This window comes from Cyclopterus lumpus, chromosome 20 (genome assembly GCF_009769545.1).
Source record: "Cyclopterus lumpus isolate fCycLum1 chromosome 20, fCycLum1.pri, whole genome shotgun sequence".
NCBI classification, from domain to species: Eukaryota; Metazoa; Chordata; class Actinopteri; order Perciformes; family Cyclopteridae; genus Cyclopterus; species Cyclopterus lumpus.
Genome location: NC_046985.1, coordinates 5,126,541 through 5,270,719, shown reverse-complemented (window position 1 = coordinate 5,270,719; position 144,179 = coordinate 5,126,541). Strand labels below are relative to the sequence as shown.

General features: G+C 42.5%; 2 protein-coding genes across 3 annotated transcripts; one reads left to right on the top strand and one right to left on the bottom strand.

Moving 5' to 3' along the window:
* The first annotated feature begins 28,212 nt into the window (after positions 1-28,212).
* Positions 28,213-42,346, top strand: LOC117749544 (cadherin-7-like). Its single transcript, XM_034560161.1, has 11 exons — positions 28,213-28,458; positions 28,575-28,869; positions 30,099-30,218; positions 32,153-32,320; positions 33,243-33,433; positions 35,565-35,818; positions 37,269-37,405; positions 38,715-38,836; positions 39,087-39,204; positions 40,069-40,320; positions 41,826-42,346. The coding sequence occupies exons 1-11, from the start codon at positions 28,213-28,215 to the stop codon at positions 42,344-42,346; spliced, it is 2,424 nt and encodes an 807-aa protein (XP_034416052.1).
* A 22,192-nt stretch (positions 42,347-64,538) lies between these two features.
* Positions 64,539-143,225, bottom strand: LOC117749474 (cadherin-7-like). 2 transcript variants are annotated; one of them, XM_034560040.1, is made up of 11 exons: positions 142,989-143,225; positions 113,955-114,249; positions 104,497-104,616; positions 93,032-93,199; positions 90,944-91,131; positions 88,595-88,848; positions 87,653-87,789; positions 85,329-85,450; positions 76,585-76,702; positions 73,493-73,741; positions 64,539-65,053 (listed from the first exon to the last, which is right to left on the bottom strand). In XM_034560040.1, the coding sequence occupies exons 1-11, from the start codon at positions 143,223-143,225 to the stop codon at positions 64,539-64,541; spliced, it is 2,403 nt and encodes an 800-aa protein (XP_034415931.1). The 2 variants fall into 2 exon arrangements, with proteins under 2 accessions (XP_034415931.1, XP_034415932.1); XM_034560041.1 differs by lacking the exons at positions 104,497-104,616; positions 142,989-143,225 and having other exon boundaries at positions 113,955-113,982.
* Positions 143,226-144,179: the final 954 nt, after the last annotated feature.

The window sequence follows — 144,179 nt, the reverse complement described above, 5'->3', positions numbered from 1 at the left end:
ACAACCCGTATTGTCTTTTTGTGTTTTCTGTCTCTTTGTGGTCGTTTTGCATCTCTTTGTGTTGGTTTTCTGTCTCTTTGTGGTCGTTTTGCATCTCTTTGTGTTGGTTTTATGTCTCTTTGTGGTCATTTTGCATCTCTTTGTGTTGGTTTTATGTCTCTTTGTGGTCATTTTGCATCTCTTTGTGTTGGTTCTATGTCTCTTTGTGGTCATTTTGCATCTCTTTGCGTTGGTTTTATGTCTCTTTGTGGTCATTTTGCATCTCTTTGTGTTGGTTCAATGTCTCTTTGTGGTCATTTTGCATCTCTTTGTGTTGGTTTTATGTCTCTTTGTGGTCGTTTTGCATCTCTTTGCGTTGGTTCTATGTCTCTTTGTGGTCGTTTTGCATCTCTTTGTGTTGGTTTTATGTCTCTTTTTGGTCATTTTGTATCTCTTTGTGTTGGTTTTATGTCTCTTTGTGGTCATTTTGCATCTCTTTGTGTTGGTTTTCTGTCTCTTTGTGGTCATTTTGCATCTCTTTGTGTTGGTTCAATGTCTCTTTGTGGTCATTTTGCATCTCTTTGTGTTGGTTCAATGTCTTTTTGTGGTCATTTTGCATCTCTTTGCGTTGGTTCTATGTCTCTTTGTGGTCGTTTTGCATCTCTTTGTGTTGGTTTTATGTCTCTTTTTGGTCATTTTGTATCTCTTTGTGTTGGTTTTATGTCTCTTTGTGGTCATTTTGCATCTCTTTGTGTTGGTTTTCTGTCTCTTTGTGGTCATTTTGCATCTCTTTGTGTTGGTTCAATGTCTTTTTGTGGTCATTTTGCATCTCTTTGCGTTGGTTCTATGTCTCTTTGTGGTCGTTTTGCATCTCTTTGTGTTGGTTTTATGTCTCTTTTTGGTCATTTTGCATCTCTTTGTGTTGGTTCAATGTCTTTTTGTGGTCATTTTGCATCTCTTTGCGTTGGTTCTATGTCTCTTTGTGGTCGTTTTGCATCTCTTTGTGTTGGTTTTATGTCTCTTTTTGGTCATTTTGTATCTCTTTGTGTTGGTTTTATGTCTCTTTGTGGTCATTTTGCATCTCTTTGTGTTGGTTTTCTGTCTCTTTGTGGTCATTTTGCATCTCTTTGTGTTGGTTCAATGTCTTTTTGTGGTCATTTTGCATCTCTTTGCGTTGGTTCTATGTCTCTTTGTGGTCGTTTTGCATCTCTTTGTGTTGGTTTTATGTCTCTTTTTGGTCATTTTGTATCTCTTTGTGTTGGTTTTATGTCTCTTTGTGGTCATTTTGCATCTCTTTGTGTTGGTTTTCTGTCTCTTTGTGGTCATTTTGCATCTCTTTGTGTTGGTTCAATGTCTCTTTGTGGTCATTTTGCATCTCTTTGTGTTGGTTCAATGTCTCTTTGTGGTCATTTTGCATCTCTTTGTGTTGGTTCTATGTCTCTTTGTGGTCGTTTTGCATCTCTTTGTGTTGGTTTTATGTCTCTTTGTGGTCATTTTGCATATCTTTGTGTGCTCCGGGCCTGGAATCGGTAGACTTGTTCAATAATACATCCATGATACTAACAAGCCAACTACCTCTCTCTCACCTTCCAACTCTGCTAGGGGGAGCACCTTGGCTGGCCAATCAGATTCCGGAGGGGAGCACCTGGCCACCCCTCTGGCCCCTGTCATGATGTTAGTATACGCCACGACAGTTCACGGACTATCCACCTCCCACTGAAATACCGCCACGCGGCAAGAGAGGGAGGACTCGAGAGATAAGGTCTTATCTCGTTTCATACAACGAGACAACTCGTAGGAAACCTTATCAGTGCCACAGTGCGTGTATCACAATAGGTTGAGCCACATTTCCAATGGGTGTTAAGTCTAAATGAAATATGGCGATAATTATCTAGTGGCCTGATATTACAATTGGCAACGAGATACTTAATGGGGCCAGTGCGGCAGAAAGATGTTCCAGTTGTAAAGCCTTGGTGTGACATCCAATGACTGTCACTGCCTCTGTTGACCTAATTCAATTTTCTTTTCAATTACCTGTAGTGTATTACCATCACAGCCATTGGTATTGTGGTATAAATCACCCAACCCGGACCCTGTGGCTAGAGCTGACAGGCACCCCACTGGGTGATGTAGAGCTGTGTCCTGTCTGGCCCCTGACTCCCTTAGATATATTTTAGATTAAAGAAAAGAGCACAAAACACTCACGACCCACATTTCAGCAGCCAGACTACGCCGCCGGGGCCCTTCGTAGGAACGTAATGTGTAATTATAGCGACTCAAGGTTAGACACAGACACAACTGATGGCGGAGAACAAAGCTCAATGAGTTCTGGGATCTGAGGATTATTATTTGGGGATGTGTAATTAAAAGGGCCCGGGTGAAATGTAGTCCCAGTCTTGCGTCTTTGTTTCAATCTTCACATCTTGAGAGCTGGTGGCAGGTTCAATGAGGTGGATGGTGGTGAGCGAGTGGTGGTTCCCATTGACTGGGTTGTGTTACCAGTGGCACCTCGGTGTCCTGCTGGGGTGAGAGCATTGATTCATTCCAAGAGGGAAGAACCCGAGAGCAACCGTGTTTGAAAACACCCTTTAATCAGTATGGACGGTTTATCCAATGTGCTTAATGTGCGAGAAGAATTAGCCATGCTGGCATGTGATGCGGGTTGCAGACCAAAACCAATACTGTGTGTGGATGCTAAATGAAATGCCATGCAGAAGTGAGGGCTTCTGAAAGGTCATGTGCATCAGTGCTGAAGGTGTTTGCATGTTTTATTGACAGTTCAAGTCAAGGTTAACAGGCTGTGTCTTTTGAGCAACGGAACCAGTATATCAGCCACGTTCCCAGTTCATTTATACATTAATACACTTTTAGTCACGATAGTGGCGGTCCGTTTGTCTGTTGTTCCAGATTTAAAATGCCTCAGTGAATCCTCGATGGACATTCGTGGTTCCCAGGGGATGAATCCTAATGACTCCGGTGATCCCCTGACGAAACGTGAGGTTGACATTTAGGATTTTGAGTGAAATAGCTCAATTACTATTGTATGGATTAGCATGCAATTTGTTATTAAAGTAATTATCAGGCTGAATATATAACAACTTTATAGAGATCCCTTAATTGTTCCTCTCGCGTCATCATCGGGTCAAAATTGAATGTGTCCATCTGACTTTCCAAACTTCAGCCTCGGATGCCTTTTGTGTTAATTACTAATTGGCAAATATTTGCATGCTAACGCACTAAACGTGAATATTATTAGCGTTGTGGTAATCATCAGCCACGTTAGCATTGCCTACGTTAGCTCTACGTGTCACTGCGCCTAAACGCACGTTCACGTCGTAGCATTCAGATCGTGAGCAACCAAGGGAATTTTCTGACAGCATCAATATCTCTCCGGCTCCCACTAGTGTCAACCAAACTGTGACAAATAAAGCCTGTGTTGCTGGCAGTTGCAGCTAAATAAAATCCAATATTACACTAATACAAATGATTTAGCTTGAAGCAGCTGCACACGGTTTTATTTTTCTATCTGGTTTCACGTATCAACTCCAAAGTAGACAACACAGCAAACGTCGACCAATTCAGTCCATTTAAATTATGGGACCATAAGGCGAACAAATTCAGATTAACGGGAGGTTTCCATTTTTTCTCCCATGCTGCCAACATTATTCAGCCTCGAAGAGTCTTTGAGGGCGACTGAGGACTCTCAGTCTTCCGATTGGATACGTACGAGTTCATCGTAGCTGATTGCATAACGCATAAAGTTAAGATCACCTGAACTTATGACGCTAAGAACCAGAAATAGAGGTGTTATGTGTGTTTTTGTGGCAGGAGATTCACTTTTGGGCAGTGCTGAGTGGCTTTGTAAAGGCTAGTTAATTAAATGAGATGCCGAAGTCGACTTGTCTAAATTTGCGGCCTTAATGAGGTTGATAACTGTGTTATTTTTTTAATTAAGCTCTATTGTCTCTGACAACCTGTAAATAGGAGGTACAGCCGATGGAAAAAAAAAACATCACACGTTGCTTGTGAAGTCCTTCAGCTCTTTGTTGAGAGATGTTTGCACCGAAGGAGAGTCTGTTGCATCTCGATAATGAGCTGCGAGGTGCAGGACGAGCAAATATCGTGCAACACGTGAGAACTTCAGACTTTAGTGATAATTACCTGTGAGTTTGTCACTACACGTGACACCTTTCATGAAGCTGTTTGGTGCTAATAGAAGAATAAATATGATTATAACAGCCTTAAGTTAAACAATCAACATGACCATATAAAGTGCTTTGAGTACCTCGCAATGCGCCATAGAAATAACATGCATTAATATTATTACTGTGGGTGGGATTTAAATATTCTCGATTATCAGTGCAACATTTTCTTAAAAATTAGGGTGTGGCAGCGATACCCTGCAACATATCTGCAGAACTTAGAGGCATACATTCATCTCTTTATGACATCTGAACTATTGATTTGCATGATCAAGGGGCAGAAGAGCAGGGCGATGCATCCAGAGCCCGAAGAGACACTGTGCAGTGCTTTATTTGCATTAAGCAAATTGGAGTTTTAGTAGTTGAAGCATTTCTCAGAGCTGCTCCAGAGGCTCAAGTAATCTTATTAGTTTAGTTAAACCTGGCAGAGCTAAATGACCAAAGTTTGTCTCTGCCCAGTTAGGCCAAGTTTCTTCTTTAGGATTTTCCTTTTAAAGGCCGTGCACTTGAATATGAAATATTTAATACTAAGGACTATTACATTAGAAGATGCAGTTTGTATGTTGTGTATAAACATAAACAGCATCACATATATTGTGTTAAATAAGTTGGTGTGAGATGTTATTGTAATATTACATTTTAAATAAAGAAATATTTCAAATTTTAGAGCAGTTTAATATGATTTATTAAATGTAATAAAGGGACAACAATGATATACTTTCCCACAAATAACTTCCAATGTTAATACCAGCAGGGACTTTTTATTAGACTTAGTTAATTACTACATATTATATTATTAGCAGTATCATTATATTCCTTGATCACCTTGAAATAACAGTTCTATATTCCTAATTTAAGCCACGAGAAGACGTTTGACTTTGTTGGAACTATGGATCTACTCGTGTTTGTTTCAGTGGAATAACAGATATTTATAATTATATAGATTTAAGACACTTTATTATTTACACTTTATTTTGACCTTGCTGGTGGCGCATATTCTAATTCTAAAATTAAGATGCTCCATCGTGACTCATGCGTCACTGTTGATGATAAGAAGCGTCGTATAGCTTAGCGAATCCGTCGGAGTCACTCGACGTGCACCCACATCAATGTTCAGTCAGACAATCACATTTACACGCTCATAAGTAATGAAAAGATGAACTGCAGAGCCCAGCTGTGGGAAGAGTTGGACAAATCACAGTAGAGTTCAATAAAGATAGTAATGTACAGGAACCAGGGTTCCCAGTATACAGAAGCTGCATTATTTCAGGGTGCCTGGTACCATTTCTGGTCACATGACAGACGTGAACCAGTCATGGATAGCTTTCTGTAATGACAGCATCTATTAAAGCAAATTGACATTACTCACAGAATGATAAAAGGAGCAGTAGCTGTTTCCGCCCCGACGCCGGACGCCTATTTTAGGGAGAAAAGAAGCCGGCTATTAAGTCACAATAACATCCTCTTTAATAAGATTGGGCTTAAAGCTCAATTTAGGCTTGATTGTTCATGTTGTACCTTTTATTTGGGGTGTTTTTTCTAAAGAAAACAGAAAAAAACTGTCTGTTGGTCAAATTTTGAAAAAATAAGAAACAGGAAGTATACATATTTAATAGCATTGGCTTGTTCATCTTTTAATTTGTTTACCCTTCCTGTGGTTTTGTTTTTCAACCATGAGTGGGAAGGTGGAGAGTTTTCCATTTGATATTGAACTCCGTCCACCTTGTTATGTTATTAACGGACGATTAACGAGCCCATACTAAAGGGGGTGCTGTCAGACCTGAGTGGTCCTTATTTCATTTTTTAAATAAAATATAAAACCTCAGACACCGCTCACCCACACAAAACCCAAAGAATAAAGACAAAGTAAAGTTTTCGTACCTGTCAATTGAAGACCCGCCCCCATTCCGAATAAGCAATTGCAAGTCAAGTCAATCAAACAGCAATAAGAACCGAACACACACACGACGTGGCTGGCGTGTAACACTGACATAGCTTTGGTTTGTTTACAATAAAAACTCCACAGGGGGCCCCCCCCCCCCCCTTCACGTTTTGCATTATCGTCCCGGTAACCAACTCAGCCTCGTGCTGTAGATACAAAAGGTTTATCCTCAGCGTGTCAATCAAACCCGGGTGGGGAACAAACACGCTTGAAAAGGTTAACTCTCCGCCCACTTCCAAGTGGAGCCCGGTGCAGCCGGTTTAGTGGCGTGAAAAGCACCTAGTTTACCCACAATACAATGCAGCAGCAACACAGCAAAAAAAAAATCACCTTAAAGTTGAACCAACCCCTCTCTTCTCTGAAATCGGAGCATTATAACCTTCACGAAGGCTGGATTTATTGCAGGACTGTTTTATTATATTGCGTTATTGTCCGCTGGGTGTACCTAATAGGATAGGCTACATGCATTCTCCCCAATGTCACAGTGCACCTGTGTGATTTGACTCATGGTGCGGCCAGATTGACACTGACCAGGGAGCAGGAATGTGTTTTTTAATTAGCAATAAAACCTTCTCCGGTTAAACTATCCTAACTATACTAACACCGTGTTCCTCGCAAAGAACTTCTACAACAATTATGTAAATGTGCTTGATTATTTTTGATCTCTTTAATTAGTTTCTCCACCGAGTAATTGTGTCTCCAGGTGATTTTTATGTTTATCTAACCGGCAGTATTAATACTATGTGAGAGGAGTTGATTTTTTTTTTATTATCAGTTGTTTTTTCTTTGTGGGAACCAAAAAAGAACCAAAAACCCACTTGACACGAAGAGGAGTTCAGGCTCCAAGTGGTCTGAGCCCACTTTACGGCGTGTTTACATCTCTGCATCCCACCAGGCCGCCGCGGCGTGTGTGTGTGTGTGTGTGTGTGTGTGTGTAAAAGAAGTGTGTTTGCGACCAAAAAAAAAAAGCGCCGCCGCTGCAGTTCCACTATATTAGTTTTGTCCTCGCCGGTGCCGGGCGACACAGACGCCGTGGCCGCCGTGTATCTGCTGACAGATCAGTCTCTTGGCATGAGGGGGGGGGGGGGGGGGGGGGGGGGGGGGGGGGGGGGGTGGGGGCAGAAAGAAAGCCTTGTGTCAACTCGAGGAGACTGCACGGCTCACCCTCCCAGCAGAACAAATGAGATCCCGGTCAAAATGAAAAGCATTATTACTGCTGACATCTTCATCTGCGGTCTACCTTATTTAATAACCAATTTCTTTCCAGGCTTTCCTGGAGGAGTTTATCCTTTGGGCGAGCGTCTCCCTGCAGCTGTTTAGTTATGTACACTATGTTTCCAGAAGGGGGAGAAGATGTTTCATAGCTGTTAGCCTTACGGGATAGTTGCGCAATGTCTGTCACGCTGTCTAATATTATGGTTATTCCAATAAAGCTCTGGGGGGGGGGTTCTTTGAACGAGGCTGCTAAGAATACAGAACATGTAGCTGAGGGAGAAAGTAAAAAAGAAATCTTGAACGTTTTTTGCATAATGTGGCATTCCATTTGTCTTTGAAAGCAAGAAAATGAGTCGTATGATTAATGGTTTATTTAAACTCTGGGCCATACATAAGATGAATATAATGTCTATTCACTTAATGCAAAACGTTTGTTTTCCAAAATCAAGGGACAGAAAATGTGTGTGCAGAGGATCTTGGGTGTTTATGAGCGCGGAGGAAACACACTTTCATCTTTAAAAGAACAAAGGACTTTCTCAATTGAATGTGAAGCATCCTAAACATTGGAACAGTTGCAGGTGATGGGCAAATATAGAAAATTGGTCAAATATAGAATTTTAACCCGATGATAACGCTAAATAAAAAGTAAAATTCTTGACTTGTGAATGTCTGTACATCATTTCATGGTAATCCAACAAATTTTGGTTATAACTAAAAGGCAAATCAACAGTAGTTGTTCCGTGTTGCCGGTTCGACCAGAAAAGAACAAAAGCATCCATTTTTTTCCTTCACGACATTTGTTTGTTCTTATTATTGTTTTTCGACACTTTGATGAGAGTGAAGCTCAACTCTCTCCCGTCCCTCAGCTCCGGTTCTGCCTCGCACAGCACTCCCGTATTGAAAACCGATGCCCCGGCTGATGAATTACGTTTTTTTTTTTGGGGGGTGGGGGGTTTAGAGCACAACATGTGAAGTAGTGTGAAGTTTGTAATTGAGAGAGGATTTACAATTAATGGTACAGCAAAGGGGATCAATTGCAATTAGGTGTCCCGTATAACACACCGTGGCTGATAAGCATCCCCGCCATCGATCAAAGTGCCAACGCCGCGGTCTCGTGAACCCCGAGGCGTCTCCCGCCGTCTCCTCGCAGCAAACGTAATTGACCCCCGCAGGGTCAATGAACAAAGCTCGGGATTTGTCACGGCGCCGGGATGATCCCTTGTGCGAGCGGGGTGGGGTGTGGAGGTGTGGGGGAATAGCAGGCTTTGCATATGCAATCATGTTTATTTTTTATGCAAATGCTCAATAATCTACGAAAGAAAAAAAAACACACACACACACACTGGCTGGGACAACATGGCATCGCGCTGTAAGCGAATGCTGCTGCGCGCTTCTTCTGCACACTACAACGATCAGCTTGTGGAATAGATTTCAGAAAACAGAGCCCGCATGGTCTTTTTTTTTACGGTTTCTCGAGGTTGCGGCCACAGCTGGATATTTAATAACATAACCGAACTGGTTATTGTCTACGCTTTGGTTTACTTTCTCTGCGGCGCTGTAAACGGTTCAAAGGGTTCCAGCCGTCTCAACCTGCGTACGCACTGAGCCGAATGCCTCTGTGCTTTGATCCGTCTGTTGCTGTGCATTGATGATTTGGAAGTATACGCAGTGAGCGGATTTGCATATATATACGGTAAATGTACACGTTTCTTTCACAAAATACTCCCAACAATTCCATGTCCTTGGGCTCAATGACAATCGAATGTTAAAAGTACAAACTTTTAACACGAATAGATGCGCATTTGGGAAATCGTACCTTTTTTAAACGTGTCCCCGCAGTTGATTTTTATGTTCACAATATACAGAAAACAACATCTCGCTCTCCTCGCTTCATTTTTCATTTTTAAAATTTAAAGAATTCCTCACACGGTATGGAAAATGAAACACAAATGCATGGTGTACGCATGAAAAGGTATTTTCGCCATTCGCAACATCATAATTTCCCATCAATTCTTGTCACCGGTCCTCATCACCGGTTAGCCTTCACAGACACACAATCATAGCTTTTATAATGCGATTAAGAAGATGCTTACAAAAATGTATTTGAGTCGAAAGACCGGCGGTGATTTCAATTCACATATTTTAACAATGGCGGCAATCACAGGAGAGAGAGAGAGGAGGAGGAAGAGGAGGAGAGCGCCGTGCCCGGAGGGACGATGACCCTGTCATGAGCAGGCAGTGGTGAGAGGACAAGAGAGAGAGAGAGAGAGAGAGAGAGAGAGGCAGGATAGATTAAGTGAGGAGAAAAAAAAGAGCGTTCAAGAACTCAGTGAAAGAGAGCAGAGGCTAAAGGGAAGGAGATAAGAGAACGGCTCGGCAGAAGTAGAGGCCGGAGACAAATGTCACCGTGTGTCAAAATGTATACATTTTATATTAGACACAACGTCAGAATGTTAACATGGTAACCACGACAACGGTCTGGCAATGGTATCTGGTGTCTACGCTCAAAGTGGCTTATATGCAGATACAATATATATCTATATACATATAACAAAGTATTACCTAAAACTTCAACTATAATTGTGGAGGATCAGAAAACATTCATCTGAATCATCATCAGTGGTGGACTGTACTCTACATTCACAATACAATGATGTATCTTCACCTCATTGGTAAGAAAGATTTAAGAATAGCAAAGTCGTTTTTTGATAACATTGTTTTAGATTCCCTGGAGTTTATATAAATAATAATTATGTGCACAATTAATGTCCTATTTGGTCTCGACGTTGCAGAGGGTCGAGCTTACTCTGGTCACGGCCTTGTTGGCGTCGCTTCCATGCAATGAGATCTGTTCTCAGGAATTCATGCGAATTCGGAAAAAGTTGGACCAACGCCCGCGTAGAGCTCCGACTCTATAAAGTCTATTCTGTGGACGCCGGACGGGTTTCATACAGATTTATTTGGGCAACTGTTTCCTGGAGCAGTCACAGTGCCCATTTAGGATTTTGAGATGTTTCTCTGCAGATGCGCACGCATAAGAGACTCTTCATAAGAGTATTAATAAATTAATAAAGTGCAGTTTAATTATAAATTTTTGGTATTTAAACAATTATATATCAAAATACCTGAAATTAAGAGAAATAACCACACGGTCAGTGTTGCAAAAGAAAGAAGAATTAAATGAAACAAAAACAAATTAAAACCAAGGCCTTGACATTTTGTGCATTTACCCATTTTATCAACAATAAAATTAAGAGATCAGTGACGTGACCTCTAGGGTGCCCTTCCAGTGGAGAAAGTGGGATTAAGTGACCTCTAGGGTGCCCTTCCAGTGGAGAAAGGGGGATTAATTGATCAATTAATTATGTATGTTAGTGCAACAATCCACAATATGCAACTAATTATCATTCTGTGCATAAATGCAAAACATTTCTTCTTCTCCCTCATTATACTTTTATTATTTAGACAAATATGCTTTAAACTTCTGTACTCCTGCAACAGCTGAGACCACACAAAGCTACCAACATGCACGGGCGTGTCCTACTGGCATTGGACCTGAAGTCAAACCGTAGCATCAAATGCTAGCAGCGACATGTTTGGGTTTACGTATCACCATATATTAACATTCATTAGATCCATTTGATCCGATATTTGATCCTGTGCAAATTGAATATTTGTTCATTTTCAAACAGTAGTCAGAGAACAACTAATCTAAATCCGTGTTTTCTCCTGGTTACAAAGCTCTTAACACCCCTCTAATGCAATATGCATACTGTAGCAATTCACAGCTTAAAACCAGCTTCTCTCGGGCCGAATGTTGAGTTGCATTCACTTTTTTCCCCCGAAGCTAAATACATAAAAGGCAAACAAAAACCTTCCAGCCAGCGATCAATGTGCTTTTAGTTTTTAGAGGGAAATCTCACCCCTATTGGAACCTGTGTGTTTGTCTGAGTGCCAAGAGGATTACGCAGCGAACACAGGCATCATCATTTCCTTTCTCGTGCATTAAAAGCAACGGCATGACTCAGGCGATGAAGGTTAATACCTTGAGTGCAAACAGGAACGCTTCCGTCAATGTAAACGTTCGCTTTCTGGTTCAGATTGCTGCGTGACGCATGTTTCACTTGGATGGTTTTCAATCCGTCAATGTTTCTTTGCTCCAGACGTATATGTGTATTAATTGATATTCTACCGCTGTAAACAATGATGGCCGTTGAAAAAAATGTTGTCAATTGAGTGGTTCGCCAAGCACCGACCCCGAGTTGCTGTTGATATGCCTGTCAGGCTGTTCATTCTAACACTAAGAGTTAAATATAGCTTCTCCTTTGTCGTTCACAACGATGCATTTTAGTCGGCTAATATATATCGACTGCGCGGCTGGCAGTCTTTTGCCAGCTGCAGCTAGCTTAGCATAAGCTAAGGCAAACACAGTTGAGTGGCGTTTGTGAAATTATTTTTAAATAGTAAGGTTTTTGCAAAGAGAAAAAGAGCATACGACTGGATAAATGGAAACTTGGCTCCCATTGACTTCAATTCATACATTTTGTAAACCCTAACTAAAGACTCTAAAGAACACATCCTTTTTTTGGGATTCTTGGTTCACCAAGACAACGTTTTCTTCAAGCAATCAGATAAAAATGGTTATCTCCGGGGTGAAATATTCCCTCGAAGTTGTTTTTGCAAATACTTTGTGGCTTAATTCTTACAGCAGCTCTGTGCACAGGCAGTTAGCGCATCAACATTTCATTTTGCCTCAGATTAGTCCTCCACTTGAAGGATGTTATGGGATGTGCCGGTATTTGTTATCGCTCCTTGTCATCTTCGGGTGGCTGTGAGGAAGTGAGACATGACGTATGCTTCTGTCTCTTGTCCTCGTGAAATTACCAGAGGCAGTGCAACTATTGCAATTATTCAATGTATTCTGATGACACTGATGTTTCCGCACTATTCTTTGTAATCTATGATGCAATGGTTACACAAGGGGCATCAATAAAACATTACGCAAACGTAAAAGCCGACAAGCTGTGTGACATATGAATATGCTGATAGCTTGATTTACATTTTTTAAATGGTTTGAAAAAAAACTTTACTAAAGACGCCCCCCTTTCGCAAATCAGACACATCGTGAGACTGACACAATTGGGTGAACGATATTTGAGGTGGCACTCGGCAACCCCCGAAGAGACCGGCTCAGCTCCGGTCTTAACGTGTCGAAGACGAGTTCAACCCCCGCCGATGACGAGACGCGAAAAACCAAAGACGCCGTCGCTCAGATCAAAAGGAAAGTTAGGAGAGGCGGAGATTTGCAAAGTCAATCCCCACCAAACCCCGTTAGCTTCAGATACGCCGCTTGATGTGGTCTTTGGGTCGATGCGCTGATGGACACGGTGACAGAGGCAGGCTGGTTTTGTACTCCCGACCACCGGCGTCGTGTCACGCGTTGCGTCGTCGAGTGACCTTGAGTGACCCGCGAACGTCTTCCTGGAAGTAGTGTGCGCTTCTTAGAATTTCCCTGTGCTGGACAGTAATGAGGTACATTAAAGTACAATTTGGAGGTATTTTCAAATATACCCCTGTGTGCAAAGCCAGGCCCACAAAGACATTTCCTCAGTTCGGTGAGTAAGATCTCTCTTGGCCTGCACAGAGCCCTTATCTTGACCCCTTCCATCACCTTCAGTATGAACCTGGAATGCCGGCGGCAAGTCGGGCCTTATCGCTAACATCAGTTTTGGACCTCACTAATGCTCTGAATGTGAGTAAATCCGCGTAGCCGTCTACCAAAATCTTGTAGAAAGCTTTCCTCGGGGAGTGGAGGCTGTTATAGGAGCTGATATAATGCCCTTGGCTTTTGAGTGAGATGTTGTAATCGCACTGGGGTGTAACGTTCTGGTGCTCGCATACTTTTCCCCATGTTTGCAGTTTTATGAAAGGGTCCGTTCTGCAAATTGAGTTCTTTAATTTCGATATGTAAATAGGTTTTACTGATAATCAGTAAAACAGTTTGAATGCAGGACTCGTGGCTGTATCAATGTATTTTAACATGGTATTGCTACTTTTCATTAAGGGATGACGCCACAGATTCATACAGGTGGTGGACAAGATATCCCTCCTTCGTATTGGGCGTAGCTCATAAATACAATGGATCCTACACCTCTCACAATGCATCTTATTAGCAGACAAACCCTCAGTTTGTAACACAGCCTTCATGATATAAATGTGTAGTCTCCAAACCCAAGCTACGATAGCCGAGGGATTATACAACTGTTTGCACAGGCTAACTACTGTAATACTCCCTGGGATTTAGGTGGAGTGCCTTTTTAATTTGCATAGTATCCATCTATCCATGTATCCTTATCCTAAGTCATTTGTCAGCACCTTTTCAACTGCGTACATAAGACCAAGCAGTCTTTACAAAAAAACACAACTGTCCACAAAGGTTTCCTCTCTTCAACCTTCCTCTAAAAACCGAAACCATATTACCGTGCAAACGTATTGAGCCGAGCTGCAGGAGACGAGCTCCCCAATGTTGTTTTCCTTCGCCGGTCTAATGGTGATTTTGCTGTTACTGACACCAGGCTGCCAAGAGAAGACAGTCCCCCTCTTCCTTCCCCCTCGCGGACTCCTTCTGTTCTTATCAGGCGGAAGGAGATTGAAAGTTTCAATTGGGTTTATCGTATCAATTGTCCAGAATGACATTCAAGGTTCGGACTGGCAGCTTTGTCATGGTCAGGGGAAAAAAAAATCACTCCAAACAAAGTTGTGCTCTTCACGTGGCCGCAATGTCAAAGTGCTGCAATAACGTGTCAGCGGTGTTGTAATGTTATTTTATATAATCTAGTTACTCTATATTACAACATCTGTTCTTCTAAAGTGCATTCATGACAAATAATTAAGTGAGTGTGGCCCGACAAGTCTTTTTTATTATTATTGCTAATCTTTTTCAGGGTTGCAGGGAGCTGGTGTCCCAGCATGCATTGTGAGAGAGTCGAGGCACACCGTGGACAGGTTGTCTATCAAAGGGCAAACACACTGAGCCACCGTGCTACCCACTCTTATCTTTCGAGGCGTCATATCCCTTTGTGCCTTTTACCTTTTGGTTTTGTTATTCTATCGTGAATAAGCATGTTGGTTTATTTATTTCCATGAAAATATGAAAACATGCTGGTTTTTAAAGTCCGGGGTGAGTAAAATCTGAGATTTGTTTCTAAGCACATTATAAATGCTGGATATTCATTGCTGAAAACTTGTTACAGCACATTCCTCTCATAACACAATATAAAAACCAGAGCACATTGTATCAGTACTTCTGCTGCCGAATTACGTGCAGCATGCATTTTACAATAAGAAATGTGCTTATCTCATAGGCTATACTGTTGCTAATTTTAAACGGTAGATAGATTGTTTTTAGCATCACAACGCACGTGATATTATTCATTTATATTATCGGAATTTGATAAATATGCTCGGATAACATTTGGAAAAGTCATTATTTTATCTTTTATAAGTTAGCAAAGGGCTATACAGGAAGTTAGCCAGCTCAACCAGTGGAAGTCTCTGGTGCTAACATGTCCTATAAACTGGAACTGTACCTGTGTCATCAACCCTCCCCCACCATTGAGCCTTCAGTTGACATTACCCCCGAATTTCAGCCAAATTTCATAAACTTTACTGTTTTTTATATCATTAAAATGTGTTAATTGGTACAAACAGTTAAGTTGAGGCTGATCAGGGAGTTGTAAAGACATCTTTTCAAAATAAATTACAAATGTCAAATTAATGGAGAAAAAAAGACAAGGAATAACCAACATCAGAGGGATTCGTCGCTCTGGGGACCAGCACTCCTGCACCTAAGTGGGGATCGACCAACATTTTCCATCCCCAGAGTCACGCTGATTGCATGGCTTAAAACATAATATTTGTGTACTCATGACAAAATACTCCCAAAGAATATAGATCCGAGAGCAAAGATAAAACCTGGAGCTCCGAGCAATTAAATATAATCCATCGGAGGCTGAGTCTGTGCTGAACATTTGTTTGAGCGATCGCACCCAAATTATCTTTTGCAGTCATAGTGCTGAGAGGTCTGAAGCAGGAGATCAGAGTCCGTCTTATCTCACGAGTCCAGCATGGAATTCAGTTCTGTCATATCGTCTCGTGTTTGTTTGAGGATGTCCTGAAGTTAAGGGAAGTTACCGAGGGGGTTGAAGGTTAGCACGGTCTTACTTTTCGGACAGCGAATAATTAAAAACCTGTGCAAGCGTCTTTATATATTTCTGACTTTTTACCTTTTTCACATGTATCTACAATTCAAATGGTTTTGTGATGTGAAATACATTCACAAGCCTCGATGGACTGGCGGCCTGTCCAGGGTGTCCCCTGCCTTCGCTCTATGTCAGCTGGGATAGGCTCCAGCGCCCCCGCGACCCTAATGAGGATAAGCGGTATTGAAAATGGATGGATGGATGGAATACATTCACAAGACCTGCCCCACGTGAGAAAGTGTGCTTTGTTGTCAGTGTTGATGGCTGCTGGAGCTTCTTGTCCTATTAGTTTTAAAGGTTTCTCATTCTTGTCAACTTGTGGGGTTAAAAAAAAAACATGTACTGTTATTCCATTAGCACGAAGTTGACTTTCCAACATGTGTCAAAGAAGATTATTCAAATTCCATCCACCACCTACTGTCAGAAACTTTGCTGCTTGTATTTTTATTTTTACAATTTAGAGATACTTCTCAATGCAGTAATTAGTTTTAAAAATAGCTCCTTGTGTAATTTCTTTCTGACAGATTTAGGTTTTGTTTATTTCTCTCTTGTTCTAAGTTGACTGACACCTTTCTGGGTGATGTGATATTACCATGATGGGTGATGCATTTATTATATAGCATGAAGTATATTTGTAGCACTTTTTCATCTGGTAGTTGCTTAAAAAAAAAGAAGTAAATGTCCCAGTTCAGCTATCACTCTCACCTGCCCACTCTGCTGCACTCACCTAATCAGCTCACTCAGTGCACCTGGTAATAGAGTAAAGTTTGTCTGGTGTGAGAGGTGTACAGATTTAACAAGAGCATTTTGATTCCATTTCTTGTTCTCTAAGAAGAAAAGCGACAACACAAAGTCTGACATTCCGCCCGTGATTCAATTTTAAATGATTTATAACGATGCTTACAAAGTGTAACGGCTCTATGAATGCAGAAAAGCAACAAACACCTGAAGGCGAGCAGGTTTGCGATGGAATGATTAGTGGGGCTCGAAACAGAGAAACAGATACGGAGTGTTTTGGTGATGATCACATTTTACAGGTGCAAATTAGCAACTGGCACAATGTCAGAACTCCTAAGATTTACAATGATATACAACATAATTACTTTCGAGGATTAAAGGTGTGGATGGATTTAGTTTTCACTTGTGATCTCCTGCTTAAAAAGCAGGTTTTCTAAGTTCGATTTATTAAATGATCCAACTGAAAACCGGGCCTCGGTGTTTCCAAATTGAAGAAGCTAGCAGCGCTAGTTCCAAATGTCGCTAGATATCTAGAAAAAAAGTTGCCAAGTCAGCAACGGTGACAGTCCTTCAAGCCTCTCCAAAACCGCATGCTAATATTATCATAATGAATGTAAATAATGAACGTGGCTACCGTTAGCACTCACAACTGTCAAGCTAGCTGGTAGCCCGACCAAACACATTGGTGTCCTATGAAATGATTGGGTGGGTTCATTACAGTCCGGCTACAGCCACAAATATCAGATTGTGTTGTGTTTTTGGTCCGAGCATTTTAATTATTTGTTTTCTCTCAAGATGTAACAATATGAAAGGCTAGTGTACATTGTGTTTGTTTCACTGACGAGAGGAAACAAAACGAATAAGATAGCATGCTAACTCTGCATAATTACATGTGTTTGTTCTAATGAATTAAGTCTTTAATATGTATATGTTTTGCATTAATACATCTCTTCTAAATTGCTTGTTGGTGATGCAGAAATGGATGGACAAATATAAAATGACCCTTTTTTGTAAATTGGGTCATGCTGGTTTGTCATTTTTAAAGAGTTTGGGAAACACTGTTTTACTGCATAAATCACATACATAATTTTAGCAGCAGTTTTGGGGGGCTCATCATTTTTCTTAAAAAATCCAGGATGAAGTGACAGCGCAGCCTTCCAGCCGGAGAGAGAGACACAAGTGTCCAATAAATCCCCACGAAACTATTATAAAATATTAGCTAATCTTTTTACAATTTAGAATGACATGGATGGGGATTTTTTAACAGGTGCATTACTGCTGAAGTGCCTTTGGGGAAGAGATTAGCTACTGCGCCAATGCATGACTGCAGCACTGAATGAATAATGCCACGAGTGGAGTATTACTGCGTACCGGCTACTGCGAAGACGGATTCTGCTGCAATCTGAATGTCAATATTTAAGCTCATACTGTATACGACTGACTTTTTGTTAACCTCACAGATATGTTTGCAGCTTATAAAAATAATGTCAGAGTCTGTAGCAATTTGTCTACTGCATCTATTATTTATCCAATAAACTTCTCGCCGTACCGACATATCTCCACATTAGCTGCAAAACACATTTTGTGCTCATTTGGTTTCTATACAGTGTCAAATTAAATGCTGTCTTGCCATGACAGGGTGGTTGCAAGATTAGGTGCAAAAATCAGTGTGGCAAAAGTTAACAAGACATGCTGTTCTCACCGCTTGTCAGCTTGTGTCAAGATACCCCTTGGCAAGCACTTTAATATCCAATATCTTCAGATGGGCTGCTTGTGGCTGTAATAAGGGCTTTCTAGTTTGGAGAAAGTACCTGCGTTTAGCTTCGTAGTGTTATTTGCTTTATAAACACAATATATTTAAGTAAAACTAGGTAAGACTTTATGATACAGCTCCTCAGTGTAATTACCCGTCACTTACCGGGAAAGTCCCCTTAATTCACGGTGTACTATCATGTATGTATCATGTACAAATAAATACTTTAATGTAGGTACAGCGGAGGAAGGGAATGACAATTGGGAATTTTAGAGGAAATAACAGATTAGTTGTACTGGAAGTATTTTAGTAAGTACTTGGTACAAACAAGTTATTTGGAGGAAAGAAGAAAAGACTTATACTGGAAGTATTTGGTAGTCATCAGAACGGGTAAAATGTATTGTATCCACATGAGTATTTAGTAGTAAATAGTGTCTCTTACCAACGCTGGTCTCTGATGTCAGTCTGTTACCAGGGAACACTCACACAGAGGGTTGAAGCTTAAAGCTGCTTCCACAAATATGTCCAAAAACAGATTTATCCCGACCTAGAATTTTTTTTTTCGCAAACCACGAGATATGTTTAATATCGACTTATCCGAACCAAAAATACATTTTATAAATATCTTTCTTATCAACCAGAATGTCACATTTATGTTGTGAAAACGATTAGTTAGGTATGGGCAGCAAAAGTTCTCAAAATCATGGTTTGTGTTAATAACGGAACAATGTAAAGCAGCAACGCGACTACTGTAAATACACAACTGCCCATCGCTCACTTCCTTATGTGACGTTGCGTAACAAGCAGAACTTCACGTCACAAGTGTTTAATTTCACACGGGACATACCGGTCCATCCTTATACTACGTTGGCAGTTTATCTTCTAATAAATAATGAAAAAATGTATCGCGCCTGGACACAAAGAAAGGATAATTAGCGTGTGGCTATTGGGTATTTGTGTAGTCACCTCATTCAACGTTAGCTTGAACCGCTAACGCTGTGGTCGATAGTCAAGTGATGCAGAGGAGAGGAGAACGAGTTGACCTCAGTGTGAACTAGTGTGCTGGTTATGGCACAGTACGCTTCACCGGTATCTTAGCAGCCTGCAGTACATGCAGAGTGTATATGTGTGTGTACTATGCAGTACGTTAGTGTGCGAAACTCTCGCACAACACGTTAGCCATTTTCCCAGTAACGGATCTCAGAGGCACCTTGTCTTGGAGAAAGACCTTGACGAACATCGCTGCAATGAGGAACAGCTGTCTACCAGCAATACCAGCACAAATCCCTCATTAATCACCTTGTTTGTCCTAAATACTGCAGCACAGAGGCGGCCAAAAAGGGTGCCAGCAATGTTATGCTTTCATTAGCGGCTAACAGCGATGATTACCCCGGAGGGCACTTGAAGGTGATATTCAAGTTTTGTACAATTCAGAGATTATTCTTATTAATAATAATAACTGGTTAGGAATGGTTTGCAGGGATAGCAGCAGCTTCATGATGAATATATATATATATATATTTTTGGGTGGGATAGAAAGATTACGAGCCTGCATCGGAGACAAGATCACAAAAGAAGCTGAGATGTTAACATCGTTCCTGTTGTCCTTATGTAATGCTTTCCTGTCGCAGGTTTTAGACTTACCACTTTTTGCTCGTGTCCCCAGAGGTGCCTGCTTTCCCACCGACTCAAGGTAGAGGACATTGTCGGGACACGGCAGCTTATACATGTTAATGTCCCCTTTTTCCTATTCCGCTCCCGTTAGATTGATGGCTCGGCAGTGGTTCTCATTGATCAATCAGACACAATCTGCGTCTCAAATGAACCCAGGCCAGGGGGATTGTGCATTCTTCCAGGGGAACCACATCCCAAAGGGTATGACAGCGCGCCGCACTGGATCGATTGTTTTCAACTTATTTGTGTAAATACTTTGTAACCTTGCCGATTCATCATCTTCATTTCTTTCGACACCCGTGTGAGAAAACTACGATAGATATCAAGCCAGCCAGGCTCGTAATTTCCATCTTTGCGGTCAAGACCGGAGAAGGATTACAGGAATGATGAGAATTAATTATGCATTTCATGAGCATGATGGATACCGCACGTTAAACTCAAAACTATATTTCCCCCGAGAACAGAGAGGAGTCGGCTCGCTCCTTTGAGTGTCTCCTTTGAGAAATCCTGTCAGTTCTCACTCTCAGAAGATGAAACTTCACTAACAATATAAAAAATAAAATAAAAACATTGATGACTTTCTTACCACGGTGAAAAATGTAATGAGTTTTTACTTCTTGTCAACTTCACACCGTGTGGACAAGTCTTCAGAATACTGCATTATAGTTGCATCGATGTAAGTAAATGGACTGCAGAGGACACTTAGACACTAAACTTTTATGACACTCGTCTTGAGATGTGCGTTGAAGTTTTCGGCCACATTCGTCATGTTTAAATCTTTAAAGTCCAACTCGGTTCCACCTAACTCCTCAGACCTCTTGTGGCTTTGGTCCATCATCTCTAATCTTGATATTGGCAGTTTAGAATGTTATATTATGAGTAAAAGCTGGGTAGCAAACTTACAAATTATTATTTTTATTGAATGCAAAACAACAAACCGAACCCTTCTGATTTGGTGTGGACGTGGCGTCCTTTTTGTGTGTCTTTAGGGGTTAATAACAATCCAGCGTCGTCGGCCCCCCAGTCTCTTCTTGCTCATACACAATGGCCACTTTCCGAGGGGGAAAACAATGGAATCAAATTTATTCAAAAGCACAGTAGGATTTTCCTTAAAAAAAAACAATGACTCCGACAACAATAACCCCATTCGATCGTCACTTATGACCCACGAGAAGTGTAGAGACTCCGCCCTCTGCCTGCATCGTCTGTTTTCTTTTCATCTTGCTGTGACCGGGTCCTTTCTGAGCTCTCCATCCTCCCCCCCGGGGCTCTGCTCTTCCAGCTCTCCATCCTCCATCCCCCCCTTCCCCCCCCGGGGCTCTGCTTGGCTGAAGATCGCTGGTGTTGTTGAGCCAACTTTGAATGTTGTGTGTTTGCAAACCTCAAAACGGACACGTCCTACTTATCCTGTTAAGTGCTATGGTGTTTTTCAACCAATGATTATGGTTTCAGGTCACCGCATGGCAGCATATGGCATGAGTGTTGTTGCCATGGTTATCTTTTATCTTGATTAAGCTGTGAAATTGAGGTGGCTGACAGGAAGTGCCACTCTAAATGTACCTTTTCATATTCTCATTATTACAGATTCATGATGATAATATCCAATATGTTTACTCTAAATACTAGTAAACCCATAATCACCTCGTCTCCGTTGCTATGGGGAAGACTCACAAATCAGAGCAAATTCAAAATACTTTGCTTGGGTATTCTAAGAAATGCTACTTTATACTTCTACTCGGATTACTTTTGTGTATTCTGTTTGTTAATAGTTGTTGTTTTATCAAACTGAAGACTGTAAATGTTGCAGGACCTTCACTTGTAACAAGCTTTAAAATGCTCAGGAGTACCTCAACACTGTATTTATCAAATCCACCTTGTTACTTCCCACCTTGAGCTACATATTTTATGGACAAACCGCTTTATGTAAACAAAACATTGCGTTCTGGTTCCAGGAGATTTCCCTCGCTGCCCAGGCGTGCAGTTAGTGCTCATTTGTGGCAGATTCCTGGAGGATTTCGGATACCTGAGATGTCTCACAAGTAGTCAGCGAGCAGCTGGTTGAGAGTTGGCCGCCGGCCATTAGTCGGCTGTATACGCCGGTTCAAACATTACTTGAAACCACAACAGTGTTTATAGATAAACAGCGATGTGTGAATTTCAGCTTTAGTTGAGCGGTTGCAGAGAAAGTGACCATGGATTTATATATTATTTATCAGATGAAAAGATTGTGTTTTTTTTTTTTTCCTCTCCGATTTTTGTTTAGAAGTCTTTGCAACTTTTCAATTGCGACCCAATTTCTTTTCCCCTCCATCAGCCCAGGCGGCTGACAAATGCACAGTCTCATGTGGAGGAGGCCGACACCGAGAGGAGATGCCGATGTTTCCTTGTCGAAGAGCGAGAGATCCACCTCGGGCGGCGTCGGCCTCCGTCCTTATTTGTCACAAGTGTCCGCCGTTCCCCCGTGGCTAAAGACAAAAAAAGGCCAGAGAACGTATGAGGAACATGCATTTTTAATGTGACATTCTCATCAAATCCACCACAGTGGACGCAGCAGAATGCCAATGACGCTTTATTCTTCTTCCAATTACAAGCGAAGACGCTGCCGCAATACGAATGTAAATCCGCGAAGGGGCGCGAAACCGCTCGGCTCTTCGTCTCCCGCCGGTCTGAACTCGTGAACTTCGTATTGATGTTTCTGTCGCGTTGGATTAGGCATTAACTTGTTTTTCAAAGAAAATATTCTGAAATCATTAATCAAGAGGGGAGCGCACAACAGTGGAGAATAAAAAACAAGTGGAAAAACAACAACGCGCGGTTTGATGTCGCAGCCTCGATGTCGCAGCCTCGATGTCTTCTCTCCGTGCCTACTGTGAGGAGAACGATGTCTTCGCTGATAGTGAAATATACAGAATATAAACATGCAGTTTGTCACCATTACGGTTTACATTATTTAAATATGGCATTCCCCTGTGATATCCCCCCCCCCCGAAATGTTACCGGAGACTGAGAGATAGTTTGGTTGGTTCGTGGCGTTCGGAGAGAAGAAGAATGTAAATATTCGTCGCTGGCACCAAACCGCAGCTTTCATATCCGATGTTCTTTTTCTTTTTTTTTGTTGCAGTGGTCGGTCCACGCTCCATCATTATAATGAGGGAGGTTCAATTAGACAAGGTCTACAATGGGGGTTTTAAATGTCACAGTGCAGGTCCTGACATTTCTCTGTTTGATATGGAATCAGAATGGGAGGCGGAGGAGTTCACGGGGAGAACTAATCTCAACTACCGGAATAACAAATTCCACCCTGTCACAAAGCTCTGAGGGAAGGACGGCGCGTCCACTTAGGAGACATTTACACCCCGGCGGTGCGAGCGCGCTCCTGTTAGAGCATCCTAATGATTGAATCTATTAGCATTGTTCAGGTTTGTAATTAGCCCTCGGAGGTTAGCATGTGTACGAGAAGCATGTAATGAATGCTCTTTGGCTCTTTCTATTTTAACCAAAAGGTTATTTGGTTGACAAAGAAGAAAAAGGACTTGATTAAATGCCAAACTTTTAACTCGTGGAAATTGGAGTGACCACCGTGAGCGAGGCTGAATTGAAGGGGTCAACGACGTCCAAGCGTCGCTCGCCTGAAATCATTGAACAAAAGATGCTCTATGACCAAGAAGATGCATTACAAGCTCCGGCACTGTTTTGAAACCACTTCAATTCATCCACCTTGTTTGGGAGTGTTGTGACGGTTGTGTGGATGGATGAAAGTAGATTAAGTTGTATTAACATAGTGTTTAAATATTTTCCTTTGCGAATATTTTTACAATATAATATATATATATATATTCTTTTTTTTTATCTATGTCTCATCTTTATCTTTGTCATAATGCTGATTGATTCAACTTAATGACTTTTAAAATTAGCATGAATTTAACTCCCACAACATTACTTTAATCCACTTTTGTAGCAATTAACACTTGTCAAAAGAAGCCGTTTTATATTTAGGGATATTTAGTGAGGAGACCGGATTTTTTTAGTGGAGGCAAAGAAACATGGAGAAAGTAAAGAAAGTGTAACTGAGTCATGATATAAAAACATAGTTCTTAAAGTACAATTTAAATTGAACCCGTCAAAAACACAAGCTACATTTAAATTAGTGTGTTATTGTGCTCTCAAAAGCTTTATTCCAGGTATGATCGGTTGAGAATCACAACATTCAGATTTTCCATCTATAAGTGTCCACAAGACCTCATAAATAGTTTATCAAGATAGTTTTTTGTTGTTGTTGAGATTCCATCCAGTGTAGCTGAGGGGGTTTGACCCCGCCCTTCATTTCACAAACAACGTCTCAAGTGATTGTGCAACGCGTGAAATATTAAAACGCGAACATGCTAAGTGACGGCACGGTTTGAATGTCAGAAAACAGACCGTGGCCTTCCTGTCACGAGCAGAAATGCTTGTCATACAAGTGGAGGCATTGCAGTCCCCAAGCATGCTCCATCTCGACTGCAATAAGCGGGCGGATTGTTCACGGGAAAAAACAGAGGAGAAAAAAAAGAAAGAAGGAAGACAGAAATCCATTTGTAAAGCCTGGCTGTGACTATTTGCATGGCGATGAAGGCCCCGAGTGTTCTGCAGCGTCTCAGACAATAGAGCCAGTGTTTGTTCTTCCCCGGGAAGTTTGAGAAGGGCAGATACGGGGGAGAGGAGGAGGAGAAGAAGAAGAAGAAGAAGAAAAGGGGAGGGGGATTAGGCATTGTGGAAAAACCAGTCGCGTTCGGCTTCTGCTATTGTGGTGACAGAATTGCTTTCCAGTACCAGGGCGTTTAGTTAAGCAGATTGTGTTCCTTCACACCCCATGCGATGATCTCTCTCGGCGGCGGTTGGTGACGAGTGGCTCGTGGGGGGGAGGAGGAGGAATCGGGCAGAAGCAGACAGACAGGTGGGTGTGGGTGGTGGACATCCTGTCAAGAGATTTAGTTTTTCTCAGAAGTAAATTTTTAAAAAAAAAATTTTATGCAATTTCATGAGATTTTTTTCCAGGAAAGGACGTACAGAGAAAACAAAGCGTAAATATACTTTTTGGTTCTCTTTGTGTTTGTCACAGCGAGAAATAAGCATCTTTTGTTGTTGTTGTTGTTGTTGTTGTTGTTGTCATCAGACCTTCAGGAATAGCTTTGTGGAGGAAGTGTTGAGGGAAGAACGTAAAAAAAATAAATGGAATCTTAGTTTCCAAAAGTGATCATTCAGAGTTGATCATTTGAAGCTGCTGCATTGATACGCTAACATTTTAACGTTCCCATATTGACTAACTGACCTCTGTGTAGTAGTCGATATTATGTACTAGTTTTTATTACGTAGCACCAAAATACTATCCTTCAAGTGGTGCGGTTGAATAATAAGTTTACAGTTTCCGTGACCTTTCCGTTCAGGATGTCTAATAGTTTGCTCCACTTACTCAAAAGGCAGCAGGCAGCGTTAATTGCCTGTAGTTTAAAATCACCACTCTCGGGCATCAGTTAATTGTTTGTGAAGGAGGAAAAAAATAATAATAATGTGAGGAAGTCCTGATAATTGTCAGTGAACACTTTGCTTAAAAAAACGTAACGATTTCCACTTGTGCGCGTAATACAAATAACAAACAAACGACTTCCCGGCGAGTACGCGACGGCTCGACGTTCCCCCGTCGCACGGTCTCTGGACTCATTTGAGGTCCTGATTTAGGAAACGTGAACCGTGGTCTCACAGAGCCGAACAGCAAACAGCAGGTCCCACGAGAGGCTCCCGAAGGACCAATTAGGTGCACGTCGTCTTGGAAGGGCGAACTTAAAAGAAGCGAGGCTTAACAGATGGATTTGCCTTTCGAGGCTGCAGCTCGCTATAGAGACTGAATTCAGAGCCGTTGTCAAAATAAAATGTACACTTTTCCTTTTTTTTTTTTTTTTTAAATATTTCGCCGAGATTGCCGGAAAAAAAACGACATCGTTAATGCTCAAATAGTTAGCATTACTTGGCGGCGGCGTATGCATAGTGATGTTGTCGTAAAGCAGAAGTTCATTTTCCTTTTATTGCCACGTGTGAACCGTTTCTACAACAGAGCGACATTTTATTAACTAGAACACGTCGCCGTTATAATAATAATAATAATAATAATGCGACGGTCTGAGCACATCTGGTGCTCGACACTGAGGCCACACGAATGTGAGGAAGGCCTATCGGAGCTAATGAATGGCTGTCAACCACAGGGCGAAGGAAAGGAGAAAATTGATCATGTCGAGCTAAGTGTTTCTTGGGGGTATTATTAGTTTCTCATGACTCTTCTCCGGGCATATACTCCTGTTCGTGGCACCTGATTGATTTGTGTTTTTTGGGGCTTTTCACTATATGGATTTGTCTTGTACTTTATTTATTTTTTGACAGAGCCGCAATTATGATCAAGTTCTATCTAGTTAGCTGTCACACATGGACATGTGTTTCTCCAACTCCATAATACCGTTGCTATTTACAGACCAGGAGCGGGACGTTTTTATTTTTTTGTATTTTATTTTTTTCGGATCTTCTCATTATTTTTCGCCCAGAATGTCATCACTTATTTCTAGAAAGGGCCATCTTGTTAAATTGGCACCCAACCATCTGTTGACCTGCGCACTATTCTACCATCAGTAGAGGCTGACACCTTTTTTTATTTTGTTAAGCAGCCTCCCTGGCAGCCGAAAAAACCCGTTGCTCAGAGTAACATCATCGAGGGCCGTTGTCTAGTTTTTGGGGCTCAATGCGTTCGGTTTGGGCGCGTGCTTGGCAGCCCCATGAAAGACCGTAACGGCTCACGATTCACTGGCTACTAATTGGACTGTCACTCCGCGGTGACGCTCGGGAGATTTGAATCTGGCCCTCCGCGAAGACGTACGTATGAGCACAAACGCGTACTCCCTCACTCACGGTCTGTATCGAAATTGAATTTCAGAAATGGAGAAAAAAAAGAATCCTGCGTCAGTAATTGATTTTTTTTTTTTTTTTTTTTCACCAGCCCCCATTACAAATGGATCTTGGCAGCTAATTTCGGTTTACAAGATTAAACATGAACATTATGAGCTGTTAAGCATTAACGCCGCAACTAACTGCTGACACGACGTCCTGATACACTCCATATTCTAAATTTCCGCCGGGACCAGCCATGCTAAAAATGCAGCACTTTGGATTAAAGCGTCCACAAATGCGACTCGATATGTTACGCGCTGACATAACAGTGTCGAAAAAACTCTATTAGAAGGGTTTAGAATTACGGCCGTTGTGACTCCTCGGCCCTTAATAACGTCTGATCCCCCCCGACGGGTGATGTATGGTTTGCTGCTCCACTGGAGAGCAGTAAAGTCGGGTTCAGGGTTTTTTTTTCCGTGTCTAGACAAATAATGTGAAGCCAACAACCGACAAGATAAAAGTCTGAAACGGTCGGAAAGCAAAAGGAACGTCCGTAGCTTCCAGGCAAAAGAATACTCACTCAAATTAATTGCTAATTTACTGAAGGGGGAAAAAAAAATAATTAAAAGGCGAGGTTGACGCCAGTAATCACATCAGTTGATATTTGGGTCTTGAGGTTCAACTCTGTTAACGTTGACGGGGGGGGTCAAGATATCGTATTTGTGTTGCCGTGACTAATTTGCTGTCCGGGTCTGACTTTCGTTGTCCTTTCACTCTTGACCCCCCCCCCCCCCCCCCCCCCCCCATTGTAATTGCATCGATTCCACTCGTAAGTTTGTAGGTTTTTTTTTTTTTTTTTTCGTGTCCGGGGAGACACTGATCTAATTAGAAATCTTCATTAGTCAGCTGCAGAGTGCAGTGTCATGCTTTAGGAATGATGTTCACCCCCCCCCCCCAGTGAAACACAAGGCCTTGTGTGGATCCAAAACAGAGGGGCTGTTTTCAAACTGGACAGCAGGATGCGAAAGAAAAGGGAGTGTGGACAAAGGGTTTGCCTTTCTCCTGTCAAATGTGTCCTTTTATCAAATACGTATAGCTACTACACTATATATAGTATTTCAAACATTTAGTGAACAACTCTAGAATCTTTGCTCATAACTCCCAAGCAACTGCAGATATACCCTCTGAGGTACAAGTACGCCTTGTTTTCTAATCACTGCTATAGAATACTGTCATTTATTTAAACTGCATTTAAATTCATTCGAGTTAGATTGGACTTCCATACGCACAGCTTTTTTTTTAATACGAAATACACAATACATTACCTGTATGTAAATGTCCTCATTTAGCAAAACTCTTCTCACCGCCGCCGTTAATTAAATTGTTAACTTTTATTTCAGAGACATGAGCGTGCATACAAAGCGCATCTCGACAATGATGGGACGCGGCACCGCCGGGATCGTGAATCACTGCGCCGCCGAATGAGGCGGTGGTTATACTGGAACCAGTGAACAACCACCATCCTCTGTCCCACTCGCCATGGGAGGTGCAGAGGAAAGGCACGGACGGACCGTAAACATGAGGATGCCGAGTGTTCTGGCCGTGGTCACGGTCTTTTCTCTGATTCCTGGCGGGGTGCTCAGCGATACGAGAGGCGCTCAGGGTCTGGAAGCCCAACAATTGGCCCAAGGGTCTACTCATCTGCACCGTCGCCTGAAGAGAGGCTGGATCTGGAAACAGCTGTTTGTCCCCGAGGAAGATCCCACTCCTCGCGTTATTGGCCAGGTACCATTTCGGATTGAACGTCCTCCATGTCCTCGACACGCTACTTCTGGTTTTCTGGGTTACCTCTGAATTTCATTATATATATTTTTGACATCGAGCTCTTTCTTATTCCGCAGCTCAAATCCGACTACGACCGAGGTGAGTTTTCCATCAAGTACATACTATCAGGAGAAGGGGCCGGGGACGCGTTCGAGATCGACGAGTACTCCGGTGAGATCCGGACTCTGAAGAAGCTCGACCGAGAGGAAAAGGCCTTCTACGTCCTTCAGGCCCAGGCTATCAACAGGAGGTCCAATGAACCCGAGGAACCCGAGTCGGAGTTCATCATCAAGGTGCAGGACATCAATGACAATGCCCCGCAGTTCCAGAACGAACCGTATGTGTCCAGCGTCCCTGAGATGTGTCCAACTGGTATGTTTTTTGTCAGATGAAAGGAACGTTTTAACAGTAAAAAAAAAAAAAGAAAGAAAGAAAGTTAAATGATGTTTAAAGAATGGATATGGATTTATTTATTTTTTACAGCAACATCTGTTTCTTAAATTCCCTTCCGAATGTCCCTATTACTTGGGATAATCCACAGAGCCCAGACTGAAATATATTGCTTATTAGAGGAGTGGAACATTTGTACAGATATTACTCGTCTCCAAGTTGACCCCCTTACTTTTCATCTAAATGTGTACGAAATTAGTTTTGTGCTAATTAGCAAATCTAGCTTATTAATTAATACCTGGTTTTGGTAAGACCTGTTTAATAATTACAACGTGGTCGGGGGAATTCTGTATTTTAAAATATCATTCGCACAAACTATCATTTGTCTGTTTACGCGTAAAAAAATATATAATATTAAATATTTGCTATTTAACAGATAGAAACTCGCAATTGGCTTTATTGTTTCGAAGCTTATATACTTTAAAATGAATTTTCTTAACTTAAATCTTGACTGAAGACAATGAACAAAAGGTTATATGAATGTCTGTCATCTGTCCCCCCATTCAGGAAGTTAAAAGTATTAAGATTCTGAATTGTAGCTTGGATGCCTTTATGGATACATTTCTTATATGATGTTATTATAACCACTGCCCTTTCATACCACAAACATTACCATTTCAATTTATATGTAATCTGCTCTTGCAGCATAATATCTCACTCGTAATAAATCATAATGCATTTGACTCGGAGAAAGAAAGCGAGAGGGGAAGGCTGAAATGCCGTGGTACAGCCCTGTGGAGAAAAGAAAAAAACAGAGTGCTTTCTGGGGTCGGGGGGGGGGGGGGCGGGCACAAGATGGACGAGGACTGTGGGAGAGGATATGGTCAGTGGAGAAAAGGGTAGTAAGTGTGAAAGATAGAGAGGAGAAAGTGAACGAGAATGCGATGGAGAGAAAACGAGCAGCAGGTGGACGGCGAGCGAGATGTCGCTACCGGGCACACACACCTGCACAGCCTCCCCCCCCCCACCCTCCCCATTGTCAACATCTCTCCCTGAACCCTACCTCAACCTCCATTTCCTGTGCCCCCCCCCCCCCCCCCCCCCCCCTAGCCAGACCCCGCAGGATTGTGGCATAATCACTTTATTTCCCCATCGACTGGAACTGCTGCCCGAGCTAACCCTGACTGTGTGATCCCCCCCCCCCCCCACAGGGACCACAGTGGCCCAGGTGACGGCCACAGATGCCGATGACCCCATGTTCGGAAACAACGCCAAGCTCATCTACTCCGTCCTGCAGGGGGAGCCCTACTTCTCCGTGGAACCAAAGACGGGTACCACTTTCAGTTTGAGCTTGCGCTGGACTTCCGTCGTTATCAGCGGACGCTGCACCGAGCGGCGGCGCGCGCCAGAGACTCGGCTGTGCAGAAAATAATGTTTGACTTCGTACCGAAGTGGGCTTTAAAAAAAACAGACGGGACAGAAATGTTTTCAATCTCAAGACTCCTGAGACTGAAATCCGTTTTGTCTCTGGCTTTCTCCCTCTGGTCCTCGTCACTCACCACTCAGCACTTTGAAATTGTGTAAATTCCCCATGGCAACGTGCTTTCTTTTTAAACAACTATTCGCAGATTGAGCTACTGTTTTGAAGCCGTTGGGGAATGCGTGAGTGTTTACACCCCGACGAGGAGTCTGGTTCCATTCAAGCCAACGCATGTACATTTACACTCCTTGTGTGTGTGGTACAGAGGTCGGCTGCAGCACTTCCCACACACATTGTTGACCCCAACTGTGAAGGGTTGGGGAAGGGCATTATTGATGTCGCAAAAATGTTAACATGCAAATGTGAAAAAGGGTAAATCTAACTTTTTTTGGGGGGGAACCAACTGTTCATTAAAGAGTGGGCAGCAGTCAATATAAGTTAGTTCTGCTCATGGCTTCAGTTAACCTCTGAGGATGAGCCTGGAGAGATTTCTTATTTTTACTTATTTAGATTCTATGAAAAGACCAAAACCACTAACAAATTGATACTTGGAGCAAATACTGTCTGTGTTTCCAAAGTTCGATGTATATCATTCTTCTGTGTAATAGAGCTCCATTGTTCGGCAACATGTGCTAAACCCTCAATGAGGCGCATTGTTGCTCCAATGGACTTCACACCGAATGCTAAATATGACATTTTTTAAATATGCAAACATTTTAAGGGGGCAAACAAAGGGTTTCAATCAACATCCATGAACTGAAAAACACAGTGAAAGGGTTAAAGTTGTAGGATGAAAGCAAGGACAACTCCCAGACCGGGAGATCTGTCAATCACAAGGTAGCCCCGCCCTAAAGAATACCCTGTCTTATGGTGTATTCTCTAAATGGGACCATAATTTACAAAATGAACATCACGCTGTGCTGAATAAGACTTGGAACTATCGATTCATAAACTCATATTCGTAATGTTTACTGAGTAAACAAATCAAGTGAGAAGTCGAGTCATTTTCTGATTTCTATTACAACCAGACTTCTTTTTTGACTATTTTAAGTTTAAGGCTCCTCCCCTTTGGCATCACTTTTCAGACCAGAAGGTGTTATGCACTCGCACTGCTGTTCTTTCATTGCAAAGAACACTGGCACTTCTCAGCCCTGATAATGTTAAATATTTATCAAATATTTAATAATCCGCTGCTAAAACTAGCCCCCCAAAAAAATACACTATTTAGTCCTTTTTGTGTCACATGTTCTAAAAAAGGTGTCCAGCTGTAAAAAGAAACTTTTAACCCTCTTTAAAAAAATCTTTTATGTCGGAATTAATAGACAAATATATTTGTTTGCTCTTTACGTGAGGAAAAATAAAGATTCATACAAAAAAAGCATTTGTATGCTTAAAAAAAGGAAGCCTGGCGTGTACAACTAATGACCCACTATATTGCAGATATTTAATGGCTGCTGCAAAACGTACGTCTTCTGAACACACAATTAGACCAACCAGTTGTTTAAATGCCGACTTCTCGGTCAAATATAACGTCTAATCCTCTGCATTCAAATAATGTGTTTACTTTCGCCCACAGCCAGACAGAGGAAGCATGAGTCACTTTAAAGCCCTCTTGATAATACCGCGTATCAATCCGGTTTGCAGACTTTAAATGTATTGTGGTGCCGACGCCCTCCAAGACTACTCGAGGCCAAGTTTACTCTACATTTAATTTTTTTTAAACCACCCACAGACGCGCTCTCGACGGCCTCCCGTGAACCTCTCGTCTCCTCCAACCCCCTGCAGGGATCATCGTAACATCGTGGCCGAACATGGACCGCGAGGCCAGAGAGCAGTACCTGGTGGTGGTGCAGGTGAAGGACATGCTGGGCCTCAGCGGCGGTTACTCCGCCTCCACCACCGTCACCGTCACCCTGACGGATGTCAACGACAACGGGCCCACCTTCCAGCACCGTGAGTCGCTCCCACGAGTTCGCGGATGATGCGAACACCAGGGCACCAACAACAAACAAACAAAAAAGCGTCGCAGAATGCCGGGACACGTTTAATATTGCACCTAAGAGGCAATTTATGTGATCACACTGCTCCGGGTACGCGTCTTGTTATTCAGCCGGCAGCTAAAATTAAAAAGGAGACAGTCGAAGAATGAGAGAGAGAGAGAGAGAGGGATGCTCCTCTACGCGTCGCCCACTGGATGAATTTAATCATTCACACATGAAAGGACATTTGTCATGACCTTTAGAAACAAACCTGGGCTTCTCAGTGATAAACCTCACTAAATGAATGCCCCCGGGAAGAAATCAATTCTGTGGAAATGAGACAGCAAGGATGATACCTTTAACTATTAATGTCACATTCACATTCATCGGCCGTGCTATACTGTATCCCTAGGATTCAACGGCAGAGTCAAAAGGCCTTATAAATATTGCATGACCACACTTCACTCCTGAACTGCGCCCTCTGTTTTGCAACATAATTGGTAATTATTATCAGGAGCAGCTGGTTGCTGCTTGGCTCCTCCCACTTTAGGCAGCCATCCAAATAGAGTCCCTCAAAGACACAATCGCATTTCCTCATCTTCTTATTAGAGAGTGGATTATGTGGAGTCGCCACAACTTATCTGTGACTCACACAAATTGACCCTCCACCACAATGTTCTCCCTCCTTATCACGTTACACACTAGCCGACTCTCTTGACTAGCCATTAACAACTTTCAGACAAGCTCTGCAGGCGATGTTTTAGTAAAGAGGGAGCTTGCATTGCATGCTGCAAAAGTATCCATTCGGTATCATCAAGATTTGTAAAAAAAAATCAATTTTCCAACGTTCTCCGGGCTAATTTTATTTTATTTTTTAAACGTCCTTGTTTCTTCAGACCTGTACACGTTTTCCGTCCCTGAAAATGCGGCAGTGGGCACCACGGTGGGCAGGATCATGGCGCGGGATGGAGACACTGGTATCAACGCCAGGATGACCTACAGTCTGGAGGATGACCTGGAGGAAAGCTCCACCTTCATCATCGAAACAGACCCGGTGACGCAGGAGGGACTGGTTCTGCTCGCCAAGGTGAGTACACGCACCGCGATATCGCTTCGGTCTAATATATCAATTTGATGTGGTCTTATTTTAATCTGATGTCTCAAGGGCAGCAGTGTAGACGGAGCTCAAAGCGGTGGGCTCGGGGGCCGTTAGGTTCTGAGATATATTATTTCTCACCAAAATCTCCTTTCTAATCTCCGGCGTTAGGGATTTAATTAACATTACAGACACCAACGCAAACTAAATTTAAATCATTAAAGCTGATGGAGGAGAGGGCATGGCGACACATCCTGGCACTTTGCACACACACACACACACACACACACACACAGACAGACGGCGTCAAAGCCGACCAGACGCAACAGTGTAAGAGCCTTGGCACGGGGACCCGGCCGTCACACACAGTCACACACCTGGCAGGTTTGTGACTGTGGACTTCCAGGTCACGAACGTAGAGCAGCATCATCTGAGCCCGCGTGCCCAATAAACCACTGAGAGCCGGGCTTCAACTCTGGGGAACGGCTCGCTTTGATCACTGCATATCGGCACTGAAATTATCAAGTGCGTATCCAATCGACACCTCGGGTGAGTGATCACGGTACATTTGGTAAGGAGCGAAATGTCACTAAACTCTGTGTCGGGCGGATACAAGCAGCCACACTCACTGGGGCACTGGTTGCATAGAGCTGTGGGAGCATGTCTACTCACTGGGACACTGGTTGCATAGAGCTGTGGGAGCATGTCTACTTACTGGGGCACTGGTTGCATAGAGCTGTGGGAGCATGTCTACTTACTGGGGCACTGGTTGCATAGAGCTGTGGGAGCATGTCTACTCACTGGGACACTGGTTGCATAGAGCTGTGGGAGCATGTCTACTCACTGGGGCACTGGTTGCATAGAGCTGTGGGAGCATGTCTACTCACTGGGACACTGGTTGCATAGAGCTGTGGGAGCATGTCTACTCACTGGGACACTGGTTGCATAGAGCTGTGGGAGCATGTCTACTTACTGGGGCACTGGTTGCATAGAGCTGTGGGAGCATGTCTACTCACTGGGACACTGGTTGCATAGAGCTGTGGGAGCATGTCTACTCACTGGGGCACTGGTTGCATAGAGCTGTGGGAGCATGTCTACTCACTGGGGCACTGGTTGCATAGAGCTGTGGGAGCATGTCTACTCACTGGGACACTGGTTGCATAGAGCTGTGGGAGCATGTCTACTCACTGGGGCACTGGTTGCATAGAGCTGTGGGAGCATGTCTACTCACTGGGGCACTGGTTGCATAGAGCTGTGGGAGCATGTCTACTCACTGGGGCACTGGTTGCATAGAGCTGTGGGAGCATGTCTACTCACTGGGGCACTGGTTGCATAGAGCTGTGGGAGCATGTCTACTTACTGGGACACTGGTTGCATAGAGCTGTGGGAGCATGTCTACTTACTGGGACACTGGTTGCATAGAGCTGTGGGAGCATGTCTACTTACTGGGACACTGGTTGCATAGAGCTGTGGGAGTAGCTGTCTGAAGTATAACTTTTAAACACTTAAAGCAAGCTTTGGACATTTTGGGAAAAACATTTCAACATTTGTTGCAACAATGTTGCAGCTGGTAAAGGTGGGGCTAAATGTAATACTTTATATACTGTTGGGTGATTTAATCCCTAATAATGCATTATTTTCTTATTTATATATATATTTATTACTGAAGTACAGGTTAATGTACTTTGTTACGTTCTATCACCTGACGCTCCTAAATATATTACGTGTGCCCACATTATTCTTCATAGCACAGGAGAATTCAATTTAGATGTCGTGATAATGAAATAAAAATAAAGAAACAGACATTATTGACTCCGTCTCTGAATCATTTTTGGAAATGCAATAATGGTTTGCGTGCTGTTTTTCTTATTACTGGGATCGCGACGTAAAATTACAAAACAAAATTATTTAGGCGCAGACTCACAGCTGGGAACTTATTGACATTGACGAAACAATTCTAACATCTCGTTAGGATCGGAGTCGTGTCCAATTCCAGTTGGCAAAGCATATTTAAAAGCCTGCTTAACGATGATGGACCAGGTGTTCCCTGCTTATAAGAGCCACCGTATTAATATGAATCGTTTAAAAAAAAAAAAAAGGTATTTTGTTTTTCGTCACGCAGCCTTTGGACTACGAAACCAAAAGGCGGTTCGTCATGGCCGCCGAGGCGGTCAACGATCACGTGGACACTCGTTTTCTGCCTCTGGACGAGTTCAGGGACCGGACGACGCTCAAGATCGTGGTGGAGGACGTGGACGAGCCGCCCGTCTTCCTGCCGGCGGCCCGCGAGTGGAAAGTCCCCGAAAACGCCGCCGTGGGAACCGTGGTCGGCAGCGTCAGCGCCAGAGACACCGACGCCGTCAACAACCCCGTCAGGTACAGGGATGTGAACCTGTCTTGAAAAGCAGGAAGAATGGCACCTGCCACCCCCCCCACCCACACACACACACACACACACACACAAGCACGATAATGACGAGGCGGATGCCCGGGCTGGCGGGGGCGTGACGTCCCCCAGACAGCTGTGAAAAGAATCTTTCCATTTAAAAAAAGTGCGACTGGCTCGGTGCATCCGTTTTTTTTTTTTTTTTTTATATACCCTTGATCTCTGGATACCCCGTACACGGTCATATTTATTTCACATTACTTTAGTAGGAAAATGAGCCCCCCCTCCTCCCACACCCGCTGAATATATCACGGCGATTTATTTTTATTTATTTTTTTCAAACCTCACAGGCTTTTTTTTCCCCTATCTATCGCCGTGGTATTATCACAAAGCGACGTGGCTGGGACACGGGGGTGGGGGTGGGGTGGGGGTGTGTGTAATAAAGCGCCATACGCTGCAGCATATGGAGCTTGAGATTTGCAGTCATTTGCAACTGGGGCACGTTGCAGAGGAGACATCAGCAGCGCCGGTGCCTGTAGTCCATCTCAGCAGAGCTTAAGAGTGGCAGGTGCTGCACATCATGCTCAGCCTGCCGCGTGTTACCGTCCCTTTGGAAACAGTGTCATCCGTTGATTAATAACATCGGGCGGAACATTTTAGGTTGTTTTTTTTCCACAGCGCTGCTAAATATGATGAAGTTTGCTTTTTTTGGTCAAATTGGCTTATTTTATTTTTTTTTCCCCGTGTTGTTTGTTAGAAAAGTGGCTCACAGAAAATGATTCATTATAGTGTGTTTCTCTCCTTGTTAGCCTAATTCAGCACGGCGCTACAATTACTTATATTAATGAGTCTTAAAGGTATGGCCGTGCAGGATGTCTTGCATGAACAATTCTGTTCGCTTGCTCTGCGGATGATAAATGTATGGTTACGTTTTTTTTTTTTTACATAACATAAAAATAATCGCCGGCCCTAACTAAGTCGTCGCCCACAATCAGAAAACAATACATGATCCGTGTTTTTGCCACCTGTAACATTCTCTTTTATTCATTCCCCACAATTCAGACCCCCCCACCCTCCCCCGTCTCACGGGTTTTTAAATCCCATTTCCCCTCACTGAAGCCAAACATAAACGCGCTCCGTGGTCACGTTTGAAACAATATAAAATTGGAATAACTGAAAGAAATACATCAGATTGTGTCCACGCCATCTGTGTGAGATGCTTTGTTTTCACAGTGTTGTTGTCACACACTCGCTCGTGTTGCACGCTCTCTTTTGTTGGATATCTGTCAACAGATTTTCTTCTTCTTCTTTTTTTTTGTAAATGAGCAGTTTGCCTAATTAATCTCCCTGTGGTCTCACCGTGTTTTGTTGGCCCAGAAAGCAACCTCGGCTGCTAAATGTGCGTCTCTGTGAGTTTTTCTTGTGTTTTTTTTCTTCCAGATATTCGATCGACAAAAGGAGCGATGCCACAAAAGCTTTCAGAATAGACCCAAACAATGGAACTATAACTGTCGCTAAAGCTTTGGATCGGGAGGCTGCCGCCTGGCACAATGTGACGGTTGAAGCCGAGGAGACGAGTAAGGAGAACGTCCGTGTTCTGGCTCAACGGCATCTCGTTGATGTGGCCAACTTAGGGCTTTATTTATCTTCCCTGTTCAGAATATATTAACAGCAATGTGTTGATCTTTGTCTCGAGCCAGAAAGGGGGGGGGGGGGGGTACAGCGGTTGTCTGATGTAATGTGGAAAGATTATGCAGTTAATGAACAGATAAAAAGGTAAAGTCACAAATTAATAAGGCACAAATCGTACACAAGGCAATTCAAAGTGCAGCTACATAAACTTACAAAAAGGCAAATGAAATCATTCCATAAAAACATTAAAAAAATAATCATTCATTAATTCTATTAAAAGCGAAGAGTGCAGATAAAATACTTTCAGTTGTCAAATAGATCTGTTTTCAGCCGGGATTTAAACAAATATAAACGGTCCAAATAGTTTCAACGCCCTTCAAATGCGCCGCAACACACGAGCGACCGGTGAGCCCGCGCAAGCAGCTGGATTCAACCCACCGGGTTAGGTTTAGGAGAGTCTCCTAATCGTAGTTCAAATAACAACGCAATTTACGGAGCGAAAGTTCGTTAAAATAAGATTTGGCTTTTGGTTTCCGAGGGACAGGAGCATCGTTCTCCTGGGTGAAAGTCCTGTGTGTGTTCCACCCGGTGCCCTTGTAGGCGGTCAGTTGTTACGCCACGGCACCTGATTTATATTTATATATACGAATTATGGGGGATTACAGCAACAAAATCGAATGCCTTGTTTGGGGCACTTCAAAAAGGGCAAATAAATTTGACATTAATCATTTTATGCAACATGCGGAGCCATGCTCTAATCATAGAATTAAAGTAACACGTTATTTTAGGTATAAGTACGAACAGTGAATGAGAACAGCCTGAATTATTAGCTAAACAGTAACGAGTAAACAATTGAAATAGTTGTGCATAAGTGTTGGATAAATAATAAGAGTAATAAATAAATAAATGGGTGAAACGTTCAGCTTCGGCCGCTTGAAGTGATGCTACAAACGCATCTAAACATCGAGCGATCCATTGTATGTACGACATTATCGTATGCTAACAAATGTCCAATTTTAGAAAGCAAAAAGTGCGATGATAACATCCGGTTTGAAATAATAAGGAAATATCAAGAAGAGGGATCTCTAGAGTAAATAAATGTAGTTTCCACTTTCTTCGTTCGGTGGAGGCGATAAAACATCTTTAAAAAAAAAAAGGAGAAGCATTCATCAGTGTTAAGTATGATTTTGACAACTTTTAGAAAGCTTTCATGACACATTGGACTCCAGCACATGTCTATCTTCACTCCTGCAGCGGCGAACCATTTATCCTCGTCGGCGGTGGTGTTCGTCAAAGTGCTGGACATAAACGACAATGTGCCGCGGCTGGCGAGAGATTACCGGCCATTTATCTGCGAGGGAACACAGGCGGGAGAAGTACGTATATTACGACGCACCGATGTTCATGATTTACTAAACGGGAGCACGGAGAATTCACACGAAAGCGGACGGTTAACGTTTTCACATTGCCTTAAATGACTCACAAGGAGCCGACTCAGTATTCGACAGCTCAGAACCACAACACGTTGTCGGATGATATGCTGAGTGTCTTTCTGAGAAAAGGAAATACAAATCAAATTTCTTCGCTTATATATTCCCTCAGAAATGTGTCTCTTGTGTCTCTCAGCTCATTCAGCTGCTCAGCGTCGTTGACCCCGACGACCCCGTCGAGGGACACCACTTCTACTTTTCCATGGTCTCCGAGGAGCACATCAATCCAAACTTCACCATCAGAGACAATCAAGGTTGGGTTCAAACGCTCGAGTCCTGAATTTAAATTAAATCACAGTAAGAGTAGAAACGTTTTGGCATCAAAATATACTTTAAGTACCATTTCAGCATATCATTGTGTTACAATTAATGGATGCATTCGCACGCAAGCATCATTAATGTTGCAGCTGATTAATCTGGGGCCTAGTGTTTGTCTTTGTGCTAAGCTAACAGCACTCAGCGTGTACTAAACGTGTCGCACCTTTTCATCCTGCAAATGATTATTTTCTGTGTTGGGAGGCATTAGGCTGTGGGACACACGTGAAACCAGTCCAAGCTACACTTATATATATATATATATATATATATATATATATATATATATATATATAGTCCCATTTGGTGTCTGGAGGACTGAGCTGTGCGTGAGCTGTGTCATCACTGTGTGACAAAGGCAGAATGAAGGCATACTGTTATGATTGCAAGAATTTGAATTTAAATGAACACTATGTACCCGCAAGTGTTTTAGTTTTTTTTGTTCATTTTGGAGGTCGGTTGTTTTTTTCTGTGTGTTTGACAGCCCCTCGAGTATGTAAATTGGAAGAGTGTTTGCCTTGTGGGTGGTCAACCTTTCCTCGGTTTATAATGAAAATGGGCAGCAGATATCAAAACAGAGGAGGATATTTGATTGTATCGAAGACGTTGGGGTGAAATGCGTGCAGCTGAGCCGTGCTGGTGGGTGGCCGTGCAACCAGGAAAACAATAACCAATCGGCCATTAAATAAAGGCTTATTTGACTTCCGAAACACTTATTGTGAGGCGACTTGATATTCTTATTGTCTTACGAGCGAACCAGAAACTGACGAGGTGAAGGAATTGAAAATCGCTTCATTTTTCAGACAACACGGCCGGTATCGTGGCGCGCAGGAGCAGCTTCACGCGCAGGGATCGAACCCGCTACCTCCTGCCCGTCGTGGTGACGGACAGCGGCTCGCCGGCGCTCTCCGGTACCAGCACGTTGACCATCAGCGTGTGCAGCTGCCAGCCCGCTGGACATTGTCCCACGGGGGGGGTGGAGGCCCTCGCCCTGCCTATGGGGGTCAGCATGCAAACCTTGTTGGGGCTCCTGGTCTGCCTCGTCACACTCACAGGTGAGGAAGCACAGATTTATTCTGGATTCGCAAGTCCAGAATATCCATCTATGATATATAATAAGGATGGATATGAAGGAAGACACCGTTTTGTTTTGGGTGAGTGGGCTGCTGGGAAGCACCCGGAGGACCACCTTGGGGGGTTTAGGGCTTCACTCTAGGACACTTTGACAGACAGGAGGAGCTGGATGGGGTTACCCACACATGAGAAACACAAAGAGAAGAACAATGTGTTCACTTTAATGAAAGTCCAAATGTAGAGCCCCAAAACCAATGAAATCGAGCTTCATGGTTTCCCTTCAACTTCCAATCAGTTTCATTTAATATTATATCCGGTACAAGACAATACAACTCCACTAGGGTAAAGAATGAACAAAAGTTTTATTTAGAGAAAATCATCCAGAGGTGCCGTTTTTCTGGAGTTTTTGGCATCTTGGAACAAAAAATTTAAAAAAAGGCCGCTGCAGAATCAGCGAAGATCTCGTTCTGACAAATTGTTTTTGGCCGAGAGTTTCTAAAGACCTCCGAGAGACGCGAGAGGCAATTTTGCAAGTTTGTTTTGTTTACACAAATGAAGAGAAGTGTACGAGCCCATTGTTTGTTTGTTTTTTGCACCGTGGCCTCACAAAGGATTTCACTAACAATGTAGACTGAGAGTTTCAGACGGTAGAAAACAATCTTGAATAATGCCAGACATTTTGTCTTAATTTATAATCCTCAGAGATTAAAGCAACCGGGGTTCAACTTCTTAAAAAGTCTGTATATTTTTGATTTATTAATCGATTGATTGGCGGGTGCATTGATGTCGATGCCACTGATATTTTGTTGTAATTAAAAGTCGTTCTTTTTCAGCGGATCTGTTGAGCTAGAGCAGCTCCACCTCACATAATGTTGGCAAGTACATAAACGTGTGTTAAACAGCAGGAATTTTTTCATTAACAAATTCGCTCTTTCATTTGATTCCCTATTTTTTTATTTTATTTCTTTTACTCACCAGCGTGCCTTTAACACTGACTTTTAAAACGCTGAAAGCTTGCAGAGCAATGATGTCAGGTAATGAGCACACGGGTTGCAATGCATCAGCAGCAATGCCACCCGGGGACATTGATGGGTTTGCATAGTGAAGAGCTTCATTATGACCTCGGCTGCTTTGTGTCCCCTCTGTGCCCATCACATGAAAGATTAATGACGCCTTGCCATGCTAACATTCTGTCGGATGAGCACAATAAAATAAAGAATAAAATAAACACTCTTTTAGCATTCTGTGCCGCGTGGAGCAAATAAAGAAGTCTTCTTTATGTGTGAGCCGGAATAAAAAAAAAATGTTAGCGCCTAATTTTGCGTTTCATTCCCGCACGTTCCAGAAAAACTAAGCCGGCTGCCATTATTTTCGGCGCACACCTATAGATGCTGCGCTCCACCAGGCACCCGAGATGCTTCTTCTTCTTCTTTTTTTGTGTCCTGGTGTTTAACGGTAATGGTCTCCCGCTGCGTCGTGTCTGCAGCGCTGTCGGTTCTCTTGCTGGTGGTGAGGAGGCACCGGCGGAAGCAGCAGGAGGCACCGCAGGCGGAGGATCTGGGGCTGCCGGAGACGGTGTCGCAGAAGGTGCTGTATTACGGGGAGCCGGCGGGCGGGCGGGCGCACCTGGACTTCTGCCAGCCCGCCGTCGTCCCGTTGCGCCACCACCCGAGGAGGAGGGAGCGCAGGCTGCGGAGGGAGGACGTCAGGGCGAGCATACGGATGTCCCTCAGAGAATCGCACCTCATCGGGCCGGACGACGACGTCTTCCGACAGTTCATCCTGGACCGGCTGGCAGAGGCGGATCGGGACGCTTGCGTTGCTCCTTTCGACTGCGTGAGAACCTACGCCTACGAGGGGTCGGGGTCTCCCACGGGGTCCCTGAGCTCACTGGAGTCCTCCTCCGCTTTGGAGCTGGAACCCGAGCAACCCGGTTGTAATCCCAGACCCTTCGTGGTTAAACTCACCCCGTGGTATGGGGGAGGAGAGGAAGACACCATCTTCTGAGGGTGCTCTTCTTCTCCTTGAATGGTTTATCTAATCTTACCTGTATATTACTGTAATATGACCTCTAGGCGCTGCACTTGACTCGGCACCTGCTCCCCGGAGACCGAGCGAGTCCAATTCGCCTTGTTTGTTCTTTTGTCGGCTTTAAATCCAAAATGGTGCCACATTGGCATGTTTTTAGCTTTTCTTTGAGACGAACTCTGCCAGGTCTCGTCTCAGCACCCCCAAAAAACACACAAACTTTCTACTGAACAAACACGACTTCCACTGAGATCCGATCTGTTGTTGCCAGCCTCGGCTCGTCTGTGGCTCCATCAGTCCGTTTCTAAGCAAACATAATATTATGTTGATCAAGTTGTCATATTGCTTATTGCTAATGCCGTATTGGTATGTTGCTGATGTTGGCTTTTAAAATGAAGAATGCCGGTTCAGCCAGTTTACACACAATCAAAACCGGTTGAAGCTTGTAGACCGGACACAATTGACCCAACTCTATGATGGACCAATTAAAATGAGCACTCTTCAGTGACATGAAGTTCTACTTGAAGGAAAGTTTCAACAATTTTAGAAATGTGTTTTTTTTCTTCCCCTTTCTGGCCCAGAGTGAGACGAGGTGAGTGATACCACTCTTATGTAGGTACGGCGGTATGAGGCGATAGCAGCCTGTTGGCTTAGCTTAGCTTAGCATAAAGAAACAGTTAGCCCGACTCCTCCTTCAGAAGCTCAAGAGGCGTTGCGATGTTTAGCTGCTGGCTGTAGCTCCATATTTATCACATTAGACATGAGATTGGTATCTCATTCTCAAATTACTCTTTCTTTCAAGGTTATATAAATCCGTAATATTAATAATTTCACTGATGCCGTACGTATTGGGACCCGTTTTTTGTTCACTCTATTTTTATTGTGTTTTTCCTGACAAGCGACTTTTTTTTTATGGTTGTGCAAATATTGTCTGGGCTTAACACGACCTGACAACATGTTGAGGGTACACACATGTTCGTTACGCTCCAGAAACTGCAGTTTTTAAGTGTTTGTGTTATGCATGAGATGACTGAGAAGAATATAAGAATGACTTATAAGTCAGAGTCCAATACTAGCTCTCCTCTAGCTCTGGACTGTTCCTCACCGACCCCTGAGAAGAGTTACACAGCGTCTTAGCTGGAAGCGTCTGAACACAGCTGAAAGAAACTCTGTTGAAAGCCGTCTTTGTTGGCTGGAGAACCAAAACAATGAGTTTTTTTTTTTTTTTAAAGTGCTCCTCAAGACCATGGTGACAAGTCTTTGTTGGTTCATCGCTACGAGAGGCATCTTAACACTGCACATCCTCATTTGATCCACTCTGATTAAAGCAGCCTTTACCGAGTACTTCTGGACTAAATTTAATCAAACTCTAATCAAAAGGTGGATTGTTTTTAATCTGTCACATGGGTTGATCTTCAGGGCATTGACAAACAAACAACCTATTGTGTTGTTTAGGTACTTGTTGCATGAGCAGCATCAATAGCCTATGATGAGACACCCCCCCCCCCCCTAGACTTCCTCTGATCCACCTCTACTGTACGCTGCTTCCTTGCTACACCCACTCCTGTCTTCACTTCTGAGTGCACAGATGAGTCTACGCCCAGTCGTTGAGTCAGAGTATAAAGTCACTTTGGCAGATGTGTGTGCGTCGCAATGTGAAATACAACTCGGGGGAAAATCATCTTAGAAGTAAATCAGACCGTCGTGAAAAGAAAAAGCATTGACTTGAGTACAGTGTGCAATGGGGGGTTGGTGGGGAGGGGGTCTCAGAGTGCAACAATGTGATTCATGCTTTAGTTATTACAGTTATTACAGAGTGATATTACATTTATTGTATAATACCTACAGTATTGCTGACCTGCGAAATGCACAATTCTGATACTATTTGTAATATTTCTTACTTTTTTTTTAATCTGTGTTTTATATTTTGTATTTCTGCTCAGTTTGTACTGTACAGTTTGTGTATTTGTATTTTACATACTGAAATTATATAAATTAACGCATCTCTTCCTCTGGTATATGTACGGCAACATGTTTTTTTTTTTTTAAATAAATGGGTTTTTCATTAAATATGAACTCTTTAACATATATAATTCTGCATGATAAGACTTTCTACTTTTTGTTGAGTCACGAGAGAAGAGAGAGAGAAAGAGAGAGAGAGAGAGGCAGCAAAACTCCAGTGAAGTAAAGAGCGAGAGAAGAGAAAAAGACTCGATTTGAAATGTTTAAAGAGTGAAACTCGAGAAACACAACAGCTGTAACGCTGTGAAGAAAATAATGTATACAGCGTCTGGCCTCTCTTCTTCTTTCTCTCTCTCGGCCATTTACAGTACTATTGTCAAACACGATGGCGTTTGTTGTGTGGGCGGCTGCTCGCGGGCTGACTCGAGGTAATTGCATGGGGCTCGGGTCCAGCCCCCTTCACCTTCCAGTCCACTAATTGGGCCGTCTGCAAAGGTCGGCTTTTTAGACCAGAGAGAGTATGTAGTTCTCACTGAAGGAAAAACTGAACACAAATATATTAATACAGCCTCGAGCGAAGAGACAATATGAAGGAAACGACTAATCGCTTGAATCTAGTCCGCTCTCCCTTACCTGCCACTTGGATGATGACAACAATGTCCAGACTCAAAGAGGGAGATGTTACAACCTGGAGACCGGACGAGTTAAACACAATAGAAAGACGTTTATTTAAAGAACAACACAACGAGCTTAAACACACAAAACCAATAAGCTGTAGTGTCTGCCACAGGAGAGCAGACCGCCAGTCAAGGGAGCGACCTCTGTCTTCAGGTGTTTTTATAGCAGCCTCCAGGCGCAGGTGTGGCTCATCAGCTGAGCAACAGCCTGAAAGACCAAACACACAAACGGGAAGGAAGGCCAGAGAGATGACACTGTAATATGGAACAGCACCAGATTGAAGAGAAAGGTTCTTCAGGAGGGGAAAGTTCATGCATAGAGATGCAGGAACGAGCGGTGAACACACATAACTGAAAAATCCATAATTAGCAGCTAGCAAACAGAAGTAGCATCCAGAAGGTTCCTCGGACAGAACGGCTCACTAGCCAACCAAGTCGTCCACAGACGCACAAAGAGGCAACCAGACTACAACACCGCCCACATCAACCAAGGCATGAACTGTAGTGCTTATGGTCACAGTAACAGATCACCACATCCCTCCTTTAACTACCAAACATGCTCACCATATGAACCATTACCTACTGCAGCAGGAGTCTTCAGGTTCTCAAGGTTAATACCCTCAAGGTAACTGGGTCCAACTACCCAGACACCCAACGGGCTGTGCAATACTCTTATTACCGAGTCAAGAATCATCTAAAAAATTACCACAAACACAAGAACGGGAATACAAAACATGCAGTTAGCAGGAAACAGTCAGTAAACCGAGGAGCAGTAAAGGCTTCCAGTTTCGGACCAACAGCATCCAATCCAAACCTGACAAACAACCAGCACTTCAGTAACTCCTCCAGAGCTCTCAAGACTGTCTCCAGAGAAGCCATCACAGCCATCACTGCTGTGCTGTCGCTGTAACTACCTAACCAGACCTAAGTAAGCTCCCCCGTAGTCTTCAGGTGTTACTTGTGGTGGGTACTCATGCACTGAAACCCACAGGCCTGGTAATCTCCCACCGGCAAAGAAAAAGCATCTCCCGCTGTTGGGAACAATCTATTCGACCATTTCTTTTTAGACTTAAATCATTGTCCCGCCGCCGGATTCTAAAGACACAGGTGCTCTCAAAGAAAAAAAAGTATTTTTAAAAGTCCGTCCAAGCCAAATTTCCACAGTCCAACATGGAGGGTATTGGATGTGGCCACAAATGCTCTGTTATTATTCCCTTTTCAAAAAGTACCTTAATGTCAAAAGTCATTCAGCTCCTGGTGTCATTTAACCTTCTGGATTTCTGTCATTACCCATGGTGAATATCACGGGTAATTTAACCTAACAGCTCCTTTCTTTGTGTAATTATACCCATTACAGCAACGTGAAGGATTTCGCTCCGTCAACTGTCTCCGTCCTCTGCACAGGTTATAGATTCAGCTCTTCTTTTCAAACCCGGTGCCAAACTCATCACAAAAGCAGCACAATGCTCACTGGAGGGTCTTTTGAGAGGAGACTCTCATTTGGCAGACGGCGAGTTGATTTGAAAAGATGCCTGAAAGGATTTTTGAGACATGTTTTTTTTTATATTTAAAAAAAAGAGATAGGAAAATTAAAATAATTAACAACATGTGCGCCTCGAGGTTCGTCTGATCAGATCACTCATGTGCGAGTTTGGTAATGTGAATGTAATTAAAGGATATGAAGATAAAGACAGGACGTGATTCTGAACATCACAATACTTTTAACAATGTCTTTTAATAGTTTTTCGTCCAACAAAACTCAATGAGTTGAATTGTTGATGTTACAACCTCGGTGCGTATGGCCAATATGTGTAGTATTGATTTTTGACATAACATATATGATCCATATTGCCAGCATTTTAAATTAACGATATGACCCTGAACAATGTGAGTCCGAGTGAGGAGGGGGGGGGGGGGATTAGAGCGCTCCATAAATTAGGCCCCTATGTCTTATATCTGATCCCTGCTCGTACAGCACGATGCTTGGGAAGATGAAGATAAGTCGACCGGTTGAGTAGAACGATATGTGAATACCGCGTATGTTTATATATTAAAATCCTTTGTTGATTAGCCACCGTTCCCAGTAATGTCAAATTGCAAACAGTCGAGGAGCAGGAACAGGGCAGAGACTTAACGACACTCACCACCCCATAATATTCACCAGCGGAGACGAGTTCAAGGCATGAGCCCCGTACACACGAGGCTGTTCTCGTCCCAGCATGTGTGCCGGTGTCGAAAAATCCGACAGCAAACGTGTCAAAAGATTATCCAAACTTTAATATTTGGGGGATTTACAGAATACATTTCCTGCAAGTTGCTTCATGTGAGCCTTCGCCACTCCGGTCCTTTAATGAGCTCATTGTGACGAGACTTGGGGATTGTCACACTTTGAACAGAAATTAATAATGCTGTGCTGAAAAACTTTAGAAAACTTGTTTAGCTGCTCACCAGAGGCCAATTGGTGGCTGTTTGGGGGGAGAGGGGTGTACACGACAGTTGACAGTTTCATATCATGCCTGAGGCAACGCCATTATTGTAAGACTATTTGGGCTCAAGCTGAATGTTGTTTTGGGCTGATGGATCTGGCCGAAGGAACCGTTTACATTGAAAAATGTCCATTTGCTAAAAGGATGCTAACTCTTAGCCTGGGACATGCACCTTTTAATCTTGAATATTTTAGCATGTGTGGTATTTATTTTTACAGGGTTCTTGTATCAAAAAGAGTCAGCTGGAAACATTAGAAAAATCAGCCACATCTAATTTAACTAGAATCCATAAAATGGTGACTAGCGTTGCCAGATTGGGCTGGTTTCTGCCCTATAGGGATACTTTTGATTAATTTTGGTTGTGAAAAATAGCTGGTGGAAGAAATTGGTGGTGCTTTTGTCAACATTTGACAGGGATTTGAAAATATTCCGAAAACAATGTTAACAAGCTGTCACTTTATGGTCAAACACAGAGATTCATTAAACCTCATTGTGTCCACGTACTCATATTATTGTCTCATTTCATTTGAGAAACGTTTGATTGACAAGAGTTGTATTCATTCGTCAGATTGACCTATGACCTTGACGTCATCGTCGTCGACATTGCAATTTGTGTATACGTAGCCTGTTTATCTAACGTTTCATCTTTGTTTTTTGATCCAGATATGAAGTTGTGGATGCTCATGATGTCTTTTCTATTGCAAATGTATTGATTTTTACTATTTTACGAGGGGTTTCTGACAAAGTTACGATTCCGGCTGTTTTTCTTTTTATTGAATTGGCGATTAGGTTGGAACCAGGAAGTCGGATCTGGCAACACTCTGTGTGTGTGCTGTTTCTGTTTTTAGATATGAAGTCTCTTTTGTTCCGTAAAGCCGAACTTTGCGGAACAATTGAATCATAATTGACATAACTTTTCCAAGTTTCCATCCGATTTAGAAGTTATGTCTGTATTTATCACCAAGACCCTCGTACAATCTAAACTAAATGTGAATATCCAAATACTGCACAGTCATTAGATAAACTGTGTGAATTACAGCAGTGACCTTGTTAGCCTTGATTGAATACACCACAATGCCACACACGCTTAAGGTTAGGCATTACCAGCTTTAAAATATAATACTCCTCACAATGTTAATTTAGGAAGCAGCCATTTTGCAAGCACCGGCCCGTATAATGTGACTTCCGAGCAGAACAGACTTTGAGTCCGTGGTTGTGGAGTTAGTGAGCCTGTTGCTAATCAGCAATCATCATTTCCACTGCAGCATAAAATGAACATAACAAAAAAAAAAAGCATGTCCTGCCATTTCCTATGACAAATCAGATTGCCCTGTCTCATAAAAGCTGCACAAGAGGCAATAGAGTGGCGTTATGAATGGCAGAGAGGTCATCCTTCAACTACAAAGACTCGGCTTCGAGCCCCATCACAGCCGTCGTTATCGCTGACAGAGTGCGCTTGGCACTTGTGTGGTTCTGTAATTTCCTGTTTGACTTTTATTGGTTGAGATGCACTTTCTGGTAGCAGCTAACTAACCTTGCAGTAAAAGATACAGATAAATGAGCTGTCTCAGCCGGTTTTTGGATAATTAAAGGTCATGTGATCTCAAACGGTTTCGGACTATTAAGAGATGATTTCCTACGTTGAACACACAATTTACTGCCAAGTTTGAAACATCTTTTGGTTATTTTTTACATTCAAGATTTTTGTATTTCTTGATTTTTCCTCTGTAGTCTTTTCCCTGGATTGAAGTGGGTGGGACCGTTGGTGGGTTGTGTGGTTACTGTCCATCAAATCTGAGCAACAAACACCCACACACACCTGACTAAGCAGATTAACTGAGTTCTTAAATGTTTACCTCTCCATAAGAATACCTCAGACCCCTGTCTGTTTCTATTTTTGACAATGCTTATTATCATCAATGTTCAATTTTATAAAGACATCCTTATAATAACACATTTTCTGTGGAAACAAGCTATAAACACAACTTTCACATCCCACCTTTTCAATAATGTTTTTTCACAAACTGGTCTCCAACTATCCGTCTTGAGATCTGAGAGAAATTATAGTAACTGGTTACAAATTTCAGTTTGAGCAATATTATTCATGTCATTTTGACCCAGTGTTATTATGACACGTTGACAACGGGAGCTTTAAAAAGGTGCTTCATTACAAATTCAAAGCAAATCTAGGATTGTGAGATTGACTCCACACGGCTCTCAACATGGAGGACGACCCCTGTCTTGTGCAGTTGGGTCTATTTGCTGGTGTTGGTGGATAGAAGGGCTGTCCATTGCTACCGTGTATGCAGCAGCATACACAAGGCTTTTGGTGACCTTTGACGAGCATCACCAACATCCAGTGATGCATGCCGTGCATTGTCATTCCAGACAGCCCCTACTGTACCCCTAGAGTCCAGTAGAGGGCGGAGTGTGTGAGTTAGGACAAAGGTTACGTTATTGTAACCCTAGTTCTAGAAGCATGTGGCTCTCTACTAAGGAGGTGCTGCCGCTCCCACGACGCTTGCTTGAGAGAATGTCAGACAGTGGTGCATGCTTGTGATTGGAGGAGAGCATCACCCATAGAATCCAATACAGGCCGCCACATCGTAACCTTCGTCCTCTGAAAAGAAGGAAGGCACGATTATTGAATGAGTCCAACTGACCCAAAACACAAATTAAATAGATTTTTAACAATTTTTTCCTTTATCCCTGCTCATCTCAAGAAAGGGTTTCCCTCTCCACACGTGCTATATCGGACCTTTTGTTCTTAATTTAATCAAAATACACAATAAGCTATTTTCAGAGATTGTCTTCCTCCGTCTCGTCATTTTTTCGTCTTCTTCTTCTTCTTCTGATTCTTGAGAAGGAAATACTTTCCACTTATCACACGTAACACATCCACTTGTTCATATTGGTCTATCCTCAGGTATTGTACTATGAAACTACTATTATGGAATACCAAAGGCCTCGGGTCCAAAGTGAGAAGTCCCATTAATAAAGAAGAGATTACTTTCACTAGTTGTCAAGGCCCCGCGCAGCAAAGGGATTGATGCTCTCACATTAAATCAGACCCTTGAAAGGTCCTCCCAGAACTGTATGAGTGCCAACTGTATAGGGGATTTCTTTCTTCTATATTTTGTTTCACTTCCAGGTCCATGTTCTGTTGTATTATCAAGGCATTGATATCGGGATTTTGCTTTGTAAGTTTGTTGGGTCATTTTTTTTGTATTTGTCATTGAAGTTTGGCCACTTTTCTTTCTTTCTTCCTCTCTTTCTTCTTCTTCCTCCATCGCTCTCCTCGGGAGCCACAGGGTTTGTTGTTCACTTTTTTGTTGTTGTCTGAGCCATCATTCAAAATGCTTTTCTTCTGACAGGCACTGAAGCAAGGAAATGAGAAATGACTTACACAGTTTAGCTCCTCTTCATTTTCACTTCGCTTTATTATTATCAAACACATGCACACGTTCACATGTCACACGTTCACACACACACACACACACACACACACACACACACACACACACACAAACTGCACTCGCACTTCTCACAGATGATTAGTGAAGTCTCCTCGGCAAAAAGACACCCAAATCTGTAAAATGGTGAGAGGTTTTTTGTCAATGTCCATACATGACACACAGTACATTTAGTAGACTTTGACACCGCAGAGAGCGATGGCCCCATGCACACCACTAATTAGCTGTCATTCATAATTGATTAAAGTCCGAATGGGAATAATAAATGAAAATTGGATTTTATTTGGGGGTGTCTCGTCAACTACATTTACCGAGTGCACCGTGGAGACTGGATGTAAACGTGGAGGCATAATTGCTAAACAATTTGCCAGTCAAATTGTTCTAATTGTGTTAAAGGGCAAAGCGATTCCAATTCATTTAGGTCTTTCTTTAATTCTTTTTGTTTATTGTTTTTTTCTGATTTAATAAACAATTCAGAATATTCGCAACGGATGGTACGGGTGTTTGCTAAAATCTGACACTTATTTTGGAGGATCTTTAACTTCTTCCTGAGAAGAATGCAAAAACAGACTTATTATAATTTTCTCTTTTCCTTTTTCATGCATGAGTTACATGAAATTGTAGTTTTGGGTGGTAAAATGATCCAATCAATCAATCAATCAATCAGTCAATCAGTCACAGAGATGGCCTACTCTGAAGATAACTCTGTTATGTTTATAATGTAGAAACAGGAGACTGGATATTATGAAACAATTAATAAGCTAATTAATAAACTATGAAGATATTATGACCAAAAACAGCATTGCACTTGACAGGAATGCAATCTGAAACAATTTGGATTATTGATTAATCATTTAAGTGACATTGTAAAATAATGGAAATGACGTATTTTCAGCTGTTTTATGCTAAGTTAAATAAAACCCTTTTTGTTAACTACTTGCTTGTGTGTACCCTTTGTTGTGATCCGGCTCGTGACACTGGGAAAGAGAAAGTGGACTTGTTGGTGGGACAGATAGCTGGGTGGACTGGTGGTTTTACTGGTCCTGAGTGGTCTGGTGGTTTAATGGTTCTGAGTGGTCTGGTGGTTTAACTGGTCCTGAGTGGACTGGTGGTTTAATGGTCCTGAGTGGACTGGTGGTTTAACTGGTCCTGAGTGGACTGGTGGTTTTACTGGTCCTGAGTGGTCTGGTGGTTTAATGGTTCTGAGTGGTCTGGTGGTTTAACTGGTCCTGAGTGGACTGGTGGTTTAATGGTCCTGAGTGGACTGGTGGTTTAACTGGTCCTGAGTGGACTGGTGGTTTTACTGGTCCTGAGTGGTCTGGTGGTTTAATGGTCCTGAGTGGACTGGTGGTTTAACTGGTCCTGAGTGGACTGGTGGTTTAATGGTCCTGAGTGGACTGGTGGTTTAACTGGTCCTGAGTGGACTGGTGGTTTAACTGGTCCTGAGTGGACTGGTGGTTTTACTGGTCCTGAGTGGTCTGGTGGTTTAATGGTCCTGAGTGGTCTGGTGGTTTAATGGTCCTGAGTGGACTGGTGGTTTAACTGGTCCTGAGTGGACTGGTGGTTTTACTGGTCCTGAGTGGTCTGGTGGTTTAATGGTCCTGAGTGGTCTGGTGGTTTAATGGTCCTGAGTGGACTGGTGGTTTAATGGTCCTGAGTGGACTGGTGGTTTAACTGGTCCTGAGTGGACTGGTGGTTTAACTGGTCTTGAGAGGCAGAGTGGACTTGTGCAGTCTCTCACTTTTTACTTACTTTTTTTGTATTTTACTCGTATTATTATTATTTACATCCCTACTGTGTACTCAAGAACTGTAACACACTTTTGAAGTATTTGCACTTTATTTAAATATATTCATGTTCTGCAACTTCACACTTATACAACTATAGTTAGTGTGTCTTGTTGCACAACACAATGACTAGTGCACACAATTGTTATTTGTCATTCTGCACAACAAGTACTTCTACTATACTTTCAGTCCATCTTGCCGGTAATACTTGAGTACATTTACTCAGCTATACTTTCACTTAAATAAAATATATGAAGTAAACTTCAGTTGTGGCTCTAAATTGTAAACAATTATTGTGTTGTATCTGTTGTTCTCTTTGTGAAGCTAAACACACCACTAATGCATTTATTTTGAAGACTTTATTACTTTTATTAGTTACTTCCTGTTGCTTGTCGGACAGCCTTTCTTCGGTGTATTTGACCCTGTTTTAAACCTTTATTATGATAAAATAATGTGTACAGTGTGAGTGCACTTATGTTTTATACTCCACGCGAGCAATTTTAGTAATCACTACCAGCCAGCCAACTGGCTCTAATTCTCTTCTTCATGTTGGATGTCTGTGTGTCTTTATTGTGTATGTGCATATTGTGAGGCACTCTACAAGTCAGAAAAAAAGCCATCGATGCAGTCTTCAGAAGAGGCACATCATTAATAACGGAGGGACCTTTGAAGATCCTGCATAAATGTCTAATTAGGTTTGGTAACCTTTAGGAAACTCAAGTGGATGAATACTAAACAGGCCTGGGGATCTTGTACTGCATGGCAAACTAAGCCCTCAACATGTGGGACAGAGCGCTGACATTGAGGAGGTTTGTTCTCTTCCCCCCCCCCCCCCCCCCTGAAAGGGCATGCAATTTAAGCCACATTACTAGCGCGTCTAAACTCGTTGGCCAATTTCTAGCCAATTCATCGTAAGTAACCGTCCCGTGTGCTCACGTCATCGAGGAGACGGAACCAAAATATGTGCTGTTTTTTTTCTCCGTGGATCATTGTTCTGCATAACTGTGACAGGCCCGCGTGGCATTTAGCGGGCCCTGAAGTCTGAGCCACCAGCCATGTTCCTGCTGATAGTGTCAGAAGGATGTGACCCGGGGCTGGTTTCCGCTGCGCTGACCTCGTCTCCGTCTCATAACGCCCGTATTAAACGTTGCCAGATAAAGCATATTGCCATGTTCCTCCCGCTGCTCGTTAGGCTTCGACCTTGAACTGCAGGTTTGAACGCGGCTGTCGAACTGTGACTTTGTAGTCTGGTTAGCAGCAGATTTAATGCAGAATTAACAAAGAAATGACTCTCAAATGTGTGGAAGCATTTAGAGAGAGACACTCTGCTTTTGTGCACTAAATGAGCATTTAAAAAAACATGAAAAGCTGCGACCCCGAGATTCGATTACGATTCACCTGTCAACGATTCTCGATGCATCGCAATTATCGGCACCCTCGGTTGTCCGTACCACTGTTTCCATATCTACTATTTCCTCTGTGTTCATCTGAAATGAAATGAAACCAAAACTCATAATTATGTTCCGTCAAAATCGTCCACGTCTCCATTGCGATGCATTTGAGAGCCGAGAAATTGACTATTCATTTTCTAGTGTTACCGTGTTCATTAAAATCAACTAATTACAGTGTGATATGATTTAATTGAAATGCAGTGACTTGTTGGTTAATTGGTCTTCTGTACGCGAATTACAAGTATCCAATAATATATATGTTATTGACAAATAAATAAACATATTTAATGCTAGGGTGAGACATCATTTGATTACAAACCTGGAAATACAGCCTCTGATTCAAGAGAAAACAGATATGATAAACTGCATTGGCATAATAACACATGACTTGTGTATCTTTATTAATTATGTGTATTACCACTAAACGTACATTACTCTACACGACTGCTTTATGCATGTTTGTTGTGTGTAGCGAGACGTAGCCGTACGTGCATGTACTCTACTGCTACAATGTCAGTTCAAAGAGATTTTATTGCAAATTGGGAAGAGTTACAGCCGGTAATGTAAAGCAACATTTCTTTTTCTTTCTTTTTTTTTTACATCTCCGAGCAGATTTCAAGCTGTCCCGATCTTCTGTAAATAAACACAGATTGTGACCCGGTCATGATACCCTGAAGCTGCCTGCTATAAAGCAATATACACGTACACAAACATATGTATTATATGCACTAACACACACACACACACACAGTTGTCAGAGCGCAGTTTAAAATCAGAGGGGCTGTTAATGGAGGCGGACAGCTCGGCTGCTGTTTCCTCAAAGTGCAGGAAATGCAGATCTGTGTCCAGGAAGCAGGGAGTTGGATCGGCTTCCTTCAGTCTGCTGGATTTGAAATACGTACCAACATGAGACCTTCTTTGCCACTTTTTTTTAATGGCCGTCCACAGGAAATATTTACTCTGTCTCTCTCACGTGTTGCCCCCCCCACCCCCCACCCCACCAAGGGCTGATGGCTTTATTTAGCTGTCAGCTGTGTCACAACCCGCAGGATACTTTCCGTATTTGATTGATACGAGAGGCTGAAAACTTTTCTTTATGATCGTGTTTGGTATCTGGTTCATAATAATAAACAATACAAGGTGTGTGAGGATGTGAGGACACAGACGAGATTGGGTCGCCACATTATTATTCTGTGCATTATGTTATTGTAGGAAAAGTAGCAGAACTACTTTACGGATATATAGAATAACGTAATGTAAACTGTCTCGCGTCACGATAAACAAACATCAGTGGTAAACGACATAAACTCAAATTGTATTTCTTGTATTGTTAAAGATCCAAGGATTTATTTGTCTCACACTCTTATAGATGTAGTCATAGTAGTGTTTTCTTCTTCTTCCACTCCTCCGTATGATAAATGCACAGGAGAGATGAGAGAAAAAGATGAAATGGACATTAACTTATTCACCTTGACGTTGACGCGTCAACATCCCGAGCCACCGTCCTCTTATTAGACCGTGAGAGTTATTTGTTCCCTGTTTTGTATTTCAACGTTAACCTCTGAGAAGAACGGCTCCACTTTAAAGCAGTTATTTAGTGCGTGAGACAACAACAAAAACAAGTTAGATTTCAATCCGTTATCGGTGTCAAAACAAGGTATTTACTGAGACTAAATGCGGGGAGCTGCAGCGATTCCATCGGAGCGTAGGAACCATCCACCAGATGTTTTGTCGTTAGGTATCAAGGCAGCGCCGTTCATCTCCGCCGTTCAACAAGGACAGGCTTTTTACAATAGCATTTAAAACAAATCACTTTAAGGCCGAGGCTATTTCAGGAGAACCCACGTCGGCCCTCGGGAACCTTATGTGTAATTTTATCACGTCGCACAATCTGTCTGCGGTCTTTACTTCAAGGTGAAGGTCGGGGAGGGGGGGGAGGGGGGGGGAGTGTGTCAATTACCTGCTTTGTTGTATTCCTTTGAACACAAAGTGCAAATACAAAAGTTTTACAGATGAACGTAATCACCTGAAATCCACTCCAACACGCCCACGCCACTCCCTTCATCCTGCATTCTCCAGAGAGCGACAGAGGGGAGGTGTCAACTGGTTTTTTTGCCCTATTGATGGAGCTTTTGGGGGGGGGGGGGGGAGGGGGTCCATGGAGACCATCTGAGTTTCTGAGTGAACGGTCCCAGAGAGAGATAATGATATGTTAATGCTGAATGGCAGACATTGGGGAGGCCCAAGTGACGGGCAATCCCAATTACCTCTGAGGGACGGGGGCCTTGTGTGGTTTTGTTGTCACGCAAACAAACTCGGTAAATATAAATAAACTGGCGGCTGAACGTTGGCTGAAAGGACTCGGCGGCGGGGCTGACAAAATGTCACGGATCTGAGGGGGGAAAAGAGTCGGGGAAGCGGAGCTCGTCGCTCAAAACGACGATTACGCCTCCGCACGGAAAAAAAAGACGTGCGAGATTTACATCGGTGCATTTCTTACTTAAGGAAAATGCCACAGAAAAAAAAAAAAAAAACTTTCTTTTGAAAAATAGTGCAGAAAAACTTTTAGCCCCCCCCCCCGCCCTTTTGTTCATAACTTTTCCAGCGCTCGGGTTTGGCAGGAATATGGGAATATCGCCATGTTTACTCGGGGAAGCTGTGGGAGGAGGTTAGATTTGAATGGCACAAGATTGAAATATGCCACAGCGGATTTTTTTTTTTTTGCATTCCCAAGCTCCTTCCCTCCCTTGTACATATCCCCTTGTGTGGGTTTACCGGTGGATGTATCTGTTAGTGTGTTCCTGTTTGGCTGGGCTTAGCTGGAGATTGCTTCCCCCCCCCCCCCCCCGCCCCCATCCCACCTCTAGTGTGTGCAGCATATGGCCATTGTGATGGAGGGTAAAAGGAAATGACAGGCCATTTGAAGATGCTCTAGTCCCTGCATCATGAATAATGCAGCGGGGGTGCAGTGAGCAGGTTCTCGGCAGCGAGCTTCAAAGTTTATCGGCCTCCCCCTCCGTCTCCCTGGGAGAGAGACTACAGTGCTGCGGGGGAGATTAGACCGACACTGAGCAGGGACCTGGTCAAACTCAATTAAATGCAACGCGGATAATTCCATCCTCTCATTGTGCCCGTTCGGTTTTATTAGAAAATAAACCCGGCACCGCTCCCCACCTTGAAGTGACAATAGAAAAAAACAAAACAGCCAGTGAATTATTAAGCAGGGTGTCGACTGTGTGCTTAGTTGCCTCATGTAAAAATATGTAAATGAGTGGATGGATGGAAGACATGATTGATGAATATTTTTCCTTAATTATGTCAGACAAACAAACCTGAGATCCCGCAGGGAGAGAGAGAGAGAGAGAGAGAGAGAGAGAGACATCTTCCGCAGTGGATTCAGATTTTTTTTTTCTTTCCCAAAGACGTCGGCGTGATAGATTTGAACACGGCGGCGCCACAAAGCACAGAAGTGGTGTTAAACCTTTGTCGATGGGCCGTAATAGTCCAATTGATGGATGATTTATGAATCGTCCTGATTCGAATGTGTAATTCATCTGGAGATGACCCCCGGAAAAAAAAACACACCTGCACCAACTCGCTCCCATACTTTCCAGAGTCTTTCGAGATCTAATTAGCCCTGAAGCCCCTCCCCCCCCCCCCCCCCCCCCCCCCCCCTCCACCGAGGCCATCGTAGCATGTAACTATTTTCCGTGTCTACATGATAAACAAACACTTACGCCACCCACACATTCGGTGCCGTATCAAGCCAGGCTTGGCTAATGATGATAAACCTACGTAAAAGTACAAAGTGCTGCTAATTAGGCCGACGTCGATTATGGCTCATTAATGCTGATGTTGCCCTGACATGTTTTTGCCAATCATCACTGAAGAGGGCTCCAGTGCATCATTTTCTAATTACTTTAATTCATCATTGTACTGACGCTCTAAGCATGTTTGTGTCTGCGGTCACGTATTTAAATGAGAATTATATTCATTTAAATACACCCCCCCCGCCCTCTCTAACAAAATATGAAATCAAACTGGGATTGTGTTGTTTTTTTTTGGACGGTCCACTCGCTGCTATTGTATTTTGTATGAGACGTTGGGTCCAAAAGATTTTTTTTCTTTCAACTATCCAAGGCAAAGACATTGGATGATGTAATAAGATTTTCTTCCAGGGCGAGTTTTTCAAAGCGCACGTGAAAAAAAAAAAAAAAAAAAAAAAAGTGTGGAGAACTTAGGATCAAATACAATCTGGATGTACGAGTCCAGGCCAGCCATTTGGATTTATGGAAAAAAAAAAAATAAAAAAATGTTCCCAAATTGGACCACAAATCCACTTCAGCACCACCTGCACCCAACGAGCTCCACCTCCCGGCTCCTCACCTCTTCAGTGCTCAGCGTCCGTCGCCTGTGGTGCTTCTTCACGCTTTATTTCTTTTTGGGCCACAGATTTTCTTGTTTTCTCTGAACTTTGTCATTTATTTATTTTATTTTTTTTCAGTTTTGAGCCCCAGTTTCACATTTGGACTCAGCTGGTCGGGCTGCAGTTCAGTTGACATCTTTACGTGAGGGACACGTCCAAACCCTGCTGTTGACGAGAGGAATTGTGTTTTAAAGATCACAATACGTTTACTCATCATCTAAATACATATCATTTGTTAATGCGCATCATTTTGGCCAAGAAATAGCAGACAGGAAAGAGTATTACGCATGACATAAACAAGCGTATGTCTAAATTAGATGTGCAGATTACAGGTTGTGAAGTTGTATAAACCATCAACACTCGGAGGGAATTTTGAATGCTCTCACAACGATCTCGTCGTTTTATGACCTTTTTCTGAGAAGAAACAAAAATGGCAGCTTTTTGAAAAGCCCAAAAACCAATTTGCGCATCCCGACGTTCACATTTCATATAATTATCTCAACATTTTCCTCCACTGGCTACTTTAACACTCTTGCCACTTTCCTTGGACGTTAATGTCTCATTCGTGGATCCATTTGGGGTTATTTTCCAGTTTATTATACAACGTTTCTCAGTTTTTACACCCTATTACCCTAATCTTGCCACTTCGACCTACTTTCCCCACTCCTTGCAGTCCCCCAGGCGCCTCAGGAGCCGGCTGTTGCTCTCATATTCCCACACACATCTCAAGAGAATTATTTATACGGCCCAGGTCTGGGACCAGTCTAATTTGTGTGGAACTATAGAGTACACAAACCTGAGGTCTGACATGTCTCTTGCTGAAGGCGGGTCGACTGTGAGCGCCGCTGAGAGAGACAGAGAATAAAACATGCCGCTGCAACGCCGTTTGATCTTCCTCTCCCCCCCCCCCTGCGCCCCCCCGCCCCCCTTCTTTTCTTTATCAAAGGACCCCCGTGAGGAGTCGTCCGGCTGATGCCGGTGCAGGGGGTTCGCCATTCCTTCTGCCACCAGCACGCAACCACGGGATGGACGCGCAATCACATTTATTTATTTTAATTTTTTTTTTGTTCTGCGGTGTGAGAAGCGAGAAAGTGGAGGCAGAATTTTCTTCAGAGGTTTGGTTCACGCTGGGTAATCGCAGAAATAAATATTCACCCGCGCGCATTAATATGCGAGGCCTCGGTCCCCGCAGTTGGCTGAGAGTTCGTGTTGTATTTCAACGTCCGAGATCTAATACGTGCCTTTAATGTCTTAAACCCCTGCAGAAAGACATACCTGTGGCACATTTATTTGCCTTCATAACGTTAACAAATTCCTCTGCTGATGAAAATGCTTTATTGGGTTATTAATGAATTGTGTACACACGGCACACACATCCGAAATCTTCTGTCCCCCTTAAAGTTTGATGGAAAAAAAAAAAGAAAGAAGTTCGAGAAATTGGAGACTTTCTGAAAATGGACACCTCTTATCGTCGAGGGCAATTTGTTGACGGTGCACGGTTATGATAAGAAAGGAGTGAAGTGCCCCGAGGGGGGGGGGGTGGGGGGGGGGGGGGGGGGGGGGGGGGCGTTGGTGAGCCGAAGCCAACACGAGTAATCAACCGGAGTCCAGATTGAGCCCCTGATAGCAGGGGGTCCCTGATTGCTCATAAGTGCCCCCTCCCCCCAAGGCAGCCGCTATTTAAGACACATTCTAGCTGATTTTGATTGACAGTCAGTCAATCAAAAATCATCACCGCTATCGGTGCACGTCTGTGTTCAAGTCTATCTCATGAACTCCGCGTGGTATACCAGCCGTATTGGTATCATCACCAGTGATCCTTTTCTATCGAGCCCACGGTGTGTTGCTGAGTAACCACGATGACAATTATGGGATGACGCCCAATGCTAGGCTATTGTTCAGATGCTAAAGTGACTCTTAAAATGTTTAATGTGAGACGAACATACCTTGGTGATCTTCTCAGGTTTTATCTCAACGTTCAATTAAGTGAAAGCCGTTCGTTCTATAATGGAATTTTACCATTTGATTTTAATTATTTACAAGGCATCAGCAGAATATTCGGGAAATCTGAAGCTTTTTACGTGTCTTAGAATCGGGCCGAATGACACTTTGTGAAGTCGTCACGACGACCAGCCTTCGGCTCAGTGAACTCAAGTCTACGAAGTAAGTTTACGAAAAATCTCAAAAGTCGTGTTCGTTTGCGAAGATTATCTTGATGACCAAAAAAACGTGTACGTGTCATAAATGTTCGTTTGCAACAGACTTATAATAATAATAATAATAATAATGCATTTAATTTATATAGCGCTTTTCGTGGTACTCAAAGACACTTTACATAACATAATTATAACATCCTAAAAGCTAAAAAAAAATAAGAATAACTCAAATTACAGGTAAAAAACCAAATATTTTCTGCAATGATCCAAAAAAGCCAATGGAAAAATCCTATTGGCTTTTTTTTTTTAATGTAGTTTATAAATAACATGAGCAGCCATGAGCTGCTGGTCATAACCGACCAAGTAATTCTAGCAGTAAAGTGCATTTAATTGAGCAATCATGCGTTTTATTGCTCATGAATTAATCTGCAAGAGGAAGAAGTTTCTTCTCTCAAGTGAAACATATAGTCTTGAATTAAATTATATAAATGTAATAATGATTTACCTTTTTTTAATGTTTTCGTACACTCTGATTTATAAATGTCGTCCATTTCCACTGTAAGAGTTTCCACAAGGAGCCTCTATTTCCATAAGGAAATTTGTGTCCTTTTGTGTTTTATGAGTTATGTGAGAGGCAACGATGTCCGGTACCTGAATATGTCACGAAGAACACGCCCCACATCTCTTACTTTGAGCACACACACCGTGACCTCGCTTACTTCTGGCTCCTGAATCTCAGATGTGTTTTTAAGTTTTTTTTCCCCAGGTTCAAAGCTCTGGTCAACACCTGTACGGAGACGACATGTTTACCGAGCAAAGATGCATAACGAGTTCATTGCGAGCTCTTGCGTCACCGTGAATAATCCTGCCAGTTGTGTGTGTGTGAGCGTCTGAGTGCTGTTGGAGGCTATTGTTTAACTTGTGAATCACTTGCACATATTTATGACCTCCGTATTATGACATTTCTTATGAAATGCTATGATCTGACTAGGGCTGCACGGGGGTGTAAGTGACGAGCACTGTCACCTGACAGTCAGAGGGGCCCGGGATCGAACCCCCGGTCCTTCCGTGTGGAGTTCGCACGTTCAACACATGACAATTCTATGACTTTTTAATATATGTTTTCTTTTGGGATATAATATGACATACTATACTATTACTTTTTCATGCCTTTTTAAAAACTTTTTTATGACGACCTATACGTATAACAGTTTGACTGTTGACTGACTTCTTGTCGTACTATAGTCATTCTTTAAAAATACTCTACTGGGACTTTTTAATAATATTTTTCAAGATGACTTACTCAGACATACTTTATTATTTACTATTCTATGACATTTAATGCAATTCTTGTGGCATACTATATATGATATATAGTATATATATATGATATATATATATATATATATACTATATATACTCCACCATCTTTTTATATATTTACTATATATATATTCAGTATATCTGATAGATATGTATCATGTATATATATGACATATATATATCATATATATGTCATATATATGACATATATATGATATATATATATGACATGTATATATATATATGTATATCATATATATGTCATATTACATTACATTACATGTCATTTAGCTGACGCTTTTATCCAAAGCGACTTACAATAAGTGCATTAAACCATGAGTCCAAACTCAGAACAACAAGAATCAAGCGAGTACAATTTCTTCAATAAAGTAAAACTACAAAGTGCTATCAGTAAGAGACATTTAAGTGCTACCTTCTCTATTCAAGGTAATATATATATCTATGTATGATAGATATATATGATATATTAGACGCTTTGCTAAATTGCAAATTTATATATGATATATATATATATGATATATGTCATATATATATGTATGATATATATATATATGTATGATATATATATATATATATATATAGATATATCTATATCTATATATCATATATATATTAGACTCTTTGCTAAATTGCAAAGCTCCGCAGACATCTGTTCCTCATGGGTTCATAGACCCTGAACCCGGCTGCTCTCCGGCCGCTTCACGTTTAAGTTTCACGCGTCCTCTCTGGAGCGTTCGGGTCCGGCCTTTCAAGGATAAAAGCCTCATAAAAAATAAAAAAAATGAATGAACAAAATAATATATTTTCCCTCCAGTCTCTGGGTCTCTTTAGAGTAATGAAGCATTTTGTTTTTGAGTCACTGATTATTTCTTTTAGATTTTCGTTTGAAGTTTTCCTTTTTTAAATCATAAAGAACCGTTATTCAATATTTACTGAGACGAACTGAAAGAAATCCCGTTTAGTCTTTTAAGGAACTGAATGTCAATTTTATTTTCAGCAAAAAGGATAAAAACATCATTTGCACAATCCTGCCTCTTGGAAATAAATAATACATATCGGTTGTACACGACACCCAATTAATTTGTTCAAGCTGGAAAAAAACAAAACAAATGATCACACAGTGTCCTCTTGCCATCATTTAACAAACAACCCACGGACATTATTGATTTCATTTCTGAATGACATTATATGCGTAAATCTGCAAAAACTACAGAGGCAAATTTCATTTAATTACAAACTTCATCGAGTTAATGTCACTTCAGTAACAAATAATTTCTTCTAGAATATAGGAGGCGTGAATCTTGCCATCAAGCACAACAAGGACTGATCCTTCCACAAAGCCCCCCCCCCCCCCCACACACACACACACACACACACACACACACACCTTGTACAAAAGCAGAGCGACCAAATTCTGACACGTTATAGCTCATAAATCATACATTGGACGTGTCAATAGAAAGACTGAGACAAAAAACATCTGCAAAATGTATTGTTGGGAGAAAAAGAGAAATTATACTTTCCTGTTTCACCCAGTGGAGACATCAAAGATGTGTCGTATCTTTTTTATTTATTTATTATTATTCGCACACAGCATGTCGTCACATCACTTTTTCCTTTAGCACACCGACTACTTGTTTATGCTGCACTTTTCATATCGCGTTTGAGAGGTATGACGAGGCCATGAATAATGTGGGAACATGTTAATGAAAAACACCTTCTTGGATCCCCAATCACACACACACACACACACACACACACACACTAACAACAACAACAACAACAACAAAATTAAAATAAACCCCCGCAGAAACGCGTTGGCACATTTCATATGAACAGTCGAGTGACTGCTGATTAGCCGCCAGGGACACAGCATTTCATGAGAAACATTTTTTTTGTATTAATTTTTTACATTTTTTTTTTGTTGCACAAAGATAGCAAAGGAATGCTTCAAAGCGAGAGAGCTGGCCGGGTGCCCATCGCTGGGATGAGAGGACAGGTGCCTCCCCGTAGGAAGTTTACGTCTCTGGTTGGACTGGAGCCCACCACCCGAAACCGGACACATAACGTCTTTTTTTGCACGCGAGGTCCTCCTGCTCCTCCTGTCGAGCCACTTTTTGAAAATCGGTGTCAAAACTGAAAAAGAAAAATCTACACGAGGAGGTAAACAAACCAACAAAAAAAAAAAAAAAAAAAAAAAACCTTTGAAGTCAAAGTGTTCTTCTTTCAATCCCTCCCTTGTTGTCTTTGAATACGTTCCTTCCGGTTGCACTAAGGCAGACAAAATCATTTTTCTCCCGACAATAAATTACTCGTTTTTTTAATTATATTTTTGGGGTGTTTTCTTTTTCTTTTTTTTAAGTCCGAGAAATGTTAAAAGAGAGAGAGAGAGAGAGAGACATTTAGGGGCTATGAGAAGACGGTGGCGCCGTCGCTGTTGCCGTACATGTCGGCCAGCTTTTTGAAGCGCGGCCCCCAGTTGCTGAGGTAGTCATAGTTCTGATCCGAGTCTGTGCTCAGCGACTCCAAAGAGCTCAGGGACTCCGCGACGGAGCCGCTGCCCTCGAACGCGTACGTCTGCAGGGAGTCGTACGGGGGCGCCGACGGGTCCACGTCGGCGTCCTTAAGGCGCTCCCAGATGAACTCTCGAAACACCACGTTGTCCGGCAGGGATTTATAGGCCGGGCGGGCGCTCGACGAGTAGTGGAAGAAGGTGGGGGTGTCCGGCGTGACGTCTCGCCGCACGCCGGGGTCACGGATGACGTTCAGGTTGCGCAGGGTCACCATGTCGAAGGCCTCCGTGTCCTCCTCGCCGCCGCCCTCGTCGTCGTAGCGGACGATGTTCTCTCTGATGTCCCTCTCCTCCTCGAGAATCAGAGGCTCCTTCCTCCGCCGACGCATCGTCACAATCAGCAGGACCATCACTGCGGAGAGAAGAGACGTCGGAGTCAATATCAACTGGCAACGCGCGTGTCTCCGTGTGTCAGCTGGAAGGATGCAGGGAAAGGTGTCATTCATGGAGCCGAATACAGACGGCTGATTCCAAATAAGGGTGCGATGGTGGAGGGATTATATATATATATATTTAGATATATATAATAGGTGAAATAGAGGCCAAAGTAATGGGTGAAAAGTTGAAATTGATGAAAATGATTACTTAAAAGTAACAAATAAATGGTTTAAACATCCAATTTCAGTCTCACTAAACCACTCAAACATTGACAGTTAAATTGTAGAGAAATATGCAGGCTAACATTCCCTCATCTTTTTATGAAATTGTCAACGGTTAAATAACACCCCCCCTCCCGTCTAAAATCAATTCAAATGAACACATTTGACGCATGACAGTGGTGTCAATGACGGGGTGTTTGAGTTCATCTCGCGGGGAGGAACATCTGACTATAAAATGGTTTGGAAAAACCAGCGCGCTATGAATCCAATTACAGTTTACAAAAACTCCACCTGCAATGTAATTTATCGTGCCCCCCCCTCTGTGGTTTTCCACCACCCACATTTTTGCTTCCAGACTTGTACAAAAAACTCCAACCAGACTGGAACCGTCGACCCTCCTGAGCTCTTACCGGGAGCCGTCCCCCGTTCCCTCTGCCGTACATTATTGCTGAAAATAACTCTGCGCGCAAGCAAACTGGCAAACGTCTAATGATCCTCTATCCATCAACGTCGAGCCGGCGCCGGTGAAATATCGCTCCGTGGGCTCCATATTTCTTTTTCCTCCTCGACGTTCAGAGCTGCTTCCAAGGCGGCCGGAGGAAGAGGCCCCGGGAACCTCATTGAACCACCAATTCACACCCTCTAATAAGGGAGGAAAGAGTCGCCAAAGGAAAGGCTGCAGGAGATGAATGGGTAGCCCTCGGTTGGCTATTTGGCTTTTTTTTTGTGGAAATGGTTCCTCCAGTCTAGCACTCACTTTAAGACAGGACGGCAAACATTTACCATGAAGATTGTTTCCCTTAATTTTAAGGAAGTCGTTCTAAATCATGTTCCATTCAGCCAAGCGGCACATTGACATAGAATATTCTCAGTGTTTTCCAGCAAAAAGCTGTTGAGGGTTTAATGCCTGGAAGGCAGCCTTGATGCTCCACGGACTGGAAACGGGCCCACGGCCAATCACATCCCGCAGGTGGATGGCCGGGCATTCAAATAGTCTGCGTTCAGGTACCGAGGGTACGACTCGTCATAACACATTTACCGATGATGTACGCTATAATAAAAAATTAAAAAACGGAAGCAAAGGAGATCGATTTAGAGTCACAAAAGGCTTCTTTTTTTTTGGTGCTGAAATTGAATTGTTTAACCGATCTACTCGGCGCAATCGATACCGAACAAGGTGAGTTTTACCGCGCTGCCCTTTTCTTCCCAGCATGCATCATGGAATGCTCTCTCTCATTAGAGTGTGTTCTCTCTCCCGTGTGCTTCAGGTGAAACTGGGACTGATTATTTGGTGTCACTGTGCTGCGGTGCACTTTCTAAGAGACGTGTCAATCAGCCACTGTCTGCCAGGGAGAGCATGTTTGTAGTCGTGTCATTCTATTTATGTTTTATTCTTTGACAAAAACTTAACATTAAAAGGCCGTGAAAAGCTTTTACTCTGAGCTCTTTTAACTAGTTTGAAAAGGGACGGGACTCCCAAGATGGCACGTACCTCAATGCCCAATCAGCATTTAGCAACATTTGACACTGTCAATCAAGTTTTTTTTTCTTCTTTCTAATTATCATTTTGACTGTTGCCAACTCAGTTGAGAGTATTGTGCGTTCCAGTGGAGGCTTTAAAGAACAGGCGCTCGTGTTCCCTCGATAACCAAATGAATGAAGCTCCCTCGGCTAAATCGATGCTTTAAAGTCTTCCAAATCAAACACAATCAATACATATAATTTGTCAACTGCTTGTTATTGAAAAAGTGACCACGAGGCCATTTCATAACTCTTCACTGCTACAGTTTCGCTTCTGATTAACAGCGAGATTTGATTTAATTAACCAGCTGTTCAGATGTACATGTAAAAGCAGCATGGGGTGTTTTTCAAGTTATTCACAGAATATCTTTCACATACAGATCATAGTATACATAATACATAGAATCTATCTGCAATGTCGGTGCCTAGTTATGAAGATTAAAAGCAGTCTTTTCTCAACTAGTGTCTGACTTCGGCTAGACACATACAAGTTACATTACAAGCAACTAATGGGTGCTGCGAGGAAAAGTGACTATTTTCATTATTGTTTAGTCTTATGATAATTAACCAACAGATTGTTTGGTCTATAAAATGTCTGAGCATAGTGAAGCATGTCCGAGGTACATCGTTATTGATTAACATCAATTAATCTGGAGATAATCGTCTCAATTAATTGACTTAATTGTTCACACCAGACGACATTATATTCAATTTACAGAGACAGTCAGCAAATCCTCACCTGAAGAAGCACTACAATGTAAAATAAATGACTCCAATAAAGCATCGATTGCGAAGACGGTCGCATTACTTTAGTTCTGGTTGACATCGGATCTGACACTCCGAGAACAATATGACGCACGCGGAAGAGAGGAAATAGAGGTGTCTATACGAGGTCTCGTGGGACTTCGTGACAGATCTCACTCTTCGAATCGCACTCGGCTCTCTCGAAGGAGAAACACTCTCAACCTGCGGACACAAATGCTCCGTGTTATTGGCTTCTTCATCAGCGCCGCAGCTCTGTGCGTTTGCTGCACGATTCAAACGGCTTTTTATGGTTTCTTTGTTGTCGCCGGTGTTATCTGTCACACTTGCGTATCCGTGCGCTTCTTCACTTTATTTTTCTTTCCCCCCCCCCCCCCCCCCCCCACCTGTTTATTTTTTATTATTTTTTGTTCCATGCATCATTCTGCCAGCTGTTGTGCTTCACTAAGAGGGGAAAAAAAAAAGATGTCATTACGAAGACAAATGTGCTCTTGATTGACTCCTTCCTTTATTTGTGTAGCATGTTGACGGCACATCGGAAACGCACGACTCCTCCGTAGGTTACGACGTGCACAGCGGAGCTCAAAGTTCACATCTGGAAGGATGAATTAGCCCGAAGTCTGAATACGGACTCGCGAAAAAGAAAGATGGAGGGGCAAATATCCACGGGACACGGACAGTACAATAAGAGCAGGTTGAAGAGTGGTTACTTAAGAAGTTGGAGGTACTTGTACTATTCGCTGAGAATTTCTTGTTTAACGCTACTTTGTACTCCTACTTTGTACTCCTACTTTGTACTTTTTAAACAGCTTTAATTACTTTGCCAATTCTGATTAATAATACGAATAGAAATCGACTAATCATATATAATAATAATAATAATAATAAGCGCTTTTCTAGACACTCAAAGACGCTTAAGACGAAGCGTTTGCAGAAGAATTAAAAGAAGAACTTAAACTGTTAAATCAAATAAAAATAATTCAAATGTATGTTGAATTGTAAATAATGTAATAATAAAATAATCAAACAAAAAACTGTCCCAGACGGAGCTGCTATGCTCCCCGTTGCTATGTGACTATAAATAATATTCAGGATATATTATTATATGTTAAGCTACCCAGCAGCATCCATCCATCCATCCATCCATTTTCAATACCGCTTATCCTCATTAGGGTCGCGGGGGCGCTGGAGCCTATCCCAGCTGACATAGGGCGAAGGCAGGGGACACCCTGGACAGGCCGCCAGTCCATCGAGGGCACATGTAGGGACATACAACCATTCACTCTCACATTCACACCTATGGGACATTTAGAGATCAATTAACCTGCAGCATGTCTTTGGACTGTGGGAGGAAGCCGGAGAGCCCGGAGAGAACTCACGCTGCCACGGGGAGAACATGCACCCAGCAGCATATTAGTTGAAATCAGCTCAACCGTCACCAGCTTTAAAAGAGGTATTAATAATGAATTACTGATTAAAATTCTGTAATATTATATATACGAAGTGAACAATTTGGAGTAATGACTTTTCCTTTAATTCCGACGCTAATACGTTTGTACTTTTACTTAAGTAAGCTTGTAAATGCATAACTTTTTACTTAGACTATGTTATTCCTTGAATAACAGATGTGAATATTTATTCGAGAGCGGTTCGGGGAGCTCATCTCATCTCATCTCGCCTCGCGTCGCATCCGAAAAACGAGACAATCACACGCAATCACAGCACCGATTGCTACCTACGGATTGAAAGAGGTCTTGATGGAAGAAGAAGATCATAATAAAAGGATCACACATGGGCTGGTAATAAAAATGGAGGGGGGGGGGGGGTATGCACAAATGCACAAAAATCAAACAGAGAAAAGAAGGAAAGAGGCTGATCCAATTGAGCGAAGCAGACTGACGGGGACAGCCGAGGACACGGAGACAAGGCGACGTGGAGGTGTAATAAACTGGAGGCCGTTAGTTCTACTCTATGAGGTCATAACACACAACTCTCGTGCGTGGCTAACGTGCTTAGCTGGATAATTTTGCGGATGAGATTACTACACAAGTCAGGGTTTTCGGTTCCTCGAAGCAAGTTTGGAAAAATCACCATAGCAACACATCCAACAATGTGAACCTGCTCCAGCGCAGGCTCATTCAGTCTAGCTGGATAATCTGGCCACGCCCCCTGAAGAGAGTGGCAGCTCACTTCCTCATTGATGAAGGAGCGATATTATGAAGGAACGAGACACAGGTGTAGGGCATGAACAATCAGGGAGGCAGGGAGCAAATTACATTGCTATAAAAACAATCATATGTCTTTGATAATGGGGGTCATGGACTTTGCAATTGCCTGCTGCAACTTTTTTTCCTAAACCTGACTAAATGTTTTACATAACTGCGACCGTTTCACAATACTGACGTGGTGTTAAATTGACAAGTGTTAATATTATATAATATATCATGTAATAAAAATCATTTAAAAAATCTATAATAATAATAATAATAATAATAACTTTATTTATATAGCACCTTTAAAAACAGGGTTTACAAAGTGCTCTACATAGAAGCAAGGTAAAAACATAACGTCAATACAAGTAAACATTTCAGAAATATAGGAGGCAAAGGAGACCATGCCATATAGGCAATGAAGACAATAATGGAATAGAAAAATAGAAAAAAACAAAATAAAGCAGAACAGACAAATTAAAATAGGGGAAACAAAGAACTGCATAAAAGGACGACATCACTTAAAAGCAGTTCTATAATGGCAACAGGTTTTAAATAAGCAGCCAGGGGACCAAGTTGACTCTTGATGAGACTGGTGTTATTGTTTGGGGAACTGAATAATATGACTTCTGATTTGGAGTTATTGAGCTGAAGAAAATGTTGTGCCATCCAGCAGTTAACGTCAGAGACAATCTAAGACAGCAGCCAGGCTCTCTGGGTCACCGGGTCTCAGCGGAAGGTATATCTGTGTGTCGTCTGCATAGCAATGAAAAGATACGTTGTGTCGCTGGAGGATTTGGCCGAGTGGAAGCATGTAGGTAGAAAATAAAAGTGGACCTAAAATTGAACCTTGTGGTACACCACAGGTAAAGTGATTCGTGGAAGACGAGTGATTACCTATGGTGACCGAGTACGTTCTTTCTAAAAGGTAAGAATAAAACCAGCCAAGTGCAGTGTCCTTGATGCCAACCCAGGTTTTGAGGCGATCGATTAAAATGTCGTGATCTACAGTATCAAAAGCTGCACTAAGGTCTAAAAGAATTAAAACGGCGCTCTCCCCCCTGTCTCCTGCTAAAAGGAGGTCATTAGTTACCTTGAGGGCAGTTTCTGTGCTATGAAGTGCTCTAAAACCTGACTGAAATTTCACGAATATGTTGTTATGATTCATAAACTCTAGGAGTTGTGTTGTGACCACTTTTTCTAAAACTTTTGATAAAAATGGAAGTTTTGAAATTGGGTTAGGGTTGGGTCTAACCCCCCCCAAACGAAGCAAGCTTTAATTAGCGATGCCGGGGTGTCAGGGTTGCACCGCCACGCCGTTTCCCCCTGTTGCTCTTTTGAAGTTTTCATTCATCAAGAGGAGGTGGCAATGAAAAGGAAGACGAACATCAAGGGGCTACTGGAATAAAAAACGCAAAGTTGATCATCAAAGAAGTCCTTTCAGGTTATTGTGTTACGCCCGTTTCTGGATGCCACTCGGCTTTTTGTCGACGCAGATCACCTCGGCGTTAAGCGAGGACTCGGCCCCCCCGATGTGGCGACGCGGATTTTATGAGCAATAATGGAGACGACGGCTCGGTGCGGCGGCGTCTCTTCGCGGTTATGGTGATGAATTCTCATTTACAAAGCGTCGTTACTAATATCTTGGTGTTGCACCGGGAAACAGAAGCAGGGGAGTACCTGTCCTTGAGAATGCAGTACTTCATACAATACCTCTCTCCGTGACCTCCGTGAAACACGATAATGAAGTTTATAAAAACACACTGGAACGTATCTGGAGGAAAAAGAACCGCGAGAGCTCTTTTTTTTCGGAGGGGGGGGGGGGGGGGGGGGGGTGATTTAAAATCTCATCAGTGACTCAGGCTGCCTTCAGGCGCTGCTTTTCTCACAATGAAATTACAACCTCTTTTTTTTTTGTTCTTCTTTTCTCAGTGTCGTGCGTCTCAAGCTCAGGAGGAAGCGCACTGTCACATAAATGACACGTAATCATAACCGGCAATAGAAAAGGATTTCGTAAAAAAAAGCTGCCGGTGGACTTAACACATAAAGTATACATACTTACGGGACCCTTATGTTTAAGTGTCCAATCGAGTGAATGTATCCCTATAAAATAAGAATTTATAGAGCAATGCCGACACAGCTAATGCGTCTTTGGGAGAAATCTCTCACATTCCTCGAGGGTTGGACAAACATAATTAAACATCTTAAATATAATCACGGATTAAATCCTTGGCAGACCACATGGGCCATCAGACCCGCAGAATATATTTCATCGTCCGCTGGGTCCGGCTGAACACTAAAAACATACCCAAACTCTAGTTTACCGACTCCACTTAATTGATCCCGTTGGCAGGAATCCAGCTGCGTTTTTCTTTTTTTTTATACTTGTAAACACACATAATGCTATTCGGAGCCGGCTGACCCCGGGGTCACACGTATTTACCGAAAGAGGAAATGTGAGGGGAAGATATCTCCCTGCAGGTGTGACATGTGCCGAGACCTCAACGCTCAACCGGGCCTCGCACGCATGCAGCCGCCTCCGGAGAGGTCCGGATGGGTTGTAAAGACTGAGGTAAGCAGGGTTTTGTGGGGCGGCGCATATCTAACATTAACGCCACTTAGCGAATATGAACTCAAACCTACACCGCAAAGATTTAAATATATTCCCGGTGCGGCGAAGCCCGCCAGCTACTCCAGGAGTCGATATGAGCTATTAATGAGCCGCCCACTCTTTTGATTTGAGTCTGTGCAAACATTATCAGGGTGGGGGAGGGGCTGCCAGCCCAGATTCATTCCTCCCAATGTGGGATGTATTGCAAACATACTTGTACACGTGAGGCCATATCATCATTTGATTTCATTCGCAATTTGTTATATTTTTTTTTTAACCAAATTCCCAGAATGGTGAATGAAATATTTAAACATCCACCGTTTTGTTCATGTTTGTCATCAATACACCCTTCTGAGATATCGGGACGGAGGGTCTCGCTTGTTTGTTTTTAATTTGTTCTCTTTTTTTTTTTAAATTTAAAATCGAGGGTAAGGTCCAAATAAATATTAATAAGACTGGGGGGCTACTTACAAGAAATCAAATCAAAGATTCAGCCGCTTTCCCCCAATAATCTTTTGCACAGTCCCCAATGTGCTGCTGTAAAGTCCTTTTGCTTACGATCTATAACTCTGATGCAACAACTTTCTTCCATCCCCGCTGCTGCTGGTCATATTTCACATGCATAACACTGTTTATGTGTTGCTTTCTGGCTCCGTGATTTTAGCCGTTGGGCTAATCGACTTGGCAACAAGCACATCTCAAGCACAACGTATCGTTTTCATATCGCTTGAATGTAACGAAGAATATTCACTACAGCGTTGTACTCCAGCACAATGTCGAGGTACTTTGAGTATTACATCGTATACTACTTCATGCTTCTACTGGAATCTTGTACTTTGTCGTAGAATAAACTAACAAACTGCGTAGAACACACTTGACCTTCTAACTCAACCAAATACAACAGCAAAATGCTAAAGTTGTATTAATTACCATTAATATAAGATACATATTATTACATTGTGATAAGAAAAGGAGCAGGTGATATAACACCATGATGAGACAAACACCGTTATTTTGGTGAGCGACTACAATACTATATTTTTTAACATTAAATGTCTTCATATCTCCAGCGTCGCACGGGGTCTTACCCAGCAGCGTGATGATGCAGCCCAAAATAGCCACGAGGGCGCCGGTGCTCAGGCCGGTGGCGGTGTAGGCCACGGCTCCGCAGGACAGGGCCACGCTGTCGGAGTCGCAGTCGCACACTCGCACGAAGAGCGTGTTCGTGCTGCTGAGGGCGGGGCTTCCGCTGTCCACGATGAGCACCGGCAGCCGGTACACGGGCTGCTCGCGCCTACGGAAACCGCCTCGCTTCGTCAGCACCGAGGCCGTGTTGTCTGAAAGGTGGAAAGGGAAGAGCACAAGGAATACAAATTAATAACCTGAGAGCCGTGTGTTTAATTTGTTATGTGTTCAGTTATGAACTACGGGCGCTTCGGTGCAGTTTGGAATGATTTTAGATTTTTTTTTTTTAAAAAGGAACGCCAACAGATGGTGTCATTAACACAATTCATTACATGACACACTGTGGCGTCTCTCTCTGATTCTGACCACCTGTTGGCTAATAACAGCTTTGGTTTTGATGGTATGAAAAGAAATATACCCCAAAAAAAAACATTATATGAAAATCTCAGCGTATGAAGAGAGAAAGAGGCAGCCAGAGGAGAACAATATGCCATTACAGCAGCGGAGAGGGAAAAAAAAAGAAAAAGAAAACACACACTACTTCAATAGATTGAAATGCAATTTCAAATCGAGCAGTCGCACTTGAAATGTAGATTTTGCCTTGAAGGACAAATCCTTTTGTTTGTCGACGTTCGGCGATATTCAGATTGCTCTTTTTGAGTCGCAAGAACATGGGGAAAATTAATCTAGAGATGGGTTCTCTTGTAAATGTTGTCATCGGCGAAGATCAAACCAAGTCGGTTGGTAACAACAGCGAGGGGCTATATACAATAATTATCGTGTCAAATCAATATGCGAAAACACTCGGTTGTGTCTGTTATCTAATATCAGATGTTAAAGCATTAAGTACTGTGTGGTACCCGTTATATGAGTAAGTATGCAGGTACAAAAGTAGCAGTACCACTGTTTAGCAAAAAGTCCTGCATTTAAAAGTACAGAGGCAGAAGCATACAATAAATACTTCAAAAGAAAAAGTACTCATTTTGCCAAAATTCCCAATTTTTACTGAACAAATAAATTATATAAGTGTATTACAATGAATCTGATTTGGTGCGAAGGCAACCGTAAAGCAACATTTTAACTTTTTTTAACCAATCCTTTTAGAGTACTTTGATCATTTGGTGTAATTTGATCATTTGGTGTATTTATCATTTGGTGTAATTTGATCATTTGGTGTATTTGATAATTTGGTGTATTTATCATTTGGTGTAATTTGATCATTTGGTATATTTATCATTTGGTGTATTTGATCATTTGGTGTATTTATCATTTGGTGTATTTGATCATTTGGTGTATTTGCTTTCGTGCCAAAAGTTTAACGCAAAGATTGACGCCACACTTATATTTTACCATTAATTATGAAGCTAGAGCTAGCAGCAGGTTAGCGTAGCTTAGCTTAAAAACGGCCAGCAGGTGGGCCTCGGCTCACTTGGCTCTGTCCAAAGAATATGTACATGCATACATGCACACAACCAACATATTATATGAAATGTAACGTGAGCTCAAACGAAGCCCGAAGAGCGCCTCAGCATACGGCGTGCAGCAGTGGTGTTTCTCGCGTGTTTTTAAAAGCCATATGCAAAGCTTCCCTATATGAAAAAAAATGTCATTTCCTTTTCCCCACTGCCTTGTTGTGTGTAGGCGGTGAGAAAAAAAAAAAAAAAAAAAAATCATCATTATGGTACAAAGGCGGTTTTCCAGCCTGTGTGTCGAGGTCGGAGCCGTCCTGTGATCTCGCACATGGAGATCCTGCTGTCGCCCATTGTAGCGCGCGAGTCTCAGATGTGCTCCGGTTACCGCAGAAGAAAAAGTTTGTCTTTGTATTCAGTTTTTTGATAAACAATTACAGAAAAAGGCCAGCGAGGGCATTGTCACGGCAGAGAATTATGGTTTCATTTGGCACGGCCGGGCACGCCGGGGGGGGGCGCCGGCTTACTCTGTGCTTCTTCTCTCCGAGTCAGATTGCAGAGTAGATTTTTGTCCAGATTCGGGGCGGATGGAGAGAGAGAGAGAGAGAGAGACAGAGTGACCAATGTCCAACGTGTCAATTGCATTGCTCCCAGGCTCAATTCAGAGGAAGTAAGCAGCAAATAGACCGTACCTGACTCGACCAACACCCATTACGGACTCTGAAGGGCCACTGGCAATGTTCTCAAGGGAGAACTGATTCAGCAGCTGGACGCAACGCGGCTGATCTGAGACGTGGGGCTTTGACTAGGTGCTGGACGTGGAGCGTAATTATTTAATTGATGACTGACTCCAGTTTTCTTTTTCACAGCTTTTTAAGACCACATAAAAAAGAAAAATGCAGTTTAATACCCGTTTCACCATCTGACCTTCATCCCTGTGGTAGGTTTTTTTTTCATCCAACATTTCGTAACTACCCGGACGCAGATGGGGGAAAGAAATGGGAGAACTTTGAGGAGCTTTAAAAATGTTGGTTTACCTGAGAGGAGAAACCTGCACGGAGTATAATAGAGACTAGCCTTGAATGAAGTATGGCCGAGGCCTTATGGCCTATATTCTATATTCATATCACTATTTTTCAGTACTTCTCAGCAGTTTGCACCAATACTTTTCTTCTCCTTTCTATCCTACATACTGCCCATTTAAAGATTGCATGCTAATGAGGCTTCAATGTAATCCACAGACCTCAGTTTCTGCAAAATGAATTAAAAAGTCCACTCAAAAAACTTTTATTTTGAAAAAAAAAAACGTAATTTTTTTAAAACTAAGACTACTGAATCTTCACACTATAGATTTAAATAAACCAACTAGCATTACCTGCCAACAGAAGGCCAGATCATTAATGTTCTGATTTTTTAAAACTTTTTTATGAGTTGATATTGAACTCTGTGCTTTCTCTGACTTTTACAGATTCCCTGCAATTGCCGTTTTTCTGTGGGAATCTTTCTGCAAAAAAAAAAAAAAGAGAAGAAAAATGTCTCCACTCTCATCCCAGAGTCCCAGTAACACCAGGTGCATGTTGGTTTACCTTTGTTGTCACGCAGGGTGAAGTTGAGGTTGCCGGCGACGGGTGCGGCGAGGGCGAAATAAAAGCGGTGTCCGCTCAGAAGTTCGTCCTTATCGACCGCGCTGACCGTCTGGATCACCTGAGGACGACAGGTAGAAACAACAAGACATTCAAGAGCAGTCATCTCGTTTGCGTGCACGACGTAAGAACGATGGTGTCGGTTTAAGGGGAAAAGCGTTTTGGCGCATGCATCGCTTTTCCTACCCCGTCGTGAATTTATTTACATAAATCTTTCTTGGAAAAAAAGAAGGCCCGAGCAGTGGTGTGAGTGGACTAGAGAAAATCAACTTGATTGTGATTGATTTGTTTTATAATGTTTGGCTCTGGGATTTTGCGTCATTTATCCCTCCGAGTGCAGTGAGTGCTTATTTGGCAAGAGCGTGGCAACCTCTTAGGGATGAAGTGTTTTCCCTTTGGGAAGTGATTTCTTCTGAAGCAAATTATTGTCCGGCGACTATTCTCTTTGTCCCGATACCTCAGACCATGACATCCATTGAGTGAAATAATGGTCCCAACCCAGAAAAAACATGTTTTTTTGGGTTTCTTTTGCATTACATTGTTCTCCTTTGGGCAATGACAAGAACAATCTAATAATATTGTGTTTTTCCCAGCTGTCCACCAATTATTAGCCTCTACCAAATAGTTGAGATGGTCTTTCGTGGTCTTACCACCAAAAATCCACCGAACCATAGAGAAGCCAGGTTACAGTAAAAGCATTAATTTTTCTCCATTTTAATAAAGTAAAATACATGTTCTGGTCACTTTTCTGAGCCATCGCTAGTTCGTATACTTAGAAGTTTTTCCTACACACTTCTATTTATGTTAATAACACTTCTAATATGTTAATATGTTTAAATTGGTTTTTTTTAATCTTATATTTCAGCATTAACCTGGAATGTATCTCAGTAGTGGCTATATCTCCACCTAATAAGTATAAAACTATATAGCAAAGACATCAAATACACAATGAAATAACTCATTTATAATACTGACAACAGTTTATAATCAGATATCCCACGGCAATTTTTCAAGATTTGTAAAGAAGTTTTACCGACAAGTTTTTTGAAAATTATTACAAAGTCGTCATATTTTTTTTTGGAAGGGGGGGTGGCCTATTTAAATAAAAAGGCGCTCCTCCACTTGAGAAGACTCGTAAAGGGTTAATGAATATTACACACATTCTTCTCACTCTAATCACTAAAGCACATACACCTGCATGAAATAAACACATTCCTCTGACTGCATAGCATAATGCATTTATGTATCCTGAGCAGAAACAACAGACATTCCCACTTTATTATTACAAGTATGAAAACGACTCAAGATAAGAACTGTTATTGCTCGAAGGCGACGGGAGACGCGCATTTCATATCTCCGAGTTAAACAAGTGAACGCTATTTGTTTTTCGGGCCCACTTTATTTGGACTACACAGAATCTTCCTCCCTTTTTATCGTATAGCAGTGTTGACATCTATAAATAATGCGGAAAAAAATCAAATTACCCAAAAATAATCCAATTTATTTTACACCCGCCAGCATGTGCTGTAATCATTTTCTCATTCATACAAATGTGCTATCGGACAAAAAAAATCAAGCGCGCTCTTTTGAGATAAATAAATAAACAACCGCATTCATTTCTTCTGTGCAGCAGGAAGAAGGGAAGAAGAAAAAGAAGAGGAATCTAAGTGGGTACATGCTGTACAGGGAGCAGCATATCACACACGAACAGTCGAACACGCCATATGGACATCTGCGTCAAACATCAAGACAAAAAAATAAAAATAATTATGAAAACGTAAATAACGTGGGGCGAAAGGAAGAGGACAAAATAAATAAAAGCAAATGATCCATCAGCGCTGAGACGTGGATTATCAGTTGTCAGCTGTGATTAAATGCTGCTGGTTACAAGCTGTCAGGTATTAGGGGTTTTGGTGTAGGTGGCAAAAAAAACCCACATCCTGCCAATTATTAAAACTGGCAGGCAGGGGGTGAATAATATGAATATTTTACTCTTGTTTAACAAAAAAATTAAAATAGTTGCTCTTTCATCACCCAAAGTAAATCACAAAGTAGGCTGTAAGTGCTATTTTTCTGTTTTTTTTTTGGTATTGCAGCGCGAGGGGAATCAATTCATATGCGAAGCAGAAATGCGAAAAATAAAAAAAGAAAAAGGGGGGGGGGGAGGTTATCTGCTCCCGCTCAAGAACATTTGAGCATATCTGTGTATATATACAGACAGAATTGATGTTTGTGTCAGCGCCACGTCGGTGCCACAACCGCTGAGCACCTAAACACGCCGTGTGTGCTGCATATCATGAAAGCTGCCATTGATTCAGGGATCATAATAACTCACATGCGTCTCTCACTCTGTTATGGAAATCTTCCCCCATCTGATAGAAAACCTTCGCTTTGTGGCGATGAATCCTACACACACAATTTCAACTCTTTGATGTCCTTTGAATATTGCAGATGGATTCGGAGCTTATCTCTAGTAAGGTTTTTTTCTTCTTCTTTCTTTCTATTTCCCCTCTGCTGAGGGAGAGGACTGTAAATCATCCTTAAATCAAACACTTTGTAATGTATAATGCCTTTCATTAGCGGGGCTCTGATGCAAGGCGCTCCTGAGAACCTTTGGTGGGGATATTCTCTAATGGGTTGAGTAGCAGACGGGAGGAGAGAGGCTTCGGATGGAGACATAAATTCCGGCTGAGAGACGTTAACGGCGGCGGCAGACTGGTGCCTGTCGCGAGGCAAGACCGAGGAGGCCCATGAATCAACAGAATTAGAGGTGTTTTTTTTCTTTTCTTTTGGGGAGTGTACACATCGGCTGCACATCAGATCAAAAGGGATATAAAAAGGACAAAGGTGTCTCTGTTTGTCGCTGAGGAGGAGGAGGAGGAGGAGGAGGAGGAGGAGAATGTGCAAACAACAGAGACACACACACACACACACACACACACACACATTTGTCATCTTGCGGTGACTGATATTAGATTTTCTACTTTTATCTCAAACATAAGGACATCTGCCATGTGATGAAAACATGTGGTAAAAAAAAAAGACAGATCATTTCAAATTGTAAACACTCAGATTCCCAAAAATATTTGACTTGCAAACTCTGAAACAAAGCGGAGTAAAAAAAAAAAAATATATATATTATATATATAATTATAATGATGTACAAATTGATCGTCAACTGATTTTTCTTTTTTTATTATTTAAATTTTTTACCAAGATACATACCGAGCGGGATATTTTACTCTGAAATATTTCCTTTCCACGTCGTATTCGCGTATCTAAACAATAGTTTGCAACAACCAAAAAAGAAGAAAAAAACAGACTCTATAACTGGAATGTGTTCGTATAGTATTGATCAGATGCAACATTCAGTTAAATGAAGAAGTGTCCATGTGTTCTCCTCCACCGGCCATCGGGACGACCGTTCAGGTATCCTCCCGATATCATCCACCAGACCACGCTCCACCAGACCACGTTCCTCCAGACCGCGTTCCTCCAGACTACGCTCCACCAGACCGCGTTCCTCCAGACCGCGTTCCTCCAGACCACGCTCCACCAGACCACGTTCCTCCAGACCACGTTCCTCCAGACCGCGTTCCTCCAGACCGCGTTCCTCCAGACCACGTTCCTCCAGACCGCGTTCCTCCAGACTGCGTTCCTCCAGACCGCGCTCCACCAGACCGCGTTCCTCCAGACCGCGCTCCTCCAGACCACGCTCCACCAGACCACGCTCCACCAGACCACGCTCCACCAGACCACGTTCCTCCAGACCACGCTCCTCCAGACCACGCTCCTCCAGACCACGCTCCTCCAGACCACGTTCCTCCAGACCACGTTCCTCCAGACCACGCTCCTCCAGACCACGTTCCACCAGACCACGCTCCTCCAGACCACGTTCCTCCAGACTACGCTCCACCAGACTACGCTCCACCAGACCACGCTCCACCAGACCACGCTCCTCCAGACCACGCTCCTCCAGACCACGCTCCTCCAGACCACGCTCCTCCAGACCACGTTCCTCCAGACCACGTTCCTCCAGACCACGCTCCTCCAGACCACGTTCCACCAGACCACGCTCCTCCAGACCACGTTCCTCCAGACTACGCTCCACCAGACTACGCTCCACCAGACCACGTTCCTCCAGACCACGCTCCTCCAGACCACGCTCCACCAGACCACGTTCCTCCAGACCGCGCTCCACCAGACCACGCTCCTCCAGACCACGCTCCTCCAGACCACGCTCCTCCAGACCACGTTCCTCCAGACCACGCTCCTCCAGACCACGTTCCACCAGACCACGTTCCTCCAGACCACGTTCCTCCAGACCACGCTCCTCCAGACCACGCTCCTCCAGACCACGCTCCTCCAGACCACGCTCCTCCAGACCACGCTCCACCAGACCACGTTCCTCCAGACACCAGCAGACCGCGCTGCATTTTCAGTTTGAAATATACTCTTTTTCTACTCCTCTGAAATATGCAGCGTGTTAATATTTGTCTTAAGACTGTGATTCAAAAGTCAACCGGGATGAGTCTCACATCAAAATCCGAGCCAGCCACTTAAAAAGCGTTGCATCAAACAGTTGTTGCCATGTCTGCGGCTGCCACCGGGGGGGGGGGGGGGGGAGAGGTGATCCTGCGTTTTTTCACACCTTTCCAATGACATCGACGACCCAAACATCACCCACATGTGACACCCAGAACTTTGTGAAGTAACGGATCAACAGCACCCGCTCACACATTCCACCCCGCTGTCATCACACACACACACACACACACACACACACACACACACACACACACACACACACGCAAATACTTTGTCGTGGCAGTCAATATGTACAATTTGAGAAAAGTCATCTTTCAATCTGGTTTCATTCTCCGCGAGCCGGCGCTCCCGTTTCACATTGATTGGTCTGAATAAATGTTTTGTTGGCCTGATCCTGACGGGCTGAAGCCATCGAGGCTAAAGTGATCTCCCGGTGAGATGTGAGATTACATGTTCTCCGTGTTTTAATAGAACAGACGCACTAATCCTTTCCCCGTCCCCCCGTTTTCATCTCCCACCTTCGATGCAACACTCTTAATAAAACTGATCATTTGAATGAAGACGGGAGGCGTGAAGATGTTTATTGTGTTTGTGTGATTGGTGTTGACAGCCGAGGCGTTAAGTAAAGTTTTGATTAGGGAGAAGTCACGGGAGAGGACACTATATGTATTTTTGATCAAGAGTTTTCAAAGTATAAAGGGGCACGAGCAATATGTAAATATAAAGGATCTTTAGGATTATTCTTTGCCTTATTTTGTGGGATAATCATGCTCCGAGGTTTGGAAGTATAGTTCTTGTAACGCTTTAGGGAACGCAAACAGAAGGTATCATGTTGAAAAAGGGCTACGACTCTTTACGTGTTGACAATTTGTGGCCCAAAATCACAAATTACTAAATTAATTTTTTCCCCCCAAAAAAAAGCTACAATGAAAAAAAAGAAAAGGAATGAAAAAGGAATGAAAGAAAAGGAAGAAACTACCAACTGGTTCCTTCTTTCTTTTTTTAAGAACATATTTATGCCTCCCGTCTCTCTCTCTCAACCTGTTCTTGACTACCCAACATTCATGAACCTCCGGAGGATGCTGGGCCTCCTCGGGGATGCTGCAGGAGTTCATGGAGGGGCAGTGGAGCAGATTGGGGGCAACAGAATGCCAAGTCCACTCATGTATGTAATGGTTACACTGAAGTGAGTGTACAACGTGACCCCCCCCCCCCCCCTCCCCCCCTCTCTCCTGCTGCCCCTGCCATGTCCACCCCATCATAATATCAATTAGTATTATGGCAGCAGACAGACGCACCGATGAACCGTAACAAGTGGCATCTCTGGAGAGAGCCAGTGCCACGAGACAACCTTAATTAGTCCTGAAAAAATGGCAGGTTACTCCATCCCATGCACTCCCTGTTAATCTGTGCTACGGAGCCACAGAGTCGACCCCAACTGGCAAATGTTATTATTTCATCTCGCAGCTGTGAAAAAGACAAAGGGGTTTTTTTGGGGGGGGGGTGAACATTTCATCATGAAATTTCCATTTCGCCTGCCTTCATTATTCAGACGGGAGGTGCAAATCCCTGCTGGTGCTCTTCAGTGGTGCCTATTTGAGTGGGGTTTAATAGAAATTGGGTCGGGGAAAAAATATAAATGAGAACACTTCCTGTCGTTCAGTCGGGCAGTAAGGTGAAGGTGATGAGGAAGCGCACTTCACAAGGGAAACCTGAATTTACGTTTTATTTTGAAAACTGTACGTTTGCATGGAATCGGCTCATGATTTTCCGATATTTCATGTAGAAAATATATTGCATGTAAAACACACGTCATGAAGTCGGATGTGCTTTTTGGGCTTTATTGTGGTTGCAGGAATAAATAAACGTAAAAAAAGATTTTTTGGGGAAGTTTCACATGTGAAATATCTGAATATCAATGTGTAACATTCACATGAACGTTTTCGAAATATTAAAAACATAAATTTCTCTTGTCTTTTTGTGCTTTTTGTATTGATCCTTCTTTTTTTTTTTCACTTAGCAAATGTTAGCAAAAAGTACCCAATCGGTCGCCGTATTTTTTTATAATGTTTTACAATATGTTACACATTTTCATGACAATGACACACCTCTTTTAAATATGTAAGCAGTCCCATTAACAACTTCACATGTTTTTATAATATGTAAAAAACACATTTCAAATGTCATTAATTCACATAAAGAAGGCGTGACCATGTGATGAAGTCAACATGAGAGAGACAAAGAGCAATGACGTGCTTGTTTGTATTTTATAATAACTCCCCCGAACTTATTTCTCATTAAAATTCAGTTCTTTGAGCCATGATCCAAGTCAAGTTACTAACTTGCCAACTACCTAGCTAACCTCAACGCTAGCTAAACGCCTGCTGCAGCTAATTCACTAAATGCATCAGTCGAATGCAAAGGAGGTTTAAAAACAACCCACAACCACAGACACTAATCACCCGGTTTAAAAACTAGCCGGCAGCTACAGCGGCTCGTGTTCTGGCTGCACCGCTTCCAGACGATGCGGAGAGCATTTGAAATGCAGCACGTCTTCTCGCCGGGCGGATGAGGACAGAGGCCTCCGTCACCAGGCTTCTCAGCGGTGGTGGCTCCGAGCTCCACCGATGGCTTACCTCACAGCTCCAGCCATCGCTGGCGTTGAGTAAACAATCTGTCCGCTTCAGCTGAGTAATTACAGATATGCTGCACCTTTTTTCCTGCTGATGATGCTGTCACGGGGCCGCGGCTGTTGCCGTGTCCTCGGGGCCGGTTATGATTGTCGGGGAATTACTTTGTTTCAGTGTCGTCATATAGGCTCTGCGACATAATTCATCAGATTGCTAGTGGTGGAGAAATGTACAAGTTATCTGTTGTATTTGAAAGTCAGGGTGTGTTGATGGGCGATAGATGGTTGCTAGGGAAGCTCTACGTTTGATATTACTGAGCAACGACCCTCATCTCAAGATAAGTGGCAGCATCATTAACCAAAAATAGACATTCGGCTGTGGTAGAAAACGCATTCTTCAATAATGATGGCAACTAATGTGGAGGCGATGTTTATTTCAACAAATACTCTGTAGCCTGCGGCTGGAATCTGACTAATTAAATATAGATTCAGAAACACCTCAAGGTAGGTTGAATCGTAAGCACTGAACTTCATTCAGGTTTTTTTTCTCTTTTGTTTTACCGATCTTTTAAAGTCCGAACAACACAAATAAGAGACAAACAGAAAAATTCAACACAACAGCAACCCCCCAGAAAGCTCCACCTGTGAGGCTCCACGCTGTGGTCAAGCATCAAGCGCAGAGAGAGAGAGAGAACAAAAAAAGTGAAATATAGCCTCTTGTTTTTTCGCAAATGAAATTTGTTCACCCTCCCGTGAGCACGGTGACAAAACAACTCTGAGATATTAATGCAAATAGCGTATTTAAAAAAAAAAAAGGGCCTAATAGCCATTTTGCAATACGATGCATCATTCTGATCAATTGTACTTATTCACGACTACACGCCTCCTTTACACTTCACGCCTCTTGATTGTATTTTCCAAATGCCGAGAGCAGACGAATCGCCGACCGCCGACGCAGACACGCGAGTCATTTAGCGACAATGAAGCCGAATGCTAAACACGAAGAAGGGGGGTGGGGGGCGACGCATGGCTGCAGCTTCTTCTCCTGGATCGCATCGTCTTAAAGCCCCCAAATCTCTCCGGGGTCCCTTTTCTTTTGGTGATTTTTTTTTTCATTACACACAACCTCGGAAAAGAAAGTCAAACCGCGGCACCGATCCTTCCCATCACGAGGTATCACATTACGTGGGGATATTATTGTGGATTAGGACCACGGACAGTCAAGCGCTGTCATTAATTCAGTCGGCTTTGAGAGTTACATCTCCCATGAATGATACCACTTACAACACTTGCTATTAAATCTTAAGGATGTGCCTCATGCTAATGATGCCGTCCCTCCCCGGGATGAACTCGAGGCGTGGAGTGAATGTGTGGCACGGTGGACTTATTTTGAGGAACAAGAAAGGAGTTTTAATGGCTTTGAGCCTCTGTGAGTCAAACTTCAAGCGAGCGCGGGCAGAGAAGAGGAAGGGAAGCTGGACGGACTGCAGGAGACATTTCAGGGTCTTACCTGTCCTGGCATGGCGTTCTCACAGAGGATGGTTTCATAGTCTATGGCAAAGACTGGAGCGTTATCATTTATGTCCTGCACGGTGATGAGGGCGATGCCTTTTCCAATTTGGGTCGGATCCTCTGAAGGAGAAACACAAAAAAAGAGAGAAGAGCGGAAAGAGCGTTCAGAAAACTTTCTTTTAAACACTTTGAGTCTGCCTTAACTTTGCCTTGATGCACGTTGGCGATTTTATGGAATATTGATCTTTCTCGTGTGTTTTAATTAATCACAAAGGAGGAGGAGATGCGGGGGAAAGAAAGTGCTGTTGCAATGAAATATGCAGTGTACCTCCAACAGCTGGCGTCCTTACCCGCTCTGCTGTGGATCAGCCAAAGTGATTACACTCGGTGCCGGCTTGTTGTCGGGGGGGGGGGGGGGGGGGGGAGGACTGATGGGGGGGGGCGGGGCGAGCCATCTCGCTCTGTGGGCTTCACGCCTCTTGTCTGCCTGACACTCACTGATGGCTAAATGGCTGCAGTCTGAGTGCAAGATGATGATTAAGCCTGACGTCGCCGCCACGCCGCAGCCAGAGATGACGCGCTGACATTCGGTGCCGGCTGATTTGACGGTTGATTAAAAAAAAAAAAGGACGCGCGGAGCCTCGGGCCACAGGCTTATCACTGCCGCGGTCTGGCCAGAGCGGATGAAATGTGAGTGAGTGCAGCTCAAAATGCACGTCACCCCTCCACTAAGGAGTCCCTGCACTCTTCAGTAAGAGAAAAAAAATGAATACTGTGATCGGGCATACAGGGCGGTGGATTATGTGGCCAGGCCATAAACTCAAAAGATGTTTTCGACTGGAAACGGCTCCCAATGTCACCGTGAGTCAGAAGCCAGTACCTCATGCATGAGGGACCGTTGTGACATTTCATATGGCTATTATTATATGCTGCCTTCTCTTTGTTGCTATATCAGGCAAGCGCTCACACTCGGGAATCAACCGAGTGGTGTGTCTGTGTGCCGTTAGATGTAAATAAAAACAAATCTTTGAAGCAAAGGGGGATACAAACAAAAAAGGTTTTGAAGAAAAATGAACACAGTGTTCAACGTGACGATGTGAAAGCAGAGGAACTGCCAGGCTGGCGTTTGTTTTTTTTAAAACTTGTACTGATGTGACGCAGCTGTCGTAGGAGAGCTCTGCAGGATCGTGTGCTGTTGATCGTTGTCCATCGTGTTTGTGTGATGGAAGTGAAATGGTATGAAGGCTGAGAAGAAGAAGAAGAAGAAAAAAATCTGCGTCCTTCGAGCCATCGAGAGATAATCATAAAGGCAGGCGGCACTTCTTCACATCACATTAACATAGTTCACCCGCGGGTGAGATCGCCCACTCTTAGTCAGCATCTCGTCCCCACGGCTCATAGACACATGGAGGTCGACTGTCTTGTATGTGAATTAACATTCCCCGACAGCCCTACAACAACCCCAACATTGCCCTCTGCACAGAAGGCTATAGGACATTATGAGGAGGCTAACTGGAGAGAGACGATAGTGTCACAGTGACAAAGTATATGAAACCTGAGATCACAACAAGTATCTGACCATTCGCTCAGCTCCCGGTGGCAGATTTACCACTACATTGTCTTGGTTTTTGGGGTCTAATTTCAAATAAAAAAAAAGACAAAACAGGCTGCTTGTTTCTAGCCAGCAACCATTGATTTTGCAGGCCGAACTGACGACTGTTGCTAGCAAATTAGCTGCTGTGGCGAGCTAATTGAGCTAACGTGAGATCCATTCAGAAATGTGTTGACATTTTACGCTTCTGTTGAAATGAGAACCTTGTAAAATACAAATAAATGTCTGTAAGATCTCAAGTTATAGACAAAATGTAGATAAACAAACAGTGTTGAGCTTGTCAGTGCTATTATTTGTACTTTAAAGAAACATGTATGATTAGACTGCTATTTCATGCTGCCTGTTTTGATGCTTAGCTTACTTACTTGTTCTTATTTTCAAAGTAAAAGTTCGTAAAGGCTTTTAAGATGAGGACAAATTAATTAATTTAGCAAACGTTAATATCTTGTGTACCATTGGCTGAGGTTGTTGGAGCTTCTGACGTTTCTGACGTTCAACCCACAAATGACTGTAGGAAGCTAATAAAATGCTCCTTGGTCTTGAAAGTATCACGCGGTTACTACTGTTAGCAGTAAGGTAGTTAGTGAGATTTAAAAAAAGACAGCACCCCCTCCAAACTCTAACTACACACCCACCGGGGCTTTTAGCGGTGACCGGTAAACTCTGGCTGGTACGGCACATTTGAGAATGCGTTCTGCAAGTAAACTTACGGCTGTCGATGGCGAAGACGGTGAGGTTATGGATCAAGTTGGCCTCTCGGTCCAGAGGCTTGGCCGTGCTGATGACCCCACTCAGAGCGTCCACGTTGAAGAAGCGCTCCAAGTCTGTGTTTCTGTCAATGGAGTACCTGGATAAAAATACACAACCATTACACACAGCAGAAAATACCTTTAAAAAAAATGCTTTTGGATCGTGGTATTTATTTATATATTATTATTTAGTAGTTTGTCAAAGATTATGTATTTCTTCCATTTAACTGTACAAAAAATCAATGCAATGTAATTTGACTCTTGTGGCCGCATTAGTTCCACAATAATTTTAATTTCAACAGATGTAGTGAAATATATTGCAGACGCTGATAACATTCACAGGAGCAAAAAGAGGCAATTTACAGCTACAATGGTGCAGTAATTTGATTTTCTGATTAAGATTACTAACAATCCTAACAGACCAAGCATGAATACCACACAATATCCATTCAATTAATGCAACATAGAAGGGGATCTCGAGAGTGACAACGCACAGATTGCCAATACGAGTGCTTGTTTTGAGTCACAAATGCCACGACACAAGTGCTGGGCCTTGACCCTCCTGAAGGAATGCCCTTCTCTTGTTTAAGATGGCATTTCACTTTTGCAAATGTTGCACTCCTCGGCCTTCCTGCCATCTGGCATTGTCTTTGTGACAGCCACATGGGGGGGAAACTTCGAGGGTCTATGAATTCTGCGTTTGCAGATTGTGCGGAGCAGTTGAATAGAATACGGCCGCATTCATTTTCTTCACTTGATTCGGGGTGCTTCATTTGGGATTCTTAGAGCACATTTGTTCTCTAACAAACAGCTGTGGAAAGTTAGTTTGCACACTTTTTTTGAAAAAGTGGATTATGAAAAAGTGACAGTGAAGAGACAGTTTCACGTGTTGTAAATGGTTACCTGATGGCGTTGTTGGAGGTGTCCGGGTCGTGGGCGGAGACTCTCCCGATTGAGGTGCCCACCCTGGCGTCTTCCGAAACAACCATCTTGCCAAGCGGCGTGGAAAAGACGGGTGGCTCGTTCACGTCGTCCACCGTCACCCTGACCGATGTGGTGTCGCTAAATGGGCCCGCGCTCAAGAAGTTGGAGTCGATATTCCTGTTTGTGGCCTCGATTCTTAGAAAGAAGCTGCTCTTTGTCTCAAAGTCGAGAGGCTGGGGGACACAGAATGCACAAAATATGTGAGAGATGTTCTCTTTTTCTTATCAGAAAATGTCCAATTGTTCTTTGTTGGAAATGTACTTGAAGACTAAACTGCTATGGCTACTCCACATTTATAGCCAAGGGTAAAAGAACAGTTTATATATGTATGTAAGTCTGTGAATCATTAATACAGAGATATTGATCCCAATTAAGGATGTGGATGGAAAGTCAAACTTATAGTCATTTGCTGATGGATTGTAGTTGCTTTATGCGGTGAAGCAATACTATTGATTTTTTACGAAAGGCACAAAATGTGGTGAAAAGCATAGAGAGAGAAATGCTTTTGAAATATCGTTGTCATTTTGTCTTGGCTTATCGAACTCCCCCGTTGCAACTGGATAACGTACTGACTGCAGAGTGAACGTTGATTTAACGCTTTCGTCACCAGCGACTCTCTCCAATGTCGACGAGTTTGTTGCAAAACAAACAAAGAGGATAAAAAAAAATCGTCCCCCATCTGACGAGAATCGCGAGCGTCCAACAATGGCTGCCCTCCCACAAAAGGCAGTGGACTGTCACATCCGCGTGGCCCGAGGAGCCCATTCCCAGTCCTCTGAAACCATGAAATGTACCAGCGCCAGAAAGTGAGGCAAGAATGTGCAACACATTTTCCTGCGTAAATGAATGTGCGGCTTTTGTGACACGTTTAACTTGAGATGTTATATATATATCCATCCATCCATCCATTATCACCCGCTTATCCGGGGTCGGGTCGCGGTGGCAGCAGGTTCAGCAATGTTATATATATATATATATTTTTTTTTTTTTCTGTAGGCGGATGTCAATTACGCTATTTACAGCATCTCGGTTCCCGTGGTGACAGGAGTGTTTTTTTTAAAGGTGTTTAAGTCTCCGTTCCCTTCAGGTCTGACCACCGTGGTAGTACACCTTCGAGTGACCATGGGATGTATTCTTCGATCCGAGGTGTCGGAGATAGTCAATGCTGATTGATCATTAATGATTATCACTTAATCTAAAGGTGTAGGAGACCTATTGAAACAAGGTGAGTCGAGGAGGAGGGGAAACCAGAAGGCAGTTGTCTTTTTCCTCCAGTATATACACATTTTGAATGGTTTCATTGCCATTATGTTCTGTTCATTATAACCAAAGAATACATCAATTATTGTGCGGGAACTACAATCCTCCTACAATCCTGGTGTGCTATCCAATGCGCCACAGATCCAAATAGGAAAAAGTACAAAGCCGGGGTTACTCATATATATTTCTCACGGTGCCAAATCCCATGAAAAGACCAAAATCAACAAAGCTGCAGTCTCTTCATACTTTCTGACTCCCCATCGCTGTCTGTGCACTCAGCCCCGTGCCCATTCCTTCCTCCTAAATACTTCAAACATTTAGTCACAAATATGTAATTTTCTTTTTGGAAAATATATAAAAAGGGCCAAGTCTTTCTGAAACAGCAGCACACTCTAATTCATAGGAAATGTGACTGAAACCGGAGTAAATAGTATGTATGTACTTGTTAGGGGCTATTATCAGCTGTGGATTAATACACATTTGGCGCTCTAGTAAATATTTACAGCTGCAGGATGTTGTCTGTGGGATTGACTCAAAATAAGTTACAGTCTCCAGGTTCATGGTAATGAAGGAGCACATGGCCCCGTGCGACAGTGCGCCTCATTGATGCGTTTTTGATCTATGGCACAGAAGATTCAGCTTGTCAGGCCCCACTGGAAATATACCTGGTAATAGGATCAATTTATTGTTGGTTTGGCCTGCTTTAATATTTCACGTTGAGCTTTAGGAATCATTCACATCTGTGAGTTAGCGACAGTGTAGTGACGAACTAACACGGAAAAAACAGTTGGCATCCAGTTGGAAGGAAAGATGTCGTAATCTCTTCTTCTTGCAAGTAGAAAAAAGACTACAGTGTACTGTATGTGGACTAGTCCATCAATAATCCAAAACGATCGCCAACAGCCGGTAAATCTGTGTTGCACCATTTATGTGCCAGAGAGTCGCGGCGCGAGGCTTTAAAAGCACGAGGCTGTGTTTTAGTTTTTCATCCGGTTCCATGTGCAGTACCTTCAGGAGAATGATGACCCCGTCTTGTGTGTTCTCGTCCGTTGTTATGTTGAACATGCCGGGCCCGTCTCCGTCCATGATCCTGTAGTCCATCTCCGCGTTGGAGCCGATATCCTCGTCGGCCGCTCTGATTTTGGCCACCACAGATTGCACCGGCAGTGACTCCGGCACCGTGTACTGATAGTTTTCTGGAAGAGGAAGGACAGGAGCGGCTGCTAGTAATGGATGTGCTTTATTTCACCACCAACTCACCTTCAAGCAGCTCGGCTTTTTTTCTTTTCATACCCCCTTCAGCTTTGATTCAGCTGTGTGGCTCCTCAATATATTAATGTTGCATAACACAGACAGGCAGCAATTGTGACACACAAGGAATAAAGCGCTTTGCTTACACTTCATACTGCAGCATATAGGCAGTGGACGATATCAACGCATACGTTGGATATTCAATTAAGAAAAGCAAAAATCAATTTCAGTCGTCACATATCCGCAGGTTTAATAGACGGGAGAGAAAATTTAGCAACATATAAAGCTCCCTTAATGCTGCCTGGATGTAATGAGTTATCCCTTGCACCAAAAAAAACAAAAACAAGAGCAATGCTAAGATCCTTTTGGTACCTTTCATGGGATGAAATGTCCACTTGAAGATTCTATTACTCAAAAACTCTCCATTGTGTTCCCTTGGCTTTTGTCTGACCCTTCGGATTTAAAGTACTCTTATAAGAATAAAGAAGGGAATCGTATTCATAATCATAATCTCCCCAATCACCATGGCGGAGCTCATTACCAGACCTTTCTGTGTTCCTCACAGTGTCTCCCTCAGCCACCGTCTAAATGCTAATCTGCCTGACATTGTTTGCCGCCATGTAATCTTTATAATGGCTTTTTAATTTGCCGTGGAATAGCAGCTCTTTAAAAGACCGAGGAATTGCTTTCCTCTCTCTGATTTGCCCCGTGCACCTACTACCTCTTTTCCCATCTCCCCCCTCCCCGGTCTATCCGCTCATGCGAGCTAACCTCGGCTCCTCTTCTCTCGTTTCTTCAAGGACCAGCGAAAGGTACTGTGCTCTCTATCAGCTCGGATGCTCCATAATGGTCTATTGATTCTGACCCATGACCCTGTGAGGGGCAACGGGAGGAGCGAGAGCCACAAACTCCTCCAACGTCTCTTTTTTCCCCTATCACGACAGCACTGGGTTAAAACGCCACTGATGACTTGTTGTGCAGACTTGAACCTTTCTCCCCCCCCCACCCCCCCGGCTTCATAGCAGTCCATTGGGGAGTGCACCAGCCTGACAGTGGGGGTTGGGCTATCCGATTGGCGGGACGCTTCGGATTATCATGAGAGGCACGGCGTGCCTTTGAATCTTAAAGCACGGCCCCGGAAACCATTTGCAGCCCGGTGAAATAGGCTGACAACAAATAAGAAGAAAAAAAAATAAGAAAAAAACGCAGCCCGATTGATCCCGGTATCGAACGCCGAAGCAGCAGCAGCCCCCCGGCTCTGATGAAGAGCAAGAGCACGGAGGTGCACACCTTGCAGGAAGGCCGGTCTTTTTAATTCAGTTGTAAAAGACCAAATGTTTGTTGAAAATATAAATTGAGGGAGGTCGCACTGATAAAGAGGAACACTGTGTCTGGACGGCAGCTAACGGACCTTTAGACAGCGGGATGAGAGGACGTTTACTGGTGGAGATTTGATGAGTGTATTTTCTGTTCAACTTTATTCTACCACACATGGAAAGGTGTTGTTGCAACGCAGAGTAATAGCGCACATTACATTAATTTTTTTCTCCAATGATTTCCTTTCAAGGGTGGAATAACAGCCCGGGCCTGTGTGTAGCACCATCCATTACATACAGTACCAAGTATGCGCCCTCATTTGGTTCACTGAGTTCAAGTGGTTTTTTCCCGGCGATAATAGATCTTTAGGCCCCATTCAGCCGGAACAAGGAAAACATGCAAATGAACCACGGAGCTGATGGCTTTACTGCTGATTGCTGAGTAGCTGTTGCAAAACACGCGGGTGTACCGCGCACGTCAAGCTTAATTGACCCCGTAGGGACAAATCAGGAACGAGGGGAGTCTTACTGTGAGTGAACCGAGGCGGGTTGTCGTTGACGTCGGTGAGCGTGACAGTGACGGAGGTGGTGCCGGAGAGGCCGCCCATCTGGCCCACCATGTCTTTGGCCTGGATGACCAGCACATACTGGTCCCTCGTCTCCCGGTCCATGTTTGGCAGAGCGGTTCTGATGACACCTGGTGAAGAGAGGCATATATATATATATAATATATATATATTTCATCGAGCATAAATTGTGGAATAGAAAAAAGCATCTTAAACCACCAAACAGAAAGAATGACACTTTTCCCCAGATATCACTTGAGCATAAATCATAGGATGTCTCCGCATCATTAAATCTATGATGTCTGGAGGTCGGCAAGTCTGCTGATCAATCGTATGTGGATTCATCATTGATCACGATTATTGACTTGGCTTTTCATCCTTAAGTGCTTTAAACATGGTGCTAAACCATATCAAACAAAGATCCTGTGGGTTGAGGAGTGATGACCTGCTGTGGGTCATTTCATAGAAGGCCTCCTCGTAAAGTGCACACAGTCTTCACCGATATAAAATCTCCCCGACTTGAATTGAAAACTCGGCAGCCTTGATATGTTCTCAAAAGACAATTTAAAAAGTATTAGCAATATCTCGTTATTTTTTAAATTACACTCATTCTTTACTGGATTTCAGTCAGTGGGGAAATCTTTTTTTTATTATTTATGAAGAATCGTGATTTCTTTTTCAAATTAGTTGAGCTCTACAATCTTTGCACAAAGGGAATCACTAATAATAATAGTTATATTTCAGTTTTATTCATCCGTATTTTTGCGAGATCTTTTTCTTTTAAGATTTGCGGTCAGAAATTGGTTTAAATGTCTCCATCTCACCCCAAAAAGTGTTTTAATACAAAAGCATACAAAGCATACATCTTCCTGCCCCGGCTCAGCGAAGTCAAAAATGGACGCACGAACCAAGTAGTGATCACCAGATTCCAATACTCGAGGTTAACGGGCGGACGTCCAGCTCGGTCGCTCGTTGACTCAGCAGCAATGAGTTGTGACTCGTCCGTGCCCTGAAATGTGCCGTCACTCCGAACGGTTTAGCGGAGCGACGTATGATGACTTTAATGTTAAGATGCTGTCAGGAAAGTGAGCGCATGCGAGGGGACATTTCTTCGCCGCCAGGGGAGGCGTCATCTGTCACGATTGATCCGTCATCAGAAATAAAAGAAAATCTGAGATGTGACAACAGATGCATTTATCGGTTTGTACCTGAGCTGCTGCAATGAAGAAGCAGCTACTCTTAGGCACCCATGCACAACGTACTAAAAAGCTTTGTTTTTCATTAATGCAATTTTTTTCCAATCTCAACTTTATCTTTGGGCTGAAAAAGGTGATCGTTCCAGGAAAATTACCCCCCCCCCCCACACACACACACACACACAATGCATTTAAATGCAAGAGGAGAAATGTCCTAATCCCTCAAAAGCAATCACTGTTGCTTTCAAAGTTAATGACTTACCACACAGTGTGTTTCATTCATTAAACGGCACTTATAAAAGATGCACGCAGAACATGGAAGATTGCTCATTAGGAAACACACAAAGCCAAAGCACACAGTTCCTGGATAAACTTATCATTTTTAGTTGCTTTATCGCATTCACAGCCCGATGAAGCAGATCAAAGAGCGGCGGTTGCTTAGAGTTAGTACCTGAATATTTTTTTTCTTCATAATCCTTTAAATTACCCTGAAATTTGACGTATAATTGGGGTCCAATCTCTCGGGGAAGAATTAAAACACTGTTGTTTTTAGATGAGGAATCCCCAGGAGACAGATTTCTGATAAACTCGCATGATTACGGTCAATTCAAGCACTATGTATACTATGTGTGCTGTGTTTTCACTCTGAAGAAGACACACACACACGCACACACACGCACACGCACACTCGGCATAGTTTTTGCAATTAAACTCAATCCAGGAACCGAGGAGGAAGGACAAACAAATCAAGTAAAGTGGGTCAAAAGACTTCAAGAGAAAAAATTAAGATCCGTTTTGACTGTCAACCGCGGGTGTACTTGAAAAATAAACAATTCCATTAAGTGTTTAATTTTCTTCTTCTGCCATCCTATATTAATGTCATTACAGTCCCTCCAGCTGAAAACTGTTATTGGCTGCTGTAACTAAATGGCTCAGTTAGCTAAATTATAGTAAGCTGCCCACTTTCTCTCCTACCAAGTCCCTGCCAGTGGGCTTACATTCAGATGACGGTGGTCAATAAAGCAATAATCTGTTGCTGTTGCTCTTGCAAAAAAACATGCCATTTCAGTCCTGTATCAAATAATAAACAGAGAGGGACGTTGTCACGCAGTAGCGGGGAAGAACAAGGCTGCCTTCCTGTCCTTTGGTGAAGCCCCAATGACAAAACATGTCATCCGTTTCTTTCCTTTTTAGTGCTTTTATGCTGAGAATTGAGACATTCATCTCTGCGCTGTGGATATTCACCCATCTGCTCCATTTATCCCTCGCATCCGTCCCCTCGCATCCATCCTTTGACCACTTCTCTGAGGCTTCTTCCCACAGTGTAACCTTATAGCCAATTAGAGAGCACCACCACCGCTCTGGTGCCTGCTGCGGCGACACCTGTGAACCCTGTTTACTTGAGTCGCATCATAAAAGGTTACTCGGAGCCTTCAATCCGGCGAGGCTCCCCATAATACCCGGTACACGCAAAGAGAATACGACTTCTCTCTTCTTTATTCCATACCCCCACGGCCATAGGGACAAACATTTGAGAAAAGTAAGTCGGAGGAGGAAGCTGGATACTGGTTGGATTATAATAACGGCTGCAATGGATGCCTCCGAAAAAAGGTGAAATAAACTAGAAAGGAAGATGTTGAGCTCCAGCCAGCAGTGAGACAAATGAATTCTCTCACTAAACCATAGACAGGCTTTACACGCAACTGATATACTTATTTAATATCAGCTTGGCGTGTTGGAGCCTGAGACATATTGGCTGTGGTTAATGATGCCATGAATCCTGATTCCCTCCCAAAAAAAGAAACAGGAGACATGTTTCTCCCCCCGCCGCCTGGCCAGAAGCACACATAGTTCTCGCCGAGCGACGCCGCTAATCCACGCGCCGATGTCGCGAGCCTGTTGTTTGTCTGCTGGGCGCCAGCCTCCCTCCTCCCCCCCCCCCCCCCATCTCCGCTACCCCGCGCGGCGCTGGTGTCATTCCCGGGGAGAGGCGATGATTAAAAATCCTGCTGTCGCTATCTCGGCACGGCCTCCTCGCATTGCGCCGTGACTCCTTCGCCTTCCGGTGCGAGAGCCAGACGCGTTGTAACCCTGCATTTATCTAGCTGTCTCCACACCACTGGCGGCAGACGGGTGGGCCGCGCTCCCATGCTGAAGCCCCCCCGATGCTTGACATTTGTCTTGGGGAAGAGGAAATAAAAGTGCAGACACCGGAGGAACCCTCTGGCTCTGCGTCGTGCAGCTATATCAGAGGTGCTGATGAAGGTGATGAACACTTAAACACAAAGGGTGCAGTGTGTGTTTTGCTGAGCCCTCAGGCGGTCCACTTACAAAGACTAGATCCCATAACACGAATACAGGCCATACAAACTGGGAATAAAACCTCCAGCCCAGGTGGTTCATTACTGCGTGACATTCAAGCATCATGCTCGAACCACGGGTCACCATACCTGCTCAGGTTGAAAGGGCCACAACACAAAGGACCCTGTATATATATATTTATATATACACTGCAGAACACACGCTGAAAGGGAGCGTGTTAATGCGCCCAAACATTCAGGTGGTGTGTTGTTGTTTGTGATTAGAATTGAAAAATTGCATCTCCCTCTCTATATTACTGGAGACAGCCAGATTTATATCCAGCCTTAAGCTGTATGTAATATTTTCTCGATTCATTGCGGTCGCCACCCGAAGAGTCTCGTGCAAAGTGCACTTTTTAAAGAAGGTGGTAAAAAGAAAAATAATACCATAATAACAGGCTGATCACAGCCGGCACGTCTCCTCCTGACCTCTGCGTCACATCTTCACACGTGATGATTGCCAAAGGATTGGAGCTGGCCTTTTCCTTTATTTGAGGGTATTCGGTTTAATTAGATTCCCCCCCGGCTGGGAAGAGACAAAGCTCGGTCCGTCCAGGCTTCACTCCGCTGAGTGCCTGTCACATTCAGACGTCATACTCGCGTCGCTACGAGACGATCTTAAACACCACCCCCCCTTCAGATTTTAATTAATCCTCTCATTCAGTCACCTGGCAGTCTCTACTAACACAATCTCTTGTTATTCCAGCCATTGAGGCCGGTGAGCAGGCGTGCATGCTTAGCGGCGTTAATGTGCGCGGGTAATTGTCTCTGAAGGACTTGCCACAACGCCGCGGCGCACGGGGCTGGAGGCAGCTGCTCAAAACCTCCTTGAGACGGCCATCAATTAGAACGCGGTCCTTAACGGCATTTACCGTTTTTTTCGGCGTCACCTTCAAACTAAACCGCGAGGTATCAATCAATATATATTACAAAATGCCGTTTTAACTTAGCACCTTCAGGCGCCGCGACTTATGTACTTTGCCGACATTACGTGTTATTGGCGCTATTCGGGATTTAAGTACTTTTCCCAAGGGCACCTTGTAGATTCAATTTGGGATTAAGAACCGGAGTAAAGAGAGTTGTTAGACGAGAGTATGACAGGATGCTACCCGCCTTACACCGGGTCACGTGCATCATCCCCCACCCCCTGACCATTAGCCCTCTGCCACTTAATCGCTAGTGCAGTATTGCAGTGTGGAGCTCACAGTGTATTTCAGCCCAGGCACTTTGTCAAAGTCACCCTCCGCTATGGCCCAGGCGTGTGCTACAAATGGGACTAATTAGTAGCTCCCAAAGACAGAAGAACGCTCATCCCACAACACTCAATCCTGGTCTGCTGTCGAGAAAGCTGGCGTCTCACCCCCAGAGCGTCTTCTGTGAGATACATGGTATTGACGATGTGTTCAAAACTAACCGTTAACACAAACAATGTGGCTCCCCCCTTTCACAGGCGAGGCAGCAGGTCGGAGACAATGTGTACACCACCTGTGGGGATTTTAATGCCTTTGAAAGACAAGACACTTGTTTCATTGGCTTCTTGGTCTGGTATCAGCAGTAGCTTGTGCTAGGTAATGTTAGCTGACTTCAGATATTGTGGCATTAATAAGTCAGTGAGTGGGTCCTGTTTTACTTTGTCCCTAACATGCCGCGGTTAAACATTTCTTCACTGACTTGACTCGAGAAAAATGAGAGCAATTCAGTGTTGTTAGCCGGTAACTTGCACGGCAGTGGACGACGAAAATGTTGCGACAACTTACTTTTATGACGCCTATTCTTTTAGTTACTTTTATGACGCCTATTAAAGAAAATGTCATTGGCGTGTCTTAATTCTACTTTTTAAGCCTTTTGCTGAGGTTATTTTCCCCGACGGTGGAAGAAGTATTGAAATCTTTTGGCAGTCCTACAGTGTGGAAAAACTCAACAGGTAACAGTCCTGCATTGAAAATTAAGTAAAAGTCCAAATATTCTTAAAGAACTCTTTATGCCGAAGAGTCACAATCTTAAGTAAATAGTAAATATTATAATTTAGTGGTTAATTTTTATTTTGTAAGGATAATCTAAGTGGGTCTTTTTTTTACACCCAACCACAGAGGAGGAGAGGCAGGGGAAGCGGAGATAACGTTGTCCCAAAAGATGTCAGCATTTCAAAAGCATCATTTTTATATAACAAAATATTCTGCTTCGATTATTCGGTTCAGTTCATATTTTTCTGGCATTTAGCATTTCTGCGTTGGAAAAAAAAAGGAGAAGGCAAATGATGCCACGCTGAAATTGACTTTAGCTAAATATAGCGTGCAATAGTGGAAACAGTGGAAATTCAGGTTTTTCATAATTGGCCTCGAGTCAGAATTGAACAGAAATGCAGGTTCAATTGAGCCTGATGATAGTTCTAGTGTAGGAGAAGACAGGCCACTTATAGTAAGCAATCATAACCCATCAAATCGTTTGAAATATCAACCTTGGGATTTAAAGAACCCACTTAGCTTAATGAAAAACACTTCAGCAACTGAGGCTGTGAAAGTATGAGCTCTGGTCATTGAGCTGGATGGCTCTAAGAAAAACATGATACGAGAGTATAATGGAGAGTTTATGGGGCAGACTTGAGCATCACTTAAATAAATGTCTGCTCTCGCTCTAATTGGTATTGGTGTCATGAAGTCTAATTCGAGACTCGGCGATGGGTTCAAGTGTTCTCGCAAACTTTGTTAAAGATCATTGAAGAGCCGGAGGCGAGTGGTCAAGTTTCTGGCAGTTCCCTGGTTTAGAAATAAACCTGCTCGGACTCGACCTTGATGAACGAGGCCCCCGTTTTTAGTTCTCCGCGGTGATCACTCTAATTTAATTTTAAAACAAGTATAGCAGAAAAGGGGAGCTTTTGGATGATTTAATCACGTTTGAGAGCGTGTTAAGTGCTTTTTCAGAACAGGTCAAATCCAATAAAAAGAAATAGACGCCCCCCAAAAAAATATAATACAAAAGTTGGAAAGTTTGTAAAAAAAAAAAGGGGTCTGGCTGCAGAGGAAAAAGTTGATGACACAACAGGATCTTTTTAACAGGAAAACAGCAAAGCATTTTTATTTTTTTTTAATAGCACAAATGTTTCCCCAAGGAAGTTCTTCTCGAAAGGTAACTAAATTAAGACGAGGACAAAGGGAACCGTGTGAACACTTCATAATGCTTCTATAATAATTACAGTTTTGTCTTGTACTTTTTCAGGGAGCAATATAAAGACAAAAATCTACAATGAAATCTATCAAAATAACTTCCGCAAACCAACAGAGACCTCGAGACAGTAACAACTCCTGCAGGATTTCCCCCTTGACGCACAAGTTGCGGTTCCGTAAGCCGGGTTTTTACGCTCGGTTGGCGTTCAGGTTACAAACTACGCGTCTTCATGCTTTCCGGCTTTCCCGCATGGAGTCGTACCGCTCCGACAGCCACCCGTGCTATTCATTTCTGACACCGATATTGCATCTCATATCCACGAGTTACAATCGTCGTTCTAAGAGGACGGAGGGAGAGCCAAGTATAATCAGTCGTGGTCAGGAAGAGACGGACGGCAGAAAGCCCAGGCGCTGGCGGGTACCCAAGGGCTGTGTCTGGGTGCACATTTAGGTGTGTGTGTGTGTGTGTTTGCCTCTGGTTTGACAGGTTAATAAAGCAGCTGTGGTCCTACAGAAAGAGTACCAAGCTGGGATTTATCTGTGAGCTTCAAGGTTTACGCTTAAAGCAACTTTGCAGTCCAAAACTTAAAAAAACACTTATAAGACAGCTTTCTTTTTCTTTTGGTAGCAAGTTGAGGGGGTTCAGCGTCTTGCTCAAGGACACCTTGGAGCCAGGAATCCGCCCTCATTGACCTGTGTAGCCTCTGCAGCGGGAAGCTAACAATGAATTGTTGAAGGAGTTGAAGATGTCGATACTCAGCGTTAGCATCACATTTGGGCCAATACAGGGAATATGTTGCGTCTTATCAGGGGAAATTGGATGTCCCAGTGTTTCAGTCAAATAAGACCTCGGAGGAGGATCATCTTTCAGGTCATCTGCTCCAAATGTCTTTTGAACATTTGGCTTCAGTTCTTGAAAGTGGATCAAATGAAGTTTAATAAATAAAAGGCTATGCTGAACAAAAGTAATCCTTCTCAATCATCACTTATGACTCACTAGAAGTGGATGGCAGTATCTGGATCTGCCCTTTGCCTGTATTTCTTTTACACTTTTTTTTCTTATTTTGCTGTGTTTGGGAACGGTTCTAGGTGTGTGGCCCCAGCGCACACGACCAGTCCAACATCCTACAGCGCTCAGATACATATGGCACCTTAGCTGAGTGAATGTAGTGGAGCATTTAGCTGCTAAATAGCAAACCACCTTAATGCTACCTGCTTAGCTCCAAACAGCAGACTGCTAGCAGCTAGCTGGTGAACATAGCGAAGCATTTGGTGCTAAAGGTCAAGATAATTAGTCCAAATATGTCCAGATATTGTGACTCTCTCTTTAGCGACATGCTCCCAGCCAAGTATCAATAAAGATGAATGAAGATGGAAGTCTTGGAAATGTTCAGAAAGGAAATTACTTTAATTATTTAGTATTGTATAAACGTCTCTACTCTACCTATATGGCTTTTCTAATAACCACCTATATTTTGTCTTGGATTATAAAATTATAAAGGTGCAGCGGGGAATTATTTGCAGAAAATACATTAAAGCACAAATAAGTCACAAGTTCCGCAGCGTTTGTTTTGATCGCATTAATTAGCCCACAGAAGCTTTAGCTTCAAGCAGCCATGAAGAATCACTTAGAATCAAAGATGTACATCCTCAGAGAAGTCCCAGTGGAACCGTCGGAGCTTAAAGAGTATCCACGAGGAACCTTTTTATTTTATTTAGAGGGCGTAAAACATGTAAATGTTCGCCCCCAAAAAACACGGAGACACCGAAATGTGTGCTAATGAAAGCTGCAGCGGGAGGCTTCATTAGTCGAACGTCTCCAGAAAGTGAAAAACAACATAGATATTCTGTATACTGTGCAGACTTCACAGCTAAGTGTACTGTTGATGCTCACAACATCTTCTCCTCCTCAGACACCACATCCATTATACCAACACAGTTGGAAGTCATTTCCTTTCTTGTCATATATCTATATATATATAAAATCATTTCTCTCGAATGCTTTTATTTTCTTCCAGCGGTTAGGCTTATTGAATGTTTACAGTGAACCTCACAGGTCACCGTGGAGTATTTGCCGTGGAGCATTCTCTCATATTTCTGTGTCTGCCCCAGTGTGAGAAATAACCAACATGAATCCCTGCATTGCGGTGGCTCTCACCAGTTCATCAACTACATTCATACAAATCCCGCCGCGTGTATGTGTTGCTCCCGAAGCGCAGGGTGAAGCCGACGGCCCGGCCCATATTTTTCAGTTCCCTCACAAGAGAGGCTTGGCATGAAGTAGCTAAGCCGCGGCTAATGAGCCAGCTATGAAGATGTAGCGAGGACCGCCGCTGAAACACCCCACAAGTCAACAAACTACCTCACATCTTATCTTGCAGTTTATTTCGGCTGCTGCTGATTTGGTCGTCAGCTGCATTCTTTGAAACTCAGTGCTTGTTGATTGCAAAACATATGTATTAATAGTGTTTTCAGAGTCAGCATTAATGCAATTAGTAAATGTACTCAAATTCTATATACGTAAGTACAATTTCCAGGTACTTCAGTGGAGTATTTCAATGATGCGTTGCTTTATACAGCTTCTCTAAATAATATAATTTTGTTCAAACTAGTTCTAGTGACTTTTTATATTCACCTTATTGATAATAATCCACAAATTGTACATGTTATTATAGATTAAGCTACACAGCAGCATGTAAAAAAAGACTGCAGCATTAAAAATATGTACATTAACCCATAGTGACCTAACCAATGAACACTGAGGACCTACCCACCTCTCCACCCACACCCACCAGTGCCCCATGCACCACCACCCACCCCTCCGCTGTCTTGGAAGACAGACAGAGACACCGCTCCCCCTGTCTCCAGGTTTCAGCCAGCTCGGACATTACATTACATTAAATGTCATTTAGCTGACGCTTTTATCCAAAGCGACTTACAATGAGTGCATTAAACCATGAGTCCAAACTCAGAACAACAAGAATCAAGCTAGTACAATTTCTTCAATAAAGTAAAACTACAAAGTGCTATCAGTAAGAGACATTTAAGTGCTACTAAAGAGTTAAACTACAAAGTGCTATCAGTAAGAGCCATTTAAGTGCTACCAAAGTGCTACTACGGCGCTACCTTCCCTATTCAAGGTATAGTCGAACACCAGGGGAGCAGCTCAACCTCAACGAAACACATCCCTGGATCTCTTCAAACTTTTCTTCCCATGTCTTCACCATGTGTCAAAACACAAACAAGCCGGCAGCTAAACGAATAGCGAACGGCAACAATTTCTAACGGACAGACTTAGACGTAGGGGGCTTTTTACAAGAACATCGGGTTGCTTCTACACATGGCCGAATCACCATTTCTCCTTGCCTCTCCCACTACAGGTCGTGCCACGCGACAGATACAAGACAATATCCTGGAACCTTCACCTCAGCGACCCCCGATGAGGACGTCCATAACGATAGTAAAGAGGTCACGGCCGACCCTGACGGACTCTTCAGACTCAAACCCCTGATGGACACCGTCGAGAATGCCTCCAAGGCATTTTATCATCCCCACAGAGAACTGTCTGTGGATGAAAGAATGGTCGCCTCCAAGGCTAAAACTGGGATGACCCAGTGCACGAAGGACATTCCCACAAAGTGTGGATTAAAATTGTTTGTCCTGGTGGACTCGAGGAATGGCTACACGGTGGACTTTTCTATTTACCTTCGGCAAAAGCCACATCCCCTCCGGACGCGGCCTGTCCTATGACGTTGTGATGTCCCGGGTTACCTTGGCACAAGGCTACCACGTGTATATATGGACAATTTCTATTCTAGCCCCACGCTCTCCACTTCAAGGCTCTCCACGAGTGCAGATTTGCTGCCTGAGGGACTTACAAGGAGTCCTGTAAGGAATTAGATGGATCCGCGATGGCCCTGTCATCTACGTGACATGGCACGCAATGGCATGGCATGCCTGTGAATACAACTATATTGTAAATAGTCAGTTGTTTTCTGTTTCTGCGTAAACATGCACATTTTGTAAATATAGTGAATAGTTTGTTTTTATACATGGGACATATTTTGTTCTCGTTCTTAATATATAGTAAATCTATTTTTTTTTTTTAAACAAAAACGGTTGTAATGTTTATTTATTTGCATACATCCCATGAAGCTTGATCTGTCGTATGAAGTCATTCCTCAGTCCCATTTTATCTCAGTCCCTCACATTTGGTGAAAACAGACATTTATTTACATGTATCTACTATTTTATTCATATATTCCACCACTTGTGTGAACCTAAGACCTTTGGTAAACCAATTTCAAACACCAAAACAGTTTGTCCACATGAGTAAATAAAGGTGTGTTTTCACAAGAGATTTGAAGAATTTCAATAAATCAGACTTCAACTTTTCAGCTTTAGGGCCAAATGACTTCTTTACACGGTGCCTAAAGACAATGGTGCTTCATTATATAGATAACTGAGATTGTTTTGGACACATGGGTATGTATAATATGCAAGTACCTTTTTTAAAAGGTGAATTTAAGAAATTATGTAAAATCGAGAAAAAGACCGTAGACCCCAGAGAGTATTTTTTTCAATAATTGTAATTACCTACATTGTAATTATCTAGCTAAATCAGCCAACTGTAATACAAATACAGTATAAATTAGCCACATATGTGCATTCGTCACCTCCGTGTCGTCTCACAGGTGTTTGTTCCTACCTGTCTTGGGCTCCACTGAGAAGTACGGCTGCCCGTGGATGATGCTGTAGACCACCCTGGCACTGTTCCCGTACGTCGGGTCATCTGCATCTGTGGCTGCCACTTGCACCACCATGGTTCCTGTGGGCAGACAACCCTCCATTAGTTTCCAAGACAACATCCGGAAAGCCGAGTCAAACGAGAGCTAAATGTGGAAGCTGTCGTCACATCATCAGAGCGTGTGACCAATTCTACTTGAAAGATGGAGAGAGGGGGGAAAAACAAGGGAGAAAGCAATGAAACTGCAACTTCCGAGGCTGTAAATAATCTCATTTGTCATTAAATCATAACTCATGTTCTTTTGTTGTTTACTTTAGTTTCATTTGTACACAGATGTTACTGGCTCTCGGCCTCAAACGCTGCGAAAACAAATGACACTTTTGGTTTTATTTTTTGCAATGATTTGCAGGGCGATGCTGCAGCAGGATTAAAGTGTAACTCGGAGCCTTTGGAGATCATCCCACTTGCCATCGTTTCCATTTCCCTCCCGCGGATCAGTCGGCAGCAGCTTCTTTTCGGGGTAACTTCAATCTGTTGATTCAAATTCTGCAGCCAAATGAGTTCTGCGACCAATCTGTGCTCTTTTAAACTGGCACTTAACCCCCCAACACACCAACAAAAGAAACGATTATGTATCTCATATCCCACTGATCCCCAAATATTTAGAAGAGGCAAAGAGTTTGGACAGTGTATCTTTGTGTTAACAACATCTCTGTAGATAAAAGAAGTTTTAGAAATAGGCACAGTTGGGAAAACATTTTCCCCTTTTTTTTTTTTTTACTTCACACTCATTATATAATCTTGCAGTAAAATTCGTTGCTAGCGTGCACAGATGGGAACCCATTCAGTTACTGATACGCAAACTGCTTCTGGAGAAGATGTCGATCTGCAGAGAGGAAAATATAACTAAGTAAACAAAATAAAAATTTGAAAGCCTGAGCCAGGGTGGCAGTTTTTGCTGCAAAAACATCTTAAGTGTTGTTTGTTTAGGGTGCTCTGTGAACGGCGGGTGCTATAGTACACAATGCAAGGCAGAGCTCCTGGATTAGATGGAGGGATACGGCTCTTTGTAAAGCGAAAAGGGAGAAGGGGGACATTTAATTCAACCAAAACAATGAAAGTTATCTGTGCAAAAAAACAAGGAGATACTGAACCTGGAATCCACACATAAATGATAATCCCTTAAATCAATACTTAATCTACCCATGAAAACCTCCTTTAACTTGTGAACTTGTGAGCAGAGATGCAATTTGTAATTTCTGCATTAATCTAAAAAGGTGAAAAGCCAAACCCGTTAAATACCTCTTAATTAAAACAAAGCCCTAAATTAACAGACTAAGTATAGTTTAAGGAGTATTAGATGTGTCAAACGTACAAGAGACAAAAAAAAAAAAAGACCCGTAATTCACGAATGGGTGATTTTGGCTGTTAAATAAAGAAACCAATTAATTAAAGTACCAAGTTATGTGTTAATCAGTATTATATAATGCACACATCAGTTAGCTTTAATGCTAACACCCTCCGCTGCCTTTTAGCTACTGAGCCACAGTTAACGGCGGTAGGTTTGACGAGACAGGAAATATAACGCGTATTGTACTCATTGCTATACAGTCATATCCCATACTGACATTATACAGTGGAGTATACAGCTGATAAAGTTATAAAAACCCACGGTATAAAGTATGATTTTGTTTTCGTGCCCTTTGGAGCCACGAATTCCCAAACTTCCTCCCGGGCTTACAAGAAGAAAATTTGTTTTCAAACCCGACGGTGAACTCTGCTGACAACTGACAACTGTTTCTGTGTCTGTACAGTATTGTCCTCTCCCACTCTTCCTCCCGAGGCAGAGGAGAGACGTCAGACACGACTCCTTATGTGTTTTCCTTTTTAAAACACGGCGACTGAACGCCGGTTGATGTGACACGAGCCGACAGCCGTGGCTTCGAGAAAAGAAAAAAAAAGGTAAAAAAAAAAAGAAAAGGCGGAAGAAACGTTTGAAGATTCCGCGGAGAGAAAGAAAAACATCATCGGCGACAATCATCAGCCGATCAATTTCAATAGGTCGCTCATATCGCTGTGAATTAGCCTCCGCGCTCCCGACTGGGCTCATTTTAATGGTTACAGATTTATTTATTTTTTAATGTCAAAAGAATTGATAGCCATCTGATAATATATTACCGCGGCTCGGAGGTTATTGTTTGGTGTTAGACTGTACGTCAGCGATGGCCTTAAAGGCCGACGCCTCCCCGACTACTTTGCGGCAGTGAAATCATCAACAAAAGCCATTGTTGAAATAACCTTGAAAATGAAAGAAGAAGAAAAAAAGAAAAAAAAGATGTGTGCCTTTGCCCCATGTTTGACACATGAATGAATAGCTGCTGGAATATTTCACTTTAATGGCTAGCCGCACATATATACCGAGCTATAATATTGTAGCGTCTGACAGAAAGTGACGTCCTGCAAGTTGGCGGTATTATACTTCGAAGAAAACATCCTAATAAAAAAAATCTCACTTTTCTAACATGAGACGTTTTTGTCTTTTTTTTGGTCTTTTTACAAAATGAAAAAAGTGATCATGTAAATTGAAGATTAAAGTCCTCCATTCTGGCCATAAAGCAAATAAATTAACAGGCTCTATAATAGAAAGAAGAAAAGAGAAGCTTGGGAAAAGTTATCACCAGGTTGTCGAAGGACACCTCGATTATATCATCACCTCTTAGTCATGACAGGTTATATTACAGGTAGTTTAAAAAACGCCAAGGTCAAAAGGACGGCTTTATGGAAGAGAACTCGGGGGCGGTGGGAAAAACCTCTTTAACAGGTTGGTAGTTAAAATCCCTCTGCAGAGTGCTCTGCAGACGAGACTGTACATTAACATTCAATATGGACTTGATGGAGCTTTAAAAAGGTATTGTCAGAATTGTTGTAAAAAAAAAAAATCAAAAACAACACAAAAATTGAAATTTAAATAGATTATTTCTGCTCCACGAGGCTGTCGTGTGCTACTCGGTTTGCCCTGTCCGTGTCCCTTCAATACGAGTCCGTCTTCATTGACGTGATGGAGCCGATCTTCACGTTTTTTTTTTTGGGGTATGTATTCCCCTGCAGCTGTGTGCAAAACAGGTTTCTTAATCAATTCCGTATCTTGGGTGAGCAACTGTCATCCGTCCAGTAATGAAAATAAATGTGGCGTGCTCAAATGTGAACGGGAGACAGGTATGCTTCAGCCCTCTTGCGTACACGGGGCCGCATATCCACCTGTCAATATGCATTTCTGAACGCACAATGGAAAACGCACATTTCTTCTGCATGTAGAAATACAAGCACGTCAATAAAGGAGAGCGACTGGGAAACCAAATCTGTGACTCAGATGTTATTGCATACATACACACATACAAAAATATCTATTTTATGAATATTAAAAGAGTCCATTTATGCCAACTAATTCTGCAATGCCTTCATGAGTATTCAACGGCGCCACAGTTGATTAAGTTGATTGTGTTCGTGCACATTCACACCTGCTTCAGATAAACAGGGTTTGGAGTTCATTTCACATTTATTTGCGCCTGCGAAGAGAAAATTAATGAGAGCGCTTTTAAAGAAAGTTACTAAACTACCTGCTGTTTTCTAAGTGTGTGTCAACATGCAATGTGACCACTATATTAGGTACACCTGTGCAATCTGATACAACCGTTCTGCCATAAAGATCCACTTTTATGATGCCTGTAATGTTCAGTTCAATGACAAAAGGAAAATAAAATAAAAAAGTGAAACAACCTAGAAAATATAATGTGATCCAGTACACCGCGAGGTGGAAGAAGTACTCGTGGGAAAATACTCCATTACAAGTAAAAGTAGTAAGTGTGCAATAAAATGTTCCACGGCAGCATTAACGCGTATTTGGAAATATATACGGCTGTAGATGTTCAAGGTTGTGCTGACGGTAACTCTCTTATATCTTGGAGTGTAGTTTAATCTACAGCAATATATCATATTTTATAAGATCATATGTTTGTAGTGCCGCTGTCCTGTGAAAATATATCTCTAAAACTGTTATTAGCTTTGTGACCATGCGGTTTCCTGCGGATCCAAGAGGCTTTTTAAAAAAAAACATTATTTGCGCCCAAGAAGTAGAAGAACACTTCATCCTTCAGTTCATCAGAAACTAAGCCATACATGGTTTTCACAGGACAGCAAGTGTACAATATTTACTTAGTTACAACGAGTAACTAGGATCTGAGAAATAAACACTGCCAACACACTCAGCTTTCCATAATCCGGAACCCTTTCTTCATTACCTTTTAATAAACGACTGCACCGTCTTTGATCTCGAGCTCTCAAGAGTGAGACAGGAGCCGCGACAGCTGGATATAGGACTGGCGAGGAATACATTCAGGATCTGTGGCCTTGGGATGACATTACATTCTCTCTGCTTGTAATGAGCCCTCAAACTGCCCCCGTCGCCCCCCCCCCTGTTGCCGAGCCTCGCGACTGTCACACCTCCGACTGTCCTCCAGCTCTCCTGTCTCCTCATCCGACATCCCCGCCGTGATTAAGACAAAAGCCTCCGGAGATCCCCCGGGCCAAAAGGTCTCCGCGCGTACGGACGAGCGCTCGCCTCTAATTACTTTAATTAATTCAATTCATGATTTCCTCTAAATTGAACTCATTCATCAGCGGGTGCAGAGCTGTGACCATTAATGATTTAAAGACATCTATAAAAGGAATTATTGAGGACGGGAGGGGCCTGCTCTTTACGTCGCCGATGATTGCTTTGAGCAGATATTTACACCACCCCCCCCCCCCCCAAAAAAAACAAAACAAGGGGAGGCGGCGCATCGTTCTCTCAACCTTCACGGAGAACCGGCGGAGTAAATAAAGTGGCGAGGGTGACCCTGCGACTCGGCGCTCGTGGTGCGAACGCCGTCCTCCTCTGTGGTTGATGTACCGAGGAGCTGTCTTATCGAGACTCCAAGCCCTTGTACTCTAATCCTGTGGTTCCTTAAGCCCGAGCTCTGTAGCCCCCCGTTGACAGTCGGCTGTGTAATCCTTCAGAGATCTCCCTGCCGGTGCAGTAAGCAAAGCACTGCCTCCCTTGGAACGACTCCCACTGCCACTGTGTGCCCGCTGAACATTTGTCATTTTCACTTTGAAGGTTGTAAGAAAGCCAATAATGCCTTTTTTTGTTTTTCTCTAATTTCCATCTGTCTGGGTGCCAAGCATAGTTAGAGGTTTTTGAGGGTGACGCCTTTTTTTTTTTTTTTTTTGTCCTTTGTGTTTATTGGTGTGCAAAAGTGCAGTGGGCCTTTCATTCGCCAATGCTGGTGAAACCGTGAAATTTAAAGTGCCGGTAATGAATAATGTTATATTGACATGGGGGTATATATATTGAAAAGGGGTCTAAATGATTAACCTGCAGGAGAACGATGCTCTGCGGTTTTCCCCCTCAGTGAAACGGAGCTTTATAGCATCTTTCATCGTTTTGTTTTACTGGTACGCAACTTTACCGTTCCGCTTCACTCTCACTGATTTTAAAAGGTCGCTCCCAGCTGCTGCTTTTCAGCAACAACAAAAAAAAAACCTTCTGTACGCTACACCTGCTCGGCAGCGAGCCGCAGTCAGACACCGTCAGCGACTAGCTGGTGGATATTAGTGGAGCCTTTAGTGGTGGTGTTCATAAGGAGAGTAAATATTAGACAAAAATATCCGTCACGTGTGAAAGCTAATGTTAAAGTACATGCTAACACTTAAAAAGGTGAGAGTACGTCGGAGTTGATGTTTCACAGCGTGTCAGGTGTGGTGAAAAACAAATCTAATCACTCATTATCGCAAGTTTAAAAAGCGATCGAACACCCGCTTTAGCTTTATATTTTCAGAGAAATGCATTCAAATTAAACAATCGCGCTGCATGTTCCCCCAGTTCTCACGGGCCCACTAACACACTTTCATGCTCTCCTTTTAAATTACAGCTAGAGTTATGAACGTAGACTGTGTGGCAACATCACAGATTTCTTTGCAGAATTTCTCTGGAAAAAAAGGCAAAAAGAACTGCTATATAGACTGGTTCCAGGATATGTTGAGAGAAAAACAAAGTGTAATTCACTCGCTCAGAAAAGGTAGACAGTCTTAGACATTCTTGCTGAATGACGCTTGTTGTGCCTTATCGCACATATTTGACTAACCGACATCCACTTCTTATCTTTTCAACATTGAGGGAGGACTGATTGCTTGCTCCCATTTCGATAAGGAATTATTATTCAAGACTGCAGATTGTAGTGCATGACAAATCTTTTTGTTTATGACCAGGGTACGGTCATCAAAATATCTAGAATTGTATATTTTCCTCTCAGAGAATGTATTGCGTCATTGCAACTGAATGTCTGCGATTAATAATCGACGAAAACGCCTCAAAAGGACATAAATATAATGTATTAGTCACAAATTGTGTTTGCAGTTTTCACAAATCAAATGAACTGCAACATGCCGCACACATCACCCTGTTGCTGTCAATCAACTCTCGAGTTCAACCCTGCCTCCATCCCATCACTCAGAGCTCACTTGTGATTAGACCACAGCTCCCAGCATGCCTGGGAGCGCCTTGAGAACCCTTGGGAGGAGCTGGAGGAGGTTAAGGATGCCTGTGCTGCTGGGTCTAATGGATGGAAAGAAATGTATTTGTCTGGATCAGACATTTTTCAGAGACATTTTTCAGCAGAGTGGTCCCTGTACGTGGGAACAGGGAATACGAAGCCCAATTTGTGGAAAACATGCCCATGGCCTTCAAGCATGATTCAGACCTTAAGTTTGCTCGAGTCAGTTTTTAAACATGCGTCACTCATCAACATTTACAAGCCTAGAGGTCTTTGCTGGAATATGTGATGCGATAAATATGTAAATGTAGGTACATCAGACTTACTTAAAGAAAGCGCAAAATATAATTTTTTTGCAGCATGTTATGCTCAGCACCACCCATTTCTTCTTGAGTTTAATTAGCATGTATTGGTTCCCTGTAAAATTATAATTAAGAAAGAAAAAACAAACCTTTAGAAATAAGCCAAACAGCCTTTGTGAAACTAATATTATCGGTGCTGTGTTAAGTTAAATTAAAAGAGCACATACACCATGGTTTATCAATATGGAGGTCACTCTCTCTCTCTGTTTCTTACACACCTGCTAAGCTGAAAAGCCTCAGGATGTTGTTGTGGCTCATTTGCATTTACCAGCAATTTGAGCTGGAGCGTGACCCGCTCTAAACCTTGGAGGAAAATCTTGACCATGGAGCAGGAAGCAGCATGTTAAAGGCAGAGTCTGATATGATGGCTTCCTTCCAGGACTGCATTAATAACAGACAGAAAGAAAACCCCATCTGCTGTGATAAATGCTAACGTGATGAACGGATATTTGAGCCGCTGCGTCCTTACGACAGCTACAGCTGCGTAATGTTTTAAACCATGCTAGCAGAGTTGTTTAGTAGCAGTATTTCGGTCGGTTGGTGCAACCCTTTGGTCCTGACTGAAATACGGGAGGGAATGCTATGAAATTATAATAACTTCAGCTTGACATTTGAGGTTCGTTTGTTAGGACTTTTTGCGATCATCCGACTTCATCGGATCAACATTCATAATTATCCAATACTTTGTGACCAAATTCAAATTTAAAAGCATTGCCATCAGCCTCAGCTGTAGTTTGTGTTTACTACCAATTAGCTAGAATACGTTTGTGAATATGACAATCATTATATATTTGCATGACGTCAGCGTTTCGGTCAAAGCACAGCTTCACAGAGCTGCTAGCATGGCTGTAAACTCGCGTGATCTATGCTCAACAGACCCTTTGCTAATCCCCACCCCTCAAACGCAGACTGGCTAATCATAGCGTAGCTACGGCTAGCTCTGACCGGGGTCCGACAGCTATACGGCTCTACTCCATAGACTCTCATGCAACTGCTTCAAAATATATACGTTTCTGTTGTGTTTATATGTATAAACCTGTGGAGCTAGCATTAGCAGAGTACGTTAGCACATCATTGACTAGCGTTAGCACGTCATTGCTATGCAAGCCACAGAAGGTACACTGAATGTAAACGCACGCTGCTGTTGCTTTGTAGTGATTGCATCAGTGGATGAAGACCTTCCCAATTTCACAGGAACAGTGTTAGGGCTTAATTTCATTGTCTTCTGTCTCGGTTGCCAGGTGGTTCACTTTTACACTGTGATCTGTAGGCTTTAGCTTCCATCTATATCTTTTTAACCTGTTTTCAATCAGTTTGACATCCTGAATATATCCTTCAGACGCATATTGTAGACCTGGCTGTCTGCTTCTCTCTGAAATTGCTTTTTTTGTTAAAAAAGAAGAAGTATTTATTGAAAGAGTGAAAGCAGTTAGTGACAGTATGGGCTCCATGGTAGCTCTGACAGTTTGATGGAGTAGCAGCTGGGGGCGGGGCTTAGCAAAGCGTGAATTGGAACGACACTGAATAGAAGGTAGATAAGAAATGTCTGATAGCTAAATGTAAGTAAAGTGTTTCTTCCTCCATATTTTGTCAATATCAATTCAATAACCCCAATGAAACTGATGAATAATATTTTTTAATATGTAAGGTCCTAGCTCACAAACTGAAAAGAAAGACCTATCTGGTCATCTGGTACTTCTCTGCTTCTTGTTATATATAACTAAAAACATGGAGCTGCTTTTAGCCACTGTGCTCTAAAAAAAACAACTATCTGTTCATCATTGCTTGTAATTAGATTGTGCCAGCTTCAAACAATTTGAGTTTTATCCTTCTAATATTTCCCTCTCAATTCCTTTTTGTGAAGCTCTTTGGGTTTCTAAACGTGCTACATGATTGAAATTCCAAGGGGAACTTGGGACAAACAGTACAATGTTTGTGTACACCATCAAACTTTCAAAAAAACTGATCTGAAGGTTTTTCAAAAGCTCAAAGACCTCAAGAAGTGATGATTACTACTAAGTGCTTATTTATGAGCATCCGGTATTTGTGAAAAGAAACACAAAGACAATACACCTGCATGTTCTGGCTAAAGGATGCCACAATCCAAGTAGTTTAAGCTGGACCTCATTTGATGTGGAGCTCAATTCAAGCACAAGAACATGCTCATGCAGTTAAATTTGGCTCAATGTGATTAGTGCATATTGAGTGTTACAAAGCGAACACGCTGGATTCAAATTAATATTGCAAACTCCCCCCCCCCGTGACCTAAAGACTGAGAGAGATGAAGACAAAGTCAGTGAGGTGGAAAATTATCTAATGCAGATGTCGGAGCGAGGGGCAAGTCAAAGAGAAAGTGAAAATATGGGAGTCTGTAAAAAAAGAGGGATAAAGTAAATGAATGGAAAAGGGGAAGATATAAAAGAGGGAACTATATGGGATTATATCTAAGGCTAATGGGGAGGCTTACCTAAGGGTGACATCTCTGGTACTCCGGCCAAGTACGGTCCATCTAGAAACTTTGGCTCATTATCGTTGATGTCCTGGACCTTGACCACAAATTCAGACCTGGGCTCCACGGGTATATTGGTGACTCTGTCCACGGCTTGAGCTTGGAGGGTGTAGTAGGCCTGCGCCTCTCGATCAAGGCGCTTTGTGGCGTGGATGTCCCCTGTGTTCTCATCAATGGTGAAGATGGAGGTGGAGCCCTCGCCAGATAACACATACTTCACCTTGCCGTCCCCTTTGTCCACATCTGAGTGTAGCTGAAGGGAAAAAGAACATCGGATTGAGGCGGCCGTATAAGGAATCTTCTAGAGAAAAAATCCTTTCACATTTTCATGTCTTGAAGGTTTGATGATTACGTAAGTAAGGACATGTTACATTATCTATCCAGAGATAACAAGTGATACATTGATTAAACTGGAATGTGAACTTAAATGTATTTTAGAACATTTCATGTCACTTATATATATATATATATATATATATATATATATCATATTAACTATTTCTAAAATATGCTAATCTTGTTTAAAATATTCATCCACACCATGTGAATTTCACTGTTGATGTGTACAGCAAGCACACGCACACAATACAAGCAAACATCTGAATCAGATCAAAACACGCCGCATTTATGCATGAATTGATTTTGCTACAAAATAATGGAATGAAATGAAATGTTGCCACTTACTGCAGCGTCCCTGTGACTTGCTTACTAATGTAATAGTCATTGCAGATGATCAAACTAGCAATTTTCCATTAAAACCTCCAGAAATGACAAATGGCCGTTCACCAAGTAAGATCACCGAACGCAACTCAATAACATCTATCTGTCCAGAAAGCTGTCATTTGGAACATCGAGATAAAAATGTTTCCTCAGGAAATATATGTCAAAAACATTTTTGCCAAAGATTTAATGAAAAGCTTTTTAAAAAGGTGCACTTGGAAACATTTCACGCATATTGACCTTGTCTTTGGCATCTTTTCTTAAATTACTCAGACGGTAAGTGTCAATGCTTCTTTTTTTTTAGTCTAATATCTAAAAAGCCTTTTAAATAGCACGGAATGAAGTCTCTGTGGTCCATGTTGTGCTTCTTTTCAACCATGTTCTGCCCCTTGGAATAAAAGGAGCACAGATGGTAGATGTGAATGTTCTCTGTGCAATTTTCGCAAATGACATATCTCTTTGATACGACATCTGATTATTCAAGTTGATATTTTTTCAACAGTTCCCCTCATGTTTCTGACAAGAGCAGCCTATTGATAGCAAACAAAAAAAACAAAAAAAACAGATTCTACAGGTTTTCGCCCCCTGAGAATCAATAGCAAGAGCTAAGGCCAAACTGTCAGATCCATCCTTTTTAATGGCCACATAAAAAATAACATCAAATGCATGCTCTTCAAATCAAATCTTTTTAGCACAAAGCACGTGGGCTCCCACTATGAAGTCTGAGTTTTGTTTTCTTGAAGTAGCTAAAATATTAATAGGAGTTTGTTTTAATGTTCGACAAACAGACATACGGGTCTACAAAGAAGTCAGACAGAGTTACATTTTTGTCTTTGAACCTACAACAGTAAAACAAGTCACGAGTTTCAGGATGACTTTAAGACCCCCTCCTCAAAGTACAACGCCAACAAAAATAATCCTTGAGCAACTCTACAGAAGTTTTTGGAGCATTACAATTACCGTGACAAGTAACCAACCCTGAATAATCTTGTTTGAAGTCAGAGCCGTACGACGGCCGCCGACCCCGTCAGTGTCTCACCGTCAAAGCCGTCGCAGAAACTGGCATGTGTCTTAGAGGGAGGCCATTGTTGCTGTTTAAAGATGGAAAAGATGGACCATTTTCAAACTGTCAGCATTTAGCAGAGTGCGTATTTATGTCGTTACTCCATCACCTCCAACATGACAAAACACCCCAATTAACAGCACGCAGAGCGAGCTTTTAGCGGATTTATTTTTCAGTAATTGTTCGCGACGATTCTCAATATGTGGTGTTAAAAGTGTGCAGACAGGACAAAAGGTTCATTTGAACCTGGACAGTGTCCTCAATAATTTTTGCCACTTACTGCTTGGAAATCTATGAAATCAGGAAAGGCAGCTGTGAGTATATCAATATGTGGGTTTGTTAAAATGGATCTTTTCAGATAATTGTTTTCCTTGCTCATAAGGCACACTTTTTCATAAGAACACCAACAATGTTCCTCCGCAATTTAGTATTGCTCTTCAATTAAGTTGGAGAACACACAAGAAGCAGATTGATGCTGCAATATCTTGACTTTTAGTCCCTATTATGGGTCAAACTCCCAAAACACTGGAACCCACATTTCCCATAATGCAAACCAATAGCGCCTCTCATTAGACCTTCTATTGCAAAAATGAATGTATTTCTAGTCTCGAGCCCAACATGAGATCATCCCATTGTGACACTGTGACATCATCAGAGACATCGCTGTGGATTTCTGAAACTGACATTTGGACATTTGAGTGTGTGGCCGTTCGGAAAACAACCATAAACTGACGCGGTCAGACAACAAGTCTCACAAACCAGTTCTGAACGAGCATAACGTAATATAAACTGGAGATGCTCTGCAGGCCTGCTCCTTGAGACTCGGCGTGTTCAAATTAACAGACATGATTGGTGACTATCCATGACTGAAGATTGAAGAAAATACTTCAAAAAATTCATCTCTCACATTGGCTCATGATGGGATATTTCAGGACAGAAACTTTTCCCAACATGATTTGACTGTGATGCCACTGCGACTTGCTAGAAATTATCAAACATGCAATTTCTGCAAACACAAAATCTGGTAATAATGTGCCCATCTCACATAAAACCCAACCACAGACAATGTTAAAAGCACCAAATTAAAGTGTTTGTATCACAGATTATTTGGTAAATGGCATTAGTTTTATAATGATTCCTCAGGAAGGCTAACATGAAAGGTTTTGTGTCTCATTGCAGGCTTCAGATCCTTGAAGCTGCACTACGAAAGAAAGACTTCTGTTGCGATTGAGGTCCAGGTTATCAAAGAGGACATTCCTACGCTATACTCCCCGGCTGTGCTTCAAGATCGCGTCCTTGGAAATATCCAAACGGCCATGCAGGGAGTACGGGTGAGGCTGAGAGCGAGCCATCCTTTGGGTTCGGGAGATCTCAGCTGTGTTTCTAACACTACTTGAGCCAAGCTTGAGGTCAGTAGCTAACGACCGCTGATGAAAAGCTAAAGGCCCGACTTCCACAGTCGTCTGAAGGATTGTCAAAAACCTCTTTGATGCCGCATGATTTTAACCCCCCCCCCCCGTGCTCCAGAGCTCAAAAAGTAGAGAAAAATTAGAAGTTTGAAAAATCATTATGATCTTTTTTTTTTCTCTCTTCACTGTCAAAAATGGAAGAAAAATATTTCCGCAGTGTTTCCGGTGAAGTCGTCAGTTGTTCGTTGTGTAGCGCGATGACAAAAAAAGCCAATTATGAGGCATTTCTTTTTTATATCACAATGTGCCCTCCCACAGTAATATTGTTGAAACTCTTCCTTCAATTTGTCTGTAAATGTCAACAGCTCATTATGGGGATAAATAACAACGCTATTTCAGGTTTCGGAGCCCGCGCTGCAGGGGAGGGGGAGATGATTAGGTCAATATTATACTGGTGGCACTGAAAGAGTACACGTTGAACAGTGGATACAACACCAAAGGTCTTAAATTAATGGCATCCATCAGCCACCCGCGCTGACGGATGCTGCGTTCGAGGCCGGTGGGTGATTGCGTCGGCCGTGTCCTCGAGGCCTTCGGCCTGCCACATGTCGCCTCTCTCATGGAGCGCCCCGTGTTTGTTCACCGTCTTCCTGCTGTCAGGAGCAAAACTTCAGCCGTGGAGAAAAGTCAACATTTAATCTGGAGCGAGCAGATGATTTCCAGGCAAATGCCACGGACAAGAGGCACAGAGCTGGGGCGGGTCGCAAAGCAAGCAAGCCGAGGTCAAAGGTCAAGCGCACTATGTGATCATTTCAGCGAAACCGTTTGCTCCCTTTTCTCCCATCCTGCTGCTGCCTGGCAGCGGAGCAACCGGCGCCCACTTATTCCATCTCTAAATCTCATCAACGCTGAGGGCTGCATGAAATATGTGCAGCGTGGCAGGGCTTATTAAAAGTATAGCCTGGTCAGATACAACCCCCCCCCCCCCTCTCATTAATCTAACCCTGTTTGAAAACCATCACTGCTCATTTTCAGGTGTTATTTGAAGTTTTTCGACTCGTATTACTTTTACATCAGCGCCATAGTTGCTTCACTCCTCTGTAATTGTGCCCCCCCCCCGAGGTGGGCGCTCCGAGGGATCGCGCGAAGGAAGGGGGAGGAATCTGAACGCCAACCCTTCTGAAATCAGGTGCCGGCACTTATCATCACTTTGTATGCAGGCAGTTCTCCGGGGACCCGCCTGTTAGCTCCTGTGTTTGCTTGTTTACCGTGTAGTGAGGGTAGAGGGGGTGAAAAGCATGAAAGAACCCATAACAACTCGCAGCAACATGCTCGTCCTATCACCGGCGAGGCACAATGCGCCACAAATTGTTCTCGCATTTTGGGATTTTTGCAATTCTACGCTACATGAAAGATCCCGTTGGAAAGTGTGTAATTCTATTTAGTTCCTGTTTTACGCCCCCTTTTCTGGCTTGGCGCTGTGCAACACAGCGAGTGGAAAAGTATAAATAAATCTGAAATAAATAAACAAATGCTCAAAAACCTCAAGATGTATGTTCCAAGCTTTGTATGTGCACCTCCCTGGAGGAGAGTACAAATTCCGCCATTCAATGGACTGTGCTCAATCCAGAATGGATAGAAAAGTCCGTACCTACAGGCGACCTGTGAGCAACACTGGATCCGGTACACCGAAACAGCCTCTGCTGCCGTTCAAGGGCCCTTAAATCAACAATCGCCCCCAAGAGCAGCTCAAAGTCGGGGAGAGGGGTGGTGGTGGGGGGTGTGGGGGGCTTAACGGGGGTCTCTACGAGCAAGGCAACCTCACAAACAACCTCAAAATACAATACAACTCTGACATTGTTTTCCCGGCGTTCCACAAGAAAAAGCCTCGCACACAATAAGCCTCCCCCTCTGTGTAAATCATATACGCCGTATAATGTTATCGTAGCCAACAGGAAAATCATAAATTTGGCCGTCTAATAAACGTTATTACGGGGACCGACGCAAATAAGACATACATGAGGCGCACATAAAAGGAGGACGGGGGTTAAGAAGGGTCAAAGAGAAGGACAAATGTAGACGGGGTGGTGGAGGTGGGGTGGGGGGGGGGGGGGGCTTTCGGTGCAGCTGTTACTGACATGCTCGGCTCTCCGTCTATTCACTGGGCCGTGCTGTGGACAGTAGCCATGGCGCTGTGTGCGCTGACAGAGGCTCAGCCGCTCAGCCTCCCCCCTCGTTCACTTCCAAGTCGGGGAGTCGAGGAGCCGTGGAGAAGCTGTTAGCTTTCGTACAGACGCATGGGAGCCGCACACATAAAGCATCGTACTTTATGTGTGCTCCTTAAAAGGCACTGGGTTGTGTCTTTGTGTTTCATTTGCGGGCATGAGGTCATACGAACGAGGCTGCTTTTTTAATAATTATTCGGATGAGTTTGTAGTTTGTTGCTTATTTGTTTCCTCTTTTACAGTTTTTACATGTATACTTTATTTTCCCCACGTTTTATTATTATTACAGTGTTTCCATAAAGTGCATACATCAATAGTTATTATTTTATGTGTATGTTTTTGAAAGTGTTTAATGTAAATCTTAAAGCTTTTCACAGTTTGTGTTTGTTGGTTGTCCGATTTGCAAAAATGTGCTTTATTGTCATATTCGATCCCCTAAACACACCAACAACAACAAAAAAAAGCCATGATTGCGTGTGTACTGGTTTGGAGTCATTGAGATGAGGTATGATTCAAGACATGCAGTTTCTAAAAAAACATAAACCTCTCCGTAATTTGTGGAGCAATTTAAGAGATTTACTGACAGAGAATTCTCTCCAAACAAAAAAGCTCCGTCTATTTTTCTTAGCAGCAGCATTGTTTTTGGACTCATTTGCAGTTAATTCTATTTAAGTCTGTTTTCGCCAAATTAACTGTACGTTATTTACTCTGCCAGATGAAAACCTTCTCAAGCACCAAGATATCGGATGCTGGTGGAGGGTACTTTTTCCTTTTTAGCTAAACTCCCTTAAGTATCTGAGGTTTACACTCATTTGAAGTGAGGCAGCCTGCCACGCTGAGAATTACGCCACCCTAAAAAGCAAATCAGCAGATATTTTACAACACTTGGCGCTTAATTTCTGCAGTTAGATGTCTGGAGGAGTAAATTCAGTTTGCACAAATTATAGTGGCAGCAATAGAAACCCTGAGTTAAAATAGTTAATGTGTCAGAGGACACAGCAGCATCCTTTCTATTTTTAGGTGGAATTCTTCTTTTTGTCTCGAATAAGATAAAGGAATCAGAGTTTATTGACCTTTATTTGTTAGCTTTATTTGTCAAAAATGTAACATTTTGGAAATATAATTGGCTAAATATCTTTGCTAACCTCCGAGCGTTGTTGGTATATTACACCGAATTAACAGCAATAGATATTTAAAAGTAGGTCGTGGAGTCGCATTTGATGTAACATTCAAACATTTTCTCGTGTTAACACTGTAAACTACTTAAAATGTCTTAAAACGTGAATCCTTTGCCCCGTGAAAAATATTCTTTGCAGTTGAAGTAGAAGAAACGTGTCTGTGTCTGTTGAACCGCCGGAGATCCCAAAAAATTAAAAAAAAGCAGTCGGTTTAATCACCGAGAGCACCGTCAGTTTTTAAGTTCGAGCCCCGTTAGCGGTGGAGACGCCTCTTGAAGTGTCAGCGACGAGAAGCGGCGGAAGGCAACGGGGTGAAGTGTGCGCGTCGCAGTGAAATAGGAGCAGTCGAAGTGTCACATTAAAGCACACACTATGTTTAATCATCAAGAGAAACGCTGTTTACGTAATCGATTGAACAAAAATCACACGCAAAAAAAAAAAGAGGAGATTTTCTGTTTGTCTGTCCCCGAATAAGCTGAAGAAGGCAGTTTAAATCAACACAAACAGATGTGCAGGGACAAAGAAAAGCTCCTTTTCTTTTTTTCTTTTTTGAATGAATATATGACAATGCGGAGATGAGGGACGCGGGTTCACGGCTCCCCGTCTCTCCTTGTTCACTCCATCAGTCAACGGATGACTTTCTGAATTGTGACCGCCGTTTATAGACGTCGTCGTCTCCATCCGACAGCCGCGGCTCATTTCTGCATAACACCGAGATAATTGCTCGGTTTCCATGTGGGGGGAATGAATTCTGGGGGGGGGGGGGTTCAGAAGAAATTGAAAGTCAAAGATCTCAAAAAGGCGAAACAATAGTATTATATACACGAGTATTTATTAAATTAAATATGTATGTTTCCGTCAGCGGGTTCGCGTTAAATCAAAATGAATGTGAATGTCAGTTACGTGTATTCATCCAATGCAACGCGCTTTATTTACCCCTTAAACACAATTAACTGGCAGCCCGTGATGCATTCAAGAGCCAAAGTGAAACAATCCGATCTGACAGGAAAATAATAATCAATAGGCTTCACATGGCACGCCTTTTACATATTTAAAACACTGTAAACATATCGCAGTCAAAACTTTAATTCAAGATGTTTTATTTCTTGTAATAAGGAATCATTGAGGTGTTTGGAGAATACAATATATCTAGTTGTGTCTAATATTAATTAAATTAAAGATATTCTCTCACACATCTCTCATGAGGTTCTCCGCGCAACTCAAATAATTAATTCTTACTGGTCAAAATGCAATTAGAAAGATCTCAAATTTAATTAATTAGCGTTATCCGACCACATTCCACTGTAGATATCTGAAATGTGAATCCCATCAGTGTAATAAATTATAAATTATAAAAAAAGGCATTTAATATTCCTGACCAGTTGAAATCTAGCTGCCGTTCTTACCAACCGGAAAGCAATTGCAGATATCTTGAATTATAAATATTTAAAAAAATCATCATATTGTCGTAATGACTATTCAAAATGTATTTGTAGATGTCTAATATGTACATAGTTGTGGTAAAGTGAAGGTACAGAAGTATTAAGCAGCTCTATCAGTGCTTATGAATGCTAAAAAATAATGAAGTATCACCGAATGTAGATATTATAATGTTGTAAGAGAGTTAATTGTTCTATGAAATGAATTGACGAAACCCCTGAAATAATGAATATATTTGTATGCAAACTTCTTCTCAAACAATTATTTATTTAGTATATATTCTGAATTTTCCAGTACTTCATTGCACATTTTTCTCTATTTTTCTCCTCCAGTTCTCTGCTGTAATCTGGCTTTTTTTAAACATATTGTGAGAAAACGTTACATAGTCTGCATGACACAGTAACAAACATGTCATTCATTAATGTATAAATACATCATGAATACTACACACGGTACACAGACAGGCATAAACACACACACACACACACACACACACACTACCCGTTTAAGAACAAGAGATGCATCTGTCACATTAAAGCCGCGACACGAGCTCCCAAATACTTATCAAATGTGACCAAAAAAAAAGAACTTTGATTCACTTTTGCACGAGACGACAGAGTTCGGAGTCGCCCTCAAGCGCACCCGGCGCCCCCGGTGCCTTTTGTGGCGTGACAGCCTCGCCGCCATGCAGATCCATCATCCACATCAATGAGAGAAATCACGCGAGCAATCAGGGTAAGCTTTCACTTATAAATCTGTCTGTCTCTGTGTGTGTGTGTGTGTGTGTGTGTGTGTGCGTGTGCGTGGCATTCAGCTGCCCTCATCACAGAGATGCACATAAATGGAGGACAGGAATAGGCATCCCTTTCAAAGTATCACAGGTGAGGGAATCAAAGCTCTTTTGTCACAAAAGGGCTCCTTAGATGCTATCGGTGCGACGACTGTTTTCTTTTCTTTTTATTTATTTATTTTTTCATGTGCAAAGTGAGCACAGGCTACAGCTGACAGTCTATTGAAGGATGAATCGCGACCGGAACGTGAACAGGAAGGAGGGAACCGTATTTCCATAGCAGGTGGCGTCAATACGAGACTGTCTGAGATTGTCTGCTGGTTACAAATGTAGAAGCATCACATTGAACAAACAAGCAGTTCACTTTTTTTTTTTTTTTTTACAGTTACATAATAAACGTACGTGTGTAATCAGTGTGAATGAAGCAAGAAGCTGAACAAGCAAACCGCATTGAGCACTGAACCTCCATACGCCTCTTAACCTCTCTCACCAGCTCAAAATACGATGTAGTGCAGTTTCTTTATCACGATAACCTGAGCTATTCAAAAACGAGGACTTATTTCATATGTAGAATTGACTTGTTTTAAAAAAAAATGCATTCTGAGAGAATTACAAGCTATCATCGTAGCTCATCATAGCTAACGAGGACCAGGGTTATTGATATGCTGATTGGCCGTGAGACGGGCCAATGAGACGGGACAGCCGGCGTTCTGACTGAGAATGGATCATCTCAGCGTTTTAATAGCTGTGTTTGCAAAAGTACACTTGCAATAAAACAGGATAACAGGGCTTATTAATGACATTATTGCAAAACTACATGCGCAAGTGACAACAAAAGAGCTGCTAGGGATGAGTGCGGGACACAGAGTGCAGGATAAGAGGCCGTGGGGGGCTTTAAATACCACCTGATATACTGTTCAGGAACTCCTCCAGTGGTACAACCTTCTGAATCCACTGAAACAATGTCTCCCTACTGACTATACAGTAGAGGTCATGGATTATGGATACCTTTTTTTTTTTTTAATTAATTGAATCGCAATTTCACACACAATATATCAACGTTATGATTTCCTGTCCTGAAATGTACAAATCTATGACATCTGCACGGCTCTTGATAAACGTATCTGCTTTCAAATGTGTTCGGATATTATATTTTTTAACTGGTGAGTCAGTAGCATTTTTATTTCACGTGAAATAAAGCCCACAAAGGCAAAATTAGACGATTTATACGTGAAATGTGTGTGATAAAGATTAAGAGTAAAACGAAGAATTCTAGAAATAAAAAGGATGAAAGATATACTGTTGAGTATCAAGGTGTAAACTGTAGTTAAGTGTGTACTAAAGTGTATATTGGTACAGTGCAATTACAATTAATTGTTCACTTTTAACATTTTACTGTTAAAAGCAGATGGACAAACTGAAGAGTATAAAGTATTTATATTCTATGGAGGGTGTAAAAACTTTTATAAAAGGAGTCCGGTAGACAAGATTAAAGTAACAAGACGTTAAACCAAATCTATATAAAAAATGTACATCTGAATATGCAGATTTCTGCTACTTTTGGGAGCGTCCGCTCTCAGATCAAGACCAATATTCCTGTTCATACAGTTTTTCTAACAAAATAATATACATAATCCTTTCTGAGAAAAACAAACCATGAATATGTACATGCATATTATTAGGTATTGTGATTGAATAAAGTGCCGCACTGTAGCTTTCAAACAATGACATGCATGACATGAACGACAATGCATGTTATTAATGTCCTCTACGGAAATGAAAGCTTTAAAAAAAAGAAAAAGTCTTTGGATCTAGACGCTGAACGTGGATGACCTTGTGGTAAAAAGAGAAAAGAAAATGTCGATAGTTCCTGAAAGGCGATGAGTTTGCGGGTGAGCACGAGGGGTCATGCTAATTTGGTATTTCACGAGTACTTTTAAATGTGACAAAGTGAGATTATCCTTATTTTTTTTTGGCTCTCTGCGAGAAAACATGTTCCATTGTGCAGAAAAGAGCGAAAAAAAAAGGTGAAATCACAAATAGATGTTCAGCAGACAAAGAATCAACACATCATCGCCGCAAGGACTTCAAACTCCTCTATTATTATTATAATCGCAGTACGCTTTGTGTCGATGACGTCTGTAAAGTTAAAATGTTGTACAACTTTAGAAAGAGCTCCACTCCGCCAACAGAAGTGACAGGCCGTTCCAAAATGGCGGCTTTCCATCTGTCTTGCAGCCACTCGCCATTGGCTGTCATATAAAAAAAAAAGAAAGGCCCTGGCAGTTTGTTAAAACGCCTTTAAAACTGGCCAAAATGATGGGGGCATTTCCACCGTACCATGTAGGGGTGTCGTCTCCACTTTCTGTGTAAGAATGACATTGAAACAACTGCAGTTATGAAGGCCTCCTTACATATTTTTTTGGGGGGGTGTATCTATGTGTCTTTTCTGTGAAAAAGAAACTTGATTCGCTCATTTAAACCCCGTCCAGGTGGTGTTGAGTTCAAACGGCGCTCGCGAGTCGTCAAAGTCACGTTTGTTAAGCTGTGAAGTGGCGTGCAGCCGCCCCGGGAAGGGATTTTCAGGCCAGCGCTTCAAGCAGATTATCTCAGATCTGTCCGTCACGCACACTGAAGTATCAGCAAAGCATCGGATGAATCGCCAAGAAGGTTTCCACGTGGACTCGGAGTCCGTCGCAAGTTACCCTAAATCCACGGAGAAATCCTCAAAAAGAAAAACATTCTTCCACGTGCACGGGTCCATCGCACGCGAGAAGCGCTAATTAGCGGTTTCCGCATCACTTTTAAATGGCAATTAATCTGCCGAATTGGCAAATACAAGTTCAAAGAATGGTGCTCAAGTTGTAACTTAAAGCAACGGGTTATCCCCCAATATCAACAACAAGAAAAGAATATCATAACCAGCCAGTGAGAATGTCTGATGGCGTTAGCGTTGTCACGGTGAGCGTATTAGCATGCTAATATTTAGCTTAAAGCACACAGCGGTCACAGAGCAGCTAGCATGGCTGGAGAATATTTGTCTTGTGAAGATGTAGAACGCGACTCTAACTATTCACGTATTCATCAAGTTATTAAAACGCACCCTATGTGGCCCATTTTGCCAATAATGTCAAATCAGACCACATTGTGGAGCAGCGTTTTTGTTGTCAATGTATACGCACGCTCATGCATTCAAACACATATCCAGCTGGTAAGCAGCTGTGGAAAAATTTAAATAAATAAACACGTGTGCCTTGAAAATGATTTCTCTTCAAAGAAACAAAGAGACAAAAGGTTATGCACAAGAAATATGCAACAATCAAATAATCCCCTGCGCTGTTCTCAACATTATTTAAATGACTCTACTTATCACGTTTTTCGTCAGTGATTCTGACAAACACTGTTTTCATGCCGTTCGTGTTTTCTGTGTTTTTTTTAATTTAATGCTCGGGGAAGCATAATTGCCTTTGTTTGTTTACTCCCATTTATTCACACGCACTCAAGCTCACCCCGACAAGCATCTTTTTCGATGGTGTTTGACACACATTATTTTGATTAAAAACCTGTTCGGCGAAGAGCGCTCATCGCTCCCGATGCACTCGGAGGTGACCGCCCGGTGACAGTGACATCGATAATCTCTTCTCGGGCGACATTCACCTCCAACACATGGACGAAGATGACCGACAAGGACAATGGACAATCCAAATATTGGAGAAGCAGATCAGGAGAATGATAACCACCTTGTTATTACCCATAAATCACACTCTTTCCAGAACAGGAAGACCGACATTACTTCACCATTTATGACTCTTAACACGCAAAAACTTTTTTCCTGGGGGGGGGTTTAAGGACATTTAGCATATGTCTCTCCTCCCTCACTTCCTGTCAACCGGCCTACTCTCTAATAAAGCTGCACTGTGAAACACGTCGTCATTGGTGACGCCACGGGAAAGGGGAGGGGCTTAACGTTTGGACGGGTGGGACCGTGAAGGGAAAGGGCAGGCCTCCTCAGTGTTGGGGAATCAACACCGTCGTCGTCCACCGGTGGGAATGCTCCGTTTGTTCAATGTGCCGTTTCCCAAGTGGAACCCGTGTAATCGCACAGACATGGCAACCCCCGGGCCGACGTGTACCACCCCTCTGGAATTTGATCAGAGCTAAAACTGTTTACCAATGTTTGCAGCCTGACATTTATCGAAAGTGGCCTTTAGTAAAAGTCATAGCGAAAGCGTGAAGAGGTTTTCTGATGAGCCCCCGTTGAAAGTTTCTCCACTTTCTTGAGCCAATAAGGCGGAAAAAACTGGTTGTGTTTAAAAAAAAAAAGAAGAGCAATACATCACGCAGTCACATCAGCTGAGGAACAGGTGCACACAATTAGATCTGGAGTTACTCAAATCAGTAGCGCGGCTCGCGAGCCAGAAAGCTTAATGCTGATTAAAGGGTTTTTTTTGGGGTGGGGGGGGGATGCAAGATCACGAATGTTTATGGAAGATGAAAAACACGTGCATTGTAGTGTTTGTGAGTTCGCCTTCCATAGTTTTAAAAATGTTTTCCCAAAATGAGCACTGTGAGCACTTGATTACAATAGAGAAAATAAAAATATTTCCGCAGCCATTTTCACTGTATGCAATTACATGTGTTTGACTGGCAAGCACATTTAAATATATATTTGTTTTTAATTGTATTTTTTTTATTATTCCTTCCTTTTACAAACGCACCAGATTTTATTTTATTTTTTAAATGCGACTTCCAGTTTTTTAGTGCAGTGCAGTTTTAAAAGTGTATTTTATATCTATGAAAAATAAAATAAAAATATATATATATTTTTATCTAACATCTCTTTTCGTGGACAGATCAATGTCTATAAGTTTATCGATAAATAACTACAAATAAAAATGTGTCATGTCAGTATTAGCCTAAGAAATTATAAGTATTGGTCATGCTTTATTTAGCATTAATGAATGATTCATTGGTAGAGCTTTTATTTATTTATTAAAATGTCATTACAATGTATTATGTCAGTAATTTACATAATATTGCTTTGTAAACCCTCTGAAACGGAAGTTTCCTCGAACTTTTAACAAGACATCAGAGGGGTCATCTTTTCTAAGAATAGCATGTGGGCGAATTCTGTACATTATGAATGAGATGAAGCCCGTCTGCAATAAAATTGAATAACTGTGTTTGACAAATGCAGATGAATCAGGTAATAAAGCGCACCAATGTAGATTCACTGCATTGGCTTACAATATTAATTTAGCCGACGCAGAAGTCAAATAAAAAGGCTCACTCTGTGTCTACGGGAGATTATTAATGATCGGTGCGAGTGCTGCGGAACAACTTCTTTTCTTTTTTTTTGGCCCATTTAATCTCCGCTCGCCTTCCTCTACTTCACTAAATGAGTGCCTACATTTCCCAAGATGCACAGACAACATACCAGAGGCAGCTTGTATGGATTTTCTGTGTAGGAGGAGAGAGTGCAGCCGCGATACTGTAAATACAGTCAGAGCCAGAGTTGAAGTGTTTAGAGACCAGACTCGACATGTCTTGTGGGTGCACTCTGCTCTATTGATTTTGTGTGTGTGTGTGTGTGTGTGTGTGTGTGTATCAGAGTCTCTTGACAACGTTTTAGACGTCAGACGTTTCTTACGGTGGTATTCATGCGTTAAAATACCGTTAATATTTAATATCCATCGAGGTTTGTTGTGTGTGTGTGTGTGTGTGTGTGTGTCAGGCTCGAGACGGACGAAATGTAATATGTAAAAATCGCACGTAATAACATCAGCGTACCGTAAAGGATATATATATATTTTTTTTTGTAATCCACGTACTGTACACATCTGCATATGAGACAGAGAACTCAACGCTGGCCCCGGAGCTGCTGGTAAGCAGACAGTTTTATACGGTGTACTTTAATTGATGGATTGCTATGTAAAGTAGAGTTGATCATATAGGAAAATAAAGCCGACGTGAATGACCCCACGAAGCATTTACCCATCTGCAATACAGTCCACAGCTAATTATAATGAAAGCCTTCCTGTAGCACGCAGTTAAACCGGGCTGACGCAAGTCCACACTGAACTGTGTGAGTGTGTGTTGATGTCAGTCTCTTTAATAACTACCGCACTACATCACTATCTTTGTGTTGTTTTTTTTTTCAAATGTAACACTGTTAGGTGTAGGAAAATGCTGAAGTCAATCTTTTACCACAGTAGATGACTTAATAAAGACAAGGCCGCTTTTGTTCTCTCCTTTTAAAAAAAAACTCCAATTTGCCTGCTAACGGCACTTTTGTGTGCGTGTAATTGCATTTTTTTTTTTCTGACACAAAGAATATATTTGTCTCAAGGACAATGTCTCTCAAGAAACAACAGACGTGCATTCAACTCTGTATTTTCATTTCAGACTTTTTTTGATTTGTATTTATTTTCGAAACAAACATTTGTAAGGCTGCAGCTTATTATTATAGATGAATCTGTCAATTCTTAATTCAATTAAGCGAATGAAAAAGAAAGAAAGTCAGATAGTGATGAAAAATGTCCCAGGAGAGTCTTCACTTGTTTTGCCAACAGTGTAAAGCCCAAAGATGTCTCAGTTTATGATATATGAAACGCAGCGACTCGAGAGGCCGAAAAAAAGCATTTATGCATGCATAATGAAAGTACATGGCATAATTACTAGATTAATCGTTTAACAAAGTAGTTGCAAATCGTTATTCTGTCGATGGACTAATGAATTAAACATTTTCCGTGTCAGCATTATACAATGTTATCTTCATCGTGTAATGCTGCCGTTAAAATATCCTCTTATTTGAGAAGGATTTTCAGCTGCGTCGCACAGTAAAGTATAATTTATGTATTTTGACACGTTGCTCTGCTGGACTTTGATTTAAAGTGCCAACGTTCACGTCAGACGGCCGTGTGGGAATCAAACCTCCGAGCTGCAGCTTGTAAAGGAGAGTATTCAGAGACGTTCAGTACCTTTTTGTATATTAGCTGTACAGTAATTATTATAATCTTATGGCTACAATTAAGTTATTACTGATCAATCCTATGGAAGAAAAATGCTAATTTAAAATGTTATGCCCACGGTGATTCAACAAAAAAAGACTTAATTTACTATCATGCTAAATAAAGAAAAGCAGCAAATTAACAACTGCTTTTGCACTTTTGCTTGAAAATGGACTTGAATTTATTAATCCGATTAGGAAAACGTTACACTATGATATTGTGCATCGCCCAACGTTGGCATTGAATGTGAATAGAACACTTTTTGTATCCGATACTTCAACCTCTGCTATAAACTCCTGAATGGAACCTCAAAAACATCTTTCACATTTCCGTTTGTCAACTTTAAAAATGGTCAAACTGAGGACCTTGAAAGGAGCGCTCCGGTATCCAAAAAAAGAATCACGGCCTGAAAACACCAGATTCCAAAGGGTCGTCGATGCGATCCGTCAAAGCGTTTTTTGTTGTTGTTGTTGTTGTTTTTGTTGACCCGGTACTGATTGGTGGAGGTGGCCAGCATTCTTCCACTTTCAAGGATTTGGAGAAGAAGACAAAAAAACGTCATTAAGAAATGGTAAAAAAATAAATAAATAAACCAGCCCAGGAACCAGATCCATTGTGGCTAAGTGAGGCGCCGCCATGACACAATGGAGCCTCTTCACTTGACCCTCACTCCGACACGAGTACAAAATAAAGTGTTTACTTTGCCCCAGCTTTTCCATTTCCCATGGACACAACACGTCCCATCGCCCGCCACCGGCATTAAAGTATATAACATAATACGACTCCTGAGCCGTGTGAATCAAGGCTTCCTTTAATTCTGTGGGGGTGAAGAATGGAAAAAAAAGAGCACCTGGATTATATAATGTGACCAAAAGAGAAAGAAAAGAAAACACGAGGATAACGCCATCTCTTTTACACTACTGACGGCGCGGCTACGATCCAAAGGGATTATAAACAACTGAAACAAGCAGAACTACTTCAAACAATAAAGTACCTTATTAAACCTCAACATGAGAGGGCCTTTGGGAAGGAAGACTCTTGATGTGTACACAATCCCTCCAGTCTTGAATATATTTAGTATTGCATGAAGAAGAAGAAGAAGAAAAAAAAGCAAATCTCTCTCCTGCCTCCATTCTTCATTGTGAGGGATATGAGGAGCCAAATTCAATAACTTTAGATCATAGCTTAATCCATCTCTGAATCATCACATGGTCTTTGCATAGCCTTAGCCCCTCGGCATAATTTAACACTGTCAGACTATGAACTCATCTCCTCCATAGAAAATTAATGGGCTCGCTTCCAAGAACGGGATATCTTCACAAAGAAGAACCCCTCCAACCTCTCTGGAGCCACGACATTTAACTGACTTCATCTCCTGGAAGGACAACAATAGACTGAAATATTATTTGGTCCGAATGGAGGTGAAATAATTTGCGTTGCACGTTTATTTTTATTTTTCAAATAGGCTTTAACCAATCATCATCAGCGTAAGGCTAAGGTCCGATTGGCTGGCAGTAGAGTTCAATACAGGTAGTTTGGACATTGTTCTAAAAGTTGTCACTTTTACAAATGGTTCTTTTAATGGAATAAATTACATAGATCAGGAAGAAACAGAAATAAAAAATTAAAAAAATAAGAAGAAAGGGATCGCAGACAGGTCCTTGGTTTTGTCGTGTGCATAAAAGAAAACAAGCAAACTTATAGTCCAGTTTGAGAGAGGACCATTATTTACAACACAACGCAACATTTTCTGCACCGCCTGAGATTCGCTTATCCCCGTTGTCTCTGAAATTAAATGAAGGCTTTTGGGGGAGGGGGGAAGGGGCTGTGGGGGGGGGGGGTCGGAGAATGAAAAGAAAGCGAACCGATTCAGCCACCGGCTCTTTCCAACACGCTCCTCGGCGGTTCTGAAGCCCACGACACCGAGGCTGCGACAGTCTGATCATGACTGGATCGAATTTCCAAAATCAGTCAAGCGGAGTCAGTAATGAGGGTCAGTTTTGTTCATTGGAGCAACCAAAATCTGATTGGGGGGCAATTATGCTTTTTACAGGCATGCCTGTACCTCAGATGAGGAGAGTGAGCGGCAAAGGTCACTTTATGCATTCTGATTATTTACGAGATAATTTCTTTGCCACCTCAGGCTTTGAACAAAATACCTTTTGATCAAATGACACGGGCAAGTTTCCCTTTCTACGATTTACAGGATTTCCAATCCTCGTGACTTTGGAGATCCACTGACTTTTCCTCGGGCGCCACATTGACTGTATAAAATATATGGAATTAGTCTCATAGTCGGTGGCTCCGGCCAACGCCATCTCGGCCCAGGCGACGCAGCAGAGCTGGCAGCTAGCGGCGAGCTACCTGCGACAACACCACCCACCTGTCAATCAAAATGTCCACACCCTCAATTATGCCGAACAAAAACATTTCCTGTACCAGGCTGTAAACTTAATTATGCTCTAAAATGTATTAATAATAATAACAAAAAATATTTGTAATGCACTTTTCATTCAAAATATATATATATATATATATACACGTATATAAATATATATATATATACACGTATATATATATATATATATATATATATATATATATATATATATATATATATATATATATATATATATATATATATATATATATATAGTGAGTCATGCCATGATAATAAAAATGTCTGTTTTCCAGTACCACATGATTGATAGTTGAGGCCTATTATTAGGCAAGAATAAAAGCTTGAATAATTTTTTTCACATTCTGCAATGCAATTAGTGAATATATGAAATTAAATGAAGAAAAAAAAAAAGATTAACGCATTCAACACAATGATTCAAACATGCGGAATGAAAGATATGGATGGTGATTAACACGTCCATATATGCCATTTCTTTTCTCCGTCCGTGGCCATTCAAAAGTGAAACAAAACAAAGTGGGCATTATCTCTGTGTTCTCCTGCTGCCAAGCACATTTTTAACACAATGAACCGGGGACAGCATCTTGGGCTGCTACCAACATGGTTTTGCAAATGATGAAATACACCTCCAAGAGCGAAAAGGTACAGAAGCACCATTGTGAATCACCGACATTAGTCCGATGACTGGCCCATACAATACCCTAATTGCCCGGTGTTACTATGCATGAATTATTTCTCCACAGAGCAATGAGCCGCTGCACAATCTCATTGCTTTTCAAGTCACAAAACATTAGCTGGAACCAGAACAAAAAGATTTGAACACATTATTAAGAAATACGTCCAAACTGTGACATGACATACTATAGATCTTTTGAAACTGCTACCTGATTATGGTAATGTATGCTAATGTATTTAGTCAGTATTAGTCAGTATTTAGTCAGCCACCAATTGTGCAAGTTCTCCCACTCAAAAAGATGAGAGAGGCCTGTAATTGTCATCATAGGTATACCTCAACTATGAGAGACAAAATGAGAAGAAAACATCCAGAAAATCACATTGTCTGATTTTTAAAGAATTTATTAGCAAATTATGGTGGAAAATAAGTATTTGGTCAATAACAAAAGTTCATTTCAATACTTTGTTATATACCCTTTGTTGGCAATGACAGAGGTCAAACGTTTTCTGTAAGTCTTCACAAGCTTTTCACACACTGTTGCTGGTATTTTGGCCCATTCCTCCATGCAGATCTCCTCTAGAGCAGTGATGTTTTGGGGCTGTCGCTGGGCAACACAGACTTTCAACTCCCTCCACAGATTCTCTATGGGGTTGAGATCTGGAGACCTTGAAATGCTTCTTACGAAGCCACTCCTTCGTTGCCCGGGCGGTGTGTTTGGGATCATTGTCATGCTGAAAGACCCAGCCACGTTTCATCTTCAATGTCCTTGCTGATGGAAGGAGGTTTTTACTCAAAATCTCACGATACATGGCCACATTCATTCTTTCCTTTACACGCATCAGTCGTCCTGGTCCCCTTGCAGAAAAACAGCCCCAAAGCATGATGTTTCCACCCCCATGCTTCACAGTAGGTAACCGGTGTTCTTTGGATGCAACTCGGCATTCTTTCTCCTCCAAACACGACGAGTTGAGTTTTTACCAAAAAGTTCTATTTTGGTTTCATCTGACCATATGACGTTCTCCCAATCCTCTTCTGGATCATCCAAATGCTCCCTAGCAAACTTCAGACGGGCCTGGACATGTACTGGCTTGAGCAGGGGGACACGTCTGGCACTGCAGGATTTGATTCCATGGCGGCGTAGTGTGTTACTGATGGTAGCCTTTGTTACTTTGGTCCCAGCTCTCTGCAGGTCATTTACTAGGTCCCCCCGTGTGGTTCTGGGATTTTTGTTCACTGTTCTTGTGATCATTTTGACCCCTTTGGGGTGAGATCTTGTGTGGAGCCCCAGATCGAGGGAGACTATCAGTGGTCTTGTATGTCTTCCATTTTCTAATAATTGCTCCCATAGTTGAGTTATTCACACCAAGCTGCTTACCTATTGCAGATTCAGTCTTCCCAGCCTGGTGCAGGTCTACAATTTTGTTTCTGGTGACCTTTGACAGCTCTTTGGTCTTGGCCATAGTGGAGTTTGGAGTGTGACTGTTTGAGGTTGGATAGGTGTCCTTTATACTGATAACAAGTTCAAACAGGTGCCATTAATACAGGTAATGAGTGGAGGACAGAGGAGCTTCTTAAAGAAGAAGTTACAGGTCTGTGAGAGCCAGAAATCCTGCTTGTTTGTAGTTGACCAAATACTTATTTTACCGAGGAATTTACCAATTAATTCATTAAAAATCCTACAATGTGATTTCCTGGATTCTTTCCCCCATTCTGTCTCTCATAGTTGAAGTGTACCTATGATGACAAATACAGGCATCCCTCATCTTTTTAAATGGGAGAACTTGCACAATTGGTGGATGACTAAATTATTTTTTGCCCCACTGTATATATATATATATGAACAGCTCAAAGTGAAGTTTGGGTGTGATTGTCATGCTTTCAGAGCAAATGCCAAGTAAGAAAGCTGTAGTAGAAAGGCTATACTAAGAGCTTTCCCCAGTACATGTAGGTCATTTCTTCTCCCTGTGGAAATATAGCCAGTTTCAGGATTAGGGGCTATGATTCATTATGACTGAATTTAATTACAGCGAGAGGTGGCCAATGCATCCCCCGTTTTAAAATACATCCATCGGATGGTAAATGTCCAGTGGAAGATGTGGGGGTTGGGTTGTATGAAGAATTTGGTTGTGTGTGTGTAGTGGGATGGAGGAGGAGAGGATGCTTCAGGTTACTCTAGAAGAGTTTTACATGTACACACACACACACACACACACACACACACACACAAGCAGATTACTGCCGGTAATCAAGGCGAGAAAGTCTGATAACTCGTTTATGTATTTCTTCCCCCGGCATTTCCAAAAAACAGTAAGACGTGAGAATGCAAATTATTATTGAGGCTATCTCCTATTGATATAAATCAAACAAATCACCTGTTTGTTATAGCAATTAATTGTTGTCAGAGATAAGGTGGTGCTGTGTACCTTCAAAGTTCTGTCAAATAATATCCAGTATCCTGCATGGGAAATGTTATTAACATCACTATCAATTATATCGGTGGATATTGTTAAAATAATCTTAGCAATGTTAACAGCACGTCTCTAGGGATGGACCTCCACTTTGGTCAACAACTAATGGATGGATTGTAATAACATTGGTGGCTTTTCACCTGGCGCCATCATTGGATCAAAATAACAATTTCTCCGATACTTTGCTATATAATAATACCTGCAAAACTCATGATATTCCCCATCAGCCTCTTTGTGTTTGGTTACGTTGGCATGGGAACTGGGGATGTACCGATACCAATATTGGGTATCGGGTCCATTGCTGTGCTCATGCGCTGCTACTCGAAAGAACTTCTCCGATACAGCGAGACACACAATACCACGAGGGCAACGTGAGGTTAACGTCTCGGTGAAGCTGGTAACCAGGCGCACAAACGTGTTGAAACCATCAAAACAGTAAGTCTCTACCACATCTACGAGCCGGGTGACTGCCTGGCATAAACTCTCAGGGTTTCCGTCAGCATCTCTATGCCGACGATACGCAATTATATCTTTCCTTTGACCCTAATGAAACCAATCCAATTAAACAACCTCCGCTTGTGCATTTGCACAAATCAATAACTGGATGGGCGTCAAATTTTCCACGGAATCATATTTCCTCCCGTCTAACATTACTTTTACTCTTGCAGAAACCTCGATATTATCTTGAACAACCAGCATCGTTGAAGGAATTAAAGGACCATTTATCCATAATCGTTTGTCATTTCGTCTCCTCTGCTCACTTGCTTGCTTTCCTTTGAATGATGTGGCCTTTAAGGTGTTAAGGTGTAACTCAGGTTTGAGTTTACTGGTTGTTGCAACAATATTTACACTAAAGATCAACCGCACACCAACTTATACGTCTACTTGCATTTATTTTATTGGTAATCACAAATAGGTCATATTAAAAACTATATGTTTTACCCATTTCAAATGAGCAATCTTTCCACCTACCCCCGAGATAAAAGTACCCTTCCTTGGGAATCATTAGAGTTCCCTCCGTTGTATTTTTGACCAAGTGCAAACCCACATGAGGTCATACTGTACCAGGTAAGTTGGTTTCTCCTTCGCAAATCAACCGCTGTTAATCAAATTATTATTATTCCCGCAACATAAAAAATGAGACAAAGTTTCTCACTTAGACGGATGTTTTCTGAAATTAGACTACGGCTGAAAGTGGAGAACAATCGTATTACTATGAAACTTCAATGTTTGTCAGACTCGATGGAGGTCTGATAGGCGTTAACCTGAGGAAAATCAATATTGCTGCAATTGTCCTTTAAGGAAACATTTATGATTCTGTCCGGTGGTGTATCTGTATGAAAAACCAATTTCAGATACTTTGAGATCAAACTGCTTTAATTTCTTCAGTAAATGGTGGTCTTCAAACCTCTTCTTTAAACCCCCCCAAAAAAACTTCATGGAGGAACAGGTATAGCAGAGGTTTAACGGACTTCTTTGTAAAACACGAGCTGCTGTTAATCCCTGCAATCAGAATCAGAATCAGCTTTACGCTTTCATTATTCATTGAAATGTAGAAGAATGCTTTATACCTCCAACATTATTCATTGAAATGGAGAAAGAATGCAAACACAATAGTCTCCGGGCCACCTGTTATCCATTTCGGAGAGCGAAAATGGAGAGATCTAAAAACTTTTGTGTATTCATAGTATGTCTATACTCTCCGCGCAGGCGGCGGACCTCTCTTGAATTATTCAAGGTCAAACCTGTTGGGGATGTGGAAAATCCAATAGATCAGCACTTCAGGAAACTTCCTCATACTCAGACAAAAAAAAAAAAAGCATATAAAAGAAGATCCAGACAGAAAAGATGAAATTAAAAAAAACAACTCCCTCTCGCCCACAGTATTCCTTAATATTTAATTAGGTTACAGTATTACCAGCTACAAGAGAGTATTTGTCTTATACAGACCACCCACCAAATGACACAATGATGGACATTTGTTTTCACAGAGCCATAAACAGACCACCATAAATTTGAAGAATGGAAAGCGATGGGGGGGGGGTGAGACAAGGCGAGAGTGAGTAAATCCAAGCCCTAAATAACATCTCAAGTGTGCCAAAAAGACAAACTGCCTCTGTGATGAGTGCAAACACACGAGATGTAAATCACCGCACAAGACCGACGCCCCCTTTTTAAAAAAAAAAAAAAAGCCTTTTGTTCGCTCGCCCCCTTTGACTCGGACAGGTGAACGCGTTGTAAACAACAACAAAAAAGGAGAAACCGCCGGGCCGTAGTTCATTCCGTGCACCGCGTCTGGAGAAAAAGCACTTTTATTCGACAGATTTATCAAATTTAGAGCGTGCGAGCCACCGACCGGAGAAAAATGTGCCTTCAGAGTTTACGGTTCAAAACAACTGAACGTCCCTGCAGACCCACTCAGGTGTTTTTACTGATGCTCTCTGATTAGACCTCAGGACCGCGTGGGCGCCTACAAACTGTGCTCCGATGACTTTGTGACCATTGTTATCCTTACAAAACAGTTTGGTGATCATGTATGTATATATATATATATATGTGTGTCTTAAAGCTCCACCTGGCTGGAGGCCTAATCCCCCTCTTGCATGGCTACATTGAGACCGCCTTTTAAAATAGAGATAAAGCGAATGATCGGCCACCGGTCGAAACGTTGTGCACAAATGAACGACACACACACACACACACACACACATATTGTCGGCGTGGAAGTTCTTCAGCGTGTGTGAGGAAGACACAATGATCACAATTTGTAACTCCTGCAAAAATAATCCGTGGAGGAACAACCGGCTGTGTCCTGTAACTGCAGTTTGATAGAAAGTTAATTTAATGGACTATTGAATTTCAGTCACAAAGATGTTTTTGTGTGCTGTCAATGTCAAAATGCTGTCAATTCAAAAAAAAATTGAATTGGCACAGCAGATTTTTTTATCTTTTTTTATCTTTCTATCTGTTTTTAATACGCCATCAATGTATTCTGGAAAACTGATCCAGGATAAATCCCACGTAACACAACCACATCCCTGCAGGATGCTGAAATAGATAAATAAAGATTGAAAAAAATGCCCCCGTCATCGCCCATAAACTCTTTGTAACTGCATTGCGCAACTTTTGCTCGGTCAAAGTGTTAAACGGGCTTGTTTCCGTCCCCGCCGCTAATGGCACAAGAGACGGTGGGTCCAAAAGGTGTAAACCCGTGAATGTGTGTGAAATAGTTCTCTCTCAAAAAGCAAATCATTCTCGCATCTTGACTTGTACAGTCAACTCCTCTGCAATTATAAGTCTTCATATATTCTTTTTTTTTCCTGCATGAAAGACGGTTCATTGAGCTCATTGGTCTTGAACGAGCCACAGTTCCCACTCCGGCGACTTGACTCTGTCCTGACCTCTTCGCTGGACATCTATGAATTGCCCCCGTCGATGTTGACTCCACTATTGGCCTCAATATGTGAGAGAAAAAGTCAACAACGTTCCTCTCCATGTCCTCTACCCCATCCCGCCGATAACTACCCTCCAGTCTAGTTCACGCTGCTGTTTTTCATCCTCTTTGATTCCCCGGCTCTGATAAAGACTTTCCCACCATCCCAGCGGGGGCCCCCAGCGATGTCTCACAAGCTCCCCCCTCTGTGAGCTCTGGTCTCTGTGTGCCGCGTGTATGATGTCTCCCCCCCCCCCCCCTGTCAGCTTGAATCACCATCCTCTCTCCGGCTCAACATGCTGCTCTCACCGCTCCCCCAGCTGCACCGCTGTGAGTAGACGCCACTGAGGCTGACCTTTAGCGTGCTCCATGACTCCCACCCGGTTGACAGTGAGCGACTAACAGAATGCTAATGAAGTCGCTCTCGCGCAGTAACATGCTACGTCGGCTCCACCGTAATTATCCGTGGGATTATCCCCGATGCCCACGATGCAAATTTGTTTTGATTATTAAAACTGCATTAGCGTCACGCGCGACACCGCGGCTCGTGCTGCCGGGTCAGGAATAACTCGTGAAGATGCGTAAATCGCTGTCGCAAATAAATACGATCAAACAGCGGCAACTTGTCGCAAAGAGGAAAAGGAAAATGTCCAATTTCCTACATGTCATTTTCCTCGTTTGACGACAGGCTGGAAGAGGTTCGAGCATCAAGAGACGTTTCCCTTTTTTTTTGTGTGTGTGAGAGCCTGAATGCAGCCCGGTGATAAAAGTCTAACCACCACTGCCATCGGACTGCCAACTTCGAAGGCATCTGGATAAATAAAGTTATACTCAGCATATTCATGTCTGTGTGCTTGTACCTCAAAAGGCGGATCATTTCTCCAGGCTCCCAGGGACAAAAGTTATCGAACAGAAGAGAGGGTATTCCAAATCGAGGGAAGTCGGTGCGTTAGCAGAACAAAAAGGTTCAATCGCGCGCGCGTGTGTGTGTGTGTTACGATAATTGCCAACGTTGCTTATTCAGCAGAAGCTACAGATTGGTACGTTTCAAACACTTGCAAATATTTAAATCACACGAACACCCCGGCAGAAAATGTTAATCACGTCGTGTTTACGAGTAAGTGTTTGTTAAGTGGATGAGTCGCTCCGGCGTTTTTTTCCCCGTTGTTTAAATACGTGCGAGGGCCAATTTGCAGCGGGGAGGCTGTGCAGTTTGTTCTTTAATGTATGTTCCCAATGGCTTGATGTGACTGCAGCTGATTCCAGGCCAGTACACTTTACCCGAGGCAGAGTGCCAAGGCATAATAGGACATTTGGTTGTGAAATTCAGAATCTGACAGAATGCATTAAAGCCGAGCAGACGGCAGATGCAAAAGAAGGGGGAGTAAGTAGCCGCGGCCAAAGTGATGACTTCCCATTTCCTACCAACTGTATCATATTTCCTTTTTGCTTCCAGCCAAACTAATGACCAAACTGTGCATCAACTGTGCCATTGTTTGGACACAGAGTCCTATTGTTTGTCATATTAGATACCCGCACACATCTGACAAAAGCAATCACTGTTTATGTCACTCTGGTGTTTTTGCCTACAACCGGATGGACGTTTTCAGGAGCCTCAGTATGAAGCTTCGGTTGCATGTTTTTTTTTTTTTGCAGACGCTACACACACAATTCATTTCTAGTAAGGTCATTCTCTTGACACGGCAGGACCTTCGACGTCGCTCACACTGAGTCACGGGGTCAGGGCGTCCCCGCCCAGACTTTTCTCTTCGCAGCGTGCCCTTGTGATACCAAACAAAACGCACACCATGTGACAACTATGATCTTAGGGAACAAATAATGTGACAGCCCCCTCAAGCTCCCAGGCGGTCTGCTCTGCCAGCGGGGACTAAATGAATCCGATTTTGTTTTTCATATTTCTGAAAGGGTTAGATGGAGCTCGGGCACGAGGTCAGATGTAAAGATGGAGCCGGTCTTTGCCCTCGTCTGCTACGGCTACCACCAATATAAACACACAAAGACTAAATCAATCAATCAATACATGTGTTGAAAAAAACCCACAAAAGAATAGCTGGTTTCAAAATGTGTATATTCCACGCGGATTAGCAGATCTCTACACATGTATGAATAAATCATCAGCCTGTTGCTGCGGGGCTTTACCGACAAGAAAAAACAATCAGACAGAAGCATGTGTAAAATAAATTAAAACACTCAGAATGTACCGGCCTCTTGCAGATGGCAAACACAGGACAAGGACATCTAAAATCAGAAAACAGATGTTCACAAGCAACAACAACAACAAAAATACTCTCGCCCACAACTCGGAGCAGATATCTGGGGACACACAGATCAGACAAGGTTTTTTAATTTTTTAAGATCCTGTGGACGTCTGGACTAAAAAAAATGACCGTTAGCTGAACTCCGGCAGTGTCACGAAATACCCGAGTTCTGGTTGGCTTTTCCTCCGGCATCCCTCCGGCGATAAACAGAGGAGAACAATAGGACATTCAAATGTATCCCATTTCCAGCTGGACACGCTAATCCAGTTCAGAGACAGCAAGGAAATGGGCTTGTGAGAGCAGACCCGGCAAATACATGCAGATGAGAATGATTATCCTGCAGATGAGCGGAAAGATGAAAACTAATTTAATAATAAGACCAGAAAATTCTCTAAGATAACGGGGGGATCTAGAGACCAATCCGAGGCCCATCTGGCCCGCTCGGCGCACACTGGAGAGGAGCTGTCCACTTACCGAGTGCTGAAAGCTTTGTGTACGACCAACACTGAGATGTAAACCAGCGAGTTTACAATGGCCAAGCTCAACTAGTCTAATTTGATTAAGAAAATATACGTATACACTAAAATGTGTTATAATATGGATGTTATTTAGATCGGAAAGTAACGGAGTGGTGCATTTTGAGGTACTTCCATTCTTCTGCACATTTCAGATGGAGATATTGCAGTTTTTATTCTTCATATATTTGACAACTTTAGTTACTAGTTACTTTAAGTGGTGGAAAGCAACTATGTACATTATTTCATTTGCTATACTTGCTTACTTTTTACTATTTACCAATGTAATGCTGTCATTTACGTCAACTAAACCACTTTTGAGAAGGAAAATGTATACTTTTTACTTTTGCAATTACAATTTTTAATAAATAGTTACTTCCAGTCGTGGACCATTACTTAGTACCTATTCAGCTTCTGTATTTAAGCACATTTTAAAGGACTTGTGCCTTAATTGACCTGTTCAATTACATAACATCATTTCAGCTCCACTTCAGTAGGAAAAATACCAACTATAGCAACTAGTAACTTCCAGTAACTTAGTACTTTTATTCATACATTTTACTTGACTCTTTTAAATGCAAACTGTCTTGTAAAAAAGCAAAGTATAGGTCCCTGTTTGTATTTTACTTTCCAGTCTCAGCAACACAACACTCTGCTTACACATCAAGGCACCACTAATAATGAATGCAAACATATTATATCATTAATTGTGGTATCTGAATACTTCTTCCACTGTGGTGCATACATTTCTTTACCTGAGCAAATGTGATCCATAACAGAAAAGCAGTGTTATCATATGCATGAGTAGTCACTTTGTCGCTGCATCCTCACGGTAACCAGCGCCCTCTGTGACACTGGGAAGGTTTAAAACCTTTTAATCTGCCAACACATGCATTACTTTGCTCTATTTGTACCTTGGTAAAGCACCTACTGTACAAAGACACATTTGAGTAATATATATATATACATCTTTTTTTGTTCTTCTAGGGACTGATTACAATGCAGATTACCGTGTCACATCGTACACCGGCCTCTAAACTAAAACTGTGCATGTACACGAGCACGTGCCTCAGTATATACTTCCTACAGTCTGTTCATATTTCATTTGTTTAACATTATATATAGGGCATCGGGGAATATGCACAACTCTGTAAAACACTGCTGCGTTCCAGATTTTTCAGGTCATTATTATGAGAGCGTATTAATATGTGTATCACTGTGCAGGTGCACTAAACCTGGTGCAAGACCTGCAACAAACAGGATGTGTGTGACTCAGTTCACCACGAGGGTTTATTTGTATACATTATGTGCATGCAGCAACACATTGATAAGCCGTGCTGAACCATGAAGAGTCGCGGATCGCTTACCTTGCCAACGTAAAGTGGTTCATTTCCTGTGAACTCCTCCAATACGAAGAACTGGTTCCATACCCAGCTGCGTTTGTGCCTGTGCAGGGCCCCCCAGGGGTCTGGATCAGAGTGCGGGGACTTCTCCACATCCCCAGAGCTGGGATTCAGCCCCCAGCAGCCCCTCTCCCGCAGGGGACACAGGAGTGCCAGGAGAGCCAGGGCTCCGCATATGCCTGAGCAACACCACCCCATCATCTGGGGCCCCCTCCAAAAAAAAAAAAAAAAAAAAAGCACAGATGCCAGAAGAGGAGCAAAAAAAAAATATATAGAATTTTAAAATAAATAGACAGCGAGATATGAAATGTCAAAACCCTGAAGGGTTTTTTATCCACACAGTCCCAACGCTGAGTTTCACCAGAGAGCAGTCGGACCCTGAAAAGAGCTCATGGGTTGAAAACGAGTCACGCTCTGCATCTCGCCTTGTTGCTCTTCTCCCCCTCCTCCTGATTGGAGACTAGAAGTCGGGTAATTCCCTCCACTTAGGAGCCAGGGAGTTGACATTAAAGCTGGGCAACAGGGTCCGGGGCGACCGGGCAGGATTCAACACACAGGCTGTATAATTGGCACCTATCGGAACAGAGAGAGGGGGGGAAATGGGGGGGGGGGGGGGAGAGAAAGTACTGTCAGCAATATTGCCTCTGTGACCGCGGTCACTTTGGACAGCAAGTCATGTTTCTAGCTGACGCAACGATAATGACGCTTTTGGTCCAAAAATGAATTGACAATCAACACAGTGTCCTTCACCTGAAACACACGTGGCGGAGCAAAGAGATGTCCCGAAGGTCAAGATGTTAATCAGGGTGAGATGGGGGGGGGGGGCGGCTGAAACAACAGTGGCTCCGCGGAATAGCAATCAAACTCCGTTCAGCCGGCTCGCCCATTATCTGGGCCTCACCTCTCCAAGGTCGTCATTTTGTCACATTTTTTCTTTGTGTGAGAGCGGCGTAAACGACGGCGTGGCCACTCAAAACTAACAAGCCCACGCGGATCTGTGCGGCGGAGGGTGTGTGTGTGTGTGTGTGTGTGTGGGGGGGGGGGGGGGGCTTTCATCACCGAGATTAAAAATAAATCTGAGCCGTCAGCAGCAGAACGCCGGCCACGAGCGCTCCTGACCTCTACTCCGAGGCAGCCTGCTCGCCGCGGCCCGAG

What these genes read in the sequence shown, in the direction of transcription:
- LOC117749474 (XM_034560040.1), bottom strand. Translation starts at nt 143,225, where the DNA reads ATGATGGGGTGGTGTTGCTCAGGCATATGCGGAGCCCTGGCTCTCCTG. An exon ending in AACCACTTTACGTTGGCAAG is followed by an intron (nt 114,250 to 142,988) that starts GTAAGCGATCCG and finishes TTTTCCCTTCAG; the next exon opens with CTACACTCAGATGTGGACAA. An exon ending in CCCGCCTCGGTTCACTCACA is followed by an intron (nt 91,132 to 93,031) that starts GTAAGACTCCCC and finishes TTCCTCTTCCAG; the next exon opens with AAAACTATCAGTACACGGTG.
- LOC117749544 (XM_034560161.1), top strand. Translation starts at nt 28,213, where the DNA reads ATGGGAGGTGCAGAGGAAAGGCACGGACGGACCGTAAACATGAGGATG. An exon ending in CGGGCCCACCTTCCAGCACC is followed by an intron (nt 32,321 to 33,242) that starts GTGAGTCGCTCC and finishes TTGTTTCTTCAG; the next exon opens with ACCTGTACACGTTTTCCGTC. An exon ending in GGTTGAAGCCGAGGAGACGA is followed by an intron (nt 37,406 to 38,714) that starts GTAAGGAGAACG and finishes TCACTCCTGCAG; the next exon opens with CGGCGAACCATTTATCCTCG.